The 130,473-nt window shown below is 35.9% G+C and overlaps 6 protein-coding genes across 7 annotated transcripts in view; 3 read left to right on the top strand and 3 right to left on the bottom strand.

Moving 5' to 3' along the window:
* Positions 1 to 10,027: 10,027 nt before the first annotated feature.
* Positions 10,028 to 66,578, bottom strand: LOC144436047 (lysine-specific demethylase 4C-like). The gene is made up of 19 exons (XM_078124703.1): positions 66,472 to 66,578; positions 64,170 to 64,328; positions 63,310 to 63,485; positions 61,869 to 62,177; positions 57,732 to 57,781; positions 56,724 to 56,827; positions 54,599 to 54,736; positions 27,157 to 27,338; positions 25,754 to 26,619; positions 24,983 to 25,141; positions 24,445 to 24,608; positions 23,110 to 23,347; positions 22,492 to 22,574; positions 21,648 to 21,812; positions 21,075 to 21,266; positions 20,282 to 20,452; positions 19,641 to 19,853; positions 16,436 to 16,501; positions 10,028 to 13,765 (listed from the first exon to the last, which is right to left on the bottom strand). The coding sequence occupies exons 2-19, from the start codon at positions 64,299 to 64,301 to the stop codon at positions 13,373 to 13,375; spliced, it is 3,801 nt and encodes a 1,266-aa protein (XP_077980829.1). The 5' UTR covers positions 64,302 to 64,328; positions 66,472 to 66,578; the 3' UTR covers positions 10,028 to 13,372.
* A 1,911-nt stretch (positions 66,579 to 68,489) lies between these two features.
* LOC144436594 (ryncolin-1-like) lies at positions 68,490 to 74,266 on the bottom strand. The gene is made up of 4 exons (XM_078125416.1): positions 73,974 to 74,266; positions 71,781 to 71,917; positions 70,888 to 71,149; positions 68,490 to 69,497 (listed from the first exon to the last, which is right to left on the bottom strand). The coding sequence occupies exons 1-4, from the start codon at positions 74,257 to 74,259 to the stop codon at positions 69,241 to 69,243; spliced, it is 942 nt and encodes a 313-aa protein (XP_077981542.1). The 5' UTR covers positions 74,260 to 74,266; the 3' UTR covers positions 68,490 to 69,240.
* Positions 74,267 to 79,073: 4,807 nt separating this feature from the next.
* Positions 79,074 to 80,048, top strand: LOC144436891 (heparan sulfate glucosamine 3-O-sulfotransferase 1-like). The gene has a single exon (XM_078125752.1). It carries the CDS (start codon positions 79,074 to 79,076, stop codon positions 80,046 to 80,048), a length of 975 nt encoding a protein of 324 aa, XP_077981878.1.
* A 6,545-nt stretch (positions 80,049 to 86,593) lies between these two features.
* On the bottom strand, positions 86,594 to 95,735 carry LOC144436889 (uronyl 2-sulfotransferase-like). Its single transcript, XM_078125751.1, has 8 exons — positions 95,678 to 95,735; positions 94,992 to 95,062; positions 90,454 to 90,597; positions 89,720 to 89,799; positions 88,872 to 89,013; positions 88,400 to 88,503; positions 87,994 to 88,151; positions 86,594 to 86,766 (listed from the first exon to the last, which is right to left on the bottom strand). Exons 1-8 carry the CDS (start codon positions 95,733 to 95,735, stop codon positions 86,594 to 86,596), a joined length of 930 nt encoding a protein of 309 aa, XP_077981877.1.
* Positions 95,736 to 103,659: 7,924 nt separating this feature from the next.
* On the top strand, positions 103,660 to 115,577 carry LOC144436148 (uncharacterized). Of its 2 annotated transcripts, none has more exons than XM_078124850.1 (8): positions 103,660 to 103,757; positions 105,117 to 105,169; positions 107,114 to 107,216; positions 108,352 to 108,511; positions 110,257 to 110,499; positions 111,799 to 111,977; positions 113,765 to 113,935; positions 115,264 to 115,577. In XM_078124850.1, exons 1-8 carry the CDS (start codon positions 103,687 to 103,689, stop codon positions 115,283 to 115,285), a joined length of 1,002 nt encoding a protein of 333 aa, XP_077980976.1. In that variant the 5' UTR covers positions 103,660 to 103,686; the 3' UTR covers positions 115,286 to 115,577. The 2 variants fall into 2 exon arrangements, with proteins under 2 accessions (XP_077980976.1, XP_077980975.1); XM_078124849.1 differs by having other exon boundaries at positions 113,765 to 113,941.
* An 11,397-nt stretch (positions 115,578 to 126,974) lies between these two features.
* Positions 126,975 to 130,473, top strand: part of LOC144436391 (fibroblast growth factor receptor 3-like) — a 101,080-nt gene continuing 97,581 nt past the window's right edge. Inside the window, exon 1 of the mRNA XM_078125184.1 lies at positions 126,975 to 127,092. The gene's annotated coding sequence lies outside the window, so the exon portion shown is untranslated. The remainder of the gene's footprint in view (positions 127,093 to 130,473) is intronic.

Raw genomic sequence — 130,473 nt, 5'->3', positions numbered from 1 at the left:
TGTAATACTTTCTTGTTTTGGCAACTCTACCTACCTGCACTAGATGTTGTAACGAGTGGATGTCGATCCGTAGATACAGCTTGCGTGGGACTTGGCAGAAGAGGTAAATTATGGTCGTGAAACTGACGACAGCAATGCCTTCCACACAAACCAAGTATGTACGAATAAATACGTGTGTACTTGACACGAAATAGAGCCTAATCCATCATATCATTGTCGCACTTTGTCCTCAATTCAACTGTATATGTCAAACAGTCAACTTAGCAAACACAGATAAAGAACATTTAAAGCAAATTATCGATAATAATTGCAAAAACTTCATCGATTTTAAGACCGTTTTAGAAAACATTGGTACAAAGGTTGAAGATGTCGAAACAAACAGATCCATTTAGTAAGTTGAATTTGATAGAGTCGATACTTGGTTCATATTTGTTAGCGGACAAAGTACCTGATAATACGCATAGTGACACGTACATACCTGTAGAAATGAAGCCATTAGTGTCTACACAAATACTAATTCTGATCACGTGAATTCCACCTAAAGCCTAGTTTGATAAAATAATTTAAGACAAACAACCTAATTATTTCAAGAAAACAATCTGAATTCTTTGTGTGATCTCATTTATTCAATTGTGTCTGGTGCTAATAACATCCCTTGGAATTATAATTCACAGTAATTGATGTCTAGTTCCAATCGTTAGGATTTGATAAACATTGCCAAACAAATTAGGATAATAGTTTACAACATTTCTACCTAAGAAGATATATTATTATACAATACTAGTAAGTCATTTCTATATATAGTATTTATTTAATATTTCGAACATGAAATTTGTCATATTCTTCAAAAATCACGAGATGCTTTGTTCACATAAAATTCATCAAACCGGGTATAATATACTACTATGATCCGAAATGGTTGAAGAATGATGTAAGCTCATGCAAGACAATTATACATCCCACCATGGATCATCAGTCCATATTCAGTTATCAATTATACAAATATCTGATAAGACTCGATATGTAAAACAGACATTTCAAATGTATGCATCATCTCTATTCCGTTCAGGGTGGCGACGTCTCAAATTGGGTTATTTGTTTCTCCGATCTTGCATTAAATCACAGCAATATACTCATAAATACCATGTATGGTGGCAGTAGTCATCATAGCCAATATTCACAGTCTGGACTGAGGACTTAAACCATTGCTCGGAAACGACATATCGTAATATCTTTGCTGGGTATGAAAGGAACATTTCATGATATTAAAGAATGACTGTCAGGAAAGCCGAGTTTTTGTCAAGTATAGGATGGAATGGGAACCATACATAACGGAGAAATAAGAAAGATCACACACACTTTAATCGAACTGGTCTTAGTACTAAGTAAACCAAAATACAATACTTTGTACAGCCAAATTTCTTGTACTAAAAATATGACAAAATCTAAGAACTAGAGCATACACTTTAAAATGACTGATGCCTGGATGCGGTAGCAAATCAAAGTACTCACAAAGTTAAACGTAAAAGTATCTTTGTCTTGTATCGAAGCGCGGACTTGAACTGCTAGTAGGTCTCACAAAACACAAAAATGGTAGATGACATTGACGGTGGATCACAATGATGGAATGTTCTGTTACACACACGGTTCACAGTCTCGGTAAGGCATTGTGCTTGTGAGCAAGGACAGATTGTGGGTTTCTCTATATACAAGACTTAAACAGCATAGTAGAGGTTAGTTATAGGTTCATTCAGGCAAGACTGTACAGTGTAATAATGTCTAGAACTGGCCACAGTGTCTCTTTTATAGTATATGTAAATTCAATAGGTCTGTTTACCGCCAACTCAGCCATCTGGTTGCCTAATATGCTAATCCACTACAAACTGATTTACATACAAAGCAAACACTTACTCATTGAGTAAACAACTTTGCCCAGGGTCCCATTAATAGTAAAATGCCATCATGCGTGCATGGGTGTCTGATACAAACACGACCTTTTTGTTAGATCTTAAAACAGACCTCGTAATAAGCGAAACACACATGCGTCCATATGAAAAGGGGAGCGAGGGAGGAGGAGGAGGGGGGGGGGGCAGCGCATTCAACCACTGATTTGGTAAGGGTGTACTGTCTTGTTTCTAAATCCTAGACCGCATTTGTTGAGTCAAAGCGCATCCACAGAAAATAACTACTGGTCATGATAGCCAAGGGAACGTGACTAAAGTCATGAAAATTTTCAAACTTTAATCTTTAAATGTTATCACTGACCACGTGATAATCAAATTATAATATACACGTGGTATCAAATCATCTCTTCACCAAGTATTGCCCAATGAGAAATCATGAACCAAAAGTTGGGCATGCAAATGAGTAAACTCCCAACATAAAGAGAGATCTTACGATTCGATACAAGAATAGCACTAAATACAAAATATACTCAATGAAAACCTTCTCTCAAAAATGTGTAAATGTTTACGCTAGTACGGGAGACTACTCCATACCGCTTGTCATTGAAAGTCACATTTTGCTTGTCTCTACATTTTGTTTTTGAAAGCCCGTATCACGGTCAGTAGAAGATGTAAAATGACTGCACGGAATTGCACTTCCAGATAATATTCTCATTTATCTCACGATGGGATAGGTATATCAGAGAGATGGGTACATGAATGTGAATCTTATCAAATCTAGTCTGATATCTGTGGCTATTAACTTCAAACTTCACCGAATGCAGGTAAACCTCCATCAAACCAAGTCGCATGGATGGTTTGTACTCTTCGTAACACTAAACCCCATACAGATGGAATGAATAATTACAAACAAGTCGATGAATTGTCCATTCCCAAGTGATTAACATGAATAGAAATTGACAGGTCAAGCACATTGGATTTCAACTAAAGTTGTTATTTTTTACTCCGTTATCTCAGTCCTAGTCCGACGGTGTCAAACCCGTATTTATCTTACCCCTCACATACCGTGAAATATAACAGATTTCGGTGCACCTTTGGAACCCTACTTCTGTCTGATTTACCCGGAGACTGGCACCTCGAGTGATTGATGATTACTCTCTTCAATGTAGTCATGGTAGCTGTTTTGCTGCCGGAGGGGTCTCAGACATTTGGCATCCGGTCTGTCTTCCCGTGGTTAACATACCAATGGACGCGTTTGATGCATTCGTACAACTCTATATGTATACTGTACACACATGACCCGATTGTCCTCACCTGTTCAAGATGATCTGCAAGTCTCCGTTGAGGTGATCTAATATTTCATTGGCCTGTGGTTGTCTTAATCTGGGCTGTCATGTGGAACACAGTCTGTAATCGCATAATAAATGACTTTAAAAGTAGAGGGCGAGACAAAGAAGGTGTTTAAGGAGGCATCTCCACAAAAATAGAAAATGTCGATGGTTAACTTAAATCGATCTCAAGTCTCCTTGGTACGAGACGAAGCATATTGTCTATTATTATTTGGCCCACACCTCTTCTATCGTTTTCACTTGACTGAAGCTCGTGCATACAAACTTAAGATAGAAAAGGAATAATCGAAAGGGAGCTGTATTAACTTTGCACCCAGAAACAGATAATGCCAGGTAGCCAACATTATCGAAGGTGTGATGTTTTAGCTTTGCATCCAGAAACACATGCAATAACAGTACGACAAAAGCATAATGTAAACAACGTTTGAATTTCAGCATTTATTCCGAACGTTTCACATTTCGCTATTTTTTTTGTTGATATTTCGTGGCTAATTTTTTGTATATCATGTTCAGTATACACATTGCTTGTAAGAATAGACGTGTAATTGGAGATGGTAATTGTCCAGATCTTTACAGAAAATACACATACAGAAATGATCATGGTTAATTTGTGACGTAGGAACTAAAGTATACTATGCATATAGTATAAAAGGAAACTTCAAGCGATGCATGGAGAGATACAGTTTTGCACGACTGTTTAGTATAAAACCGACTAAAAGGTGAAATTTGATAATAACAATGATAGCCTATTTTATTTTGCCGAAGTCAATGGTATTACAGTAATATACAATATCTATTCAGAACTATGTTTGCTGATGGACCTACGGGGTGGGGTTGGGGTTCGATAGAATATAATGAGAGGTCATGACCTTGGGTTTGTGTACATGAATGGTACATACAAACCAGCACGTTTCAAAATGGTTGACGAATTATGTCAAATGTGCCCCTCCCCTCCCACCCATTTTGATAACGACTAGAACAAACTATTTGATGTCTTTCAATCCTTTCCAAATGAGATTTTCTATTGATATTGCACTACTCCACTTTGACACGGTTCCGTTTTTTTGGGATAATACTAGGAATGCTACTTTTCGTTGTCCCATGCATCAACTAATATCTTTTGTTAGAATATCAACTTTCAAGTGTCTTGATAAGTGACCAACTAAGTCCTAGGGTTCGTAAATTATGCCCGTGCTAGAGGAGTGTAACTAATCATCAAATGACAGTTTTATCAACCGTCATTGAAATGCCACAGTGCTGACTACTTCCAATAGAGTATTTTCCGTCTCGCGGCAGATCTTGCGAGATATGCAAATAACCTAGCAACGGTTGCTACGGAGGTCAAGCTTTGCGGAGTGGCCATGTTGTTCATATGAAAGTCAATGCATTAGTCTGAAAAAAATACTACCGTTTGTGACCATCTACAATCCTAAGTCATCATGGAAGACATTGAAAAATTGAAAGTACACGAACTAAAGAGCATGTTGCGAAAATATAGCGTGTCAACATCAAGTTAAAAGAAAAATACGCCAGTGTCACACTGTCATTATATTTCCGAACTGACTGTCATTTCTGGGAATACGTTGTCAGTGCCAAACTTATGCAGCATACTATATGGCTGTAATATTTCAATCTTGAGAAATGGTAATTAATGACAAGCAAAATCGAGTAGTTTTGATTATTAGTACACATGTACATGGTGGAAACATTTCCCGTCACCAATATTCAATATAAGTATATTAGAATGCAATGCACATGAAGTGTGGCGTAGTACTACTACACATCCACCAGCCGTAAGCCCTTATGAACCGTTGACATTTACGCTGTTGACAAATACGGACGAAAGCTAAAAGTCTTACACATTTTTAGAGTGCCAATGTCCCGTTTCGGTCCTAGAGTTCAGAATTGAAAAGTTCTTAATTATCGTCACAGATCGGGAAATCATAGTCAGTTCCTGACAATCGTATTCCGATTTTACCACATGTTATCTTCATACAACAATATCTACCAGTCTAGTTCCCAATGACCGTATTCCAATTTTACCCTACCTTAATAACGTAGAGTAAAATCGGAATACGGTCGTCATGAACTAGACTAGTACTGTATGAAGATAACTTAGAGTAAAATCGGAATACAATCGTCAGGAACTAGAATTGGGAATCACCGGCGATGCGTGAAACACGTGTACGTGTCAGCCATGTTTATACTTGAGTTCGATGAACATGTTGTAGAACTCATAGTCCAAATTTGTAAAATAAAACGACATAGTATCTCTAAATTTTAATTTTAAATGCATATATATAGCTCATTTATAAATGTATATGATAAAATCAAAGACAGCGAAAAAAATTCTAAACCGATTTCAAAGTTTTTAGCGGACCCTGACGAATTTAGCTGACGAATTACGGACTAAGAATTACATCATTGCCAACTATTAACAGCACGTTATACAGTAAAGTGATCGCGTACACGTTGTTGTGTTGGTTTTTAGACGACGCTACACGACGTATAAAAAGTCTATGGAAAAGTTATGACATTGTATCAAATTTTAGACGTTGTTTAAAAATAGGAATACAATATTCGCGACCTGACATGCAAGTTTTCAACCATAGGGCCTGCGATCCTCGAGTGGATCCAACTCTAGTAATATGTTCAAGTTCATGTTGAAACTGTCAATCTCAACCGCTCTTCATCTGCGCCCAGACGGCCAAAAATCACCATCACGTCTGACGGCTAGTTATGAATTTCACATACGCACATCGTTTTTACAACCATACTTTAAAAGTTTGCTTCCCTTGATCTATCATACCATGGAAGTATACTTCCATGATCATACGTATTGCACTGTACGTGACGTCGAGAACAATGGTGTTGCTAAGCGGTTGACACTTCAGCTTGACCACCCGAATGTGGTTGCTATGCACTCAATGGCGTCTCCCGCGAGACGGGTAATGGTCTATTGTGGAACGTGTTCGTATAATTTTATATATACACATACAAAATAATTATACATACATACATACACACACACATATATAATACATACATACATACATACATACATACATACATACACACACACACACACACACACATACATACATACATACATACATACATACATACATACATACATACATACATACATACATACATACATACATACATACATACATACGTTTTGTTTACGATTTGAAAGAAATTCCTGTATCCAGTAGAGTACATTGTCATCAATATAATGCTGTTTAGTATATTTTCATTCTGTTCATATATATATATGACACTGATCGAGACACAAACATAAACAAACGAACATACAGACAATTATTTACATTCATACTAAAATGGTTGACAATCATAGACATTAGCAAACCTATATCAATTTTTTGCGATTTAAAATTTGTCTTTTGATATTCTTAAGAAAATAACAATCCTTAATCTAACAAACATCAAGAACTGTTTGAAAGGGAAAAAATTGTATGATGGTGAGTATTTTTATGGTCATCTATAGTTAGTGGCGTGTCATAATTGCATTTTGTTTACGACAAATCAGTTGTAGGTACATATTAATTTTATGTATCTGACTTGGTATCTTCGACTTTGTATTTCTATCTTAGTAATATCTCATTTGCCAAATCTCCCTCTTTTTGCTTCGCCTTGCAAACATGAATGATTTATTGCAGTTTCTGATCCGTTTCATCAGATTAATATTCCCAGGGCAGATAATATGAAAAAAAAATACAAAACGCACTGGAAATAGAAATTAGTTCGATTACCTGAAGCTGATAAGCTGGGTTTTTTAAGTTTTATAAGCGAGAAAAAAATACTTCCATAGAAACCTTGATTAAACAATTCTAGTTTTAATAACGGTATTGTCGATGCATGTCTTTGATGACACACACACACACACACACACACACACACACACACACACACACACACACACACACTACATAGTATATATATATATAGTTTTATTATTTTATTATTTACTATTACGCTCTGCCACTGCGGTATAGAGCACTGTCTTAGCAGATTGATACTCACCAAGTTATATATATATATATATATATATATATATATATATATATATATATATATATATATATATATATATATATATATATATATATATATATATATATATATATATATATATATATATATATATATATATAATACATGTACACCACTATGCCAGTTATGTCAATAGTAAATCACAGCTAAGCATTCTACAGTATGCGTACTACAGGTTCGGTTAGACATTTATGGAATAAATAACACCCCCTCAACAACATCAGAACAACGATGCAGCGATAGCTTTTTACAGTGTTTCTCGAGTATTCAAGGACGATACTTATTTCAAGTCCGACATTTTAAAACTGATTTGACGCCTCCCACTTACAAGCTGTCTTCGCGGGACGTATTGCATAGCCCACCTGAGTACAAAATATTTCTGTCCCTTTAATTACAACGCTTTAAGTTAAAACATGATAGCACATGGCATCGATTCTACACTAAGGGCAGCGTGAGGGCAGAACATACCATCAAGTTAAATCAAACGTGATGTATGCATTATCAGATTGGTGAGCATTCTTTATTGAACGTCTCAGGTGTCCACATTGGTAAGATTGAATGCACTGAACTGTCTCCATCAATGGATGCTTTAGTTTGACGTTTACTATCATCAATTATCGACTTTATGTAAGATGCATATCGCCATGGTAACGGTTTAACAATCTAGTTGACGAATATACATACCTGAAAACGACATGAAATATGTCTGACATCACCTTCCTGATGGCGTGATGCATCAGTTCCACCGGTACATTCATCTGACTGCATCTCACTTTTACGGATGAAAAATTACTCAATTTCTTTCTTAGATTAATTTATTGGCGTGCAGGAACGACATGTCACGACTGCTTGAGGCCAAGGTGGGATTTGTTAAAGGCGACCGCTAATGAACTTTCACCTTTGCGACCTACCTACGTATGTAGTTGGGTGATGTGACGCCATAACCATAAATTGACACCTTGCTTTGGCATTTTCACATAAATCATGGTATGATTGTAAGAGTTTGCTCATTACTTGCAAGGAGACCACTTTAAAATGATGATCTAAGTTTTACCGCAGGGACAGCCACAAAGATTCATTTCTTTCTCCATAGACAGTGGGTGGAGGGTCTATACTTTCTCATACCGAAAAAAAACACACTCTATTTTCAAGTCGACCAAAGATTGGTTATTTACGGGAGAAGATTTCAATCGACATTTGAAGAGATACCTGGACGAAAAGACAATAACGCATAAAGTTATAGCAAACTAATAAACCGCTATGCAAACATATCGAATGGGTGCGATAAAAACTTCTGAGGCGATTCACCGCTTCATAAATCCAGTGCAAAGAAAATATTGCGACTTTAACTATTAATGGGTATCAAATACTGCAGAACTTCACAAGATGTCTTGGTCATCACAGTTTTACAAGCTTAGTAAAAGCCTTTGAAATAACTACTGTATGTACGGGGGTGGTAAAATTATACGACGCAATTCTATGTTAATAATCCGCTGACGTGTTACTTTAGTAAGATGTACACGTAATGCATCGTCGCAAACCACGGTCTCTTTTACGGCACCGTCCAGTACGTGCCCTACCAGTAAGGCGGAAAAAATAACAAGCTCTGGTTTGAGAGAATGGATGCAATGCATTACTCCAAGAAATTATATCATTCGAATATTTGAATAAAACATTGACGTATTTCGTAACTCCGAGGAATTACGTATTTGAGACGTAACTAGAAATTATGTATTTTGTCACACCGAGAATTAACTGACGTCATTCACACGTGTATACAAAACATGTATATCATTCAACTGAGAAATTACGTCATTGATGAGGCCTGCAGAACACTGGGGTTAAACTTTATGGAAAATACAAAAAACATTGGGAGCTTCAAACGTCTTGAAACAATTGCCCAAAGCATTGCTTGGGTGAAGGGTTCAAGAGGTGAGGAGCTACTAACTTTGCTTCCCATGATGCCTCACCCCATCGGCCACTTAATTCATAGCTCTATACCTGCATGTAGGGTTGGCGAATATGTGTCGTAAGTTCCTAAGCACAAGAAATGAAGCGAAAATGAAATCTATCATACGTTTGTTCCCCCTTTAATAAATGTTCAATAAAGATTCTATCTATCTCACAACCCACCAACCAATACATAGAATGGAATACAGCATTACATATTTACTGCTCCATGTATACACCCTCTCCAGTTCCCATGAGAACATTTATCTTTCGTTGCTTTAACAGATATACGCTTTGGCTTGCGAAAATGGATTTTGATTGTACCATACCATACCATACCATACCATACCATACCATACCATACCATACCTTACATCAAGAAACTTTGTGGAAATGATGAAATACAGATAGGAACAGGGCTACAAGTACCAACATCACCACAGAAATCACCCTACCTGCAATTTAAGTTAGACACAAACTGAAACTATTGTTGTTGCATATGGTGTGTGGATATTATCTCCTGTAGTCATGGAAACACTGACAGAGGTTGAATGTGTGGTCATCACACCACTTGAGGAGAAGTCACTCTCAGAAACTACACCCTCACTGATAATATTATATGAATACACTGCAGCAACAGTTTTAGTTTCATCTTGGTTGTCTACAGCTTGATTTCCTTAGTACTATTTTCAGGGGGTGAGGGAAAGTCAGACAAATTGCACAGTTGTTGAAACACTAAAATGTTTTATTTTTATCTGAAGTGAGAACAGTACAAATACAGAACTCACAAGACAAGTTAACAGCTCAACCTCCCACCCCTATTTCACAATGGTTTAACAACCTAAACTTACTCAACTGTATGAGGCTGTACCAAATGTAAAACAACTTATAGGGAGCTTGAACAGGAACTGAAAAATCACGCAAAGAATCCTTTATGTTGACACAAATAAATTAATCACAAGATCTGAAAACTTTCGATATATTTTAGAGAAATTCAAACGGTTATATAAAATGCTGCTAATATAGTCAAGAAGGTATTTATAAAAGGATCTCACTTTGTCTAAAGGATAATGTCCTCAACAGCTGCATTCATATATCTATGAAATAACACCCAATGTTGATTACATGGAATAATCCACACAAAGCATCATTATTGGGTTATACCAAATACATGACAAAGAGAGGGGGTACCAAGATGATGATTGTGAATACAATACACACTGTGTATCAACATTTCATCTTGTGTATATCTGGGTTCTGTTCACTTAAATCAACATAGTACAGGGTTTTCAAAACATAACACCGAGGGAGATGTGTAATTCTGCATAAACTATTAACAAGTAAAAAGTCCAACAGGCTATAACAACAAAGTGGTTTTCTTTCTGCATTTATACATGTTAAGATATGTACATCTGCACAGTGTCAATGATGCTAATCACTCCATAGTGTCTGTTAACTTAGGGGGAGGGGGAGGGGGAGGGGGCAACCCAACAGCAGCATTTACAAAGCCAAGACTTGGAGAGTACTTCTATTTGGAATTCTAAAACACTACAATTTACATACATGTAAGAACTAATAATGGAACCTATAACGAAAAATAAAGACTTTTAAAGATTTTCTGTATTTACAGGGTAAACCAAACGTTTGGTTTACATCTTGGAACATGCATATATCTACTCACAATGCTGAAGTTCACTTTTTTTTTCATTTTTCTTTCCAAATATTACATCATATTTTTTTTTAAGTATGGTGTTACTGAAAGGCATTGACAAAAAGAAATACAATATAGTCTTCTACAAATGGTAAAAATTCTCTAACTAGTACATGTTATCTTAGCGCTACGTACAGAACTGCAGAAAAGAGCTTGAAAGCTGAGATCAATAAATAGTACATGTCATTAAAAATACTTGGGGTAGAGTATCTGTGAATGAATTAGAGAGTGAATTCCTCCAATAGCAAGGCTCACGTTTTTAGGAGTGTATGATACAGTCCAAATTCAAAACTTACATTATGATGTACTTTATAAAAAATTTACATATTATGAAGGAGCAAGATATCAAGACTGTGGTATGACTTATGGCAGAGAAGGCAACACAGTATATATTTACAACAAACATGCTGGGATGGCAGCATACAGTTAGTTACCATATGAATGATATGACCCTTTATTCAAGCTAAGACATAACACATCTTTCCATATCTACTGTGTACAACAGGAGAGTATGGATTTCGAGCTGGTATAACTATTCTACACTTTAGAACACAAGGGTAGGGATTCCTGGTTAAGGTAGAATGTACCCTGGGAAGAATTTCCCATGAAAATCAAAATTCCTAAAATTGCTCAAAACTTTGCTGTATGGAAGATTATTCCAAGACCTTTTAGAATAATAAAAGAAATTTGGGGAGTTTAATGCCTTGTTTCAAGGAAATCAATCTTTTATTTACCTCCCAGAATTAACATATTGGTGGCCATATTGGAATCCAAAATTTTGATATTAGATTAGTTTGACTGCTACTTACAAAGTTTGTGTGGTGACCCCTGACATTTTTCCTTGATTTTAACTCAGAATGGGTTTGCGTTTCCTTGAACAAAGTAACAGAAAAAGTTAACCACAACTAGTATGGTCTAATTTGAAAACAGTGATCATAAAATCCAGCCCTGCTGCACAGTAGAGTTGATGTGTTATAACGTACCTTGGTAACTCATCGTTTGGCAGACAAAATCAACCTTAATATGTCCATGTATAAAATAAACATGTCTAAAGCAATCAAATAATTTTCGTGGACACCACTGCACTGTACTGCATACATAACTATCACATTTCACTAGAGTGGTACTCAATAAACTTTGTACTCTCAGAAACATAGAGGATAAAAAAAATCTATATATTCAAAACAAGCAGTATTGTACAGGACTCATGTTGGGTCATTTTCTTATAATACATATTATATTATAGAATCTCTGAATGAATGAAGAGGATAATTTTCTTCCTTACCATTCATCACACATTTCATATTTCCAGTAATTTATACCCTATTGGGGAGAAATGATAACACGGAACTTTGCACAAAGCTACACTTGAAGACAAGTGCAATGTTCATTTCATTAGGTGTCCTATTTTTGCATAAGACTAGCATATGTTAATTTCTCAATAAAACTATTAATCCACAATAATAATTCCTTGAGTGTGATGTCATCAATGTTTCACCTTTTTTGGAAGTGACTGTAGCCAACAATCAAGACACCATTCTTTCTTGACCACAGTGATATCACATCTGGCTACTTCCCTACACATTTTGTACAGGGCATTACACCTTTTTCTGCTGGAGAAACACGTTTAGTTGTGTTTTCTTGATTTCTCTTTCTGCCTAAGTATTTCACAAATATATGATAAAAATGGGTGTTTACACACAAGTTTTCAGTAGTAGGTCATAAAACATGTATTTCTTCAGAAGCAGCTTTTTGGTGTTCTCTTAATATACAGTATTAAAGGTTTATAGGAGACATGTCTTTTGTTGACACAGGTTACGGTATGATATGCTAGAAGTGTTTGGCATGAACACTAACATGGTGCTTTGGAAGGACTTTCAAGTGGGTTTTTTGTATATAGAAAAATCTTTTGCTTAACATTGAAATTCTAATATTTTGAAGAGTAGTGTAACTGGTATGATATACACCAACATGTACACACATAATCATCTGAGGAAATATCATAAATTCTCATAAAAAATCATTAGTTCTGATTTTTTTCTTTTATGTCACTTCAAAGAGTACCTGTATTGATAGGATGGTCATAATGACAACAGTTAGTACAGCAGTGTTCTCCCTCAACAAAAAATAGCAAGCGTGCTATTATTGAAGCACACTCTTGGTATAATGAAAGTCATACTCCTAACCATTTTATTTTATGCTAACATGATATCAAAGCCACCACCAGATTCAAGATTCTCTCTTCCTGGTCTAAACAACAAGTACTGAAGGTATTACCAGTGTCCACGTTATCGTGTGACAATAACTAAGGGAGAACACAGTAGTGTAAAGTCATGATTGCATTTTTATGTGGTGGTGACATCAAACATAATACTGCATCACTACTGCATATCCTGATAACTGTTAGTGCTTTGCATTTGGTGCTGCATGAACTCGTTTAACTGCTGTTGCTGTCGCTGTTCTAGTGCATCACTAACACCAGGCACAGAAAACCTCCATTCTCCTGATGTAGGTAGCATGTCTTGTTGATGTGTGGTTGTCATAGTGTGTGGATCTGACGATGAATGTGATAATGGTGTGGACACAGGATGACTAGAATCCATTGTTGTGTGGTAATGCAATGAAGGGTCCATTTCTTGGTCACTGTTGCCTTCCATACCTGGGCTGAGTGCCATAATGAAGGGTTTGGCATACCTGCTGTACACATTCCTATGTTTATCTGTAACCACAGGATCACTGTAGAATATGCTGTGTCTCATATCTGTAGCCGTTGACTAAAAGGAAAGTCAAATGTACAATACATTAGGCATGTTATCTGGCAAAATAAATAACAAACCATTTCAAATCAAGTTTTCTTCATTCTGCTTGAATTGGAAATATTTTGTTGGTTTTGTCAAAGGACTACTTGTATACATTGCTAATGAAAGTAGTTGGTTGGCAGCTTGGATGAGGATAAGGTGGTTAGTTTGTCAGATTGGCTAGGATTGAAAGTGGTTGGTTGGCCAGATAAGGGTAGGATTGAAAGTGGTTGGTTGGCCAGATAGTGTACGATCGAAAGTGGTTGGTTGGCCAGATAAGGGTAGGATTGAAAGTGGTTGGTTGGTTGGCCAGATAGTGTAGGATTGAAAGTGGTTGGTTGGCCAGATAGCGTAGGATTGAAAGTGGTTGGTTGGCCATATAGCGTAGGATTGAAAGTGGTCGGTTGGCAGGACATGATTAACTTGCTCGGTACAGGGTGAAATCATCACACTGGGATCCTACCAATCTAATTAAAGTCTGATGTAGTGTACACTTCACAATTTCTTTTTGGCTGTTACGTTCAATGTCGTTTGTTCTTTTGTGAGTGCTCGTTACATACATCTGACACAACACCATAGGCTTTCCCATACCAAATCTAAGTGCTGAGTGAATTCACTCAACGAATGAGAATGCACAATATGATGAAACATACGGGTACAGTACTTCAGAGAGCTCTGTTCGAAAAGAGCATGAGTACAGAGCACAGACAACAATGTTATCGTCATTGTTCGGTGGTTCTCTTTCTTTCAATTTCGGACATTGAGTGTATATATTGTAAGACGGATTGTGATTGGCTACTCATAAGCATGAGATTTGGTACGGGAACACCTATGGTATTGTGTCAGATGTATGTAACTAGCGCTCACAAAAGAACAAACTACAGTAAACATTAAAGCCAAAAAGAAACAGTGAAGTGTACAATACATCGGATTTTAATCAGATTGGGATCCTACCAGCTAGCCTGTATAAAGTACAATATTTTATGTATATCATATACCTATACCCAGATCAATCGTTCTTGGTGACAAGTTTAACATAAAATATCACTTCTGATATGGGATGTTAAAAGTCATCATGATATTCATGCTAAACGTCATCAGAAAACGGCTTTCTGTTATTTACTTTTAGGTTCACTCATCAATTGCCAGTTTTTATCTCTTTATTGATAATGTGATAATAAATCTGAGGGGGGTCTTTCTAATCCTACCTAACACACACTTACAAAGCATAAAAAGTTAAATAAATAAATTTTTAGAGTCCTGTGGCCTACCATACACTTTATGCCTGAAGTCCTTGTATTATATTAGCCTTTGTGTTTGAACAATCACACACTTTGTAAGCCTTCTCTCAATGAGGGACATTGCTACTTCAATGGGAAAACTTGTAAAAGCTTGACCTTTGACTTGGGGATGCTTTGGGGGCAAATCTTTTCTTCAGTGGAATGTGCCCACAACTTTATTTCTTCCATACAGACAACAAAACATGATAAAAAAAGAAGCACAGGAAAACAAACAGAAAATAAAATTACAAGACAGAAACGCTGACAGGCTTTCAAGCTGTGGGTTTATAGACACATTTAGGCCTTCAATAAGATGTTTATGGAGCAATGAATGCAGGATGCGTGGAGAGAGATAGAATGTGGGGTCTTTACATTATCAAATGTTTGTGAATGTTGTGAATGCATGTATATGAATAGGAGGATGTCAACAATAACATGTTTCTGAAACAAGTATTTTATTAGATTGGCTGCTATGATAATAAGTAATTCTATTTTGAACATGCGATAATTAATACTCTAACATGACAGACTAAGTCTGTCTGCAAGTGGTATCCTAAAGTTCAACTTTACAATACAAATGATCGTTTACATTGTCCTATCATTGATTTACCAACTTCCAGTAAATAGCCACCTGGTTGGAATATTTTGACCAATCACTTGTTGTGATTTACCAACTTCCAGTAAATAGCCACCTGGTTGGAAGCTTTTGACCAATCACTTGTTGTGATTTACCAACTTCCAGTAAATAGCCACCTGGTTGGAAGCTTTTGACCAATCACTTGTTGTGATTTACCAACCTCCAGTAAATAGCCACCTGGTTGGAAGCTTTTGACCAATCACTTGTTGTGATTTACCAACCTCCAGTAAATAGCCACCTGGTTGGAAGCTTTTGACCAATCACTTGTTGTGATTTACCAACCTCCAGTAAAGAGCCACCTGGTTGGAAGCTTTTGCCCAATCACTTGTTGTGATTTATCAATCTCCTGTAGGTAGCCACCTGGCAGGAAGATTTTGGCCAATCATGTGACATAATATAAAATGTTGTCACTATAAGTCATAGAGAGCACAGACAACTCCCCTTGTATAACTTAAATTTTCAGAAACAAAGAAAACATCTGGGAATACTATATATAAATTCTCATTAAAAAAAGGGGGCAACCTTTATTTGACTAAATAAACAAAGTCTTGGAGACAAGTCTCATCCTATCAACATTTTGTATATTTCACCTTTACCAAGTTAAATTTTCAATTTACAATCACAAGTATGTGAGTTTGTATGTAAATTGACAAAGTATTAAAATGCATGAATGTTTTTTGAAGCTGACAAATACAGAACATAAATAAGGAGCCAGTGACTCTAGCTCACCTGGCCCATTGGTTGTAGTTCATCAGTGGGGTAACCAATGCTGTGATAGGCTGCGGTGTGTGGAAGCTGTACAAGTAGTAATTCATCAAGTTACATGACTGTAATTATTACATAACCCCAAATCTATTTATTGTACATAAAATAGGGGGGTCAATACATCATGAAAAGGCAGCATTGAGTTCTAAGGGAGCCTTCAGTAATTACAGGGCAGGAGAGGGCTGGGGGAAATTAGGAGGTGGGTCACATTTTACTTTGACTTATTTTATCTAACTTTGCATTATTTTTCCACCACTGCCATCAGCTACCAAATCCTACTGCTACCACATTCTACCACTGCCACCATTGTAAAGTAATATCGTAACATATATTATTAGTGAAATGCAGTGAAGCAGCTGTTAGTTGTGGTGTGCGGAGATGAGCGGGTCTCACAGTAGTAAAGGGGAACCAGCATGACAAGATATTGGGATAATGTGGTAGAGTGAAGATGTTGACCTCGGTCCAGAGGTTGTCAGTCGTGTGCTCAACTTTTCTTTGGGAGTTCTGGCCTCCAGCTCAGCCAATTAGATTCAAACGCAGGCACCGATTTATACTTATAGCAAAGGCTATTCGACCAGTGGCTGGGAAAATAACAGCATTTTTGTCACTATAGTAGCTTTCTTGCCTCTATTTGCCCAGTGGCTTGGCAAATGTGTATTTATTTGAATGCATGTATGGAGAGGGGGGATAGGATGCTGAATGTGATTGACTTCGCCCCAATTTCAACTTGTCCCATTTCAAGTCGCCCCATTTTCAACTCTCTCACTTCCTTTCAAAATCATGTAGTAAAGTAATTTGCAGATCTTTGCAATATGATTTATATGTGCATATATGGGTCAAATTTCACATAAGACTGCATATATTTAGCATGATGGTCTTCCCAACTTTATTTTACATAGTGTAATATACAACAACAAGTCATTGAAAATGACATACTCCCCACTATGATTGGGTTTTAAGGAACTGGCAGTTTATGTTGTCATTTTCAAACCTGGTTAATGTTGTTTGGCCTCATATGGTTGTTTTTGATATCACTACTCTGTTCAAGTATGCCTGAGTTATGGTTTTGGACATGAAAACTGCGCCAACAAAATGGCTGCCAGGCAGCCATATTGGATTGTATCACAACGAAAATGGATATGCACATGTATGTCATAGAACACTGTGCTAATACCAACTTTGAATGAGATCTGTTCAAGCATGTCTGAGTTATGGCTTTGGTCATGGAAAATTCGCAAACAAAATGGCTGCCAGGCAGGCATATTGGATCGTATCACAACAACAATGAATATGCACATGTATGTCATAGAACACTGTCCTAATACCAACTTTGAATGAGATCTGTTCAAGCATGTCTGAGTTATGGCTTTGGACAGGCAAAATTTGCAAACAAAATGGCTGCTAGACGGCCATATTGGATCGTATCATAAAACAAATTGACGTGCATATGTATGCCATAGCGTGTTGCCCCTGTACCAAGATTGAAAAAAATCGGTCCTGGCATCTCCAAGAAATGGCTGCGGATGGACGGATGGACGGACGGAACCCAATCCATAAGTCCCCGTCCGGACTTCATCCGGCGGGGACTAACTAAACACATCATCAAAGTCTAAACCAGAAATCTCATACACTGGCACTGTCACTCCCACATATCTACATCTGTTCCCATGCAAGTGATGTTGTCGGTGTCTCCTTATAAAGCCAATTTTTGTAAGGTGGCATTTGATTGGTCGTAAATTCTATTCAAGCTGTTGTTTCATTAGCTGATTGGCTGCCGGGCAAATAGTGACAAATATTCCGTTATTCACCCAGCCACTGGGAATATAGCCCAAGTGGTTTTTTTTAATACAAACACAAACTCACTTTGGTGGTAATAGTAGGAAACAACAAAAACTATCAATATGGTGGGATCTTACTGCAGAATACATCCCTGTCAGGACCACCTGACTACAAATCTTGAGCTCTGACAACTACGACACAGAGCAGGTGTTAAAAAAAATGTTCCTTTGATTCACATATTTGAACAGGGGAAGGGCAGGGGGAAGGGTTATATTTCAGAGAGAGGAAATTGAGGGAGGGTCACTTATTAGCACAATGGACTAGGTGGAGGGTCTCATTTTATGCCACAGATCTGGCTTGATTTCCCCCGGCCATCCCCCTTTGTAATTACTGAAGGCTTCCTAAGCTTGAGTCACCCCAGCTGATTTGCTTATGACTGAGCCAATGAACCACATGATCTAGATTTCTATATAAGGTACTGGTGATAGATTGTGAAGTAGAATTGGAAATGCAAGCATTGCCATAATAGATACTGCATGGACCACAAGCAATAATATGTGCTGACTTTTTGTCAAGATTTCATGAAGCACTGATGATAGCATTTTAAACTGCTTTTTGAAATACAAGCAGTAAGTAAAAATGGATTTTGCATCTATAATGAGCTATTTAGCATATGTAACTTAAATTATTAAAACATTTCATAGGGTTTGCAGAATGGCAAGCACTAGGTAACGATAAATTTTGCATGTAAAAACTAGCTATTAGCTGGTGTTGACAAAGTGATTTTAGATTTTGTGTAGAGAGAGTGTGGCAGATTTGGTAGTTTCTGCAGCAGGCATTACGTTTGCATGCACTGGGTGAACTGTATTTGAACTGTATGTAAACTAGCTATTTAGGGAGTAGGGACTGCTTTTTGCTAAACTTTGAAAAGATAAGCATGTTTGTGTGATAATTAGTCATACAGCAAAGAAGTGTAAAGGCAGAAAAATTGAAAAAGTACATTAGAACAAAATTCTGAACAAGATGATAGTAATAGATTCCAGTATGCAGGAAAAAGTGAAGACATAAGACTTATAGATAACAAATTACTGAGAAGAATTTCAGTTACAAAGGCAAGCAAAAGTCTATGACTTGAAAATAGGATTCAGATGGAAGTGTACAATTTATTCTTTATGATACTTTGCATTGTATCAGATGGATGACAAGTTGGTGGCAAGCTGCTGAATGATGTCTGCTGATGCTGTTTTGTGGGGGGTCATCAGTGTATGATTTACCTGTTTCTTGTGTGATTATCAGACCACTACACAGTACTTCTAAAGATCTGAAGGCTACACTCTGATGTTCACTCTGATCATTTCATGCATTCAATATCATGAGTGCAACTACTCACCAGTTTTGCACGGACACGCCTTGGCAGTGATTCATTCTCAATGTAGAGATCTTCTCGTTTTAAGGTTGTCACAGATCCATCTTCGAACGAGACCTGATACAGTGTCATCGTATGGTATCCTCTGAACATAGCTGAATAAATGACACCGTCTGGCCACTTGACGTTGACGATGCTACCCTCAGGTGGAGGGCCATACCTCTCACAATCACGGTTCTAAGTAGGTGAACAAGAAATATATAAAGGTAATTTTTGCCAACATTGAATATGATTTGAGAACCCTGGTAGCATGACATGAAATCTGGTCTCTTACACAATAACTGTACATGTATTTGATAGGAAACTGTGGTACACTAACATATTTTCAGTAGATGACCCCCACCCCCAATAATGAATGAGAAGCTCTTAGATTTTATACCTAATTGCAAACCTATGCAGTTTAAAGGAGACAAACCCCTTGTACTTTCCCAGCATTCCCATGATATAATCAAAATTGCACACCGAACCCTTCGCTTTGTCAAAATGGTATCACGACAGCTACTATACCCTAAATGCTCTCTTGGTCTCAAAGGATCACTCTTGCCCACAAAAGGAAGAACACTGCAACACTGGTGACAGAATATGGAATCTACCAATGAACTTACCGTGATATCATATGGAAACAGATTGTCACTGTATGATCCATCATCAAAGTCCACATGATAGAATATCTGCTGTGTTGTATCACACACTTCAGCATGGTAGTAACGACGGTTCTTGTGTTTGGCAATCACCTTCTGTCCTATTTTAATCTCTGGCAGTGGTCTGTTTTGATTCTGTAAAATACAACAGTCAAGTATGCTTGAAGCTGGAGCTTACCATGACATTTTTTAGCTAAAAACACTAGAATACGGTAGTTTCAAATTTGTATATCAAGGCAATGCACTTTCCCATACAAAATCAGTACAAGTATTGACTGTTCCTCCTGGTTTTGTACTCACACAGATTGTATACATGTAGACATCCTGTTTCTATGTATGGGGTTGTACACATTAGACAGATGAAGATGCTTCGTTGCTGTGTATTGAATGTCTTGTCTGTTTTCTCACTCACTTCCAATCATCACATATCAATACACACAAGATGAAACACATAAAGCATGGTTGTTCATCATGCTTTCAAAAGAGATTTATCAGGGCATGATTTCAGAATGAAATCAGAAAAACAAAAAGTCTATCTGTTATCTTGTCAGGTCTGTGTTGTAATTTCTACCAAAACAAATATTGGTACGAAGAATTCCATCCTTATGACTGTGAAATAGGTCCTTCTATTTGGGGGGAAAAACAGGGATATTTCACATAGTCTCAAAGGGATAAGTAAGTACAGAATACAACTTAGGATTTATAATATAAAGTGGGAGGATACACTTAATGTGAAACAAAGCAAATTACTACATACCATATCTTTAGTGTTTGCATGTTTCTGACAAGTTACATACACAGAGTAGGGCCAGTCAGCGGCCTCCATTGTCACTCCTACGGCATGTGCACATGTTGTATGAAATGACATACAACATTTACCATGGGAACACTGTATACATGCACCTATTGGCCTCTCAGATTTTAAAATGGAATGGCAGTATGTACATCTCTGCGTATGGAAAAAAAAAATTACAGAATGTAAGATGATTTCTTGGTTTACAAAAAGGCTGAATATCAGATTTTGGAATGGCGCAATGAGCATCTCTGTGTATGGACAACAATTACAGAACACGAGATGATTTGCCATTATTTCAATTTCTCAACTCTGCCTAGACAGTACTGTATGTAGACACACATGGTAATAAAATCAACCACAGCACTGAAGCATGTACAAATGCCCAAAATTAAAATAATAGACCACACATTGACCTTTTAGTGCTATCCGATTGAAATGTAAAGTCACAAAACCGTGTACATGTATTTCTAACTCAAAATGCCCGACTGAGTATTAAGAATGGAACAAGTTATATATTACAGTTGGCTCACTTACCAATTTTAGTCTAGCTTGTCTAATCTTGGTAACATTAACTGGTTCTCTAAGACCAATATGTTCAAATGCAACATCCGGTATGGCTATGGCACATACCATGTGAGCCCATCTACCATCTGTAGTAGGTTTTAATGCACCCCCACGCAAACAACAAAGACAACAAACCTGGAAGAAAAGATGTACAAAACAATAAATACTTTGATAACTTCTATATGGCACTTATACAAAAATCTTCTGCTATTAACAGAATTAAATATCAGGTACACCTAAATTTGAAGAGTTTGACAGCAAAATCTTTCTTCGTGGGCAGACTGGAATGAATGTTTTGTACACTAAAGTTTGTTTATGTTAGATTGGCATCAAAACTGTCGCTTCAAAGATTTAGAGCACAACAAGATACAATTAGAACAAATAAAAACTGAGTAACTTCAAGAAACTATGTATCTAAGCACTGTATATTGTATATTACAATGTTTCTATTTTCAGTACAATCCCAGCAAAGGGTATCTTTAGTATGCCATAAGATTTCATCAATGTATACATATTTTCCATGTATGTATTTTATGGGTTTATACACATTGTGATTTCTGCAAAAAGATATCATTTACACAGTAACTTCTTTTGCTTTGCAAAAACTCTGAAACAGTACCCTCCATGAAATGGTTTAGTTTAAAACAGAAATACTGTTATATACAATTTTCAGAATGATATACCGGTATATAGACACATTTTCATGAGCACTTCAAATGTGAATGGGATGGTTGAACTATTATGTCATCACAAACAGTGTTATTTATTATAAATTATATAAAAGTACTTTTAGGGGCAAGATTTGTATACTTACAGCATCCCATGCTTCACTCGCACATCTCCTACAACGCCACTCTTCATCAACTAGATGTGTCCAATTCAGTTCACCGTAACAACCTATAGCAAGGCACATACATACATAGTAGATATAACTGGTCAATATATCAATTGCAAATAAACGGTTATCAACAATGTGACAAGCTCATGCCCCTCAGACAGACGGGCACCACTTGTGTACATCTAATGATAATTGATTTCACTGTGGGTGAAAATGACCAAAAATATAGGCTTTCTTGTGAATCAACATATAGTAAGGGATAGGAGAAAACTAAATTTTTGCACACCATGCGAAATTAATGTACATCAGTCAAATTGGTGTAAGGGGCAGACTAGGCACTCCCCCCCCCCCCCCCCCATGCATGTACACACATACATGTATACATACTTCACTCCTACCATACTTCATCAGTACAATACAGCTTATCAAGACCAATGAGATGCAGGGTTCTATGTGTGAAGGTTCAAACCTGTGATTTCTATAGAAATTGCTTATTAATCTATTATTTTGTAAATTATAAAAGGATAATACTTTTTGTTGGGCTGCAATGAGTGGTCAAGTCCTGGGATATTGCACAGTTCGAGAGGTACTTACTGGCATGTACAGCAACTTTGCATGAAGCACACTGTAATAAAGCACTTTTGCCTTCATCATCAACTAAATCATTGGAATTCAGTGGTGTAGAGTTAGAACCCTCAGGGTTGGAGGCATAGCACATTTCTGGTATGTGCACAGTTGTCCTGTTCACCTCGTTGTGTTGGTTGATATCAGCATAATTCATTGGCAGTCCAAAGTCTATCGGTGAATTGCTCTTGTTTGTACTTTCACTTTCCTACAAAGGACACAAAACGATAAATTATACTTTCTAAGTGGTCAGGTTTTTTAAGAGAGAGCAATACTAAGGCTGATTTCATCTTATCTGCATTTACTCATGCCCACTCTGAAATGGTTATAGAGATTACTATATCTGGCTTACAAGTAAGGAGTTCACATTAACCCTTGCCTAAACAATGCTGATGCTATTGCTTCAAGAGGTGTGAAACTTCTAACTTTGTTTCCCAGAATGCCTTGTCCCAGTGTACAGCAGGCCTCTACAGACCCAGATAAGCCAATGCTTACATTGTTATTTTAGAAAGGATGCATGATGTAGAAATAGTGAAATTGAGTTTTCTATGCAGCTTACATAAAATCTGCCTTGCCATTGTTTCCCTCCTCCACTTTTAACATATATTGACAGACAGATAAAGCTTATCTTTCTGCTTGGCTCTGAACAAGTCACGCAACTCATAAATATCATGAAAGTACAGTAAATGTTGACATAACATACCAGTAACTCACAACATTTCATTTTTATTAGCCAGATCCAAGGGACTACTTTTCGTAACAAAGACAACAATCATATAACAACTTCTACAGGTTATATTAAAAAAAGTTTTTTTTAGCACTGTTTGTGCATTATAACTTTTGTAAGTCATTTGATCTACTAAGTTGATTAATATGTTGGTCAACGATCATATAATAATAAACTTAAGTTTATTTTTGCTATGGTTTGTAACAGATGAGAAATCTGGTATTATGCATACTTTTTGGTTTGAACCTTGGTAAAAAGACTGGAGAACTGGGCAGTTTTTATATCATGATTACTACCCTATAGAAAACTGGATTGTTTACAGGCACAACATCAAAATGTATGATTGTGTATGCATGCATGAATGTACGCATGTATGATTGTGTATGTATGCATGCATGAATGTACGCATGTATGATTGTATATGCATGCATGAATGTACGCATATGTGTGAGTGTGAGTGTGTGTGTGTGTGTGTGTGTGTGTGTGTGCGTGCGTGCGTGCAGGCGTGTGCACATTCGTGTGTACGTAAGTCTCTGTGTATGTATGTATGATTGAATAAATGCTACATTTCAACTGACCTTAATAGGCTGAAATAACTGACACACAGAACATTGTATCTGCCTTTGAGCTGACTTAGCATTGTGTGTTTTCTCAAGTTCAAAGTTAAATGGCTGGGTAGTCCAGAGACCCTGGTAAGGCTTGGCCCACGTCTCTAGTTGATCGTCACTTCCTGATGACACTTCTGTGACATTGGAGGAGAGGAGATGGAAAAGAAACATTTCAGTCTGGGAATATTTATTCTGGGCGAGTTCACCTACACACATTCATCTTTGTGTCTTTTAAGGAATAAACCTCACAACTTAAAATAAACAGCAGTTCAATCAAACCTTGTCAGACTTACGTAACCATTTTTCTTACCCATTTTCTATTTATAGATATTTGATGGACCAATCACAGAAAACTAACACATTTGTAATTGTGGTAGAGATTTTGAAGAAAATGTAGAATTTGGGTTAGATTCCCTGGCAGTGGCACATACATCATTTCGATATATCTCAATCAATATTGAGATCAAGATCAAGAGAGATCGAGAGAGATGATCAAGTCATAACTAACCTTCTTCACTGTTCACATCTTGTTTGGCCACTGGTAGTGGTGATTTTGGGGGTTTCGTTATGGGATGTCTTCTGAAAGGCATACCCTTCTTGGCAAGCAATGAAAGTGAATCACTGCTGTCTGACCTGATAGCTGCTTCATCTGCACTGGTATTGTCATCTGAACACAAAGTGTAGAGTTATCATAGTTAGTATTTCCTTTACATTTCAATGGAGACTGAGAAATTGAGTGGCTAGTACCGTAGTAGTGTTTCAGATGTATAGAGACCAAACATAGGTGCATTTATAAAGTATAAAGTAATTTCAAAGTATATAAGTATTTGGCTTGTGAGGTACACACTCGATATGATAACTTTCATAACATTTGTTTTTAACATATTCTGATGTATTCACATCATTCTGTAAATATTAACAAATCATTTCATTCTTAATATCACTGATGTATCACCAATCTGATTGCAAAAAGATAATTGAATATCTGTGATGAAGACTATAAATATAAAAGTCCATGGAATGGGTTCTGTCTGTGTCAGTGACAAGCCAAATCACTGAAATGCACTGGCAAATCTCATTCAAACTTGTCACAAATGTGTCATCCAATACTGGGCATCCCTTATTGTTTTTTATATTACTGACAATAGGTTTACAACTTTTCCTAATGAATCAATGACACAGTATTAAAGATAGGATTGCTTTACATTATTTTCCACTTCCAAAAGGTAGTTTTTCAGAGACTTTGAAAATGTACTTCAATTTCAATTTTGAAATTTACCTGTTGTTGTTGCTGGCTGATTACTTGCAATATACCCAGATAAGTCATCCCTTTTCCTTCGTTTCTTTTTCTTCTTCTTTTCCCCGTTAGCATCATCACTCTGCTTCTTTTTCTTTTTAGGTGCTTCCCCAGTGCTGTCATCACTGCCAAGTTCAAATATCCTCTTTTGAGATTTGGAGTGAGCCGCAACAGTTGGCAATCTTTCAGTTCTTGTTGGTACATCTAGTTGTGTGGTTACTATTGTGAGCTGTGGTGGCTCATCAACTTCATCAAAGTCTTCTTCTGTTTTATTTACTTCAATTATTTCTGGCATTTGCATTGTGGCCTGTTCACTTTGCATACTCAATAGTTCTGCCTTTTCCTTCTTTTTCCTCTTCTTTTCCTTCTTCCTCTGTTTCTCTTCCTTCTCTGCCTCAGTAAGTTCTTTCTTTTTGGACTTTTTCTTTTTCTTCTTTTCCCGATGTTCTTTACCTGGAGCATCTAATGGGTACCTATCTAGATGTGGTATTTCTTCACCATCAGTGTATCTTGGTATAGGTTCTTCTTGGGAGTACTTATCCAACTCAGGAGGCAGATCAAGTGGTACAGATGCTTCAACTCTGTCATCAAGGTGTTGTTCTGTCTTTGGTTGTTCTGTATCTTCAAAAGTTAGCACTCTTGTAGCAGTAGTAGCTTTATCATTATGATCACTTTCTTTCTCTTTTTTCACAGGTTTGACTTTGATGGGATTCTTTGGTGGCCGTCCTCTCTTTCTGCCAGTAGGAGCTTTCTTTACTAATTTCTTTGGTGAATGTGGTGACTTGCTGTGTTGTGACAAGGGATGTCTTTTGAGGGGTGACTGTTTACGTTTATGGCTGTCAGGTGATCTGAAATAACAAAAGACACAAGTTGAGCTTAATGCTTGCATCATATACTACATAAGTATTAAGTTCTTTTTCTATTCTATTCCATTCTATTCTATTCTATTCTATTCTATTCTGGAAATATAACCCCCCCCCCCCCCTTGCACATGTGCTGGATGCCTTGAAATGCAACTAAAATCAGAATCTGAATTATACTGTGAGCAATGAATGACTTACACATTTCATCATTCTTGTTGGGTGATAGAGACAAAACATACTGATCATATACACTGTAGTTTGTTACAACAACATTACCACTCCATCATTTGTAGTATAAGCTAACTTTCATTGTTTTCTCAGAACACTTCTGTTTTTTTTACCAATGTTATTTTCTTTGTGTTACACTGATCATGTTCTTGACTCCTGTATGAATTTTTCCTGCATTTCTTTGAACTTTTAATTTCATAAAAATATTCGTTTTTAAAATGTATATCAACACAAAAAGATCTATGAACAGCAAACATGAGTAATGATTTCATTTGAATGGAAACCGTGACTTACGTCTGTTCAGCAGCTTGCACTGCAGCAAGACGTTTAGGCTTCTCAGGAAAATGGTTGAGGACCTCTTCCAGAGTTCTGATATCTTTGCCAGCTTTCCAAGCTTCGTAACGATGTGGTTGGTATTCCTTGACAAATATATCCATACCTATCTTCACATTGTCTCGTCTGCACTGACATATTGTCTGTAAGTAAGGTATAAATAAGACAAAATATTGAAACATAAACACATTGCTTGGTAAGTGGAGCTTGCAATATATGCAAAAGTATCATATAATGTAGTACCTTGTACACAAAAGTTCAAAGACAGTTTAAATTTATGACCATCTACAAGAGAGTAGGACCATGGCAAAACTCAAAAGTCAACATATTTTTCTCAATATCCAAATATTCACACACTATATAATACAAATATTATAGTCCCAAAATGGAGCTGCAATGATAAGTCAACACATCATAGCTGATCAAGGTAATTTCTGAACATGGTCTGCTAGTCTAGAGGCTATCTGTGGCTTTGAAATTCGAGGCCACATATAGCATCTAGACTAGATCTTTGTACAGCTGTATTACCCATGAGCAATAGAGTCTGAGAAAGGTTTGTTTTATTATTTGGTTGTATGAATTGGAGAGATGTAGATGAACGGTGAATGGCAAAGTTGTACCAAGTCTACAAGCATTGCCTACTATTTGGCAGTCACCGTTATACACCAACATACAACAATACATAGTCTATGCTTCGATTGTCTCCCAAATCCACATGATACTGTCTGTATCATTTCACACAATCTACTATGATGTGTTTTGTTTTGTGGATTTGTTACAATCTCCAAAGAACAAAGTCAAATGTCTTATATCACTTTATACAATCAAATAGATAAAAGCATTCAAGTCTGTGGTTGAGTCACTACAAGTACAGATAGACCTTAACACTCTTGTGTTAGAAAGGTTGTCATTAACTACAGGTGTGTTTGTGATGGGTCTGTCTCTATTCATTATTGTAAGCTAACTCTTTATGAGCTGCAGTGGAACATTAAATACAGTTGGATTGTATGAGATTTATAACATCATACCCTATCAAAGTTTTCTTTAATACACATATTTCAAACTCAGATCAAAGAAGGATTTCTATTCCTTTATATCTAAACATGTGGTGACACTTAGTGTTACCAGGTGGCTGAGATACATACACATGTATATCTTCGGTAAAACATATAAGGATGGTCAGCCTACAGGCATCCATATTAAGAACATTAGGATTCCAGAGGAAAACAGGAACTTATTAAAACTGTAAAGCCTCTCTGGTTAATCTCACATGTCAGCCACTAGTCAGGGATGTGGGGATAAATCTGTAAATACCTTTCATCTCATCAAAGAAGTTACTCAAAAGAAGTTTACTTGGACAACACTTCTCATTTCCTTACTTTTGTACAAATAAGAGTGGAGCCAGTGTGTAATCACTCATTTTATAAGCTTTGAATTCACAATTATTGCCAAGAATTCGAGTCTTCCTTTGTGGCTATCTTGGCAAGAGAATATGGCTCAACTATCTGACCCCCTGTCAGTTCCTCTTACTTGTGTTAAGCTAATAAGCTGGTTAAATAAGAAATGGAATGCTGGACACACAGGTCAGGTTTCTATAACATACTTGTCAACACCCTGACTTGCTGTATTGTGGCATACCTGAATCTGGTCTAGCTTTAACAACAAGATGTTATGCTTCCTTTTGCTCCTAGATTACACCTGTGTATACATATACTGCCTCTTATATAAGCTTCTTACTTGTAATTTGTGAGTATTTCTATCAAATTCTTGGAACGTGTCCATCTCAAGTGTAATTACTATAACAACTATGGAAATCACTACAGTACAGTCCAAACATATTTTGGACAGTTCTGTGATTAACAACTTTCATAAGTCTGACTGTTGTTCATACTTACGACTATTCTGAAAGAATTGCACTCATCAACCTTATTTGCAGAGTATGAGCTTATTAGAAATATCTTGTGTATCATTGTTACGCTGCTCGGAATAATTTTGACACTTGAACCATGAACTTTACTCACTACATGAAAACTTTTCTTTCTTTATGTTTTGTGTGTAATAGTTTTCATCTTTATGTTAATACGGAACTAGGTCAAATACTTTTTAGGTTTAATTTTAAGCTCACCTAACGTGACTATGATATAAATATTATAATATGATGTGTACAGATATCCATATTTAACGGACTGTACTTTGATTGACAACTTACACATGTATGACTGCTGTTAAGGAAACCGTTCACACTTCGGACTATTTTGAAAAGTTCCAATCTTCAAACTCTGTTATTAGACATCACAGAGCTGATACTACAGTAGAGGCAGGAGATACCTTAAGTCAGAATGAATCTGATTGATGAATATATTTAAAGTACACGAGACTTGTAAATCTAATTTTCCTTCTTCATAATTTTATAACCATAGTAACTTCCAGCTACCAGAATTATAGGTGGACCACATACAATTGTGTGTGAATCTTCATAGTTGCTCCCATCACAAAATGACCAATTGAAGCACTACTGAATCATATCACTGGCCATACTGTGGAATCACTGTGGAATCTCACTTCTGTGGTTTGGCAAACTACGGTAAAATATACCACAAAACATACTTGAGATAGGCAAGGTCACAGTAGACACAGAAGGTTATACCTTGTTCATAAACAAGAGGAAAAGGACACAACAAAAATAGTAGAATGCTCCCACTGGGGTCATCAATGTATGTCATTGTTTCATGCTCTTAGAGATGAACTGAACTGAGGCATACAATTGCTTAGACTGTTTACTCATAGTCTTATGAACAAATTACGCTCCTGGGGACATACCAGTTTGACCTTTTTGTCAACCCTTCTTTTGAGCAGTGTTCTTCAGAAGTGTATTTCTTTGTACCATACACAAGGGGGGGAAACCATTGACGACAAATAGAGATGAAGAGTTGTGGTTTGGGAAAATAACTCTACTAAGGAGTTTCACCTGAAGGTTAAGGCTCTCCTTCCATATCAAAATTAAATACATCTTTAGACAAAGATATCACTTCTAAAAAGTAAATACAGTACACTTCTACATTTTCAAGGTTCATTTTGGCCTTGACATTTCATCAAATACATAGCCCTCCAGTGTGATTTGGTGAATGTTTATTTGTATGTCTTGATGTTCACTACTTGTATAGTACAGTACATTCCGTAGAACAGAAGCCACTTCTACACAATTGTTAATTTTTCGCCTTGGGCATTTACAAAAATTTTGAACTGTACTGTAATTTCAGATGTATGTATGTAATTTGCAAAGTAAACTTGGTAAGGAGTTTTGTTTGATTCTTGTGACTTTCAGGAGGTTACAATTTGTGGAATACAAAACATTAGAATGCATGGAAATATCAGTTAAGCCTTGAATATTTACCAAACCATTGACCAGCTCTGATGATATTAGTAATCTTGTTTTGAGTAATACAGTCTATTCGATAGCCACAAGCACCCTACGTAGATGGGATTACGTATTTCCTGTCACTACAAGTAATCTCTTCCTGGGTGTTTAACTGTGGATTTGAAAACATCCTGATACTACTGGCACAGTTCCGCAGTTCTGTAATACAAGAGAACTTGGCACATGCTGCAACAGATGCCAACACTCCAACCAGGTGATACCATCCCAATTGTCCATCTTCATAAGTTTAATTATCTTTGAAAAAGCGATGAAAGCAGCACCGTGGGAACTGCCAACAAACCAACACACCAACAATACTCCTTGATGACTGGAACCAAAATGACTTGAGTATTTGTTTCACAATTTAATCCGCTGGACGTCTTCCAGAGTGCTTCACAACCACTTCACACTGTTGATATCATTTTCACTTACTTTATTTCGGTGTCTCCACAGTTCAAACCTTACTACTTTGTCCACTTGTTCTTAGTTATAACATGCCACAGCAGTATACACTGCGCACAAGTCCTGTCACTATCGACAGCTAAAACATGTACAAGTTGTATTTGTCCACAATAAATGACATACACACTCCTTCTGATAAGAGACAAACGTGTCTGTATCCTCAGAAAAAGATAACAGTGATACTGTGTGTGTTGAGTACAGATACACATACAACTATTGAGAAGTACTGATTCAGTATGTCTACATCCTTTATCTTTATAACACGTTTTATTCGCATTTCAGAAACTGCACGACAAGAAGTGATGACCAATACCTATACAGGAACGTTCTGCTCACATACATCCCATTACAAGGGAAGAATTGTATGTGATAAATAATGCTCATGTGTTACATCTAGTGAGAAAAGACACTTACACTACTAAGCAATATTCAGTTCAACCCCCATTGGACTTTTCAACATGATGTAATGTTGTTGGAATGTTACTGAATGTTTTTAACCTCCCTATGGCAATTTGTTGTAATAGTGTAGCACACAGGAATACAAGTAGCTTTAATAGCAGTTTTCATGCCTCCTCTCCCCAAGCATAGAAATGTATCCATTGCAAGAGCACTGTAGGTCTTTCTAAGACAAGACAGTACTCAGCAGAGAGTCCATCACTCAGTATTATATTTGGTCCAAAAATTGATTGAATTGTTGAAAATTTGCATGAATAACCAAAGGAGTTGTTATGCATTTATATTCTAGTTTAAATATTGACATGTCATGTTGATGTTCCAGAAATGAAAGGGTGGAAATGGCTACTCTGTAAAAGGACAAACTGCAACAGAATTCACATTTTGTTAAGTTATGTTAATATCGATCACATAACTGTTGGGCAGACATCTTACATAATTATGTAAACAGTCCAGTTTGCCTACAGTAATCCAGTATGAGTGTACCTACAGTAATAAAGAATAGAATACTTACATGTAAACAGATTAGTTCAATTTTAGAAAGAAATACTTGCATTTTATTTTCACAAAACTTTGAATTACCATTTCTGTTTTATGATCTCTATGTGTAACTTCATATCTTGAATTTTCCTATATTGTGCGAGAACTCCTATTTCTGTTGAGGTGGGGTGGGGTGAGGTTTTTATGGGGTGGGGTGGGGGTTATATGAAACCCATGTTTAACTTTCTCTTCCTATATATCCTGCAAGAAAGCCAGTATGGACAAAATTTATATGGTATGGTAAAATCACATTCTTGGAAGGTACAGTTTTCTTGTGAGTATTAACGATATCAACCTAACTGTTCACTGCTATATTCATGTCATTCAACTATTTTTACAAAGGGAAAACAATGCCAGGACCACCCCTCTCTCCTGTCTTCTCACTATTTAGTCATTCACATATTCATCATTAGGTTACACTCACACAGTTGACACTAATTAGTAATAAACACTATTCACAGTTCTCCATAGAATATACTGATAGAATCATTGGGGTATTTGCATAACACAAATACTAAGTTACTTTCCACTGTTTTTGAGAAATCACTACTCTATAAGGCCTGTGGAGAACTCTGTAGATAAATACCAGTACCATAGCGAGATGTACATACAGATAGGGGTAATCAGTAATATACAGTATATTACTGATTACCCCTATCTGTATGTATAATGGCATGCTTACCAACCATACATATATCAAGACATGTCATTCCTGCACTTTGCAAGTAATTAGAATTCAGTGAATATCTCTGAAAACCAACTTTTGTTGTGGGCAATATTATCACACAGCTGTGTAGGGTAATGACATTGCGAATGAATACTATAGATCGATTATGATCACTTCTGATTCATAGTGCAGTGCAGGTTACTGGTCCAGTGTGCCACCAGGCATTTCTCTTTTTCTCCTACCTCTTTACATACCAGGTAGCTGCAATTATAGACGCACAATTTACTTTATTACACAAAGGTGGAAATTGGCTGGAATTGATGACGGCAGACAGCACAAAAAACTCTCTACACAAAGTATGATTAATGAATGTTGACATAATGGACACTAGTATCTGGCCTTACTTTTACCAGCCAATTCTTTACTAAGACACCTTCAGTCTAAACATGAGGCATACACACTGGGTAAGAACAGAATATTAATTCCGTTTGCACAGACAGCCATGCCAGGAATCATTAGAGTGGGTAAGACCTGCAATGTGATGAGGTTGCCACTAACTTACTCCCCTACTTGCCAACTTTTTTTGTGTGTGTAAACACTTATCCTTCATCCTACACATAGAAAGTGCATGGAGTTCAAAACTTAAAAATGCTCTCCTGACAATTGAGACTCTCAACGGAACACTTTTACAGAATCATTTTCAATACATCCATCTGATTATGCCAATGTCACCTTTGAAACTGCACGTTTCGTTTGATTCCTTTCTCCTTCGTTAAAAACAAACATTTTTGATAGCTCTATACAAATTTAGAATGGCAAAAGATGAACAAGAAGCTGAACACACTTGTATATAAAGACATCCATTTAATATATGTTGATACACGTCAAAAAAAGTGTACAGCAACTTACACTGGAACATATGTACTTTTCTTCATATTGTGTATTTTAAAGTTTCTTTTGTTGATCATGTTGTATTTATTTGACTTCAAAGTGGCTATACAACAGTATGATCTAACCAGGATGACATGATATATAGATTACAGCTCTGCAAAAGGCACACTTGACTACTACTACTAGTACTACAGCCACACCTTTCAAGTCTTGTGGCTGATGTTGACAATCTAATCAATGAAACTGAAAAGCACCCAGACAGTTATTTACATAATTTGTTACAAATGTACACATCTGAACAAACTGAAAACATTGGGGGTGACTGTTATGGGCATGTTTACCTTCAAGCAATAGTAATTATAAACAAAAAGGTGAGAAATTTCCCATCAGCATGTGAGGCAATAGTGTAGACACATCCACTGTGTAATGGAAAATTTGCTATGCTAGCATGCACTGACTACTGTTTGCGGAACTCTGCTTCATGCTGAAACACAACTTACTTTTTTGTGTCACAGAGAATTTCTAAATTTAGCCACAAACTGCAAAGCATCTGGTGTTTCCATAACAACTATAATGACATTACATTATGTAAATAGTAGAATGGGTGGGTAACAGGGTAAGGAAGCCTTAACAGAGCTTCTATAGGTGGCCCAAAAAATGCTAACAATGCTGAAATCAACAGTTGGGGGAAATGAAATGTCATCGCACACGGCAAAACAGTTTGTACTAGGTGGAAGGCGAAACCAGGTGTGATGGAATTTTGTGTACAACCCTTCACTGCTGTCACACTCCTTTGAAAGTTGCATGTAACAGAAGAATAGGCAGGTGGAATGTGTAGAAAGGATAGAGAATACCAAAATGAAATAACAGACCTTTCTACAATAGTACATACAACATACTAGCACAACAAGCAACCACTGGCTATTGCCAAGTGAGAAGCATTTGTGTGAACAGACCAGACTTGTGTAAATGTTTGGTTAACTGCACACCTATGGCAAGAGCAGAAGATCATCACTGGGTGTTCGGTCCTTGGGTATACTTCTAGTGGTAATGGATGTATACATGAGTTGCCCAGTCATACATATACTTTATTATCACTATCTACCAAGCTTAAAGTCCTGACTTCAGAATGCAACATTTCAAAGATCATATTTCAGTATAGGGTTCAATATCACAATATTGCATTTCATGTACATCATAATTGGAAATGCCACTAATACACTGTCTATAGCTTGAACTCACGGGCTCTACTGGAATGCTATTTCTATGCAAATTTATGAAACCTACCCATGATGACAAAAGCCCAACTAAGACAAATATCCTCTGAATACCTTGATAAAAGGAACACCTTCATGTACTGAACACCTTTCTACTGCAAATGCTCAGTTTGCACAAATTATTTCTAAAAACACTATATTTGCTTTAATTCAAACAAAGCACTTTTTGAATTCATTTTTTTTCTGATTCTGATTTCATTTGATAACTACAGTGCTCTCCAATATAAGTCTCAGCTGGATATCAGTAGTCATGCATTCTCAAATAGTTGACATTCTAGTCTAAAATTCAAAATGTAAAATTCAAAAAGTGTAAGAGCAATCCACTAGACAAGAATGTGAATGATGCAGAAATGCCATGGTGTGTGTACACAGATGGTTTCCAAGATCATGTTTGACATATTGCAATTCACCGATGTCTGCTGAAAGTGAATACGATAGGAGGCAATTTTTTTAATTAAACGCTTGAAATATCAGTGGCAGCTCACAGCATGATATTTGTAGTTTAATATGAAATGACAGTTTGTATATTCACACAAAAAACCTAGTAGTCATCATAAGTGAGCTGTTCTCTCGATGGAATGTTTATATGCCATACTTGCATTAATCACCTTGAAAAAAATCATCAGTAGTTTTGGTTATTTTCTCATTATCTAATTGCCTATTAAATAGTTGCAAGGCCAGTCAGTACTGTCCAATGAGGAATCTTGATACCAGTGGAGTACATGTAGCTGGTTGCATATTCTGTGCGAGTAGTGTGTGTGTGTGTGTGTGTGTGTGATGACGGGACTACTTTCTGTAGGTATGTAAGGGGAGGAGCATAGGGGTGTGGCTTTGCATGGGTACATCTTGCAGTCATCCACACCTTTTCAACTGGTGTACGGTCTTGTAAGGTGACAGTAAAATCAACATACTACTAGTAAATACTACAACTACTGTAGTTACACACGGTGACTGGGATCTTGTCTACTATTTCACTACTACTTTCTCTGCTTGGCCAGTCAATATTCTATTCATGTGCATGAACTTCTCTCTACTTGAATTCACGGCTGCTTGTAGTAGTCAGTCGTTATTTACACAGCTAACTTTACACAGTTAACTTGCTTGGCATCCACTTACTGTGTTGCCCTCTGGTATATTTTGATAATGATAGCATGTACTTCATTCCTGTAATGAACTGATACTCCACATCTACTCTGTCATCCACTCAGAGATGTACTTCATAACATTTTCACACAAAGTGACTTCAAATGATGTATTTCACTTTTGCCACTTACCCTGGCTTCTTGAAGTTGAAAAAGTTCCACTAAACTTAACTAGAGGGTTTTCTTTCAGCACACTATAGAGAACACCTGCATTTATTTATCTCAATTCACCTTGTCAGGAATATAATAACACTGTCATGGCTAGTCAACTATTCCCTTTGAATTTAATAAAGTTCATTCATTATAAACGACTTCAAATGGGGTTTTGCTATTTTGCCACTTATAATGGCCTTCTGAAGTTGAACAAGCTGTATTAAACGTAACTTAAGCTTCACAAGAACTTGTAGAATATATCTCCAGAACAGAGAGAACACTTGCAAGATTAAATTAAAGAAAGAATGTAATTGGGATGGTCAAGAACTACTCAAAAGGATCAATATCTCAGTATATAATGTATATGTTCTTTTTTGGAGTTTCTAAAAGCATCACAATTTGTTGGAAGAGTATGAAAATTTGTTTGCAAGTAAGTACTAAATGGATCGGTACCGGCAGTGTGCCCTGCCACTGACACGCACAATTTCTAGTGACAGACCAAAATTTGGTGTTCCCCTATCTCTTACTATGTGACAAGAAATGCCAGTTTTTATCATACTGCCCCAGAACAACACAATTTGGCTATCATTAGAGGGCACACTGGGTACCAGTATTACATATGCAGATTCTATCGTTTCTATTGTATCTTTCTTGTACCCTGAAGCAGAGGTTATTTGTCAAGTGTGTCTGAATTCATCAGATGATCCAAACAGACTTGACAGCACAAGTGGTGAATTTTAAAACTGAAAATATGATATGGGATGTATTCCAGTTTAATCACTTGCTAGATAGTGTGTGTATGGCCACCTTGACAAACAGCAGTAGCCAAGAGACTCACTGTGGTATCACTACACATGGTTTGTAGGAAGGAAGGCTTGAGATAGTGAGACTATATCAAGTCTCCGGGATAAGACAGCAGCAGAACTTCTTAACACAAAATTGTCCATGGGTTTTATGTTGGGCCCTGATAAGAGTGTAAAATTGACCACTTTCTGATAAACATGATTCAGTATAAACTGTTTTTCTGATATTTTCTTGTTTGTTTCTCACACTATTAATCTGTATATGTTATATGGCTTGGATATGGGTTTTGTGGACAAATAGGCATAAACCATCCCCTGCTGTATATTTAAATCACTCAAAGTCTATAATACTTTTATTATTAAAATCACTGACATTTCCAGCACTATCTAGATATAACACTGACAACAAGTCTCATCACAGACTATTTTCATACACTCTGTTTTACCACTGCATCTGGCTTTCTCAGACCAAACAAAAGGCCCGATTAATTTATTTTTAGCATTGAGGAGAATGGTACACAAATGGTGTAATGCACAGGACAGTGAGCAATACTCAAACCTTATTCTGACCGAAAACAGTTTTTTATGCAAACCATAGGCTTCTAGTAACAACAAAGCTATTGACTTAGTAGCTCTTTCAACTGACGCTCAGAAAACAATTTGACTAAAATGGCCTGTAGGACAAACACTGGCTCAGCAGTCTATTTGCCTAGAAAGGTAATCACACACCAATTATCAGTACTGATGAAAGATACAACACTGCTTCTGAATAAAAACAAAATTGTACATGTCTGAGTAAGGGGTGATGGTTTCCATTGTTAGTACATAGACTCTGAATTAGGGCCCTCTTTTCATAGCTTGTTTTCCTCTCCCTCATTACACATCATATGATTCTGTACAAACTCTGTATTTCTCTAATATATGCTGTTTCATTTCTCTGCATATGATTTGTTACCCTACCCTTTGCTGAGACTAAGTTAGAGTCTCGAAAAGGAAAAGTGTTAAGAAGGACATGAAGGAGTTTGAGAAGGTGGAGAGAGGAAAGGGTAGTAAAACTGAGCTGTGATGTATGACATTAAAAGAAGTTAAAGTTACTTTTTATGTCAAACTGGCTTTTTCTTTAGAATGGTAATATAGACAATATACATCTCATTCTGACTGGGGCACAATGCAAATTCTTTGAATCATGTATTGTGTACACGTAAATGGGTGGTATGACTGCTGAATCCAAAAATTTAAGAAATTGGCTAAATTTAACATTGCCATTTTTAAATGTGTTTTGAGTTGTGTAGATGGCATCTTTTCGGTTTCTTCTTTTATAGCATGTAATATAATGATCAAACTTACTATGTACCCAAATAGACTTATCATGTACCCAAATAGAATTATACCAACCAACCAAACACCCACCCAACCACCCAACCACCCACCCACCCACCCACCCACCCAACCAACCAACCAACCACCCACCCAACCAACCAACCAACCAACCAACCAACCAGTCGGTCAATCTATCAATCAATCCAATTACATAATGATGTGATTCCATCTATTTCATGGAATACTATAATTGTCATTGCTAATTTACAAGAAATCCAAGTTTACAAAAGAAAGTGATGAATGTAAGTGATGTATGTACATATTGAGGATGTACTGAAGTAAAAAAACATAGCACCTATACTTTAAAGCAAACAATTCATAGTAAAAGATCTAAATTTGGCTCATGTTAGGAGGTCTTACTCTCCATGTCCCTGTCTAAATCTTACCCTGAACCCCCTAGCTTGGTTAAAGTGTATGTGGTTGTCACGATATCACTCCTGAAAGCAAATCAGAGGATTTCTGCATCAACTACCAGAGTCCACACTCAGCTTTTATTCCTATTACTTGAAACATGGAAGGACAATAAATGAATATCTCAGTAGCAGGGCATATCAGCCTGAAATACATCATGCAGGAAGTATATAGAGGGTGGGGTAAAATACAGCCAAGAGCACTTACTTGGCGTGAAAGTGCACAAACCGCATCTGGGTGAGTATGTTAAGTATTCCAATCGGCTATTTACCATTCACTGAGACACTCAGGGTTTTTTTTCTCAAGAGTCAACACTCTCATTTGTCATCAGTTTAGAAACTGGTCAGATCAGAAATGTTAATTGGTGATTACAAACAGATATGGCAAGAATGGAGAAAAGCAAAGAGATACCACACTGCCTGAAGACAGTGCAAATGTAAATCAAGCATACAAATGTAAGACCTGGCTTGTACAATACCACAAAGAGATTACTTAAAATTCATGCAGGTTCCTCTGGTTGTCCAGACACTCTTCGTATTGTTGCTCACGTTTGTCATATCATATACTGAGTACTGAATTATTCAGTCTTGAATTTCATTGATTATCTGAATCTATGATACACATGAAATTGAATACACCTTACGCTACAGCTAAATGGTTCAGTCACATCATTCAAATTGTAACAAAAAATGAGAAAAATATGTTAAGACTTCAGAAATATTTCAACACATAGCCTATTTAATAGCTTCACATTGTAGCGAATACTATTTGAGGAAGCTGTGAGAAAAGGTGGCTGGGTTTCCAAAGGAATTTCAAAATTTGTTAACCTTTGGTAAGGGTGAGTGAGCAGGTATGGGGAAGGTGCAACAGCTGAACAGACAGGTGTGAAATTTCACGTACAAAACGGCTACATTTACATGGTTGCATTGATTCATGCAAAAAGGTGTGATTGCAAATATGTAACTGTCACTATAACAAAACTACAAGAATCAATCAAGCATTGCTCAGTAACTCTACAATTCTACAATTCTTAAAACTTTTTCTGGAATGCAAACTGATAACAATTTTGGGAATGGAAACTAAGAACAACTTTGGATGCATGATAGACACGACATGACATGACAGACCTGACATACTCTGATCAGCTGCCAATCTTCTTTGTACAGGAATAAAATGTCAAAACAAAAAATAGATAAATATTATGCTTACTAGGGAAATGGAGAAGGGAGCTGACATTATCAAAATACCTTGGGGAAAACATTCAACACTCATCACAGATGAGGCATTGCTTGATTTAAAGGGATGGCATTGAGAGTCTGGATTTTGTATACAGAAATAAGATTTGTTCTAAACACAGACACATTTATATTCATGGTCAGAATGAAGTCCAATGGCTATTAGTTCAAATCCTGCAAACAATGCTGTAGTTAATGGAACATTTTAAAACTAACACTACTTCTAGTTCTACTCAGTAACACTACCACATCAACACACACAGCTTTCTTCCTACAAGAGGACTCAGACAGATAATACCTCCTGTATTTGTCTGTTGGAGGCCAGTATGGAGGAACTTTGGTCTGGTGGTAGGGTTTAAACAGTGATTTCCATGTTGTCAAGAGGACACTCAGAACTTACAAGAGGGCTTGGTGTCCTTGTTACCTAGTTCAAGGAGATAACTGATACATTTTTACAATGGGAAGAAAGTTGTCTTGAACTTTACAATTTATCTAAAGGCTTCTCAAACAGAGACAGTGTGTTCAGATGCCTAAACAATTCCTCAATAGGATTGCTTTGAAGATACATTACAAATTTGCAACACTCTAAGTTTGCTACTCACAAGTTCCTAGGACATATCTTATTCATTGAAATTTGCTACAACTGTCTACCTAACACCATACTCTGGTTGACTGCCCATTAAACTATTTGTTTAAATATATTTACATATGAATTTAGTTAAAAAGTATGTGATATTAGGACAAAGGTCTCATTAATCACTTAGTGTCTCTCTCTCTCTCTCTCAATGAACTCTATCGACCAGATAGTTGATCACTCAACCATTCATTAATTCAGTCAGTCAATCTGACAAAGAAAGAGATATAGTGCATAAAATTGATAAATATATCCATCCATCCATCCATCCATCTGTCCATACATACATACATACATACATACATACATACAGACAGACAGACAGACAGACAGACAGACAGACAGACATACATACATACATACATACATACATACATACATACATACATACATACAGACATACACACATACATACATACATACATACATACATACAGACAGACAAACTGATATAGACATACATCCATCTACAGACACACACACATACATATACATCCATCCATCCATCAATCCATCCATACATCAATACATAAATATGTATGTACATACATACATACATACATACATACATACATACATACATACATACATACATACATACATACATACATAAATACATACATACATACATACATACACACAAACAAACACACCTACCTGCCTAGTGATAGTGACACAGACACACAGACACACAGACACACAGACACACAGACACACACACACACACACAAATACACACACACACACACACAACACACACACACACACACACACACACACACACACACACACACATACATAGTCTGACACATAAAAACAACCTGGAATTTGTAATGTCCTGGGCCAGTATATACATGTACAGGTTGGGTTCTCACTATTTTCAATACCATACAGAAATGTCTAGTACAGGTAATAGTGGCTTGCTGACAAATAAGACCAGCAGGTTTACTGATATACAGGGTCATTTAGAACAGAAGAGTTAATCTATCTCATTACAACATACTTGTCTCAATAACTTATAGGTATTTAAGAATGTACATGGCCTCTTTTTTACTGTCAGAATATTGACTTGTGCTATCTTTGACAGTTATTAATTGCAGTCTACATTAGTCAATCTTTCCATGATTAATGACTCTGAGAACCTTGTAACCCTCTTTAACTTTATGCTCTAGCTCATTACAGCTGTAATTTTGTATACTCAATTACATACTAACAAGACTCAATTGTTTTTATTAACTGTAGTTAGTTTTTTTCCCTACAGCTTATAGCATCCTTCTATTTCACCAAAATGTCTAAATTATTAGTATTTGACATGTAAGGAAAGATTAAGACCTGAAGGTCAATCAAATAGTTTTACACAATATGCTAGTGTTCTTGTACATTCATTCCATACATGGATGGAGATCAGATATTCCATACTTTTTTAAGAGAGTGATAGGTTCCCGCCTTTCTCATAATTTTTATACAGTATACATGAATGTTACATTGTGTGTGTGTGTGTGTGTGTGTGTGTGTGTGTGTGTGTGTGTCTGAATGCATGCATGCATGTATGTATGTATGTATGTATGTATGTATGTATGTATGTATGTGTATGTGTGTGTGTGTGTGTATGTATGTATGTATGTATGTATGTATGTATGTATGTATGTATGTATGTGCACCCACCATGTGCATGTGTATTTCAGGAGAAAATTTACTTCTGTGCACCAATGATAAAGAAACTATTTCAGCAATAGTTTAACTCAATTTACTTGTAGCAGGTATAATAGTCTGGAAGACTAAAGGGACTACTGTTTACAAGATAATATATATACTCTTACTGATGTCGCATTACATTCATATCATTTTTGACCTTAGAGTACTACAAGCATATATAACACATAGTCTAGATGCTACACATCTATGGAATCAAAGACAGATCTTGAGATCGATGCTGGGATAACACTAGACTCTCTCACAGTCCTTGGAGCTTCGCTTTACTAAAATTAAAGGTAAATGAATTATTTTGTATGTACCAATACCATCTACATAATGTACTCCATGACTGTACTCGAAAAACCCTGTACTGTGCGCCCTCATCGACCACATAGAGATAACTAGCCTCTTCGCGAAAACACGAAGCGCCGTAGTCACACGTCAACGAATGTCATCTCTATCATGGGCAATGAGGGCGCACAGCACAAATATATTCGAGTACGGTTATATAGCTGGTATCGGTACATACAAAATAATTCGTTTAGCTTTAATTTTAGTAAGGCGAAGCTCCGAGGACTGTGAGAGAGTCTATGATAACACTAGACTAATATACCCGTTGCAGTCAATAATCACTACAACATTCTCTTACATGATACAGACAATGTGTCTGGGACTTCAAGAGTCAAAACATTCAAAAAAACAACAACTTTAGTGATGGCTGCTACATGCATCAGTTTGTTAACCTTTGAACAGAGACACTAAATATGTCAACAGTTGTAACAGTTTGTCAATTTTTGTGTGGGAAATAACACTTTTGTGTTTTCAGACTGGTTCAGGTTGTCACAACCATGTTACTTGTTTAACTTTTGTCAGAATTTTAATATTATTCTGGACTTCTCTGTAGTCAATACTTTCTCCATAACACAGCTGACAATGTCAAAGTTTAATACATGATCCTACACGACACATTGTTTATTTAGCTTCATATTTCACTCACAAAAAGCCTCATTACTATATTAGTTATCAGCTTCACATCAATTTGAGCCTTGAGGTGACTGTAAATTCATCCTAAAGCAATGACAGGTTTATGTATGTACAGTTTCTCTACAATTACAACCCTGATGACAACAACAATTCCTGGGTACACCTAAGAATTTATGTCATCAAATTATTAACTACAGACTCCACGTAGTGCTAGGGATCTCCTCTTTACTAGTGATGTTTACATGTAGTAGAATGATAAAACTAATTCTTCAAAAATAAGACACAAACACTTAAAGATGTGGACTGTGCCCTCATCAATGCAATGCTTGAAATTAACAGCAATCTAGGGTATATACACTTCTAAAACATTATATCTCGACTATCAAATCTATAAGGTGGTACTCCGTTAGACCAGTGGAAATCAATAGAAAGCTGTATCTGAAACAGTTGACTTTGTCTAAATCTGAACAAGTTGAATTTCAGTCCTGCAAAGTAACCAACTGGGGAAGTTCTGCCCTTACATACAATAGCCTACGGCAAACTAAGTGAAGTTTAATCTCTTCTTAACAGACTGTAAAGACTGGGAGTTATCATCACAAAAAGAGTGCCCTGTCTATTGTACCAGCTATTATATCCTTTAAATTCTTCCTTTGTCAAAAACTTGGTATGACCACACTATATATGTTTAGTGAGAAATTTCCACAGGTTATTCAAAAGATCGTGAATTTCCATAATTCAGGTATATTCACACTAATTATCTCTACATAATGTATTGCTGTTCATTTCCTGTTCCAAAGAAATTAAAGCTGATTTATCTCAAACAGGAAATGCACAAATTGGTTCAAACTTTAGAAGAATCAATGTACTTCAATAATAAGGTATTGCTTGACCTTGATCAGGTCAATCTGACCTGTTCTTGACCTCTAGTTAGGGACACTGACCTATTGTTGTATCTAGACACCTAATCAAAGTCAATAAAGACATTAGTGAGCAAACACACTGGGAGATAATAACACTGTCCATACTCAGACAGTTTCAGCAAAAGATGATCACTGTTCTTGAATCAAAGTCCTTTTGAATACTCCACATTCCAGACAAACTGTAGGGCTTCTTGGTTTTCTATGACCACTGGAGAGAATAGCAAACAGTTTTTCCAGCCCAACCTGTGAAAGGCATTCTTTTCTGGCAAGTATCTGGAGAGGTATTTAAGAACCTTCAGTGAAGTACTTCATCACATGGTCCTGTCAGTTCCTTCTTTCTGCTATGTTGACTGGGAACAAATGCAATCATGTGGTAGATGCAAACATTGCGTCAATTTGGAGTGCTTATTTGTTTGGCTGAAATCCTAGCCCTTTTCACTCGCTCCCGTACCTGGCCACTGCTGTCAAACATTTGTGAAACGGCCATCCAACGGTCTGTCGGTTCACTTTGCCATAGCTTTCCCAAGTTTCTGACCCTAATTAAAGTGTCTGTTCAGTGTAACCTCAAGATCCGTAACCAACAATAACAACATTCCTAAAATTAATACAGCAATTTGAAACTGCGGACTTCACTGTTCTGAAATCAACGACCCGAAGCAGGTGGCATGGACACAGACTGGGAATTCATAGACCAAGTAACAGGTGGTTTAATGGGCGTGGACAAAGTTTTATATTATATCCTTGGTTTCATTTCACTCACAAAACCATTCTACATTTGTTTTCACTGAATTCTTTCAGACTATTTGGTCAACATACAAATTAGTTCCACTCACACTGCTTAGAGACCAGAAATTGTTGACACAAACCATACTTTGAGCAATTATTCACATCTAAATTGCAAAGAAATAAACACATTCATTCTGTGTTTGTGTCTTAAACATGACAGGAGTCCATTTATCTGAACTTTATTTAAAGCATGCTAAATAAATTTCCTCTGAAAGGTGTCAGACGTAATGTTTGCCTGATATGTAAAAAGGTACCTCTATCAGTCTGTTTGTATTAACTTACCCGCAGGTAATTTCTTGTGTAAGCATCAGCTCAGGTAAATCTAATGCATTCTGTCATCTATGATTGCTCATTCCTCATGAAAAGTTACTATATACATTGCACAGAGCAATCATATTGGTTTTATTTTGGTGGGGGAAGGGGTTCATGGTATGGTTTCATAGAGGGGGAGTTGAATGCGTTTTTTTTTTTTGAATTTATTTTTAATCATAAGACTTCAAAACATTTGCTTTTTGCTTTTTCATGCATTTGCAATTACATCCATATGTGAATTTTCATAAATACGTACATTATGTACAAAAAAAAATTGAACTTAATTGAAGGTAAACAATAATAAAGGAGAAGTTTCTAGCAGCTTTTCTGTTGTTCTCTACTGCATTTCTTTTGATAAGACAGATCAGTATTACTACAGTCTTACATATCCACAATCATTTTTGATAAAAAGATGGAAGTTTTCAGCAATTTAGTATTTTTCCTTGATACATCTCACAATATTGAAACATTTATAGGCTGATAGACTGAAAACAAACCATGGACTGGCTAAGTTGTCAGCTGTTTCCCTGTAACTGTAATGTGTGACAAGTGAAACAATGATACGCATGTCTTGAAAGGAGCCACAACGTGGCTTTAGCAGACAATATGCAATACTTGAGTCACACAACACTTTTCACCATCTATGCACCACATACACCTTTAGAAAAACTCAGATCTTATCATATATATATACTATATAGACATTGTACTTTCACAAGTTGCAATTTACAGTGCACTTCAAAATCCACCTCAAATGTTCACTGCTTTACAGCTCTACATTTATGAAAACCATTCTTTAGTAATCAGCAAAGTGTGTAAAAAGTAGCACACTTTTCAGTAAAGTACAATATACAATTTGACACATTCAGGTTGTTGATATTGCAACAATTCTCAACTTCAACGTTCTCCCCTAAAAATAATGTTCGAGTCACAGGAAATTTACTTTTCAAATGAACATAAAGCTATGCTGATGACATAGGGTGGAACCCACTCATTTTTCATGGCTTAGGAGAAATCTAAGTGAAATGAAATCATAGAATGGAATACTCTTCTTTCTAAAACTTGCAGGTCTGGGTACAATATTTAACCCTTTCACCACCAGTACCCCATATATGGGGACGCGCTAAGGCGCCCACCAGTACCCCATATATGGGGACGGCAAAGTTCATTCACCCATGGTTCGCCTATCTCGCCGTTATGCCGTTAAACGGCAGCTATTGCTGCAAAACTTGCTGCCATAACTAGTTCCACACATGCGTATTAGCTATGTTTTGCTTGTTTGCCATTTTGAACACATGGAAGTGAACGGTTTAGAAATAGGACCGAAATGATGAGCGATCGTAATTTTTGTGTGCGTTTTTCGCTGACAAAATCAAATTTGATCATGGCGGAAGTAACCAACGGCTCTTATAACGTCTCCTACAATGTCAATTTGTCAACCGTCCAAAGAAATTTCCACTGAATTTTACCAGAAATACATCGTTGAATACATGTAGTTGGTCGTGGGAACGGTACAAGCATCAGAAGTACCGCTAAGTTCGTGTTATCTCCCAACGGGGAATTTACGGGTGTCGTAGTGAAAGTCGGCAAAATGCGTAACTTGTTGACCCGTAGTCTGCACCCATACTATCGTTTTGGGACCAATTTTTATCGATGTAAAGAATTAATTTGTTCATATTTCTTTGTGGTAATGTTCAATAATGAATAATACTCATACAAGTTCAATTTATACTGGTCAATGGTGGGTAGATTACGCACGATCTGACGATTTTCCGATCGGATTTTTAGCGTGCGTTTTTTTAGGAAAAATTCAAATTTCAACATGGCCGCAGCCAAAATCGTCTCCCCTAACATCGTTTACGATGTAAATAACGGTTCTGTTCGTGAAAAATTCTGTTAAATTTCGACGTGGATTGCATTTTTGACTACAAGTAGGTGGCTGTATGAACTCAGTGTACTCTATGTAACCATCACGTTACAGCAACGTACGTTCAAAATGCTAGATGCATATTTCCGTTGATCGGTGTGCATGTCGGCAAATACCACCACCTTGCCCATCCGATTTTGGCGCCGATACTACCGACTTATGGACATTTTTTAACGATTTAGAGAATAAATTTGGTGATAATTTTTTGCTGTCTTGTCAAATACTGAATTATATTTACAGAAGCTCACTTTTCAGATGGTCTTGAGGCGATGACTTTAGATATTTTAGTACACTTTCAATGCCAGTGGGGATGGACTGCAGCGTCATAAATGGATTATTGAGCCGTTAATTATTTTAATTCAAATTTAATACGACTGAAAATATCATTTTCTGCCAAATTTTCGCCAATTTTGACCATTGAACCAGTGTACAGAAGTTTTGTAGGAACTTAAATGTTGGCATTTTGAATTTTGTTTGTGACATAAATATTTTGTTTATTTGTGTGATGTCAGTAAATAAACAACCTGTGTTTGTTTTATTAATATTTTATTACTTTAATCCATATTTCGGTTGTGTGTGTGATAGTTGACTGTATGAATTTGCAACTATGATGTAGAAAATTTATTTTCCATTCAAATGATACCTTATTTTTAAAAAATAAGCAACTCTAAGTATTTTTATATCAGTTTGATTACACCACACTCACTCTCACATTATGTTAGTGAGGGGGCTGGTGGAGCACAAACAATCCCATGAGGCCAATGGTGGTGAAAGAGTTAAATTGTTTGCCAAAGTATTGGTAATTAGCTATTTAATTTACATATATGCTATCCAACAGGTATTGCCCCAATAACAGGAAGAAGGTTCAGTGTTAGTGCAGGAGGAAACTGGAGTACCCGAGGGAAAACCTGCGTTGTTCAGTAGAGTCAAACTCATATATTGAGTGTGTCAACCACACACACTCAACTGATATCTATCAACAGAGCCACTACAAATTGAAAATTAAATTTCAAACCTTTTCTCTCCATTTCTATGCTCTTGAAAATGATAAATATAGTCTAATCTAGTTGAAGATGAATTCTGTTCTTCTTTGAGCTGTACTGTCTGCCTTCACACAACGTTACGAGTTAAGCATTTTCCTTCACTTTATTAGTTTCAATCAATAACACAATTCAGAATTTAATCAGATACCTGGAGTGTAGTTCAAAACCTTAGGCATTAAACTTTGCTATGATTAGATTATTATTATTCAACCCAATCTATTTATTATATTTTAATCTTACACACATGGGAGTATTTATTTCACCAGATTCTCTCACTTTGGAAATTACATGTCACTATGATTGTAAGGCTGATGTGAACTTAGCATGGAATGCTCTCAATAAATATCAAACTACTAAAATTTCCTGAAAGTGAATTAACAACATCCTACTTTTTGGCATTCAAAACTCTCCAAACCCCTAGTATTGATTTTAAAAGGCAAAATTCCTTGCAAATCTGGGATTTTGTACAAGTGATTGGAATTGAAATGCCAGGAGATATTTAGCTGTGATCATTTGCGGAAATTGAATGATGGCAAGTTAATGGGTGGGTCAACAAAGGTGACATTACTTGCAGTGTGATGTTGTCAATTTCTACCAAGGTAGAGCATCACATTCAATTGAGTATAATTCTGTCTGGCTGCCTTTAGTGTATATTCAATTATCTTCACAGCTTGATAGCCAACATTATTGGACCTCTCAAAAAAAATTGGCCTCAGTCTTGACAAGACTACCATTTCAAGGACAATATGTTGAAAAAAAAAGTGATTTCTATTGTCATGGTATCTGACAGTGTAGGTAAACTGCAAGCAAGTTGATTACAATGATTATTATATACATAACACTAAATTGGAAAGTTTCAGATAGGAAGTTATCCATGCCCCCACATAAGTGTATCCATAGTAACAGCAATCGTATTTGGTACATCTGACTGAGTTCTATAACACAAGCGGGTCATCTATAAGTATATATATATATATTTAGAATAAACAGTAAAGTGTTTCTGGCCAAGACCTTTTGCATCAGGCTTGCAGAGCTGCCTCAGTAGGCCCAATCCATCATACTAATTACTGTTTTTATATATATATATATATATTTATATTTAGTATAATAGCCAGATGTGGTGAGACTGTGGTCAAGAAAATCGAATATTTTGGCCTATTTTAATACAAGGATTTTCAAAGGGTATACATATGTTGGACAATTATATACCCTTAGAGAATATGGCTCAATGGATGATACACATTTCAAGTAAGATTTTACAGTCCATCATCAACTCGGTGGTTGCGAAATCCATGCTTTAAAGTACTCATTGTGGTAGTATACAATGTGGCTGAATCAACACAGACTTGGACAATGCTTAGCTTTGGGTTTAATTGGCTGTGTAGTAATGAACAGTCATCGACTTGAACCAAGATAATGACTTTCATTATTTGCAGTATTAGCTCCAAAAATTGAATAGAAAAGATCTTTTGCTAAAGACTTTTCCATAAGCCTCCTTGCAGAACTAAGTCTCTTGCTAATTTGCCTTTTTTGTGAACCAAGTAGAATCATTTACTCCTGTGATAATTGGCACACCCAAAGTTGCTTAACATATTATCACTGCATGTGTGGGCACAGATGTATGGTTTGATGGCCATTATGTCATCTAAAACACACAAAAGCCAAGATGAATAAATAGAAAAAAAATTGATCTAGAAATATCAAACTTTTCAGGAGACAAATACATGGTGACTACTCCTAACCTGACATACTGGTATTCCTTACCAACGACATCTGTATCTATGAAAATCTGTGGGGTAACCATGGTTTTGAAAAGTTCATGAGTAAGGTTTTTGTTGTACAAAGAAAAGGGACACAATGAACATAACAGTTTGAAGGTACGTGTAATCATAGACCCTAAACGAAATAGGGTCTACGGTGTGTAATGAACAGACTTGGAGTTAATTCGTCATGTCTCTGTTGTTGAACTTGGTGTAGAATACTTTATGTTAGGAACTGGAAATGTTGCATGAAAAACACATTAAGGGAAGCCAGCGACAAAACTACAATTTAGTGGTATTTCTTTCTTGGTGTTACCTACAATGTGGTGGAATATAGTTTTTGATGCTTTATTAAGAAATATCAAATACACAATCATGTATCTAAGTAAATTGTCAACTGAAAACTTTTAATCACCTGTAAGTGACAGTGTAGTTTTAATTACCATTAATTATATTTCAAAGCTTATTATTTCATTCCCTTACTGGAGACAAACTTCCTAAAGTTAGCCCACACCTAATCCTAATTTTAGTCGCAGAGAGTAAGATTTTACATTGCATGCTATTCAAGCAGATCAGTTCAGATCTATGTGAACATACATGTATTGTGAATCTCACTGTTCAGATGTGAAGCCAAGAGAACTAGTATTAGCTGGAAGTTCAATACCACATTTCCAGTTAATGTTATTCCTATATGTTTCATCATGCACTTGAAGAAAGCTTTGCAATAGCTGAGTGTATCTTGCATTACTTTTGTTTATACTGAAATATCTGGCACCCAGAAGTTGTCACTGACATCAGGATGGTCAGAGAAACAATGGATGGCCCAGTCAACACTATAGGGGGGGATTTAATAATCACTTTATTGCATGACTTGATGTAAATATGACACTGGATTAGTCGGAATACTTTTATGTAAATAATCTCAAATTGGACAAAATGTCACTGTTAACAAATATCCACTGAAAAAGAAACAGTGCACTGCGTTGACCATGTGGGGACACTTTCATTCAATAGTGTCAATCAAACATTGATATATGTATTCCTGACGTCATTCACAACCAAAGCTTTTCAGAAGCAGGTGGTTATTATTCTTGTTGCATACTTGTCTGGCATGTCTGCCCCAGAGCAGGACCCCCAGGCTTTTTACTAACAGGGAAAACACCAGACATAATGCCTACACTGACGTTGACAAACTGGTGCGACATACATCTGATAACTCATTAATATTATAGGACAAGAACCCATTGGGGATTAACAAACACTTCCTAAAGCTGATAATACCTAAGTCAGGTAAATCCAAACTTGCTGTCACCCTGCTCATTATCTCTATGTGGATTATATAACTGGTCTTCTCTTGACTCCTATAATTAACAATCTGTGAACATTCGACAAAAGCTAAACAGGTAAATCTCCAAAACCTCCTCTTCATTTGCACTTAAAATCACCTAAAGAGGCTTAATGATCTCCTTGGCTGCACATACTGCCAATTAAGTTGCCATCACCAAAAAAAAAAGGCATAGAGATTGAATAGTGTGACCAGATTTTTTTTCCATCACAACAAGAAGAGTTGAATGAGTGGCAGGCACAGAGAAAGAAATGAATAAAAGAAATAAGAGACGGCGTTAGAGACAAACAACTTGTTATGGATCAAATTCTATCACAGATCGAAAAGACAAATTTGGCATTTACCGAGTTAGGAAGAAACAGAAATTAACTGAAAATACACTGACGAACAGAACCACATTCAACATCACAGGTACCAAATGACTGAACAGGCTGTCCTAATAATAGCCTGATTTCCAAGTTCCTCACCCAAGACACCTTGCAACATAAAGGCAACTTCATTTGTCTGCCCATAGTAGCCACAACTCAATGGTGTCTCTTCCAGTCAATCTTGGTGACAAAAGTTTGGTGAGCAATTACCACTGGGAGGAGTTCCATTTTAATGCCTGGCAAACAAATTTCTATGGCAAGTATAGGAGAAGAGTACCACCTATTAAAGACGCAAGATAAAGGAACTGCTAAATTCTGTTTACCCATTTACAACTCTTTATATTGATTCTATACAAACTCTTGCTTGAGAGCTTTACTGTATTTTCCCTATTTGACAGTCACATAGTGGTATAATTCTATTAGCAGGCTAAAGGTTCTGTTTTTTACCTTCTTTCTTTTATTCGCTACAGAAGAACAGAATTTACCAAATACTTGCATGTGGGTGTTCTACCACATTATTCACACACACACACACACACTCCCTTTCCTCCTCCCCCCCAAATACACATCACAATTACACACAAGACTAGCAACAATACTGTACCTACACATCAACAACACTGTGTGGTATCGATTCAAGTCACTATTTCCGCTGTATAGGTATGATTGTGGTGGTTGTTGTTGCTAAAACCTGTCTAATTGTAAATATTAGCTTAGATTTTCAAACTAGAATAACATGCATTGCAGTATACTTTAAAGTGTTTTGGCAAATTCAGACATTTTTTGTGTTGTTTCCAATTTATTTTAATTCAACATTTTTGTCAAGGCTAGCTTGCTGTTGGTCATGGTTCTGTCACAACAATACAGTCATATTTATGTAACAATTTTGCAACTGTTCCTAGAGTTATCCCTTCTCAAGTCTCTGTTATGGCTTCAAACATCTTAGCAAAAATACATGTTGATCTGCATGCATGCATACATGCACAACATTTAGCTAATTGCATATGACAACGGTGACTAACTGACTTGTAGTATTTTAGGGGAGTGTGAGGATTATCAGAGTTCCTTGAAGATTTATATTACATAATTCAACTTTCAAGGATAAGTCAGTTAATCCACTATAACAGAATAGGCCCATGCATCACTTCCTGAAATGAAAGCAAATACTTCCACTCAATCGACCTGAAGTCTTAGGCTCTAATACAAACTCAAACTATTGTCCTATAATGACTCCCTTCTTCCCCTACATTTTTCATAAAAACAGGTCAGCTACAGATTATAGATGTGTACGAATATATATCACTAGGTATCTGGAATGATTCAATTGTTGGACAGAACAATACCTAGTATGCCACAAATCAAATTTTATTGCAGGACAAATGAACCGTAATATTTTGCCACCTCTTGAAATGATTTAGTTGACTGTCCTACAAACTGTGACCTTATTTTTTATGACTTTTTTTTTGCATACACCATGATTTGGGGGAGTCGTAAAGCTATAATTTCTGCTTGAGTGGTGTTCCTCCATAAATCAGTGTCCTTCGCTTCAGACTTGACTAACTTTCCAACTGCTATTACATTGTCTGGCTGGACTGGTATGTGTTGACAACTCAAGTGATGTCATCGGGTCACATCCATATTTGTGCAGACATACAACAGAATAAGTCACATTGCAGTTACTTTAAAACCATGTCACACTGGGATCAACGTCTTGTCTGGGGGAAGGGTGAATTTTAGGATCTACACAACAAAAACTTAACCAAGCTCTCTGCAAAACTTGTGTGAGAATATAAAGTAGGCCGTTCCACCGTTACAAAGAAATGAACTAATCTCTTACATACCTGCAACCATGTATACAATTCAGAACAGAATTATTTATCAGATGACATCATTGTGTTTTCTGTACACAATATGTACATGTGTGTTGTGATTCTTTCTTTGATTTGGTGTTTTTGCTCAGGTTTGTATGTGTAGGCCTTGAGAGGAGTCCTAAGTATGTCTATGAAAACCAAGTCATGATATTCAATGCCACAGTGACAAACACAAGGGACTGCTACTTGGTCTTCACAAGATCATTATGACTTAATATTGTCAGGTCATTCAGGATCTTGTACTGCATCATCACAAGTACACCCACACCCCCCCCCCCCCACCACACATATATACTAATCCTGTTTATACAAATCAAAGTACCCACTAGATAAGATAAAGGCAATATATTTGCCACTGAAGGTAGTATTTTTTGTTTAGAGTTGAAGGTAGGTCAAATCTACCTGTGTTCTTCTGGTATCTTACCAGTGTTCCCATACATAATTATGGTAGATTTTATACCAGTTTTGCCGATTTCCCCCTTTTTGTTACCAGGGTTCCCACATCTGAGCAAAGCATTGAGATCACTTCTAAACAGTATTTTTATTTTGATCTCATATAAAAAAGACAATATCTTTAGTTATTACATATGTCACTATCTGGTATCAGGAGATTGCACTTGTGGAAGTGGTATTTTGCAACCTTGAAAACCAGAACATTTCAGAATAGTGTAAATTTGAGGTATATTCAGGAATAATATCTTTCTTCCGTCTGTTATACAGACCAAGCTATATATACAGCCTACAGAACACTATTTCTGAAACTATATACATACTCTGCATTATTACCAGTAATTACACCAAAAAAAGCAGTCTTTCCACAGTGGTAAGGCTAATTCACAGCCACTATTAATTTCCTCGGCAACACATCTGTTTCAACGTCCATGTAGCCATAACATGAATGCTTTATAAAATCTTAACAAACTTACGTGCATTGCCCTTTTCCCGAACTCTATCCATCGCAGAGATCCAAAGTTTGTAGACTCCGCACAGTTAAACCCATGGTTAAAGCCAGCATGGTATCCATATGGAAAAGTTATCATAAATTCCCCGGCCTCTTGTGTTATCTGTTGGAATAGAAATGTACATGGGTGATTACTTCTATCCCTAACTCAGCACCACTGACTATATTTTGGTGGAAATTACACTTGCCTAACTCTACTATTCATAGAAGGTGCACTGAGAGAGTTGCCTAACTATTCATCCTCATTTGCATAAAATTACCAAAACTTGTCAAAAGAGGGCTCACTTCATTTAGACCATTACACCACAGCTTGCAGCCACAACTGCTTTAACAAACTGTGGAGAAACTAACTGCTATCAGGCAGGATGTTCAGGTGATGTAATCTTACTCATTTTCAATACACAAGAGATAGTTTGATTTAAGATCTAGTTATAAGTACACTATATCAAGTAATACTCCAGGAATTACACAATACAAGTCAAACTGCAAAAAGCAGAATACAATTATTTCATATATTTTACACCTTTTATAATTGATCTCAATAATACTCAGACATGAGAAAATTTGTGAGCCAGAATGTGATAAAAATCTCACATTTGACAGTTTTGATTAGGTGCTATTCAATTTACTGGATATCAATAGAGTTCAGTACATGATATGTATTTGTCTGGATATGTGTCGCCACCTAAAGTCCAGGGAGTATATGACACAATAGGTTACAGTTACAGGATGAAAATCATTCATAAAAAAACAATCAAATACCCTCTCCAGCTCTGAGACAGCATTACCCTAAAGAGAGTCAACAGTCACCATTTTCGGTAGACCCCTTCAAGACAATGCCACAATCAACATTCCAATTTGTCACAAGACCAAAGTTTGAATTGATATTATAAGACTGCTAATTAAGGACAAATCTGTTAGTTTTGATGGGTTATATGTATACCAATACTGGCAAGTCATGCTCAGCAAAGCTAGTCAGGTGGCTATGTCCAATTGTAATATTTGCAGATATACTCAGTATATACGTTGCACCAGTGTTGTAGAACTGTATATAATCGTAATGTAAATTAATACTTTTAACCCTTTGAACCCTAAGCTCCCCAGGGTAACGTGACGTATATCCTGACCCCCCCCCCCCCCCCAGGAGAATTGTTAATTATCATTTATTCATGTTTACACATCTAAAAAAAATATATATGGGCAGACAAATATGATTTCAGAAAGAAATGATATTTCGGAATAATTCCAACCGATAGGGAGGGAAGGTGTTCTCCTTTGAGCACCAGTATGTCCCGTGCCTTGCCCCCGCCCATTGCCATGCCCCCTGCCACGCCCACGTCCCCTACCTACCACGACCCCTCCCTCTGCCACACCCTCTGCCGACAGGTGCTGGGTCTAAATTATCATTGTCTGAAACATTTGAAGCAGCTGAATCAACGTGGCCGAAATCGCCTTTACATGAGAATGCTCACTAGAAAATCACTATCATGCATAATTGTTACCTAGCACACTTTCCTCATCCGAACTCAACACATCTTGCAGCACTTGAGCAGTTGTAATACGTCTACGAGGCATTTTTGAAGAGCAATGTCCGATAAAGTAATACACAGCGACGTTAACAATGGCGGCAATATGTCATCACTATGTTTGGATGCCAAACATGTGTAGTAACGAGCTGTTTGATTGGCTGTTATATTGCTAGGCGATACGGCCGGTATACCGGCCTTTAGGATATAAAGTCAAACTCCAATAGGCTGGTATACCGGCCTTCAGGGTTCAAAGGGATAAAAACTGAATGGCATACTCTTGCAAAGTAAATTTATCGAACCATTTTAACCTTGTGTATCACACTATGCACTGCAGTGTCATAAAGCAAACATACTGTGACATCAGCCTACATTTTCACATACACATAAATGGTTGCTGGTAAACTCATGGCTATCAGAAAAGTACAGTATAGTCTTACAAACTCTGTAATAAGGTCACAGGCCTCTGCTGAAGCAGCGATACATACAGGTATCAATGCCTAAGAGTATGGCTGTTGACAGAAAGATTGAATGCATAGTGGTTTGTGATGGATAACTTCTTACCTTGTTGTATGGTATTGAATACTGTCTTAGTATGTGTGGGGATATCAAAGTCATCTTGTGACGTAGGAAATTAGAACATCCCTGAAAACTGCTAGGAAAGAAACCTATGAAATAAACATATGTTAAAACATTAATAGAGATAATACTATGACAAGCCGGACATCACTTTATCATACTGCTATTTAGTGGTAAACTGGAGTTGTCAACTATTACTGATGCAAAGTTTACAGGGGGCATATTCAGGAGGCAAAACACCAGTAAACACATTGACTTATATTTGTCAATACAGGTAAATGGTCCAGTTAACTCATAGTGACTGTGAAAGACATGTGACAAATGGCAACGAACATATTGTGACTATAACCCACAGTAAACAATTCACATTACATATCGGTTACCAAGAAAGACAGCATGACAAAATGCCAGCAAAGACAATGTGACCTTAGCCTAAACTGAAACCACTATATTTGGGTGTTAAAGGTTGTATTTTGATTGGTCTTGGTTAGTACTATGGAAAGCAAGCTATCGACAGACTAAAATAGACACAAACTAAAGCGATTGTTGTTCAATGTAGTAGGTTACAGCAGTGGATGACAGCAGTGCCTTGGTCATGTAATGTGGCCATAATCACTCAGTCACCAAGAATGAGGTTGATGTTGTTGAATGTGCGACCACTTGGAAAACATGCCATCACAGATGCAACCCTATTGTGAATGTAATTACACCAATGTTCATTGCTAGCTTTTATCAACATGTTGCAACAGTAGTTTTAGTTTGTGTGTCTGTTAGCCTGTCATCACTTTTCAGAGCCATGGTTGGTCAGTGAGGGATGTAACCAGTCATGGTAGGAAAGACAATACTTCAGAAGATGGGACTGATACTATATAACCCAATCAGGTCTCTTGCTCTAGCTGATTCTCAATCAGAAGAATGATGTCTATATGTGCAGTAACTTATACTTGACAATGTAGTAATTATGCAAGAGAAAACAAATAAGCAATTACTTGCCTGCAGCTAACCGTTCCAACCTTTTACCATGTTCTGGTGGAATTGCATACCTGTTGAAAGAACAAAGACAAATTCATGAAATAACTATAGTTAGTAATAAACACTTATACCTGTCTGTAAAGAGCACCCAAATCAATACAATATTGACTATCGCAAAGTCACTGTTCTCATCTGTAAACAGCACCCCCAACCATATAACACTGACTACTGTTAGTGGTACATTATAGTAAACACAGTACTACAGTAGCCTAGTCGTACCTGTCTGTAAACAGTGCCCCCAACCATATAATACTGACTACTGTTAGTTGTACATTATAGTAAACACAGTATTACAGTAGTCGTACCTGTCTGTAAAGAGTGCCCCCGACCATATAATACTGACTACTGATAGTGGTACATTATAGTAAACACAGTACTACAGTAGTCATACCTGTGTGTAAACAGCGCCCCCAACCATATAATACTGACTACTGTTAGTGGTACATTTTAGTATACACAGTATTACAGTAGTCGTACCTGTCTGTAAACAGTGCCCCCAACCATATAATACTGACTAGTTAGTAGTACAATATAGTAAACACAGTACTACAGTAGTAGTACCTGTCTGTAAACAGCACCTCCCACCATATACTGACTATTTTAGTAAACACAGTACTACAGTAGTTGTACCTGTCTGTAAACAGCGCCCCCAGCCATATAATACTGACTACTGTTAGTGGTACATTATAGTATACACAGTATTACAGTAGTCGTACCTGTCTGTAAACAGTGCCCCCAACCATATAATACTGACTAGTTAGTGGTACAATATAGTAAACACAGTACTACAGTAGTAGTACCTGTCTGTAAACAGCACCTCCCACCATATACTGACTATTTTAGTAAACACAGTACTACAGTAGTTGTACCTGTCTGTAAACAGCGCCCCCGACCATATAATACTGACTACTGCTAGTGGTACATTTTAGTAAACACAGTACTACAGTAGTCGTACCTGTCTGCAAACAGAGCCCCCAACCATATAATACTGACTATTGTTAGTGGTACATTTTAGTAAACACAGTACTACAGCAGTAGTACCTGTCTGTAAACAGCACCTCCCACCATATACTGACTACTGTTAGTGGTACATTTTAGTAAATACAGTACTAAAGTAGTCATACCTGTCTGTAAACAGCGCTTCCCACCATATACTAACTATTGTTAGTGGTACCATTTTAGTAAACACAGTACTACAGTAGTACCTAGTACCTGTCTGTAAACAGCACCTCCCACCATATACCAGGGCTCGAAATTCGCGGTAGTCCCGCGTCCACAGACTACCAATGTTTGTCTCTGGGCTACCAAATTATGTGAGTGGTAGCCCAATTGGGCTACTAAGTTTTGAATGAAACTGTGACACCCTGACTCCGACACCTTCCTGGGCCGGGGGCCTCCGAGGTTGCAGTCCTGTGGGACGTGTTCTCGCCAAAATTAGCGTCAAAATCTGTGCGTCTTTTCCAAATTTGCATCCACACTACATGTATATCAAATGTACACGAAATACATGTACACTGTACACGTCATTCTTCCGTTCATCGTATACACAGCTTGTACTTCCAAAATGTCACAACAAAACATTTATATGCAACAATATTCTGTATAGCGATTTAATGTTATCTGTCTGTACTTTCAATTTCCCATGGTAATCACTCTCTGGAAATCTGCTCTCCGGCCCGGGCCCTTCCGATTCTTCTCGGAGTCGGAGCACAGTACACTCTCGGTACAGCACTGCTGCAGTAACTAAATTCCATAACATGAATGACAGCTTTAACTTTCAACTTGACAGAGACATAGTTGTAATGGTGTTTGATAAAATTTTATGCTGCTGATGAGAACAGTTAACTTGGTATACACCTACAGATTCGTTTATTCTTGAACGATGCCTAAAAGTAAAACATTCCGTGTGTAAACCACGCTCACGCAACCCCTGAGAGCATGCAGTGGTGAATGGTAAATTCACGTAATGCATTCGATCTAGTAGTAGTAGCAAAGCTCAAAAAGAAAGTTGAAGTTTTAGTGAGAATGAAATGGTGACATGATGATTTGAATTTTGTGTGAAGTTTTCAGCATGGACCGTCTGCTTAGACTCTGTTTGATTATCTCTTCGCCCATGAATGGAAGGGGCTTTTCCGTAATGGCCGTCATGTATTAATACAAATCCTGTCTAACCCGTCTGTTAATAAGTAACCAATCACGTGGATAGATAATGATAACAGCACATAGTTTCTAAACTACCCTAAGACGTAGTCTCCACATCAGGAAATGGCCATGGGGCTTATGAAACTGTTTATACGTTTTCCATACGTTGAATCATATTCAAATTTTACAGGTCTCACTGCACCAAGAGATTTAGATAATAGTTACAAGTACGAACTGCGACTACATGTGTTTTCTTCATTGCAATGATAACCGTACGTTGTAACAGTAAGCCCCTCTTTATGACACGTCCCCAGAGACACATACATGCAAAAAATTGCGTCCCCAATGTCAAATATGGCATGAAATACACACAAATAACGTGTTAACGTGACTCTTAAGTTATTCAATCACTCATCGAATTCAATACATCATATAGTAACATATATACACAGACACCATTAATTTAGGAATGCATGCATATGGGCTACCAGTCATTGCTCTTGGGCTACCAAATTTAAAAGATGGTAGCCCACCTGGGCTACCAAGAAAAAAAACGAATTTCGAGCCCTGTATACTGACTATTGTTAGTGGTACATTATAGTAAACACAGTACTACAGTAGTCGTACCTGTCTGTAAACAGTGCCCCAACCAGACAATATTGACTATTGCTAATGGTAGCTGTACCTGTTTGTAAACAATGCTCCCAACCATACAATGTTGACTATCATTAGTGGTAGTAAACATTGTAGTTGTACCTGTTTATCAACACTGCCCTCAACCCATACAATATGGACAATATACCTTATTATGATTTCAGCTCCAAACACAAGAAGCCCCTTGTTGTGATAATAAGATTTGAATTATGACTGGCTGTCTTGTTTTGCAACATGTGTTCTGGTAAGGTTTATGTTAAATACCAGGTCTGACCAGGTGTAATACATGTAACAGTACTAGTAAATAGAAGTTATATTATGCAAAAGCCACATGAACTTATAATGTAAAGACAAAACATGGGTTGCCTGAGGAAGTCTATGCTGCAGAAAAAAATGTTATTTCTCTGTGAATGTGGCATCTAACTTGAACCCAGTAGTGGTAAGTAAGAGCCATGGCTGCCCTGAAAATGCTAACAGGGTCGACTATTATGTGACAGTCCTGTGAGTATCAAAATATTATAATTGCCACACTGTGTATGCTGTTATGAACATCATCCTGTGCACCTGTACAGTGATGTGAAAGGTTGATGCTATACCTTGTTCTTGTGTTGAACATTTAGTTGACATAATTAACTTAGGACTCCTTTAAACCAAGTTGTGGCAGTCAAATACTAGTTTCATCACCGACTAGAATGAACTTTCAACGCCAAGATTAAGTTTGAGTATTAGCTTTAGTTTAATACATAGAGAACTTTATATGTCATTATTTTAAGTTGTGAACTGTCACATGTAATCATTGATTTGTTTTATAATTATTTCTACACATTTTAATACCTTCATTTTCTTGTAGTACTTTGATTTCTTTACCAACAAGAAATGGAATTAAGTAAGTTATGCAGTTACATTCGTGAGTTTCACTGGTTTGGCCATGTTTTATTTTGACTCAAAATTGTGGCAGCAAGTCAATTTATGTACTGTTTATTTGCTATAAAGTTTTGGTTTGTAACACTCTATACAATTACTGTTAGCCCCAGAAGCCATAAAATGTGGTATTGTACTTGTGATGTTACTTCTATAGGCTTCAGTGCCGAGTATTCCAACATACATGAGTACCGGTATGTAGTAAAAGCTGTATTTCTCTATCTGTCAATTACCCTACTGGGGAAAACCTAGTAACTTGCAGTCCTTTTGGGGGCAATTATTAGCAGCTACATCCCTCAAGATCATGCAATAGGTGTAGGTCCCACTTTTATCACCATGCATGTGTGATTGTCAAATTGTCATTACTTAGCAACATCTTACCATGATTTGGGTGCACCAAAGTGCAGATAGTTGATGCTGTAGAGATCCATATCTTCTGTATGCCAGGCAAATGTTGTCTTCCACATACCAAAGTACAAATACGCAGTATTCACACCTTCAATCTTTATACCTTGTTTTGCTTCCACAACATCTAATATGGTACACAAGCTGTTGATGTTCCAAATATGCTGATCAGCATCTGTCACTGAGCCAGATATATCAGCTCCATATATTGGAGAATTGTATGTGATATTCTTCCAATACTTCCTCTCCAAGTCATCAAAATCGGTGTGTTTGGGAGTTTTGTATCTGTAGATGAGATGATACAGGTTCTACATTAATAGAACTGTCTAGATTTTGTAAACATGTTTATATCTCAGGACTGAGTTTGCAGCAAGGGAAATCATTTGCATGTACTGGTATGAAAAGCATGAAGCACTGGGTTAGTCACATGACACTCAGTGTGGAATGATGTGACAATATTAGTAGGTCCAAGATATCTATATGCAGCTTTTGTCTAATAAGGACAAGGAGTGACTCTCAGGATCACACATACGTAGGTGTACCAACTGACAGCAACTGTCTCGAGCAAAGTTAATGCTTGGATACAAATGACCATTTATGGGGAAGGTGCACGTATCTAAGTTAACCATCAGTTAACTTAAACTTGGTAAATCTTAAGTACAACAATGAAAACCTGACAAATTGCATATGCTTACCACTATACAAAAAGTCATATTTGACCATGTCTTTCCACTGGGGTAAATCTTTAGCAGAGGATGTGTAAATGTGGTGAGTATAAGATGAAGTGACACCTTGACTTAATTTACCCCTGGTGATCTCTCCCTTAGGGGTTGTAGGCAGTCAAAAGTGTCACTTCTTCTCATACTACCCCTTGATAGAGTTGGTAGTCAGGTGGGCCACAGGTAGGGTAGAGGTTGGGTAAAGGTGGGTAAATTTGACTTTTTGTATAGTGTACAGCGAAAGTTAATTCCATAAGCAACACCTGTTACATATCTGTTTTCTTTACAGTAGTCAGCGAAAGAACATAGTCTATAAGGTCCGCTGTGTCAAAAAGTGCCCTAACACATCAGCCAACTCATTCTGTGAACAAGGCGGTTGAGGGAGGAGTGACACAACACATCTTACAATCTAAGAAATAAAATAGCTGATGAATTTATCTCAAAACATCTGACACATTCTGTTGAGGGTTTTTTCAGAATGTGGTCCATATTCTCTACCCAGAATTGATGAAATCTTAGATCAAATAGTCCAATTGGAATAAGAAAATTTATACAACTACTTCACCATCTCACTTCCTGCAAGATGCATCTTCTATGAGTCTACAAGGTATATGTTGTGCAAATCTAAACAAGAATTATTATGACGTGCATGCAATATTAACATTAACATTGTTCCAAGATGAAGACTCTATCTTTACCTGTCACTCTCTGCTAGTGTCTTAAACTCGGAGACAGTCATAGGTTTTTTCTGTATGTTGTATTGGGTAAACAAGCCTTGACTTCCAGACACAAACTGGGAAATTGGAGCTGGTATTACAATGTTTTGAACAGGATCATATGAACGGGCAGGAATGTACTCTTTTGGAGGTATCACCTGAAATAAAAAAGTTGTGATTGTTGAGTAAATTTCAACTCTGTGAAAAGCAAACTGCAATGTCAGAGTTACCATGCTTTTCTATGTTAATCTTTGTAATAAAGCATTCCTGTAATTTAAAGGACCATGGTGCAACACAGCAGCCCTGTAATTTAAAGGACCACAGTGCAACACAGCAGCCCTGTAATATAAAGGACCGTGGTGCAACAAAACAGCCCTGTAATTTAAAGACCCATGGTGCAACAAAGCAGCCCTGTAATGTAAAGGACCATCGAGCAACACAACAGCCCTGTAATGTAAAGGACCATGGTGCAACAAAGCAGTGCTGTAATGTAAAGGACCATGGTGCAACACAGCAGCCCTGTAATGTAAAGGACCTATTTCTCTTGTGGTGTTCTATGGCTCAAATCAGATTACGATTAAAATTTTGGGTTGGGAAAAAGAGATTGACAGACAGAGCATTGGTCCAGAACAAGTGAATGATCCTATGTACTGGGTAGACTGAAAAGATTTGTTGTTGAAAGTGACATCAATGTTGAGTGGTACAAACAACAACAAGCTTTCAGTCTACTGTACCTGGATAATCCTTACATAGCCACTGATAAGACAAAGTGGGAACCTGGGACTGAACCATTGGCCTTTAATTAAAGAGAAAAAAGTGAGTGACCATTTACAACTATTTACCTTTGCTAGCCCAGCTTTGTGAGCGCCAAGAGATTCCATGTGTTCTATGTAGGCACTGAAATTTTTCATCTCGTCCAATGTTGGTCTGAAGACCATTATTTGGGGTATCGATGATGACCCCTGCGACGACATATTGATGGTGTTCAAACTGTTTTGAACCTAAAAGTGCAGGTGAAATGAAGACAAAAATATAATAGTATATTAATACACATTTATTAATGATAAACATTACAATACTCACAGAGGTTAATATAGCTCATTACATGTTCATACATGTTCATATTCATAAATACACACACACACACACACACACACACACACACACACACACACACACACACACACACACACATTCTCAAACACACTACTCTAATTAAGACAGACAGGCAATATATGAAAGATTATGTAATAAACTCAGATTACAGACTTTGTAACTTGCTGAATGTCAGAAGTACACACAGAGTTCATAAAACATATATGAACATGTGTGGGCAGCACCAAACATACTGTTCTTGTTCTCTATATGTTCTTTGCCCAAAAATAGAAAGACATGGTCACGATCACATACAAACAATTACCTATTACATGTACATGTAATTCTGCAATGTTGTAGAACCAGTGAACTTCCACTATTAGTACTAAAACTAACTTGATATTGCATTCTTTGAAACGTAAATGCTGTGTTCCAATACTTGAAATCATAAGATCTATCTCTTGGTAAATTGACAGACAGACGACCCCTTTGTCTGCTGTCAATTACATTCAGTCCTTACAAATTACTATAAACAGGGTCCCATTCATTACACATGCAATTGTACATCAATGTAGACACAATAACAAGACCACTTTCAATGAACTGACAAAAAAGTTCAACAGCTGGAGGTCACTATATTACTTTTTCAATAAACATGAAGGTGTAACAAATTCCAAATCTATATTCATGACAGTTCAAAATATGTATATTCTGCCAGCTGCTTTCTTCAATAGTAGCATGATGAAGTTTTCAGAAAACTTACTACTGATGTACAGCAGTTTTAAAACAAAATTTGGACTACTGGACTTTAACATACCTAAATTTAACCAACAAAATACTAGTGTAACAGTCAGACAGTGGAACACAGGAGTCCATGACACAATTTGTTTTGTTTCTCACTATCATTAGCCTAACGAAATCTAACACACCCCTTTATTTCTTGCCATTGGTCCACAACACTACTTTCTTGCCAAACTTTACAACACAGCCAAATGGTACACCTGTCCCTATAAATAGTGTGGCTAATAATAACCATCGTCAGAGGTTGACCTCGTACACATTTGGGGGAATGTTTTTTTTTTTTACAAAATGACATGAAAACAAAACAATACATGGGAAAGTATCACAACCAACACTGGTCTACATTGCAATACTAAACACACGTGCATGCATACAGTAAGACTCCACCACCAGCGGATAATACACAGTTACTATACACTGCACTGCAGACACGGGGAAGCCCAGACATTGTTTACAGGAATTGTATAAGGCATACAATGGTAGTGTACGCACGGGAGGTTGTGATATCTGTTGTAAATATGTCACCGATTTCGTTATTTTTACAGCTAGTTACTTACATATACAGACATCACGACGATACAACTAAATCGCAAATGTCTGCCAAAGTGTGAAACATTTCAAAAACATATTACCCACGCCACTTGTCACGAACTTGCAATACAATAAGTAATGTACAGTCGATAAGTAGAAATCGTATCCAACATGGCCGCCACCATCACATCAACTTCGTCTTTTAAAGACCTCAATATAGGGGCATATTTCACTTAAAATCACACAAATAAACCAACTAATTTTGGTACTATCCGATGAAAACACCCTTTAAAAGTTAAAAATGTATTACATTTATAATCTGAACAGTCAGTGATAGAACAAATCTGTGATTTATCAACGTTCATATGAAACCCTGTCATCTCGGCACGGTTCAACGTAAACAGAACGCTGTTTGACTGGCGACTACGAGTTTGCCCAGGGAATGCAAGTACAGAACGTGTTATCTGTGGAAAAAACTATTTATAATCCAAGATTTTGGTTTCCGTTTATACTCTATGTAGTTAGTTAATATAAGTATATTGAATTTAGCTGGAGAGGGGAGAGTTTGCATCATGCCGACCCATTTTTCCTGTCCCTGCTGCCTACGTGCAATACGATATCCGCGAGAGTAACGTCTACCATACACGGACTCTCGCATCTACCAACACCTCTAGTAGCCATAATATAGAAATATGTTGTACAGAAATAAAAACTCACCTTTCAATATGTTATCGACAGACACGAAGTTGAAGAATTAAGAACAGTGGGTTTGCTTCACAGAAATTACTATAAAGTAAACCCACACAGAACTACGATATTTTTTGTCTTACGGAAGACCCTTCACTCACTAAAAATATTCGACTAGTCCGCGCAAAGTAGTTTCAGAAATAGCCGGTGGTTTTTGCGATATGACATTGTATTTTTTCGATATCACTAAATACCTTGCAGAATCAGAAATTATTAAACCTCGAATATAGAAGAATATTCATGATTTACTGGACCCATATTGATAATCAAACTCGTGAATGGCACTATTTTTTCGACGTAAGAATCCGCCGCCAGAGGGTCACCTGGAAATTTTGCAAGCTGCACAGGGCAATGCCGAACTTGGAAAGTTAGGCAAATTGCTAGGCTAGGCTAGCATTGCATTCCCTGCCCGAATTCCAATAAAATACAAATGCATTGTGTTTTGATGTATTTCATTTCTTAACTTTGGCATATTGAATAGAACGATATTCAATATCATTATATAGTCATTCCAACATCTAATAAAGCTTTACGATAATATAGGATAGATGGAAACTAGAAGTAGAGGTGAGGGTTTGTGCGAGGGTTTATAAGTGGTGGGCCTATTTAATTTGAGACTAAAACCACGTATGTGCATATAATCTATGGCCAAAAAATACACCAAATAAAAACCAAGTATAATAATAAATGTCATACTAGTAATTAAACTACAGAACAACAAAAGGGAATGTCAACAATATTTTTTTTTTAACAAAAAAAAAACCAACAAAGAACAACTTTAAAATCATATAAAGATCCAGTGACAGGAAACATCTGATCTCCTGGGCCCTCTCGCCTTTTAATTAAAAAAAAATAGTGTATTTCCGATAACCCGACCGACCCTAGTTTTAAGCCCCCGGCTCCAAAAAAAATGCAAAAAGGTAAAATGGTAACAATTTACTTGTATTTCCGTGTGCACCTTCATGCCTTTGCATCATCTGTGGTCACCTTTTTTTTTTAAATCGTATTCCAGAGAGAAATCAGGTCTTTTTAGACCTCGGTTTTAGACTATAACTCTACAGTCTGCATAACGCGTTCGTCTACTTTATTTAAACTTATAATTGTTTTCATTCACTTATTTTACACCTCATCAAACTCTCACGAAAGTATTGTGACCGACGAGTGTCTTATCGAAGTAATTTTTAGAAAATTTAAAAGTAAAGTGAAATAAGACTTGTAGGCCTTGTCCGATAAATGAGTGACACTAATATTATAGCGCCTTATGCCTACATGATTTTAACCAGTTTGACAATGATCATAAGGCTGGGATCAGAATTTACGGCGAAGGGGGGGGGGGGCAGAAATTGGGGGCCATGAAAAATAATGAGGGTTCAAAGGGGGGGGGGGTGAAAATTCTGATGGTCTGAAAGGGGGACCCGAAATATTTTAAAATTAAACCTAAGAAGTGGTCGTGTAGCGAGTAAATTAAAAGATTTCTCGCGGCTTCGCTGCAATACCTTCTAAAACCTATATGAGTTTGGTGACAGCCATGCGAATGTATTTGTATATGTATATGTCATCCTCTGTCTGTCTGACTGTCTCTATCTGTCTGACTGCCTGCCTGCCTGCCTCCCTCTCCCCCTCTCTCTCTCTCTCTCTCTCTCTCTCTCTCTCTCTCTCTCTCTCTCTCTCTCTCTCTCTCTCTCTCTCTCTCTCTCTCTCTCTCTCTCTCTCTCTCTCTCTCTCTCTCTCTCTCTCCTCTCTCTCCCTCTCTCCCTCTCTCTCTTTCTGAATGTTATTCATTTAATTATGTTTCTGGAGGAAAATGGATCTACATTCACATTATTATATTGGTGGCCTAGAGCTAGAGCTAGAGGGACGTAAATCCTAAGAGATAGGAATTACACGCCTGCAGGTTTGGGCAATCTATATGAAGGCCGCGGTCACTCGGAACAAAAACAAACGACACAAAACGATGGAAATAAAGGTGAGTAAAGCATTTAGCCGCTTTCACCACATCGGATTTTAATCAGATTGTATGACTGGGTCCATGTGTGGAGCGTGGGTAGAAGCGCCACCAACGACAGATTCTTACAGCCGCGAGGATTATATTATGTATGTTTTCCCTGTGTTTTCAGAAAGTCTTTGAACTATTCTAAAATGATATAAGATGTATTTGAGAAGAAGATCTCTGTCGACAATGTCTTGATATGCAATATATTAAAATGAGTAAAGTCTGAATATATAAAAACGGAATTCTATATTTAAAACAACAAAACAATAAGTTGTTGATTTTTTTTTATATTTAACACACGTATCATGTCAATTATCGAAGAGAAATGCCCAATAATGACAATTTTGTTAAAAGTATTGGCGTACTTTAATATTACGTGTAATCATGACTAATAAGAATACCACACATGCAAGATCTACACTTCATCATGCCAAAATCGATTTTATCTTGGAAGCATTAGATCAGGCCTACTTTATTGCTTAGGTGACATGAGAACTTAATTTTTATCAGCTCTGCATCACGTGACCTCTTTATAGTAGAGCTTTAAACATGATAGATATATGCAAATTTAGTTCAGAAGAGGGCTGCAAAATAAACAATTTTAGGAGCTCCTTTGCTGTCACACTTGGCTCCAGCATTATTATGTTGCAATATGTTTCTTTATGAGTAAATGAAGCGCCTAACAATAATGCGTGTAATTCCCAATAATATACGATTAATATATATCCATAAATCAGACAACTGTGTTATCGAGGCAATGGTCTTATTTTCATTTCTGTCAATTTAAGTGAGTAGTTATGTCCTTTGAAAGCATTCCATTCGACTCCATCAGCGTAACTCTCATGTTCTCCCTTCAGGTAGAGACCGTTCAAGTTGGAACTGTGACATGCAGAGTACCACCAGCCGCCCTTATAAGATGTTGCACAGTTACCGCCCTCATTATCGTCATTGTCTTTATCTTTCGTTGAAAACATGTAATCACTGTGCCAACTGAACGAGTCACCTGGAAAGAGAGACACAAACTGAGCCAAATAATACACAAACGAATACCTGGCAGAGCAAGGTGAACAATGAGGTCCTCTCCATGGCCAAGATACTATATCCTCAACATTGTTCTCGCAATTAGACCGTTGGTGTCGCTCTATCGCCAGTTGCATTACATTCAGGCACTCGGGTATTAAACCTGTGTCTCGGAGGCTGTGAACTTGTGACGTATTATAAGAAAACATACAAAATTCTACCTTTTGAAACGGAGAACACCAAGTGGTATGAGTTTCAATTATGCGTATTGAAAATGCATATCTGACTAATTGTAGCTCACCAAACAACCAGACAGAATGCTACATGTAGCACCTGCAACATTTTACATCGCTCAATAACAACAATGACCCAAACTACCCGTCGTGCATTGGTGAATCTGGCATCATCCGACCACCCACACCTAGTTATTCTATATGATCAGATGAAACTGCTCAGTATATATATATATATATATATATATATATATATATATATATATATATATATATATATATATATATATATATATATATATATATATATATATATATATATATATATATATATATAACTCGGTGAGTATCAATCTGCTAAGACAGTGCTCTATACCGCAGTGGCAGAGCGTAATAGTTTTGGTAGTACTGGAACGCTTTCTTGGTTGTAACTCGGAGTTTCACGCATGGTGCGATCATCAGACAACGAGTTGTCTGATGATCGCACCATGCGTGAAACTCCGAGTTACAACCAAGAAAGAGTTCCAGTACTACCAAAACTATATATATATATATATATATATATATATATATATATATATATATATATATATATATATATATATATATATATATATATATATATATATATATATATATATATATATATATATATATATATATATATATATATATAACTCGGTGAGTATCAATCTGCTAAGACAGTGCTCTATACCGCAGTGGCAGAGCGTAATAGTTTTGGTAGTACTGGAACTCTTTCTTGGGTGTAACTCGGAGTTTCACGCATATTGCGATCATCAGACACTCGATGATCTGAGTGTCTGATGATCGCAATATGCGTGAAACTCCGAGTTACACCCAAGAAAGAGTTCCAGTACTACCAAAACTATATATATATATATATATATATATATATATATATATATATATATATATATATATATATATATATATATATATATATATATATATATATATATATATATATATAGGAAGTCAGTGGTAAGATTTATCCGTAGCACAGTGCTCGATACGTCTGCACGCAGAGCGGAGTATATGCTGAGGGTAGAAGAATATCAAGTAGGGCCGTTTCGTGAGTAAATCACTCGTCAGGAGATGCTGATGTACATAAAAGCTTACCTGCCGCTCCTGAGTAGTCTCCCACTATTAATTTATAGTTGCTGAATTCATCGCCAAGAGAAAAATAACCGTACAAAGCATACACCGAGTTTCCTTCGAAATCCTCCATATCTACACGTAGTTGATACAATCTCTGATTGGTCAGACGAAATAACTTATCGTTACCCAACCAGAACTCAGCATTCACGTGACCAAAGCCTGATTTGTATGACTGCCAATCACGGAAGAAGTCTAATCTTCCATCCATTCGTCGTTGGAATACCTGAAAAGATGTGAGATGAACTTAATACAATCTCTGATTGGTCAGACCTCCCTCATTCCCTTTTTTCTAAAATAGAACTCTCCCCTTATAACCAATTGGTAAAATATGAGTGCGTTGGAGATGACTTGTTATATTAAAAACCACAGGCTTCTATACAGCACCACCAGGTGAGTCAGCAGAAAAAATACAACCCATTTCAGGTTATCGTTCACTGGTACAACCACACACAAACCAATAAGAAACTTCATATTCTACACTAAAGTAGCAAGGTAGTAAATTCTTGCTACAATGTGTCTATTATGAGAAAAAATCCTTAAATATACTGTAACTAGGCACAAACAAACAGGCGCCAATATTTTGATGTCTACATTAGATGTTCTGCATGGCGGCATGTTAGTTCATTTCATTTAGACAAAATGTTGCAAGAAATTGTAAAGCATTAAATCTTGCTATTGTAAAGTGTAGTACGAGAAGTTTCTTACTAGTTTTGCCGAGGTTGTATCAAACAGGGCCAGTGAACGGTCACTTGAAACGAGTTATATGTAGTTGTGTCAGAAGAAAACTATGCTCTGGCTCACTAGAATGACATGATGGTGAAAAACTTGTCTTTTGTTTATCATCTTCGACTTACCGTCCATCCACCGGAATCGGTGTCCATATCACAGTACACTCTGATTGGTTCATCGTCATCATCAGGTTGAATGACGTAGCTACCACTGGATGAAAGGCCAGTTTGAAGAATATCAAAACAGTCACGTGATTGTCCTCCTGGTAAGTGAGTGAACAGAAAACTATACACTATCAATATCATCTTTGACCAAAACCACTACAGTGGTCTGAGATAATTTGTTTTAAAAACGAGGGGGGGGGGGGGCCGCTACATTCCTTTAACTTATATGGGAGCTGCAATAATTATACATCGTCGCAAACCGCGGCCTGTTTTACGGCCTCCCATGCCACTGGAAGATAGAATAACTCTGGTTTGCGAGAATGTAACTGTAGGGTCATTTTTTTTGTTTTTATGGGTGTTTACCATTTCGGGTTTGCTCAAAATACAAAAAGTAACGTTGCAATCATTACTTCATCAAGTCCCCATTTCATGCCATACGATGTATTCAGAAGGTTTGATTTCAAAGTGAACAGGAAGTACACTGTTACAATCATAATAACATTTTGTATAGTGTAGAGTGTACATTGAGGGGTAGTTCTGCTGGCAGGCGGAGTATGGGACTCGATTCTGACATTGTCCCTAAACAAGAAGGAAAGGGCATTGTCAGAATCGAGTTCCGACTTACTCTGTCTGCAAGCAAGCAGAACTACTTTTTAGGGAAGTGTTTTAAATTTTCGTTCCTTGCCTACCAAAAGTCGTATTCTGTTTTACTAAATATTCCATGGAGGATATGGATGTGTTCATGGTTTTTAGCACAACTGAACTGTGTGTGTGTGTGTGTGTGTGTGTGTGTGTGTGTGTGTGTGTGTGTGTGTGTGTGTGTGTGTGTGTGTGTGTGTGTGTGTGTGTGTACAACAACTTAAAGTCAAAAACCACTGAACCGATTGCCATGATATTTGGTGGGTCCATTACCTTGGGTGTCTAGTTGGGAAATTGCTCAAATCAAAATGATCGCATCACAGATGTGTGATTTGGGTCAACAAATGTGATTTTTGGTCAAAAAACTTAAACTCAGAAACTACCTGGCAGATTGGTGCAAAATTTGGCGGGAACATTGTTAAGGGGGTATGCAGTAAGATTTGTTCATGACGTGATGATTCCATCAGTGATATGCATATTAGGGCTAACAATGTGTCTTTTTGGTTAAAAATCTATAATTCCAAAACTACTGAGCAGATTGGGCTGAAATTTAATGGGAATGCATCTAGGGATGTTTGGATGAAGAAATTTTAAGCATACAATGATTCCATGAGTGATATGCAAATTAGGTGTAAAAATGTTCATTTTTGGTCAAAAACCTATATCTCAAAAAGTATGTGGTCACCGAGTCTGAAACTTGGTGAGATGTTTCTGAAAAAGTTATTCTGCAGATTTTCTTCAAACATTTGGAGAAAATTGGCCCTAGCGACCATGACCACGCCCTTAGCAACGACCAAATGGCAGTATATTTTGGTCAAATAACAACATCATCTGGTAGGCAAATGAGTAAATATTCAAAAAATGTATGTAAATACCCTAGCAACCATGACCACGCCCATAGCAACAGCCAAACGGTGGTGTATTTCACAAAGATAACAACAGGGATTAATAGACTATTGAATAAACATTCAAAAAATGTATGTAAATTTGCCCTGCAACAAGACCACACCCATAGCAACAGCCAAATGATCACATATATTGCAAAGATAACAACGGGGATTAATAGACAATTGAATAAACATTCAAAAAAATGTATGTAAATATGCCTAGCAACAAGACCACGCCCATAGCAACAGCCAAATGATCACATATATTGCAAAGATAACAGCGGGGATTCATACACAAGTGAACAAAAACATTTAAGAATGTATGCACATATATCTAACAACATGACCACGCCCATAGCAACAGCCAAATGATAGCAAATATCGTAAAGATAGCAACATGGTTGGATAGGCAACTGGATTGTCATTCAACAAGTGAACACTTCTTGTTAGCATGGACTACCATATGGATAAACATTTTAAAAAACTGCACAGTTGTGCTACAACGCCATTGGCGGTATTTTTAAGAATCTGGTCTTACAACTTAAAATTTTGGCTCAAGACAAGCGAGTTAAAAGCAGTTAATGTTGCTATGTGCATAGGTAGTTGCTAGGAGATTGTGACTACTTACTGGAAGCCTTATTTGGATCCTGAAGAGTCTGTCCAAGATCTTTCAAACTCTGTTCCAAACTGTCTAGCTTGGTGACAAAATCATGAATGGTCTGATTAGCTGGACAATTTGGTACGTCAACTTGTATGTTGTTCACTGGATTGCAGACGGCTTGAGGACGTGGATCTGCCGAACCACGATGCTCTGAGCTTGGTCCAACACGCTGAGCTGTGGAGCAGGTTAAATGTAAAATAAAAATGACAGCCAACATTCGACTGATCCCAGAAGACTCTACAGACGAGGCCATCTTTCCATGTGTGTTGAAATCTCGAGTTCCAGAACTTTATACGTTTGTAAGCCGCGAGTGACCTTCGCTTGTAACAGACCACCGGATACATTTCCGGATAGTTGGATAATTGATAGGATGTGTTTTCCAGTACTCAACTTTTTACAATTTCTTAGAAGCCGTTCGTTGTTTTTTTTCAGTACTCCATTTGCAATTTCTTAGAAGCCGTTCGTTATTTTTTCCCTTGAAAACCTAATTGCTTGCCAATAGGAAAATGTTACCAGGAAGTTTGTAAAGTGCGAAAGGGCAGATTCCCGGGGCAGATTACAGAGCATCCTCACACAAAATGCCACAGACGTGGCTTGAAAATGTTCACCAAGTACTTTAACAGCTAGTATGTAGAGTCAGATTTATGCTCTACATTTCATCGAGTTTATTAATATTATCAATCTTCAAAATAAAAGTTAACTAGTCAAAAGAGAGATGCTGTTGTACATGTTGTAGTTATGTACCGACATGACTCTACTGGTCATATATGGCGCCATCAACGATAAAAATAAAAGCTAGTTCACTGTCGTTTTCATCTACTTTGTATAGCGTTGTCGCTATGCGTGTCGTACGGACTGATTACAGAGGCTTGGAATTGACCATACTTGTTTACAAATAGTTGTTTACTGTTTAATTTCTATCTTTACAAAAGTTGTTTATTGTTTACTCTTGTTTTTTTTTACTCTTTAAAAATATCTTTTCCCTACCGGGTGCCATGTAATAAAGTAGGGTGACCGGTTTAGGGAACTCAGTAGAACTAACTAATAAATAATTAATAAGGTAGTCATAGTAAAGCAGGTTTATTAAAACCAGCAAAAGAAGAGGTTAAAATTGATTTAGAAAAAAAAGACAAAACACCAATTTTTCAAATCATTACTTTGTTACATGACACCTTGTAGAGAAAAGATGTTTTTAAAAAGCAATTGCAAAAAGAAGAGGAAACAATAAAAAAACACATCTTTGTAAAAAAAACATTAAACACACACACACACACACACACACACACACACACACACACACACACACACACACACACACAAACCGAAATAAATTAAACAAATATGGCCAATTTCAAGCCCTGTGGATTGATGCGTAGATGCGTATGTGTCTCCCGTTAACGCATGTCCGTTGCTAGCACACAGTATGAATTTAGTTACTCCGCGGGCTATCCTCCATTGCACCCTGTACAGTAAACTGCTAAGAGAAACTGCTGAGAAATCTTTGACACGACTTAGAAATTTGGTATCCAATCAAAGTCCCGAATAGAGGGATTGTGAGCCAATCATCTTTGGTCTTAATAATTAATTGTCATCGAACTATCCAAGGGGCTATATGGATGAAAAATATGTATTTATTTTGTATTTTGTATTAATTCATCAACAAGTACACAATATTTTCTACATGAAAATATAATACAAAACAACATAGACCAAGTCCGTGTTTGTAATCCAATAATTACACAAACATAAAAGTGAAAAATGAAATACGTAGAGGAAGTGATTTTTAAATAAACTGGGTAAATACGAGTAACCCCAGACCGTATCAAACTATTTATAAAGGATAATATTTCAAGTTAGCTAAAATAGAATAATAATTCTGGCCTTGCCATACACGTTACTTGGTAGCAACAGTTCAGTGTTCAGACTGTACGTGACGTAGTGCTAGTAAATACAGTTTTGAAACAGGTATATGAATTTCTTGATATAATGGAAAAAAATGTAAACCCTGGTTTAATAATTTTGATTTCTAGCGTGAAACATACACACACCCACATGTTGACATTTGGTATGTAGTATGTAGTTTGTCATATACACCAACTGGAACAGCCGTGTTGGTTATGTTAGCCATTTTCACCTAAGCTTGCCAAAACAGTGTGTTACAAATGTAGACGTATTTTTTTTTATGTTGGGTCATACAATATTATAAATAAAGACAACACTGCAGACATGCAGTGTTGTTTTCCAGTTTGCATGCATCTTTTAAAAACACCGGCTAAGGATGGATTAATGGAGTTAAAATCTGGAATAGTCTCCTGAAGGACTTTAGAACATCTACTAGTTTGAAGTCTTTTAAAATGAAATGTAAATCTCACTTTTTAAATCAAATGTAATTTTTCTGTTGTGCTACCCTCATGTGTCAGTCATTATTATTAGTATTAGTATTATTTTATTTTACCCACTTCTTAATTTGTCATTTATTTTTTCTGTATATGTTAATGCAAATATTGTAAATTTCCCTTACTCGACTTTGTGTTTGAAGAGCCTTTGGCTCAACAATTTATCGAGTTTAAATAAAGTCAAACAAACAAACAAACAAACTAACTAACTAACTAACTAACTAACTAACTAACTAACTAACTAACTAACTAACTAACTAACTAACTAACTAACTAACTTAGACATTTCAAGGGACCACGGACTTCTAACCCTCCATCCCCCCGGTAATATTACGAATGGGGAAAATATAATGTAATAAATGTAACAGCGCCCTCATAAACATTCATATTGTGCTGTTCCCGACACGACAGGCCGATAGGATTCAACTATATCATACCGTACCGCTGTTGTACATTTTGCCCCTTTGCCGAAGGTGATATTTAAACATCAATTCCTGACTGTACCTTTAGATAAGGTAACAACTCGATAAACAGTAGATACTTCATTAGCTGTGTCACACACTGGGAATCACTAAACTACAGGTGGGTGCTGTCTTTGCTATCATTTTATGTTTGACATGTCACATGTTGCTAATTTAGGGAAGCGCCATTTCATATGAAAGGGGTAGGAGAATCATACAGTGGCAAATCGCGTCCATCTATTTTCCGTTATAGGTGCACAACGTCGAAAAAAAAAACCATACCTTTGATAATTTTTTATTCTTGATCGAGTACGGGTAAGGCGTAAAAACATTCAATTTTAAAATAGGTGGGGTAGGTAGGTGTTTTATTTTATTTTATTATATATTTTTTTAATCATGTTCGAAAAATCGCCAACATACATGACAATACAACAAAAAACATATACATCGCATTCAAGTCTGTGATGTGGCCGTGGAGTTTGTATCATAGCAACTCCGCTTGTGCGCGGTCCTTTTCGAAATCTCTTGAACGGATTTTGAAATCTAAACAAAAGAAGTCATCTGAGTATTTCAGGAGAACCGGATCAATACCACTCTAATGGAAAGGCAACCGTCGTTTGTCGACTGTTGGTTCTGGCAGGATACTAGTCCTGCTTGCAGACGGTGCACGCGTTTCACTCAACACCGTGTCGAAGAAGGATGGGGACGACTTACATTACTCCATAAACAAGTAGGACTAACAGGAGCCTAAAAAGTATAATTGTTCATCACCGAAATTGGTGCTAAAACTTTTCGTTTGACCATATCATATACCATATCTGTCTACACAGTATCTCAAAACCTACTACACCAATTCTAATGAAATTGCTACACATCTTCCTTATGCTCATTGTAAGCCCCAAATAGAGTTTGGTAAACATTATAAGAATATTAAAGACTCATTTGCATAATTAAGGATATTTGATAATTGGGCTATATATTAAGAATGCAAATTTAAATTCCATATAACTTAGTATGTACCTCAACAATAGTAAAGTGCATGTGTCATGTAAAGGTAGCTTTTGTCGCTTCTAGTTTTATTGAGTCATTTACATAATTACTGTTTTTCGGTAATTAGGCCATATCTTAGGAAAACATCATTGATATTCCATGTAATTTAGTACAAACATCAGTCATAAGAAAGCACACATGTCCAATAAAGCTTGCTGATGTAGCCTCTACTTTTAATGAGTCATTTGCATGATCAATGATATTCAATAATTAAAAAAAAATAAAAAAATAATGATATTCGGTAATTATGCGATATCTTAATTCAAGCTTCAAATTTAATATAATTTGGTGATCTTTAGTGTATGGATTGATGATAGCAAAGCCTGTGTGATTGATATGGTTTTTTATGTAGATTTTAATTCTAATTAGTCATTTGCATAATTAATGATGTCTGATAGTGAGGCAATATCTTTGGAATACATATACATCGATGTCAATAAAGTTAATGTGTCGTATTAAGCTTTTTAGTGTAGTTCATAATTTTAATGATTCATTTGCATAATTGATTTTTTTAAATAGAAAATTAGGCAATTTCGTAACACGCAATTTTCAAATATCATATAGTTGGTATAATAAATTTGCCGATTAAGGGGTATATTTTGCATGATTCTTGTATCTCTGAATTTTGTATTCCGACTATTTCACTTAGCCACTCTTTAATGTTTTCAATATGTATCTTTAGGCGAAGGCATTAATTCTTTACTGCGAGTTCCTATTTATCGTTACGTTATGAACGCTAATAACTACGTATACATACAGAAATTAACTCTTCATTTTCACCCTTAACCTTGTTATCCAATGCGATTTATTTTGAATAAGCATTATAAATTATAAATCATGTCTCATTTCAGATTTGAGAAACAAGTTGGATGGAAAGAAATTATCAAGTGAACCGAATAAAGATGAGGAAAATTGCTAAAATGTTGACAAGATTAACTTGTTTTGTAATACCCGCTCTAGTGTTTCTTTGGATTGTACACTATTTGGCACCAGGGTCATTGCACTTTGGAAACAATCTGGAAGATAACGATGCAAGGAAAATCTATCCGAGACACATCAGCAGTGCTCTGCGATCACACACCTTTGAGGGTCCTTATGGGGTACTAGAAAACCGTGACAAAAATGACATTCTCCAGAAAGAGATCTCAAGTTTAGAAAGTATGACAATTCTTGAGAAGATTAACGAGGCGATACACACAAATGTTACGGATATGTGCGATGGCGAAATAAAGCGTTCTTTCCATGACTCGAAGGATGACTCGTGCGCCAAACGCCTTCCACAAGCCATAGTTGTTGGCGCCAAAAAATGCGGCACTGGTGCTCTACGTGCATTCATAAGATGGCATCCATCCGTAATCGTCTCTGAAGCGGAAGAAGTTCATTATTTTGACTTGCACTACGACAATGGTATACAATGGTACATCGACCAAATGCCATTCACAACATCAGACCAAGTAACTATTGAGAAATCGCCAAGGTATTTTGTAGAACCGGATATACCACGGAAAATTTATGAAGACGTTTCACCCGACACCAAAATTATCATAGTATTATGCGACCCTATACACCGAGCAATATCAGATTATGTTCAAGTTAAAGACAGACACAGTGAGAATATAAAACGGTACCTAGAATGGCAGAAAAATAACACCACAGCTGAATTCCCTTCTTGGTCCTACGATGCAAGACGCCTTTTGCAACATGGGTATTCGTCTCACGATAGTTTTGAGTCTACCGTGTTAGACAGAAATGGAAACATTAACACTGATCATGGTGTAATATACGTCGGAGTCTATTCTAGGCATTTAGCAAATTGGTTGAATTATTTCCCTCGAAATAAAATTCTTGTTTTAGACGGCGCTGAGATAAAAAACGAGCCAGCCCATGCCCTACAGACAGCAGAGAAATTCCTAGACCTGCAATCATTTTTCACTGACGATAAGTTCTATTTTAACGAAACAAAGGGGTTTTATTGTTTAAGTAAACCCATTTCATACTGCTTGCCGTCTGACAAAGGTCGACCACACCCACAAATTAAAGAAGATGTTGTTGTTAAATTAAAGGACTATTTCAAGCCCTCAAATGAGCAAGTTCAAATTATGTTAAACCAGACGTTTTCTTGGATATCGAAGTAACATTTTTAATGTAATAACGTTTGGCCAGAAGCGATTTATGACAATTCGAAGAGATGTTGTTTAATCATTGATCAACCAATGCATTATCAGAGAAAAGGTAAACAACTGCTTCTAAAGTTTAATTTAATTCAAAGAGTTAATGTTATTCTTCAGTGATATTATCAGCCTCTATGTCTTCATTATTTCCTATTTCCAAATTTACAGCTACCACCCTTTGAGCTTCAAATATTTCAACCCCATTTTTTCATGCCCGTCCCTATAATTTCTCCCCCTACCGTAAATTTTGACCGCAACTTAGATACTGTTACGAACTAATATTTCAATATTTTATTATTTCGGCACCCTTTGTCTAAGATGATAAATTTCCCATATCTAAAATTGAGTTAGCTATTTTTAGCAGTGGCTCTAATCGGGAGAAAACTAGGCGTTGGCATATTATGATCAGTTTAGTGTAAAAGTAATCGCATTGCCTTTTCACAGAATAGGTTAATGGGAACATATGGTTTTGGTGTTTCCGGTAAGTCAGAATTTTGCTGACGTTGTCATATTCACATTTGGCTCTCTTATTTGCACAGCTCAGCATTCTAGATATTTACAAGCTACACAGACTCTTAATAGGTTATGTTATTAACAACCTCATTCACTTGAATTCACCTCATATCTTGTCCGATTATTTTAGTGACAAAAAACATGACTATGTTACGAGACTGCCATCATCATCAATTAAAATCTGTACCCGTACCATGCGAGAACGAATTCTAGTAATATATTTCATTCGCAGGTGCGAAAATCTGGAAAGATATTCCTATTCACATCAGATCATAAAATTCTCCACATCTTTTTAAGAAATCTTTGAAATAATATTTAGTAGAGTAGTACAAGTGATTAAATTGTAAACTTAGAGAGATATCGACTTGTCGTTCGTTGTATAGACTTCCTTGTAGTAAACAGACTTGTGTGTATGTACATTTTTTTCAGAGGTATTTCAGTCCCATGGGCGACTGAACCCTCTTATTGTTATCATTGACACTGTAGAATGCTGGGTCAGGCTAGACTAGCTGTAAACTATTTCTTGACGCCCAATGTACCCCAAGTTCTCTCTTTTGCTTTGTGTTACCAAGGTCTTGTAATCATTTATATTTGGGTAAATAAACTACTTATTATTGTTATTATTATTATCACCGATGACTTCATCATTTACAGGCATCTAATCATATAGAAAACATTGTGACATCATCGATTGATGATTAAAAACCAGTGTTCGTGTAATTTCGGTACGAGAGTAACTTTGAATGCAGTGAACAGTTAGCTGAACATTCACTATAATATTTGACGTAAGGAGAGAGTACCGAATCAAACACTGGTAACAATATTATGTCCATTAGGGAGCGATCAGTTTTTTCCGACCGGGGGTGGGCCGGTGACTTTTTGTTCATGTTGTACTGAAAATAGTGAACCCCCTTCAATTCACCCACGAAACAACCCCCCCCCCCCGACAAATAAAAAACCACACTGACGCCCCCCCCCCATCTGTTGACAAGAAACATTCTTCTTGTTCTTGCAAAAGACACTTTAGATTCTCAGCGCATAATACTGCACACTGCATAGTTAATTTCCCATGTTACATTTTCAGTAATTTTAAGTGTATCTGGTAAATTGCTAACCAAAATATATTGCTTCACATGTATAAAGCTCTTTAGACAGGAACCCTATGAGAAGTGTGATTGTCTGTTCATGGACGTACAAAATATTCATGGTTTAGAAATCAAAAGTTCTAGGATATCTCTCTGATTGAATGAACTGTTACCATTAATTTATTCAAATTAATAATAATTAAAATGAGGCCCCAATTCTCTGAGTACCAAATTGAGGTGACCCCCACCCCCGATTTGCCGTCCCCCGGCCGTAAAAAAACTGATCACTCCCTTAGCCGAGTTGATCAGCGCACACCCCTTCTACTTTAAAATATCTTTATTTTCTGTTACCCTAATGGTAGCTATAGCTCTGAGCTATGAGTTTTATGGCCATGTAGATAAATCCCACAGATATATACAGGGAATTATAACCAGTGGTAATTGTATGATAGGTATTATTGTTGACTGCAATAGCAGGTATGTAGCAAACTTGGGTTTGGTAAACAATACATTCTTGACAAATTTACAGCACCATATTCAAGTCATGGCCAAGAATATACTGACAACGTTAATTAATAAGCACTGATTTTACTCCAAATGTAAACAACTCTCAAATGTTTATACCGAATACAAATGGTAATATAAGCCTAGTGATTTGTGAGATAGTGTATATACAAACAGATGGACACAAACACACACGGTTGAACAGACAAACATCACTCATTACATTACCTCTCCTTCAGAGGGGTTAAGATAAGACGTACAACACATGAACTTGTTTATGAGCTTTTATTCCAAATAAGACTGTAAGAGATGCGTCATATATTTAATATAATGTATATATATATATATATATATATATATATATATATATATATATATATATATATAGCTTATATATATATATATATATATATATATATAAGCTATTTATATATATATATAGCTTTTATATATATATATATATATATATATATATATATATATATATATATATATACAATAACTACACTCGTCTCATTCATCTTAAAAGGATGAGCCTGACTTTGAATTTCCAATAAAGTGTAAATAGTAACTTTGGTGATTTGTGTCATAATAATAGCATTGGCGTTTAGCTGTAAATGAACCGTTTTGGAAATTCTGCTCCTATTATTGATATAAAGCCCTATTGTGACGTACATTCCAGCAAGTGTCCATAATACCAGTTGTTCAATACAATGTATAGCAGATGGTACTATTATGTACATTAATCTTTCGCACTGCTGTGTGGATACGTACAGAATATATTCAATGTTACGTCACTGGTAGACCAATGCTACAAATGTAAAGACAAGGTCATTATTACATCCACCTTACACTCTTTTCACTTAGCGCAATGATCCTTTAAATGTTACTCACCCGAGTCTAACTATCATTATTATATCGGATTTATCATGTTCTTTGGTACATTTTATTGTATGCAGCCGCCCGACATCATTTGTGGAGAGAATCTATCTAATACTCCGAATTGATTCTATTGTTTGGTGCTAGATGATAATACAAACAATATAACACTCGTGTCAAGTCATGCCAAAGGAAACAGCATTCTCAACAACATTCTGGGCAGGTCTTTTGTTACAAGAGAGAATGACATGGAAAAGGTCACGTATAAACTTGTCAATTAACAATATGACAGTCATACATTTCTCGCTAATGTATTACTATTCTTAGTCGCAACTTTGTCATGGACCATCCATCATTCACCACTTTCAACTTTACCATCGTCTCAAGTCTAATGGTAAATATAGTGAATGTACCTTAGTTGATACACTGCTTTTTTAAACTGACTTGATAGAACTGGACCATTTGGAAAGCTTCGATCGATTTCATAAAAGAACAGTAACATTTGCTAGGCCATAAATAACCAACGACTTTTGTTAGTTCAAATCAACCGTTTGATGCATGTGTCATAATTAAAGTGTGATGAAATATGTAACGTGCCAGAGTGACATCTATTGTGTCTACTTCCTGTGTATGTTCAAGATTTGAGTAACAGCTGTTCTCTATACACTCTATCACTTATATTTCATATTTATATTCTTTTATTGTGCAATGGTGTGAACAGATAAAAGGTCAAAGGTTAAAGTTGCTCAATTCATGTGTTAGGGGCGAGATCAATAGTTCAATATAGGATAAAAAAACAAACCCTAAATTCTTTTAGTTTTGCCTCCGACCCCCCCCCCACCCCCTTTCTAACCTAATAAGTTAACATTGACAGCACAATCGATTTCAACTCAGTATGTAGTAGTATATAGTGCTATGAATACAAAGCCAGTATGTAGTTTTATTGACACTTTACTTTAATGTGTCATGCATTTACTACAGCGAAATTTTTCATTTCTCAATTTGACAATATTTTAAAGAAATATCTGTATTTAGGTGTACAAACATATCCAAAATCGTTTTTGTAGGATGAGAACTAAACAGACTAAAAAAAAAACCCACCCCACCCATCCCCAAAGTAAAGCAATTTAGTTTTCTATCCTCCATTGATATTTATCTTACCCCTTAGTATAGTAGGATCCGTCATTTCATCCCCTTGAACACGGACATAATGAATTAAACCTCTCTGCCGCGATTTCTTGAAATCATGAAAATCGTGTGGTGCCATGATCATAATGTGAACTCCTCTTAAATATGAAATGTAAGCTGCAAGATTTTTAAATCATCATTTATTGGAATGTTAAATATTTCAGGTTTGGGGATTTCTATTTGTATTATTGGTCATTATGAAATATGTTTTACGAGCCAAATTATTGTCTTATGAAAACACCTTGGCATATTTTGACTGAAAAAGTTTTTAAGCTGACACAGTTGTATATATTTTGCCTTCTATGAGTTATTAAGACAAATAATCAAATAAAGATATTTACATTTTATAAGCACATTGCTAACAAGTAGCTGTAGTTGAGCCTACTAAGAATGGCACGGAATCATGTAGGTTACATAGACGATTGGTAATATCAAAAGAATAAATGTCTTAACTCTCATAAACAGAAATCTATTAGCTGCATATATATATATATATATATATATATATATATATATATATATATATATATATATATATATATATGAATATATATATATATATATATATATATATATATATATATATATATATATATATATATATATCACTTGTAATACTGTTGTTCTCTCTGTCCATTCCCTAAAATGTAAGCACTCTATGACCTGTCAGAGCAATATGTTTAATATCTATTTTGACCGCCCTAGTTAAAAACAAGTCTTCATAGAAGACTTTATTCTCAAACTTTACTTCTATATGTTATGATTTTAAAAGAAATTCGTGGTAACACTATACCCAATACTAAAATGTGCCTGTGATATGCAGGGAACGGCTTGATCTTAATAATTGACCCTCCTGAAGTTGAAAGTCAAGGTCAAAGTTCAATGCATCAAAAGAGATTGTACACCTAGTAATATAGGGATGGACACTTGAATGGAATCTCCATGTATTAAAGTTGTTGAGTATTGCATTAAATCATGGTTGTTCACTACAAATATGGCCACCATTCTGTTGAAAGTTATTTTTAGCACCGAAAGTAATGCACGTGTTATGTATTTTCTTCTTCTTTTGTTCTGCATGACTTTTAGACGTTATTTTGAAAGAAATTGGCCATGCATAAATGCTACAGACTGTCTGCGATATGCAAAATAGCTTCATTTTGATAACTGACCCAGACGGAAAGGTCACTGTCTTACATGAAAGCTTGCATGTGATTAGATAGAGTCAGACACTTGAATGGAGTCTCTATGTATGGAAGTTTTTGAGTTTTGCAGTAATGTATTGATATATTACTCAAAATATGACCCCATTCAGTAAAAAGCTATATCAGCACTAACAATATACCTTGTGAATATTTTCCTCCTACATTACCTGTGGACATGATTTATAAGAAATTGGCAACAAATAAATATGACAAAGTGTCTGTCATTGGCAAGAAATAGCAGGATTTTGACGACTGACCCAGAAGGTCAAGGTCAAGGTCAAGGATCAATATCTTGAAAGAAAGCTTAAACTTAATAATAGGGATAGCCACTTGAATGGAGTCTTGATGAATTACATTTTTTGAGTTATGCCATATATGTTGATTTTTAACTATAAACATGACTGCCTTTTGGTCAAATTTGTTGCAAAGCAAAAAGACGTGTATATGTCCCATATAGCATGTCACCTTCATACCAGGTTTGAAAGAAATGGGGATTTTGTGTGTCTGAGAAACAACTTGTTTTGAAGGAACGTATGCATACACGCACATACATACACATGGACAGATGGACGGAGCCCATTGTAATAGTCCCCTTTCGTGTAGACCTAAATATAAAGTATAGAATACCTATTCATATATTCATATAAGTGTCTCATTGGAGAGAACAGTGCTCGATGCAATATCAATTGGCAGAGCATTATAGACTTATTCCAAAGGAATGAGGATGTTATAAGTCGTTATTCAGAATTTCAGGCTTCCTCATCGATCATCAGGCAACTGATAAAATTTGGATTGTTAAGGTTGATATGCACACTAAATTTTTGTGTATATATATTGTTTAACAAGATGGTAGGACTAAACTATTCCTTACTATTCCTTATATTTACTTTCATGGCGAAAAACTGAATTAGTTTCCAAATGTCATGAAAGTCAATATTCCCTCGCCTACTATAGAAGTAAACCCTCATAAGAAACAGTTTGGTCCGATCATGTTATGCAATATGTTACGCATCGTAAAATACAATTCCAATTTGATTCCAGTCACCTGATGATCGCTGAGGAAGCGTGAAACTCCGAGTAACGACTTATACATCCTTATTCTTTTGGATTTAAGTCTAGTATAGAATAAATGAAGAAGTTAGACCAATTTTCCTGTTTGTCTAAGCTGTTTCATTAAATCTTTGAATATTTCAACTGCTTCATCGTAAAATACATATTCAAATTTCAAGACTTTTTTAAGTTTATTGATTGCTTTCTCGATTAGTTCGGTCTTTCCCTTCGCCGAGCTTCTCTTGACAACGTCCTGGACATCTAAAAAGAGAAGTGAAAAATATTTAATGTAATGACATCCTGTTCATAAGATGACTGTTTCGTTCATATTGTCATTGTTTGTTTGTTTAAAACAAAATTACAAATACAGAATGTGAAACGTGCCGGTCACGAAGATGCTTCGAAGTTTGGATTGTTTTCAAAACAAAAGAATTACTTTTTGACTTCCGACGGAATAAAGCAGAAAAACAACCTGTTGAAATTAACAATATGCAAGTCGAAAGAACATCAGTATATATATATATATATCTTGGCTGTATGGTTGATGATAAATTGTCCTTTGCGCAACATGTGGACAATCAGCTCAAAAAAGCAAATAAAAGGTTGTATTTCGCAAGGTCCATGAGGAAATTAAATGTTAGCTCGAACGTCATTTCTTTGTTCTACAATTCAACCATTTATACAGTCCTCAGTTATGCGAACATTGCATTCTATGATATGCTGCCTACCTATCTTAAACACGATCTAAACCGTCCTAGGAACATATGCATTAGTTAATAATGAATTCTACGAACTATCTGATAACTCTACATTGTATAAACACAAATCGTTTAAGACTGCTACAAAAATTATCAAAGATTCAACACATCCACTACATACAGAATATGAATATCTACCAAGTGGTCGTCACCTCAGAGTACCACATGCACGTACAAACAGATTTAAGTATAGCTTTGTTCCAAGATCTATTCATCTCATCAATAACATGTAACCGCTACTGTCTGTATGTATTTATATGTATTGTAATCCTAACTTATTTTTCATGGACTATGTATTTAAGTTTAATGTAAACTGTGTGGATATGTAGTTTGTCTGTTTTCTGTCAATGCAACGAAAATTTCATGATCGACATGACGAATAAAGTTATTATTATTATTATTAAGTTGAAATACCTCTCAGAGAGGACATATTCAAGATGAAATACCTCTCAGAGAGGATATGTTTCAGATGAAATACCTTTCAGAAAGGACATATTTAAGATGAAATACCTTTCAGAGAGGACATATTTAAAATGAAATACCTCTCAGAGAGGACATATATGTAAGATGAAATACCTTTCAGAGAGGACATATTTTAGATGAAATACCTCTTAGGGAAGACATATTTAAGATGAAATACCTCTCAGAGAGGATATGTTTAAGATGAAATACCTTTCAGAGAGGACATATTTAAGATGAATACCTCTCAGAGAGGATATGTTTCACGAACCTTGTTGTTTAAACACTTGGCTGCCACCTTTAAATAAATTGGGTAGGAGAACTTCTAGTATGCCTATGCTTTCTTCAAGATATTCTGTTATTCCAACAAATAAGTATCTATCACGAAGTCGATGAAGTGCTTGTCGAAGAGCCCACTCAGAAGGATGCCTAGAAGAGTACATTGTTGTATTATCATATTGGAATGTGTATGATGTATTATATAAGTATTTTGATCCAGTACAATTGCACATACAGGTATCAGGAAGGAAGGTTATCGTTAATATTTTTGAAATATATCATTTACTTTCAAATTTTTGTATTTAGTCTAATGTGTCGAAGGACAGAATATTTCTTATAAGTATAAGTTATAATAATCAACGAACATGTACAAATATAAAATAATTCAGGTAACTTACATGCATCTTGGGTCCTGCCCACAAAAGTATGGAATGCTGCCTTGACCAAATGCTACTAATTCACTGCACTCTTCATAACCGCCAACAATACAATCGTTCACAGACTGCAATTGTAAAGAAAGATCTTGTTCACAAGCCAAATGAAGTATTTCTAGAGCTTCACCTGGACATAAGCGCGCGCGCACACACACACGCACGCACGCACTCCATACACAGAGAGAGAGAGAGAGAGAGAGAGAGAGAGAGAGAGAGAGAGAGAGAGAGAGAGAGAGAGAGAGAGAGAGACGAAATTAAACACACACTTATCAACGTGCGAAGGGCAAGCACATCATGTATGTATGTATGTATGTATGTATGTATGTATGTATGTATGTATGTATGTATGTACACATGTCATGTGTATGGATGTACGCATGCATGCATATATGTATATATGTATGTATGTCTTACAATTTCTTTGAAAATTACTTACTCTGTTCTTTGCCGAGGCTGATCCTTTAAATACTTTGTCAATTTTGATATCGTCACCCCATCTTTCAAAGTAGTAGTCGGACACAAATCGATTTGACGGATCACGAATAAAGTTTATGTAAATTGGTGGTCCATATCCAAACCTACGTAAAGAGGAACCCCAGTCAACACAATCGAATGTCAATAAATGAATTCAAATTAACAATGTGTTTGTAAGACGCCTCTTCAGCAGAGACATGTGTGTAATAAGATTATTGTCTCGCTTCATATTTCTGATAAGTTTTTATTTAAGTCAACATCATCTTGTGTAGTCTGTGTTTTCATACCTTGATAACTGAAGTTGTGTCTTGGTACAAATATGAAGAATATATTTAATTACCATACTACAGTAATGATATCAATAATGTTAGTTTGTATATAACGATCTCCGACTTTGTGTTCAGAGTGTTTAACAATGACTACCCCTGTTACAAACCTAAACTTACAATCCAATGTTTTTTCTACAGGCACATAGGATTAAATCCTTCACATAATGACATCTATCCTACTAGCTTTCAAATTGTAACAGAGTTGGGTTGAAGAGGACACAATCGTTGGTTCGTTTTACTCAAAGAGTTTTAGAGAGACCGGAAAACTTGCAGATTCCGAATAATTTGACCATCATCATAACAACATTACGGTCAATGTACGGTAGTCTTCATCTCGCATCAGATCCTTAGTGACACTTGTCACACACTAATTCAATTCACTTTGTGTCATTTGGATTTCATTTTATAGGAATGTGTTATTGTATAGCCTTCCAGAAAAGCTATCAATATATTACAGTGTGGTAAAAAACTAAGTACTTACCTTGAAAAATCGAGATAATGAATATGCCTCTCATAGATAAATGGTGGTCGGATGCTTTCAATAAAATTGACCAACTTAGCCTTTCAAATGAATATAAAGAAGGGAAATTGATAAGTTTTCGTTGACACAGAAAGAAACTTAAAATGTTATCAATTACGGATTATATGTTTATATCATTGCATATGAACTTAAGACATCGATACTGTAATACGTAGTGAGAAGGTTTGTCACCTTGCACAAGAAAACAAGGGACATTTTTAGTATGGGACAAAAGATTGTTTTGCTTCATCGACACATATTAATTAAGTTATCATGATAAACTTTCTCTCATAGGCTGTGACACAAGTAATATAGGAACCTTGTTAAAATAAATTTTATCATTTTTACTATGCATTTTAGTTAAATCAGCATTTTATGATGTGATACACAAAATCTCATTATATGAATCCATGGACTACATGAAGAACAAGGGGATATATTTGGGGATTTTTCTTCTTCTCTTGATTGATGGGTTGTATTATCAAACACGGCATCTGCTGAAGGCAGCCATACTTTACTTCAATCTCTTGCATAGCGATGGAGTTTGCATTTACACTGTATTACATTGTATTGTATTGTATTGTATTGTATTGTATTGTATTGTATTGTATTTGTTCGCATTGCATTGCATTGCACTGTATTGTATATGAGTTTGTGTGCGCGCACGTGTGTGTGCGAATGTTTTTCTTACATACTTGTTCTCCTAAAGTAACATTCATAAGTCTGTAAATCGAAGAAGAATTCAACTGGAAACCATTCTGTTTGCTGAGTGTTGACATGACTTTAAGTACTGTTCGACTTCCGCTCTTCCGAACGCGATTATAAATCACCATTTCATCCTGCGTCAAGAACAAATAAGATAAACTAACTATAAGTTTGTCTCGGGTGGCCAGATCATCGATCACAAATGAAATAAGTAAGACTTGACCCATCATTAAAATGAGTAACAGAGCACGAGGCATCCAGATGAGTCATGATGTTTATGACCATCTTGCCATCAAAGTGCATTCATTCATGGGAGTTTTAAAGAGTGGTGTAAAATGTCCCTTCTAAATTCAATAAGTATGTAACAAGAGACATTCATGGAAAATTGTGTGCTTTTCTCCGGCGTGTAACGCCAAATGAAAATGGTGTTAAGCCACCTAATAAATACATACATACATACATACATACATACATACATACATACATACATACATACATACATACATTTTGTCTTGTCAGTTGAATAATCCAAACACATTACCTGAGGTTTTATCTGGTACAAACCATTGATCTGACACATTGATTTTGGCGTTTGTACAAACGACTGTAAGTTGTAACATATCAACACCAACAACATGAGGTAAAATGTCAATACTGTTAAGACAACAGGTTTTCTTCTGTGATATAAGCGATAAACTTTATCTAGAATATAAAAAAGACAGTGTTGTTGTGAATTTAATATCTAAATTATATGTAAGTTACAAAACAAAGTTGCTCGTTTTGGCTAAGTTTGTATTCTATGATTTGATATGCATAATACGATGTACAACAATAGTTTTAAAACCGGTTAGAGAACATGTGTATTCTAATTACATTCTTTGTCATACTTGAACTGTATTTGAACTGCACAAAAATGATTTTTCGTACGCTATTGTTTAAATCTTCCATGCGCCATTCGGCTCCTTTGTTTGTTAAGTTGAATATTTTAGATGTTTTCGTACTTTTTTGTTTTCCTCAAATGTAGTTTTGTAAGTTAGACCCGTACTTCCAAATTACGAAACTTTGATTCGGACGATGGTGAAATAAAAGCCCTTTTCATCAATAGGCTATAAAAATCCATTGTTTCCCCTTTTTTGTATGACATTTGTTATTGTCAGTGTCTAGAATTCTTCTCTAGTTTTCTGGGATCCCATTTAGTAATTAACCCAAATATTAATGTGAACATTATATTTCTCAGTGAAGTCCTTATCAAGAAGATCAGTAGTTTATTGGACACCTCTATATAGCTATTCACTATAACAAACAGAATGGTCACCAGCAATGTATTGGACACCTCCATCCGTCTGTCTGTCTGTCTGTCTGTCTGTCTGTCTGTCTGTCTCTGTCTCTCTGCCTGTCTCTCTGTCTCTCATTCATTTATTTATTTACTCGCCACACACACACACACACAGACAGACAGACAGACAGACAGACAGACAGACAGACAGACAGACAGACACTTTGCCATGCCTATAGCATTACTGAACCGTATCAACTGAACCTTGTCAGTTCATTTTATTTAAATAGTCATCTTCATCTGTTACCCTATGAGCATCAAACAGCTTTAACAACAATTACAACTACTTTACTATGTAGACTATGTAGATCAAGAGTATATTTTCAGCATCGCTGTGATAGTTGCTGCTCAGGAAATTGGATAATCCATTCAGATACCATAAGTTATTCATAATACTGGTGGAATAACTTATCTTTACTATTTTAATGCATCTCAGTGTTTTGTGGATTTGTTTCAATACTTAGTCATATGATGTATATTGATGTATCTTATAAGTATCCTGGCGCAAAAGATAGTCAGAGTTTTCGAAATCTTTTGGGTTGAGCTGTATGATCTAGTCAACTTTTCTTTTAGTTATCTTTGAAATTGTCGTACTAAATATGTATATATTTGTGTATGGGCTTGCCACAGCCGTTTTAAATCTAATAATAATAATAATAATAATAATAATAATAATAATAATAATATATATATATATATATATATATATATATATATATATATATATATATATATATATATATATACATATTTGTGATAAATTATATATATGACGACGCCAACTTGTCATTTTTATTCGAAATATAAGTTATATAGATATAACGTGTATAAATATTTTATGATTTTGTGATTTATTATATAATAGTTAATTGTCTAAACTGTTCGTGTCTACGGTCTGTCAATATAGGAATTTTTTTCAATTGACTGCAAGGATTTATTCCATTAACACCACTCAACTCGGCGATCCCATGCAATTTATTAACAAAAAAGCAGCCCATGTGTTACCATGAATTTTGCTTCAGAGATTTAAGCAGGCGTAATAGGTTAATTTGTTCATGATTCCATCATAATTTACCAGTTATGTAGAACTGTGGATAGGGTAAGCCTTTCAAGGTAAAGTTAGTGTATTTTCTGTGTACACCTGACCTTAAAACCAAATATTAATGTGATTTTTCAATAGGGAACTTATCATTGAATAATCACTATAGTGCTGAATCAAATTATAACGTTGCTGTGATGTGTTGTGGTTTAATCATTTGATATTGAACACTCCCCAAAACCTCTTGACCACAGATGTTTGACACGGGTTAATGATGTCACACACAATGATTTTCCCTGACTTCATTGTTTGTGCTCACTTTATGCACTTGATAATATATTATCCGTTGTTTTGTTGTATTATATTCGATACGGTGTTATTTCAACATGGCAGCCATATAACATGATGTGACCAATTTATCCATTAAATGATATATCTCTTAGTTAATTGGTGTATTATCCAGCAAGCTAGATGACGGTCCTTGCAGCCAATTAACGAAACATAAGCTAATTCGTAAATGACCACTCGATGTCTTTTGTCTAGGGTTGTTGTGTTAATGTACAATTTTTTGCTGTTGCTGTTGTTATCGTTGCTGTTTTTTTACAGTTTATTTTTAAGATTCTGAAAATATAAATTTGTTATTTCCCTTTTCATTGATAAACAATTGTAACATTGTGGCAATTCAGTTGGAGGCTCTGACGTACAATAGAAATAAACTATTATTATCTTGATACTGCCAATAGAGCCACGACATTTGTTGAAATTCTGTACGATGCGGAACCTAATTTAGAAATATAATCAATTATGCTAATTAGTAATATGCAAGTTACAATCATACATGTATAAAACATATCTGTGACAGTTTTATCAATATCATTTATCAATGGAATTCGTTCAAAAACTTGTCGATTTTATCAATTACCCTGTGATACTTCCACACCAAAGTACACGGTTTACACAAAACAATGAGAGGTTTCGTCTTAGAACTAAACACTACAACTCTATTACAGTCCGCCATGTTCGGAAATAGCACATGTAACTTCTTATATATTAATACGCCAGTGATGAGGCTACTAATAACTCAGTACTGATATACATATCATTGAGTTAACAATAAAGTAGTTCCAAAACTCATCACATACAACGTGTTGGTTGGATTTCATTTCATATAAGGCAGTGGTTTCTGAAATATGGATTAACTCACTATAGTTTTACATAACTGGTTTTACTTAAGATATCTGAAACAAACAAAGGAAATGATAATATATGCAAATAAATACAAAATATAGAAGTATAGATGATGTTATGCACGTACTTGATCATTTACAACAATAAAGCTGTAATTAAACAGTGTATACGTGTGTGAAACAAAGATGTCACGAGGTACGTCTACAGCTGTTATTAGTGAATTAACATAATTATTAACATGTATTGTTGTTAATAAACTACGAAAGTGAAATACATCAATAAAGGGTCTTATCTCTCTCTCTCTCTCTCTATCTCTCTCTCTCTCTCTCTCTCTCTCTCTCTCTCTCTCTCATTCCAACTCACATACAGATTCAAAGTACAAGTACTTCATACACCAACAATTATACATTTGAGAATACTCTTGATTCAAACAATGAAAATCAATTATCAAAATAAAATTACATGTAAATTTTGACCAGGTTTCTGATGACGCTGTTAGAAAAATAATTCAATAAAACTTGTGATCTTATCCTTTCCAACTCACTTACTAGTTGAATGTCTCGTTACCTTGCTACCCTTCCTAACACCAATGATTAATAACTCACTCTCTTCTGGTTCTTTCCCAACTGTTTTCAAAACTTGTAACAGCTCTTCTCAAAAAAGCATCCACTATACGAAAAGTCACATTTTACCACGTGTTTTCACCGGGGTAAATCTTGAGCAGAGGATGTGTAAATGTGGTGAGTATGAGATGTAGTTCCACCTTTGACTTAATTTACCCCTGGTGATCTCTCCCCTGGGGCTGTAGACAGTCAAAAGTAGTACTGCGTCGCGTACTACCCCATTGTATCTATGGTGTTAAAACATAGATGACTCACAACACACTCCAACTAAACGACAGTAAAATCGAACCTATGCTTATCATGTCACTTAGGCTGACCTCTAAAGGGTCTTTCCCCACTCACATCCATGTCGGTGATGCTGATCATGATGTGTACTTTTCCTCTAGCGTCAAGAACCTTGGAGTAACTCTTGACTGTCATTTAAACATAGCAGAGCATGTGTCAGAATGTCTGTAATCTGTTGTATATGCACCTTCGTCAGATTGCATCAATCCGTCATTTTCTAACGCAACAGGCCGCAGAGACTGTCGTCTGTGCGTTTGTTCTTTCTCGCTTGGCTTGCACGTACAGTTACAGTATTAATCTTCCTTCTGGTTGTCCTAAGAACCTTATTAACAAGCTACAGAGCGTACATAATGCAGCTGTATGCCTTGTGTGCAAAGCCACAAAGTTTGACCACGCCGAACCACTTCTATACTCTTTGCATTGGTTACCAATCAACTCTCGCATACAATACAAGGTTTCTTCTGTTTGTTATGACGCGTTGAAGGTAACCGGTCCTGAATATCTTTCTCTGACATCTGTTTCAACTTTATGCTCCCATGCATAGACAACTTAGGTCTTCTTCCGATACACGCATCCTAAATATACCATTTGTCACTAAGAAGCTCGGCGAGCATTCCTTTGCTTACACTGCTCCTTCAATTTGGAACAGTCTTCCCCACACAGTCTTCGTCACTCTCACTCTAAGTCTTCCTTCCACTCTGCCCATAAAACTTAAACCTATTTCAATCTTAACTCTCACTCACCTACATACTTCTTTCTACATCCTTCCATGTTTTCCGTTGTTCCTCTGTATCCTCTCATTTTGTTAGCAGTTCTGTGTCTGCGCCTGGAGCTCTTCGGAAAACAGGCGCATTATAAATTCACTTTATTATTATTATTACACGTGTGTGAAACAAAGATGTCACTAGGTACGTTTACATCTGCTATTAGTGAATTAACATAATGATTAACATGTATTGTTGTTAATAAAGTACCAATTTTAAATACATCAATAAAGGGTATATCTCTCTCTCTCTCTTTCTCTCTCTCTCTCTCTCTCTCTCTCTCTCTCTCTCTCTCTCTCTCTCTCTCTCTCTCTCTCTCATTCCAACTTACTTACAGATTCAAAGTACAAGTACTTCATACACCAACAATTATACATTTGAGAATACTCTTGATTCAAACAATGAAAATAAATTATCAAAATAAATTAAAAAATTTGAAAACAAAATGGGTAACTTGGTTCTTTCAAGACTATGCGCTTATTTATTAACCTTTTGGGAATACACAGACAAATAAACACTTTGTTTCTCCCTGCATGATTAGTTTGGTCTTTACTACATTTGATTATTGCTCGGATCTTTGGCTCTACATGTATTACAATGGATTCGCTGCAGCTGATAATTATTTTTGTGCTAAAACACAGTCACACACAATTTTATTCAATACATAAATTAAGATGTCAAACGCAATACGTGTATAATCGTTTAAACCAGGGTGGGTATTTTTATTTTATTTTTATTTTTATTTTATTTTATTTTTAACTTGCCATTGTACTTGTGACCAGCAGTTCTCCCCTCGTTCGACTAAACTTTAGAATTCGTTTTTTCAGGTTGATTATATATAGTGAAATAATTCATTCTCATGAATAGCTGTCAATGATACAGAAGAGCTATGCAGATGTGCGGCAACATCTGTCAAAGTGGGTTAAATAACTACTATTTTTAAAACGTTTCCCCTTTCTGTTGTGTATTTAAACAACCACTTATTCAAACTGTTTTAAATAAACTGAGCGGAAAGTATTGTTTTAATCTATAAATCGGTTGACAACATTCCAAAAACCAACATATCACAGGAAAATAACATGTTGTGTGCGATGAGGCCATGATAAAACAAATCAATGAAATGTAAAATAATAAATTACGTAACACAATGTTATACAATATTATAAAACAATATACACGCTACAGTGCATTACAAATTGTCAAACCGGTGAAAAAAATTATACCATATAATTACCTGGAAATGATACACAAAGTGGAACGAAATAGACAGCATAAATGATATAATTACATTCTGTTATAAACTTTGATTCAAAGTAAACACAAAACAATTACAAATCCAGAAATAAAATTACATTTAAAAAATAAGTAAGTAAACACATAAAGCAAAACACCAAACAAATATAGCGTAAAAGGGTGTAAAGCTGTTGGGAACAAACATGGATAGATTTGAGTTGATAAAACCCATTTCTTTTGACCATCTAAGGGTCATTGTTGAACTCGAAATGAAGTCAGGCAGTGCTTATGTTTATAACTCATTAGTTTCGTTTGTGTTCCAAAAATACTAATCTCAATGCATTGTCGTATTCCTGGGACATGAAGGACAATTTTTTGTCCCTCGAAGCATCAGGAAATATTTCATTTCCACGGTCGAATACACCCTACCCTCCCCGCCCACTTATATCGAATGGCCAATCCCTGTATTATGCAATGCAAATATGATTCAACTAGAGTAGAACATGTAATCCATATTAAAACATTTGTAATAGTCCAAATATTTGTTTCACAGAAATTATGAAATTGTGACCGACCTTCAACATGCATTGTAGCAATTAGACGCCAGCTAACTGCATGACTTCGTAGATCCTTATTGGTTGGCATATTTGAGCCGACGATTTCGTTCTGTGGACGGTTTTGAATTGGTAATGAGATCCCTACGTTGTACGGCGCCACAACAGGTCAGTGTTGCTTTGAACTTTATATTGTTTGTTACACGAATTGTACATGTGGGTGGTATTAGCTAATCAATTATTCTCCGAATCGACGTATGGCCTAAAAAAATTGTTTGGTTCCGGTTACCTGACCCCACTTAGTTTTTCACTGCCGACTCTAAACATTTTTTTGATGTATTCAAAAGAAAAAAATACTAAAATCTTGCGAGAAATAGTGGATGCGGAAAGTGAAATCAAATTAAAAAGACGAATATAAAGCTGTAATGTAAACCAATAATACAGAGACCATATAGAAAACAACGCAAAACATAATAACTACCTGAACTAGACACCCACACATGAAAAAAAAATATTTAAAAAAAAATAGATAAACAATCTACATACCCTACCTTATTCTAATTTGAGCGTAATCAGAACCACACAATTGTTTTAGGCCTAATATTTAAATAAAAAATAAAATGGAACTACGTGTTACTCTAACCTTCGGACATAGCTGACAGATCATGTAACTGTTACTTTTCGATCTTCGCACTCAGCTGACAGACAAAGTAACTACGTACACTCGAATCACTCTCACATCTTATATCTTCTGTACCGACTCAACTTCTGTACCGGGATCTCTACTTGAACTTTAGGGAATTAGTCCAGACTGCACACAGTTTATGCTCAAGTCGAAAGTCTACACTAGAACCATATGGCAAGCACTTAGTATATGCCTCGTTCATTGACTTCCCTCCGAAGTGAAGTGCCTGCCTGCTAGTTCCAAGTGTAATCTTCAAGGTCATTAAAGTCTAAATTTACATAACGCATGTATATGGCCAAATAATTAATGCAAACCATATTAAGTCTTTAGGAGTTGCCATGCCCTAATGACCATTCTCAATAGTAAACACCGATCAATGTCATGATCAATATGAATTTTAGTTTTGTTTGAAATGTGGATCAGTTTTCTTACTGACTTAAATACATGTATACACTCTTGTGGTCTGTGAATTTCATGCCCTAATCACCATTCCCAACAACGTCAACATTGATCAATATGAATTCTAGTTATGTGTGAAATGTAGAATTCCATGCCCTCGAGAAAATCTACTAACAATATAGACAATTTATATTCATAGAACTTGTTACGAAAGAGGTTGATGATACAAAATTTCAACTTGACATTTGACTTTCAGAAATACTCATGAAATGCAAATAAAATTTAAAAAAAGGAAATCCAAGCCAACTAACCAACCTAACAAACAAATGACGCACCCCTCCCCCCAATATTATTGATCATGGATAAAGCATAGACCCTCCACCCAGAAGGGTCTATGGATAAAGCTATAAAGGCACTACGATATTTCCCCCGATTTGGCCATAGAGGGCGTACATATTTTATCATCGCAAAAAGGCCAAATGCATGATTGTTTTGATAGGTCATGAGAAACTGATACAAATGTCACTTTTACAAGATTTTCAATCTGAAAATTTATTTTCAATCACACAGGACTTGGTACACCGTTCAATCAGTAACTAATGGCTCAAAACGAGATACAGACAGACAGACAGACAGACAGACAGACAGACAGACAGACAGACAGACAGACAGACAGTATGTTGTACAGGTCGCACTATAAAAACATAACAGTAAAATAAAATGAAATAAATTGTATAACGCTTACATAACAATTACAAAGTGTGCAAATAAAATGTTTCCGGAAAAAATATAAACGAATATCAAGTTCAGAACACTAAAATATTCATTGGTTAATGATATTTTCGCTTTCGGGTTTTGTTCAAAATACTTTTAATATTACATATTTTCACTCCCTAGAAAAATAAGTTTAAGCATGCCATATTCTTAATCCGATATTTCTTTATGAGAGAAAAAGAAAAGATATTTACAGAGGGACTAGTATTGGACTGACAGAGTGACTATTAGACCAACACAGACACAGACACAGACACAGACACAGACACAGACACAGACACAGACACAGACACAGACATGCGTGCGCACGCACGCACACACACACCCACCCACACACTCACAAATACATACATACATACATACATACATACATACATACATACATACATACATACATACATACATACATACATGCATGCATGCATACATACATACATACATACATACATACATACATACATACATACATACGGGCAGGCGGAAAACAGACAGACAGACAGACAGACAGACAGACAGACAGACAGACAGACAGACAGACAGACAGACAGACAGACAGACAGACAGACAGACCCATACACATATAGAATGGTTGAAGGACATACCTCGACAGACGGATGCATGAATCGATATAAAAGAACTTATATGTATGTACATAGTACATGTACAAATGAATGCATACACTATACAAACCGTATACGGACTAGCATTATAATATTTGGCTTCAGGATTCTACAAATATCTATGTGTTGCCTTTGTCACTTTGAAAGCCTTAAAAGGTACATGTTATACTAATCTTTGTTCCTGACCGTTGTCATTGTATAACTGCAAAGTTACGTACTCTCCAATCAAAAATACGCAATTTTAACTCGTTTCTCCAGGTAACGGTTTCACCAGAAAAGATTGGACTCTATCGGAAAGCTTTTCGGTGCAGGATTGCAGGTATTTCTTCCGATAGCATTCTTTCAGAGCAGCTGAATACTCCTTGTCTTGCGGATACCAGTGGGGCCGCGACTCCATTGTTGCCGATACTGCTGTTCCACGCCTTCCTGCATTCTGTGTATTCCTGCTTTGGAGGGTTATGTCTGGAAATATCGTATCTTGGTTTTCTCTCAGAGGAGATGCCAAATTTCCAGGTTTATCTTTTTGGGGAACGGCAAATAATACACTGTTGGAAATAGGACGGCGTAGCCTCGGCGAAGTTAAGCGCTGGTGGTAGGTAGTGACCGGTGAAGACGATCTCGGGAAATAGTCCCGTGTTGCCGTCACTGGATGAACGACACACTTATCCTTAAAGTATCTCTGTTTGTCAGCTGCAGTGTATCTCTCTGTTGGTGTTTTCGAGTTTCTTGATTCGAAGAACGTCTTTAAGTGTCTACCTTTTGCAGACACCTTCAGTCGAGTAAATACGTAGTTTTTACGTCGATTTTGATTGCGATTATACACATCATTAGACAGGTTTTCGGGAATTATCTTTCGAACGTATGTACAACTTTCATCATCCGAGTCTGATATCACACCTACGTCGGTAAAACTTCGGATCATCGGTTGTTTCCGTGACAGGCCTTTCTTTTGTAGCATCAGTGTGTCCTCGGATACGTTATTACTATCGCTACTTATGCTATCGCTGCGTAATGATTTAAGTGAATATTGTGGATTTGTGGTTGTGAATGACCGAAACATTGATGAATCGTGAGTGGTTTCTTCCCTTTCCTCGGCTTTGTCCGTACTTTGACTATGACCGACTGTGTCGCCGATAAGATCGGAAACATCACCATCAGCAACAGTTGCTCGCATGTCAGAGTGAAGTTGTTCGACGATGCTGATCAGATTTGATCGCTCCTCGAAATGTTTCACCATACTACGGTGCACGCCACCTTCCAGTACCTTTATCTTCGATGCTAGTATTTTCTCTTCGTTGACGTTGATCCGGTTGGCCATAAGGAATCTTGAACTTAGCCGCCGATTGGCGGTTCGTCCCTTATCATGCTTTTTCTGTGGAGACACAACTGTTGGCTAAACAAAAACAAAGTACGAAGTATTTAATACAAAGGCTAAAAATGAATTTCTGGCTATTGTCAGAAAACTCCGACCAGTCCTTTTGTTCACAGATGTCAAACAAAGAGAAGCAAACACAAGAATAGAGTCAGTCAGTCAGTCAGTCAGTCAGTCAGTCAGTCAGTCAGTCAGTCAGTCAGACAGACAGACAGACAGACAGACAGACAGACAGACAGACAGACAGACAGACAGACAGACAGACAATGTCACGTAAAGAGTTAAGCTAAACAATAATTTTCTAAAGTACTCACCCCTCCCTCTTAATAAATCCTGCTCTTGTCAAGGAACAAAAAAATCGTGACTTTGCAAACTGAAGAGGTTAAACATGTTGCAAAAATTGGACATTTAGAAAATGAAGTACAACATTTATTGACAACATCAAGAGAATTGTAGCTACGACGTTCGTAATATCCGTTATATCAATAACGGCTAATGCATAATTCGTAACATAGAGAAAATGCTATTTTTTCATTCCAAAATGTTGCTAAAAGTGTTTCAACCAAATTGATTAACTTACCTTTGACATTGTAGTCTTGGACTTTGAAGCAAACGAATTCAACAACGCCTTGTGTACAACTAAACGTAAAAACTTACAAATAAAGGTGAAAATCTTTTACACCAGCCCGGGTTGTTAAAGTCTGGAGACGAACGTTTCGTGTTACTGTCCAAGTAAGTTTTTATGGGCTTTAAGCACAGGTGTACTGTGTTTATAAACTGATTCAATTCTTCTTTATACTTTGATCCCCCAATTCAAAGTGTTAATATAAATTTTGAACGAAGCGCAATGAACTGGTGACTTGCTACCTATTTTACAACTTTCTGTTCATAATTTTTCGAGTTAAACTTTATAAACTTTTGATTAACGAAATTGTCGACCAATTACGTCATCAAAGGTATTGGGTGAAAAGTTAGATATGTTAACTATTCGTGTTTTTTTAAAATTTGGATAAAATTCTGGTTGCTATTATTGAATAACTGAATGTTTGTCTATTGAGCATGTGTAGCATGCTTTCATAAAGTCATGGACAAACTTACAAATTACATGAGATTACATTCCTTCACATTAATCTTCGTTGTCATGGGAACTTGGCTATGTTAGGCCTTTTCGATTGAATACCTCTATCGTTGTTTGACAATATCGACGATAATCGTGTGACAGTTGTTGCCATAGTTACAGCTAAAGAATCTCACAAAGACCAATTGTATCATATTTGGTAGACTGCTATTAGATCTAGACGGACTGGTCATAGACACAATGTTAATAAACGAACTAGTTATAAATAGAATTGTCTTGTTCATAACTCACAAATAAGCAGGTTGCCAAGGAAGAATAAATTAATAAGCAAAAAGCTGCGACGAAAATGAGTCAAAATTGCTACTTTACTAATTTTCGTCGAACGAAAACCTCAAACCGGATTCATATTTTTGATGTCTGATTTATTTGTGTTATCAATTGAGTAAATATTTGTATTAATATTTGTGATTTAACATATTTATGTCCCTGTCCTCATATGAATATATTTCGAACCGAATAGATTCAATTAAATCGGTTAGAAATCAGTTTATGTCTCAAACATGAAAGGTTAGCAATGGATTTGAATCGATTCACTGGTGTACTGTGCCAACACGTCAAATTTGATTATGTTTTACTTGATTCGATGAAGTAGTCGCAAAGCATCTTGGATCATTGCTATGACGACATGCAATGCGACATGGAGTATTTGGCGGCAGATAACGATATGACTACGATACCAAGGAATCCCCCGGATGAAAGGCTATGTCATTTAATTATGTAAAACTAAAGCTATTGCTGATGAAATCCATGATTTAATGGATGGAAGTAATCCATCTGAAGCTAGAAACCAATTTCCAAGAACTATCGAAATCAATGAATTTAAAATGATATTTTATTTAACCATGCATGTCTTATTTGTGTTTATTTATTTGTAACACGGTTCCTGGGCTCCCTGTGATACATATAGTTGCCTTCAAACCCTACCCCTGTGGCGAGTCCGCTCTTACACGAGTATTAGCGCCCTCTACGGCAAACAACATTGACGATGAGATGATATTTTTATTTGTAGTCCCTTGCTCCTCAAATACAAGAAGTAGATTTATAAAAAAATTTGAAGAAATATGTATAAAATTCAAAAACAATTAGAATTATGCAAATAGAAATGGTACTTTAAAGTTGTTAATTACCAAATAATAAATAATATTGTAAAACCAATCACGACGAAACTCTGTCTGTGTACAGTGAATTATGCATTACGAGAGTTGACGCGATCATGTCGTCAAGAACTCAAAATAAACCCAATTTTCGCATGAGCGAGGGTGATTGGGTATGTTCCGACGCCAAGTAAGTATTTCTACACTTCATACAAAATCCATAATTCATATTTATCTCAAGAAACCCATATTTCAGTTACTGCATGGTCTCAAAGCTTGGTGTTTTGCATACTATACCGTGTCTGACCAAAGAGTAAGTATGGCGGGCACAAATCATTCGGACATATCAAATGTAGATTCTAAGTAATATTTAAGAACTACAGGTTCGTTTGTTAAATGCTCATTTCACATCAGATTTACCTACCATTCGTGTCTTTTTTCTATCGAAATTATATTAATGACATGAAGTACAGTACATGTTGTATACAACATAAACAACTCGTGCTCTTCAACATTTGGACATGAATCAATCTCTATAAACTGTTATTGTTACATGTAAAACAATCCGTCGACCCGTAATTCAGATATTATACAACCTTAGGGCGAATGCTATGGACTCAAGCGTGTTAATTACCATTGTCGTTTTTAGGTCCTACGTCATCTACGGGGGGGGGGGGATTTGGTATCAGTAATGCCATTGCCAATGATTTGTGTACCAGATTCAAATTACAAGCGCGAACACTACAAACAGTTTACAACCTATGGGTCAAAAGTCTACATTACAGCCAGAATTTTAGGAGCAAATGTCTACATTTTGCCAAAAAAAAAGGAGACCAAAAGTCAGCAACCTGGAATTTATGTTCTTGATAAATCTTGGAAAAACTTGGAAGCTACATCGTCCAAAATATGGTGTCAAAGGTCATACATGCATCCAAAGAATTAGAAGGAGTCAAACTGCTACATAATAGTCAAAAGTCTAAAGTCTACATGAGTTGAAAAAAGGGGTCAAAACTGGTATAATATGTATTTACCTAATTACTATTACTATGTGATTACCACCTCTGGGCATCTACTTCAGTGATAGATGCATGTTCTAAAAGTCCAAACGTGCAGGTACTTCAGATAAAAAAAAGCTCTGTTTATTAATGGGACAAGATAATTGGGCAAGATAGATAACTTTATTGTTACAGTTTCATCTTAACAGAAATCTACCAAATATATTACTCTGCTTACCAAAGTAATCTTTGACATATGACCTAATGACAAGTCTCAATATTATTAATCCAACCAGGGCAGGTTGAGTGAACCCAATGATATCATCTTGACCAAGCCAATATAAAGGTCTTTTTAGGAAGTAAATACAAAGTGCATGTCCTTATAATCAGATATGACCTTTCTAGTGTCTTGATATTTGACTTTGACCCTGAGTTTCCATATTATCCACTAGACTAGTGACTGACTAGTCACACCGAAATGAAATATTCGTTGTCATCTCTGAAGCCTTCTATCTCTAGAAATGTCACAAAATAATCAATTATACTTTTTACAGATGTGCCAATGTCAATTTTGCAAGAAGAACAAGTTGTAATCGCTGTGGTAAAGGTATGTAGCACAAAAAATATTTGATCATCTTTGCATTAAAGTGGCCGTATGGATGAGAATTGGGTGTTTATTTTGGATTTTTAATTTAAAAAACAATTTCATCATGACTTCATACTTGAAATATCAATTTGAAATATCAATTTGAAACAACATATGCCAAGTCCTTGTTTGTAATTCAATAAATTCCAAAAGCATAATAAATATGTAAAATGTTTGTTATTGTGCGTACAATAAACCTTTTACATAATTTTTAGCATTTTGCTCTGTATTAAGTTACAAACACAAACTTTGTCACTGTTGTTTCACATCGATTTTTCAAGTAGGAAGCCATGATAAAATTATTTTATAAATTTTATAAATTAAAAATCCTCATCCATATGGCCACTTTAAGTCAGTAACACAGATCCATGTAATACTAGGAGAGTACTGGTCTCTACTTTCTATATATACAAAAGACGTACTGAATAACTATATTATATTTTTCACATGAATTACATATGTTACACAATAAAATGAAGAACACTGTCTGCAGTATATCTGGTGTCAGCTATTGATATGTTTCCTGCCAAAACTATACATAACTGACCTTTACATACAATGCAAAACGTAACAATAGTATGTTTACAATGGTACTGTACCACTTATGGTTGATACCTATGCAACATATGTTATTGTATCAACTGTCTGTCACATAAAATCAATACAAGTTCCCAATCCCAAGGTATATTGCACTCAACAATATGTATTACATTTACAATATATTTTCTAGTATTTTGAATTACAAAGGGATTCTGACTCAATATCTTTTGTCACTGTCCCTTGAACTATTTTCTTTCTGGGTTGTACAGCTAAAATGATGTAGGTGTGGTGTTTCACTCATGTGACATTACGTTTTTCACACAAAGATAGACATATTTCAACTCTAGACTAACAATAACAGAGACACATTAAACACAGCAGGATCCATTGTCCAATCACATTAAACAGCTGATAAGCATTGCTATTCTTTCACAGTTCAGTAAAAGCAGTCTCCTAATGAAAACATTCCACATGGACTTGATGATTTTAATGGCTGCAATTGTTTATTTCCTAACTGATAATCAACATTTATAAACATGACTACTTCTACATCCCCGCTGTGCATGGCACCTATGTAATTGCATTTGAAGTTGTCTGAGGGTGTGTATTAAATGTCATGTTACATGAGTGAAACACCAAGCTGACATTGTTTTTAGCTGTAACATGTTAGTATGCCCCAAAATGATTAACCTGATTGACTGTCCATGATGACTTGAAACCCAATATTCTCAGTACCTGAAATAGAATATTATTGCCTATATGCATTATAAAAATAATGAACATTCAATTTCCTTGTTGGCACCATACCTTCTGCTCCAAACGCTGACATACATTACTCTATACTAGGAGTACATGAGAATAAGTCAACCTTGTTCTATTTTGACTCTCTAGCATGATATGAAAATGCTACTGCAGGTACTGAGAAATGCATTTCTAGCTTGTTATGGGTTCTAGTTTTACAGATGACAATCAGTGTTTTTGATATAGGCAGTAGAAGGACGATAGCAGGCAAAATGTAGTAGGGTTCCCTGGTAATTTTACCAGGGTTCCCAAACAAAATTATGGTACATTGTAAGGGAAACTACGCAACTTTTACCCCTTTCCCCTTGCTGTTGCTGGGGTTCCCCAACCTTAGCAAAAACACTGATAATGTCCACACTTATTGATTTTGTTATGTTCCAACATCACCTACATGCTCCTAAATGTTGTGTCCCTCTGTCACATTCAGAGTCTTAAAAATGAAAAACAATGTGCCAGCACCAATAAAGTTGGTAGAAAGAGGTTACTTCCTTCAGAATCAGACCAGACACAATTTTGCTATGATAGTTAATGACAGAATGACAAAGACACTATCTCTCACTACAGACCAAAGTGATGCCAAGGTGAAAGCCGGTGGTATAGAGATTGGCAAAGCTGCAGCTGAGAAGAGTAAAGGTCTCTTTAGTGCTAATGACTGGCAATGTAAAACGTAAGTCACAAAGGTAGACTATATCTAACATAATATACACTGAAAATACTCACATTATCGCAACATTATTGTAATCATGTGTATGAAATATACTAACCTACTGCTTACAGCTGTTTTGTTCCTTGTAATGGAAGCACTATAAAGTTACAACTGTGGAAATCAAGTTTTCAGCTATTTAGATAGTCACAAACTAATAGTTTTGATGATATAAGTTATTCCTGGATGTTGACATAATTACACTCACAGTAGGGCAGTGTTTCTAATGGAGGTTTTTTCTCCAGTGTATATATATATTGATGAACTTCTAGTTTACATCGTGGGGACTTCCAGTGTTTATATTATCATGAGTACTGGTTGATTACATGTATATCTACATTAAACCAGGGCACCTCTTTGTGTAATCAATGACAGTGAACATACAACAACAATAGTAATAGTTTTAATTCCTGTAAGTTAGTTAGCTGAAACTGGGCTTTCCACTATAAAATAATTCAACATGCAACTAAAATTTTGACCTGAAACCTATACTATGTTTTTGATTAGAATGTTAGTGATAGAAATTCTTCGGTAGGTTTTTTATTGCAGTGAAGTGTTCGTCAGTGATAAATGATGATGGTTGCACCAAAAAAACCCAATGCTGATCGTTATGATCATCGTTAATGGAATTGATGACCTTATGATTGTCCAACAATAGTCATTCATACATGCAATTATCAGATTCAGATCATGGCTTTCTTCATCAATTGACAGGCAAGCATTAACAAACGTAAACTTGTAACAAACAGGGAAAGTAAACTAATGAATTGATTTAATAACTGTCAGCACAGCATGTTAGAACTAAAAAGACTTGTATTTCATTTCATCATTTGATAAGAACAGTTTTATGGTCACTTTACATAATAGCTCAAATTCACATTTCAAGTTCCCCAGATTTTTCATGAACATGTAAAAAGGCCATGTGGTTATGAAACAATTAAATGTAACATAAGTCTCCATACTTCCAACGTTCTGTGCCAAGTGTTATTAATCCAATTCATTTGTTTGCACTCCCTGCTTGTAAGATGTTCCACTTGTTAATGCTTGCCTGTCATTGGTTGTAACAAAAGTATCCTGTTGTTATATTTTCTCTGATTAGCTGTGGAAATGTAAACTGGGCTCGTCGTAATGAATGTAACATGTGCCACACACCAAAGTTTGGAAAACTAGAAGAACGTACAGGTTATGGTGGTGGATATAATGAACGTGGAACTGTTGAATACGTTGCTAGAGAAGACTCAGATGGAGAGTATGATGAGGTAATTAGTGTCTTTAATACTAAGGCTTCAGAAACCTAATGAGACACAAAATCTTTTGGGTTTACCATAATTCTTCAGAGTATAACTGGTAGAAAGCCTAATGGAGTCGGGTAGATTTAAACCTTCTAATGCTTTACCTCAACGTATTATTTTTCATTCATAAACAACAGTATGCAAGTCTCCCTCTGAAATTAATCACAAATATGTTTGCCGCTTTCAGGAAACATTAGTCAATACTTTTAGCATTAAAATGACAAAATTCAGTGATGTACATGTTGAATATTTAGCATGAGATGAAGAGGTAGGTGTATATGCAGCCATGGAATAGCTGCTGTGATTTTCGATCACTCAGGACCCCCATGGTAAGACAAAAGAGCAATGTTATTTTTAGACCTAAAGTTATAAGTTGACCTCTCTTGACACCAGTTTCATACAACAATGGATGGTTATTCTGAGCTGATAGCATGGGGTTAAAGAAGTAACAGACAACCTATTTGTACGACAATTGATTGAAATCATCTCAAATTATAGAATTGTGTGTATACACTTTTCATTATAATTTAATCACAAAAATGATTGCTGCTTTACACTAGTCAATATTTTTGGCGTTAAAATGACAAAATTCAGTGATGTACATGTTGAATATTTAGCATGAGATGAAGATGTATATGCAGCCATGGAATAGCTGTACAATTAGAATATTAAAACATCACAATCAATCACCGAACTTTACCAAATTTGAAAACATAAACAGTATAAGCTTATATTCTTCTCTGAATTCACCGTTACATTGCTTCATGGCTAACAAAATGTTTCATTATGGGTTACAAATTCATTTGCTTTATCATGTTTTTAACAAAATCTGTAGCACTTGGTTTACATCTGGCTTTGTACTTGTCATATACATAGTTTCTATATCATATTGTAGTGATGATGGGCAGTGTGAGTTTTGACTTCTCGACATCCATGGCCACACTCACAGCTAGGACATAACATCAACTTACCACTTCCAAACAACCTTATAGTTCTGTTGAAATGTCTCAAGATTTTTTTCCCACAAATTTCCTTTTAATGTTTTTTTTAAAATTCTTATGATTCAAATTTAAAAATTATTTGCTTTATGTTTTCGTCGTGTTACATACTGAATCGTCAGCAGACATTTTGATGTAATAAAGTTTCATTGTATTATATATTCTTATGCAAATATATGCCACTATGCACTTTTCTCTGATCTTATTGGCTGGAGTCTGACTGTACAAGATGTATGTACCTACAGTGCTGAACATGCATTTGGGCATGGCAAGGTCGATCCAAGCTGTTTTAAAAAAAACATTGCATTGAACATATATAAAATGGCAAATGATGTCTTTAATTTTAGTCTACGGAACAATAAAGCGAGTCAGTTGTAATCAGAGACAGTACACAATGTGATTGTTCATAATATTAGGCCATGATGATGTTGACAGATTGTTAGATTGAATCAGTCATCTGGTGTAATTATTACAGTAAAAATATGTGTCACCAACAGTTTCGCCAAATCAATTTTTTGTATTCATATTTTGTGATTTGGCAAATGAATAGAGGGATCCCTGGTATGGCTAACCTTTGTATGATTCTCAGTTCTTTTGTTTGATTGACTTAAAACATGTTTGTCATGGACATTATTTTGCATTTTAGATACTAGTTAGCGAATTTCAGATTTAGCAACAAAGAAAATTAGCAGTGGTCTTTCTTATTCTTTTCAGTTTGGTAGAAAGAAGAAAAAGTTCCGTGGTCCTTTAGAGGAGAAGGCAGGTGTAATAGATTCACAGAAAGGAAAAGCTTCTGGGCAAGATTTATCTGTGAATCTAAACAAAGAATCAGATGATGAGGAGGAAGAAGGAGGAAACATTGACAAGTATAGATTAGATGGTGATGATGATGATGATGATGATGATGATGATAGTGATGATGATGCTGATCTATCCAAGTATCAGTTAGATTCAGCGGTAAGTTCAGACAACAATTTGTAAACCATAATTTATGTGAAAGATCCCAATTTTGTGACCATCTGAAAGATTGTGAAATGTTTGCTATTTCACAGTTGTCCCATAATATGAAATATGAAGTCAGTGTTGCAGTTAAAGTGATTCAAGGAAATCGTAAAAGAGTTTTTAGTTGCCAAAAGAGGGGTTGGGGGGTGGGGGGCTATTACAGTGGGCTCTGTCTGTTGATCCACATGTGCGTCTGTGTGTCCATCCATGCATCTGTAATAGCTCATTTCTCAGACATGCAATTTCCATTTTCAATCAAACCTGACACAAAGGTGACATATCACATGGACATATGCACATCACTTTGTTTCATGACATATGCAAATTTTACTGAATGGCAGAATCCTTTTGGTCAAAAATAAATATTTACTGCATTACTCAAAAAATGTAATAAGTAGAGATTGCAATCAAGTGTCTACCCCCAAATTATCAGGTGCAACCTTTCTTTTAAGTCTTTGACCGTGACCTTCAGGGTCAATTATCAAAATCAAAGCATTTCTTGCCCATCACAGACACTTTGTAGTATTTATTTTTGCCAAATTCTTTTAGATCATGTTTACAGGTAATATAGAAGGAAAGAAATATACACAAGGATTAATTTTGGTGCTCAAGTGATATCATTTTTTACTAAATGGTGGCCATATTTCAAGTAATAAATCAATATATTATGGCATCAATCAAAAACCACAATGCATAGAGACTCCATTCAAATGTCTTACCCCAAATAATCACATGTAAGCTTTCTTGTAAGAATTTGACCTTGGCCTTGACCTTCAGGGTAGACTCTCAAAATTAAGCCATTTCTTGCATATTGCAGACACTCAGATCATGTTAAAGATAATGCAGAACAAGAGAAATATACACATGGGATTACTTTTGATGATCATAGAATTTTTTACTGAATGGCTGCTGTATTTTTAGTAAACAATCATGATTTACCACATAGCTCAAAAATATGAATACACTCCAGTCAAATATCTACTCGCATATTATCATGTTTAAACTTTCTTTTGAGGCTTGACCTTTAGGGTAAATTATCAAAATCGAGCCATTATCCACATATCACTTTGTTGTTGTTACAATATCTGTTAAATCATGTCACATAGAATTTAAGTATTTGAGGGCCTGTGCTTTCTATGAAGACTTGTTTCATATAGATCCTCACCTCAACTCAATTTCAGTCACCCAGTCAAAGATTTCTACTGATTTTGATATTTGTAGATATTTCAATTCACTGTTATTTTGATTTAACAGGATGATGATGACGATGATGATGTAGATCTCTCTAAATACGATCTGGCAGCAAGTGATGAAGAAAATGACAAAGAACGGCAACGGTCACATTCTAGATCCAGATCAGCATCTTCCTACTCGGGGTCTCGATCTCGATCCAGGTCGTATTCCAGTAGAAGTTCTTCTAGGTCTAGGTCAAGGTAATTCATGTATCGGTCACACACAACATGTAGACTGAATTCCTAAAAAAAGGTTCTCTGAAGTACTGTGTTGCTTCCAACGTTTTTGTTATTTCATAGTTATTGTCAGACCGCAAACCTTTTGAACACAGGGCTCAAAATAAGGGCATTTTACTTGTCCCAGACAAGTGATTAGAAACACTTGGCAATGATTTTAGAAACTACTTGTCCCAATGGAAAAGTAAAATTTCTCATTTTCTCAATTTTAAAGCCTCAACTCACTCACTATAGTATAATGCAAGTAAAACTTTACCTACACAAACTTTCAAAGTGATATTTTAACTTATGAATGGAAGCATGCAAATGATTAGTCTGCTTAGATTTCCTGAGTTTACTCAAACTGGACGTAACGTTATGGCAACTCGCTTGGTGACAAAATCTGATCAAAATGGACATCTTAATCCAACATCTCAATAAAGTTTACAAAAAAAATATTCAGTTTGTGGACAAGTAATTTCTGATTTGGACAACTGCTTTTTAATTTCTACTTGTCCAGTGGGCAAGAAATTATTTTTCATTATTTCGAGCCCGAGAACACCTCTTGCACAGGCAGGCATTGTATTCGAAACTTTACCCGTCACAAAGCAAACATTTCAGTGAGTATTTATAAGTAACATAGAAAAAAGTCTGATGTCTACAAAGTTGATTCTTTGATTGCTTGACAAGTTTAAAACCCACTTGTTCATATTTTAATTTGATAGCTTCGCAACTTTAAAATCCAGTTATCCATGATACTCATTACCTCTGTTTTTCATATGTGCACCTACCAAGGGTACTTGGTATTATTACTCTTTGTAGTCTTACACTGTTACATTCCAAAATTTGATATCCATTGTTGTAAAAAGAATTCTTTTATCACAAGATACATTTCATTCTCTTCAAAAAAAGAAATGTGGAAAGTCATTTCAACTACATGTACAAGGAAATGATTACTGTAAACTGTAACCCCAAATATTAAGGTCGCCATAATTATGCAAAAAGAAAAAAGTTTATATACCAAAGTCAGGAATCATATTTTCATCACAATCATGGACTATAAATCCCACTTTGTTTGCTGTCATTGATTTCTTTTCATATTATACAACATGCAGTAGTTTATGCTATTGTCAAAAAATTGTCACCCAGAAAAAAGTTGAGTGAACATTTCAAGCAAAACTGATTCATGTTTAATAAAATATATTAGCAACCAGTACCCAAAAGATTGTATAGGACAAATTGGCAGTATAAACTAGTACATGTCTCCCTACCCCAGGAGGTTCTCGCCAGTCAAATTAGTTAGTGGATTACATGTTATGATTTATTGACAAGAAAGGCAACTAATTCAGTTAACAATATGTATATTTTGAAATGCAAACTTGTCTGTGACTCATTTCTGTCATTGGAAACCAAACACAGTGATTTAGCAGGAGGAGAAACAAAATAATGTATTTGAATAGTTTTCACTGTGTTTACCTCCCAACAATGTCTGCCTGTCATGTAGGTATTTCAGTTACAGTGGAGGTATATATATATATATATATATATATATATATATATATATATATATATATATATATATATATATATATATATATATATATATATATATATATATATATATATATAATGTACCTGTGAAGTTTGTATATAGATCTTGGAGAGTTCACTGCACTGTCTATGGTTTGTGTAATTGTGGTGGTTGTTATTGCCACAAACTATCTGTCATTAGAACTGGCAAAGTCAAACAAAGTTTCACCTACTTTTTGCAGATCACGCTCTAGTTCAAATGATTCAAGGCATTATTCCAGATCAAGGTCTTCAAGCAAGAAGAAGCGATACTCTTCTAGGTCTCGTTCTAGCTCATATTCAAGAGGAAACAAGCGTAGAAGAAGCTACTCAAGTCCATCCCGGTCAAGGTCCCGTTCAAGATCCAGGGAAAGGTTTGGGTATGGGTAAAACAAAGAAGTGGTATTTTAGCCATATCTCGCAATCTAAATAATTCTCTTGGTCAGTTTTCTTGGCAGTATCACCGTCAAAATAAATAATATGTCTTCAGATTAAAAAAAATTCACAGTTCTGAAATGTTATTTTCATTAGCTATATTAATACATTAGATGAAACTTAAGCCATAAAAGAATGAAAACTGGACAAACCAAGAGTTTAAATACTCTTGTTTACTTTCATACAAAATATTCTATACTTATATCTGTAAATTGAAAAGAAAAACGGAGAATAAAGATCTACTTTTTAGACCAAGGTTTGAACTGTACTGAAATTTTCCAAACAAAAAAATTCAACGCTCAAAATTATTATCACAGAAAAGAGATCCCACTCATCAGATGTGCTGACTGTAGTTTAGGGCCCCCTTAAAATAAACTACTCAATAGCATGATGTAAAACTTTGAGTTGTAGTTCTGGCTTTCATCAAGCATCTTATAGTACGTACTAGTAATCACATACATTACTGGACAAAGTAGATAGCTGTTGGTTGTTCATTTGCTTTATCATAGCTTTACACATACATACACAATGTTGTTGTTGTTATGCCTGCATAGATTTTATAACTTCATCAATTTGTATGCTTTATAAATATTAACACCGAATGACCATCTCAAAATTCACATCTAGTCTTATTTCTCTATCATACACGTACATACATACATACATGCATTGCAGTAGATAGAAAACAAAAAATCTCATCAAAACTGCCTTTAGTTTAACATGGAGTGCACCTTGTAAATAAACTCTTTAAATTTAGTCTGATACTTTGATTCTCATTTAAAATCAAGAAGAAAATCAGGGGTCATTGTTTTAGAGGTCATCATCAAAATTTTGTCATTTTAGAATCTAATGTAGCTAAGGGAATAGTACGTTACAAACGCCATGGGAAAGTAAAAGATTTATAAATTCATTGAAAACAAGACGATGAACCCCAATTTCTGTTATTATTTTACAAGGCCCGGAACCAGTTTTCATAAGGCAAAGTTTGCAGAGAATTAATGAAAAACTTTGATTTTCAGAGAAATTTGTCCACAAGGTGCATTCTACCATAATCAGATACATATACATGCATATTAGTACCGAACAAGTAATATCGAGCAAATAGTTCTTACCAAGCAAAGAACTACTCCTGTACATCTCATATTATTTGGTACATATCATTATAGTTCATTTATATAACAAAAGCAGCTAATCATTACATTGTACACAATATGTCGTTATGTTTGTGTCTGGATATTGATGCGACACTTCCCATTGTGTCTTGCAGGAAAGATGCCAAGCGGAGATAACAGTTCAAACAGTACAACTCACCCCAGGCTGTGAACATTTTCACAAAATAGAGAAGTGTTTATGCAATTGTGTAGTAAACTTTGCTGCTCATACACAACACATTCTCACACACATGGCTAAAAGTTCTCTATTTTAAAATCATCTTTTGTCGTCCCAGGTACAATTGAGTCTTTCTTTGCACTGGTGTCATATTGTGAATTATCGTTTGGCCGCATAAATTTGACATACAAAATAATTTGAAGGTAGAATGTATATATCACCATAACCTCCATAGGCATGTAACTGTTTGCATTCAGGGTGGGGGGGGGGGTTCTGTTATGTGCATTCAGGGTGAGGGGGGTTCTGTTAAATGACTGCAACTCCAAATCATATAACAATCATACAAGCCCAGCCCATAAATTATTAAAATATTGCTGCTGTCATTGTAGAATTATTTCAAACATATATTTGTTCCTCAATGTTTACATGAATTACAGGACATAAACTATCAATATTACAGTTTAAGTTCACTAAATGGTAACAAAATATTGCCGAGTTTATCTGAATTCTACATTGATAGGATTCTGTATGAACTGAAGAAAGAATCAGATTGCTAAAAATGAATCTATCGTACATAAATAATATCACACACAAAAAGTGTCGGTTGGTGAAATGACAGTAATAATTAAATTGGTGTGTTTCATTCTGGCCGACATGAATTCTGTGTATGTTGGACTTCAAACTCACACTTTTGGCAAGTTTGTCAAAAATATTCTATATTGTATTACATATCTATTTTTTAGCATTTTTTTTTTGTTGGGGAAAAACGTCACGTTTTATAATTTATATATTTTCTATATTAGAATACATGTTCATCTCATTTAAGATTTACTGTAAACCTTGAGAACTAAAGTCTGCTTTGAGAAATCTGCAGCTGTTTTGACGTAGGTTTTATTTTATATATATCTTATGCTGTATTAATCTCTGAAGGCAAACATAAAAGCTTTTCATTTTGCATGTGTCCTCTCTACTGGTAGTTATTTTTAATATTCCTGTCATCACTCCCTGAGGGTTATATTTTGTGACACCTTTGGGAGGGGGGGGGGCGGCTTTTGAATGTTGCATTTGTGTGAGGGTAACTTTGCATATTGCTTTTTAAAGATTCTTGCATACATGCTAGTCAGAATGCTATCCTAGTATCTTAAAACACCTCACCTTGCATTTCACCTAGAAGTACAATTAGGAGTCATTGATTTGGATGTGATTGAAAATACCTGCATCTGTCCTGTTTGAGTAGTTATAGTTAGCATTGAGTGTGCTATGAGTAGTTGAGTCGAGAAGCAGCCACAGAGTTCCAGCACTCGCCAATCTGTGTCCTCCAAGTGTCTCAGTGACACCAATCTGTACAGAAGAATTCAATGTAAACTTTGTCAAGACAGGAAATATTCCACTACTTTCAAACTAGATTTGAAAATTGAACCTTGGACTTTTCCAAAATTGGAATAAAGTATCAAATATGAATTTCTTGGATGCATGTATTTGCGTCATTTATTTCAAATGATCTTCTTGTCTTGGTTAATGTCCTGGTGTTGTACATGTACACGTACACGCACACGCACGCACACACACACACACCTGCTGGCTGCATGTATGTATGATCACATACATACGCATGCATGCATACATACATACATACACACACACACACACACATACATACATACATACATACATACACAAGCATACAGAATTTCACAACATTAAAGTTTTATCCATAGTTTATCTTCAGAAAGGATACAGTCATAAATTGTTATCTTTCTGAGATCAGTCTCAAAATTTGGTATGTTTGTTTGATGTACAGCTGCTATGCTCTTTAAAGTGGTAAGTGTAGGCTCGTAGAAATTACAAATGTGCAATTTATTTTGTAGTGAAAGTTACAATGGATACTGTTGAATAGTATTGTACAACATACAAAATATTTGTACTTGGAATAATGGCATAGCAGTCATGTTCTTTGCAATTGAGTAGAACACCATTGAATTGAATGTATTGTACAATCCAACAGAGTACTGTCACAAAAGTGAATCATTGACATCACAGTATGATCAAATATTGAGCGATCACTGAGAAGAAACACAGAGGATTTTTGAGAGGAATCATTACTATTATATTTGTTCTACAGTGCAAACATTAGTCCCAATGTTGAGGAATGTGCTTTTTGATAGCAGTGTTAGTCCTTGGAAAGGTAAGAATGAAAACGTAAAGTTCCTTCATGTTCTTTCCTTGTGCATATAAGCAATGCGATTAGAATAGCTAACAGGATGGAAGCGCTCATTGCAAAGGTAATAGAGTTAGGGGAAATAGGGTATAGCTGACACAGGTGTTGGTACAAGGTCAGGCTTTGATCAGTATCAGTTCACTTTCCTCTGGAGATGACGGATCAATTGTGATGTAGATTAGAACTTAGATATCAGGTTAATACAAGGTCATGTCACTGATATGATACTCGGAATATGTAATACACCTAAAGGCAGGTAGTAGGACACGACCGTGACTAGAATACATGTCATTCACCCGATCATGACAAAGGTAAGAGAACAACCTAGAAGTTTCTTCATTGCATTTTTTCATGAGTAATGGAGTTTCGGCGCTTTGCCTCATCCAAATCGTGTGTAGCTATAGTTGGATAACTTTTTATTTCGATCACATTAAAACGTGACACACATTAAAAGTTAACGTAGATGTTGAGTTCTTCCCATTGGTACACTACAAAGTTACAGTAACCCATCAAGAGCATGAAAATGAGAGGAAATATTTGTCAAACAATAAGCTTATATCGCCACCATTATCTGGCTGCACAATTTTTCTGTGTTATTGGTATATTGCTGTCCATGCTTTCAGGAGTTTTGAAGAAGAAAAAACACTTCCCAAGAGATATTCGACTATTGCTTCCTTTATATCCGCGTTTATTTTAAAGAATATAATCTTCCGACTTCGAAACACATTTCAGAAGCAGATACTGTCTGTCCAACGCCGTGTACTCGTCGCTCACGTCTCTTGTTGCCTTGGTTTTATCTTAGGCATAATATAGCGCCCTCTATATAAAAGATTGCATTACATATTCTTTAGAAATGTACACAATTTCCAACTGAGTCGAATGCCATGGTGCAGTGTGGTGAGAGAATGAGGAACGTTAAATTGCTAAAAATAAGCAGATCAGATTATCTTTCCGGTTTAAGCGATCATATTTGGCATTCCAGTTATGTTATTGCTGCTGTGTAAATTTCGCTATGTACGTACATCCGGCTGACCGCAAGAATGCAACTTGTCCATTCATATGTTATAAATAGAGTGGATCGTCTATTTATAGTCACACCTGTCTTCTCTTTTTGGTTGGTAACAAGTATTTTATTTTTAGAAAATACAGTCTAAACGAGGAACGGGTGAACATAGTATAAATTTACATATGGCACTATGATGGTGTTTTACAGGCTCTTGTTGATACATATATGAGAGTGGTATGTCTTTTTAAAGCACGCTTTCTCACAAATACTGCCCAGTGAGTTTTACCAGTTTAATTTTCTTTCTTTTATTACAAGTAAGCCATCAGCAGTCCGTTGAATTCTTTATAAATTATGCTAAAGTATTTTGGAATTATAATTAATTCGGTACCGGTACCCTGATTCAGAAATAGTATAGAGAGAACACGGTGTACGTACCTGCATAGTTATGTAGTATGCTGCATGAATGAATAATCAAACATGATCGTTCTAACATTTGGACACAACTTTATCTCTCCATTTCAAAGGGTAGCAACTTTATGGATTTTTGTCACAATTTTCGAAACTATTCTCAAAACTCAAGAAACTTCTCGTAGCTGGATGTACACAGACTGACAATGTTTTCATTTTCTAGTACAGGTGGTTTTTAATCGGGTCGCAGGTAATATACATATTACAGCAATGTCTTGTGAGGTCATCGCCAGATATGATGAAAGTAATAGTTTATACCTTGATCTCTGGGTGGTTTGAACATAGATCCTACACGAAACGTGTAGGGGCTAGAGTTTAAACAATGTCCATATATGCAAAAGAAATCTACGTCATTGGAAGATCACGTGACCAGGGACTCACCTGACTCCGAAAGCTTATGAACGAGTATCAAATTTTATCCAAAGTTATCAAGTTCAAACTTTATTAGTTAAACTTTCTGGTGTTCCTAAATTTTATATTTTTTTTAATGATTGTGATCACATACTTTTAAATCAACGTTTTGCATACGCATAACTAATACCTGCCGTACGATAATATTTACATTTGCAAAAGAGTAAAATAAATTTTAAAAATCTAACAGTATTCAACAAATTTGGCTTTGATTTCTTTTAATCACACGACTTCCGATCCGCACATTATACGAGTTCTTTTCAAACTTTTGTATGCAGAGGTTGAAATGATCGTTGTGGTAGATGAACAAGTCATAAATTATATTATTTTATCAGTATTTAGTCTATTTCATTCTCACTTTTTACTGGAACTGACTTACACGACAATTTACCTTGACTTTCGATGAAAACCTACGTGACTATAGTGAGAACTTGTGTGGGCAAGGCAGCCATCATTATCATTTTAGGATCTATTAAAGTTTAAAATGGGGAATAACTTCCAGTGGAATGGAAACGATATGCTTATGATACTTCGTAATGTGGTACATTATGTTTGAATGTTTCAGTGTTCTTTATTTTTAAAAAAATACACGAACACTAGTATGATATATGTTTGATAGTATGTCTGTCTGTTTTACTTCTACCCATTTGTTCACAGTGATATACCAATACCCCCGTATGTAACAAGAATTAAATATTGACTGTGAAGATAGTTTTATCAACGAGGGAATCGGTTGGCTATATATAAAAAAAATCATTAAATTATATCAAGTCAAATTACATACTTTGAATCACAGTCCATTTGTCTATTAAGTATTCTTGGTTACCCAGACTCTCTGCTCCACCCAACAGCAGCAGCAGGTGGGTGTAGCCACAACGAGGAGAGTCTGGGTAATAGGGACTATCTATTGTGAGGCTTCCTTGTCTGTGGTTTGATGATTCTGTGAAATAACACCCAGAGTACGATAACAAACCCTTTTCCCGTTACAATACTAATATTGCAGCTATCACAATGTTCTATATTGTGATATTGACCTTGTCTTTTGAAGGTCAACTATAAGTAATTGGATTCCAATGTCAAACTCCAAATAACATGTCTTGGAATTCTCAGTAGAACTGAATAAATCAATTACCTTTTGCCGACGTCTGTACTTCTCACAACCCAGTAAGACTCATTCTCGCAAGCCAGGGTTATAAAAAGGAAGGCTCGTTAAGAACGTTGCCGTAAAACAGGCCGTGGTTTGCGACGATGAGTAAGACTTAGAGTACATTGTATACGTATGGCCGTTTTTTTCTCCTCTCTTTTTCAAACAAAATAATAATTATTTTGATTTTATTATTGTCGTTGTTTTTTAATTATCTTTATTTTTCATAGTGTACTTCTGTTTTAGGTACCATTTCGTGCTTTTTATATACCAGTAGTTAGATAAAGTTTGTGTGTTTCAAGTTTCACACCATAGAAGTCACGCGTGATTTGGCACATACTCACCTCAGATCACCTCACCCCAATTTCAGCTAACAATACAGAAATTCGAATGAAATTAATAAATATCTTCGCCGAGAGAGGTTGTAGATGTGTTTTATAATTAAATCAATTGAACTGCGATGTCAATAAGACTGTGACAGTCATCTAGCGGGAACACTGGCAACTCTCAGGAGGGGTAGAGGGCAGTGTAATTAAATAGCGGGCTGAGATAAGGGGGTCAATCGCTATCTTCATGGTAGACAAGGCAATTTGTCAGTTATAGGGTGTATGGCTTTTTAATATGACCTTTTGAGACTATTCATGTGGGGATTGAGGTGAAAAGTCGTGCACACAACTTAGTTATGGTGTATCTATTACATGGTTATAAGACGAATTGACTGACTAAAGCCTACACTGAATGATTGGCCACACTAGTTTGATACACCAACTGACGAACGACAGATTGCCGGTGCCTCCCTGCCTATAGCTAATTGACCTGAGATGGGTGGATTTTTTCTGTCAGTGATTTCGTTGGTGTTCGAGGTTTTGAAATATTATTCCTTTTTCATTTTCTGCTAATTTACCATCTTTGACATTTACTACTATCTGAATGGAGGGACAATGTAGATGATGGGAATAACGATGCCGAAATATTCGTTTATAAAAAACAACACTGGCAGTGTATTCTCACTGGCTTCATCATCTACAAGTTGTGTCTTGTGAACGAAATAAACGAACACAAAATAAACTGACAACTTTTGTTACTGAATATTCCTGTACCTTCACTAACACTTCTAATAAATCATGTTGTGATCCCTTCTCTTCGAGTCTCTGTATGTCTGTCTGTGTATATGTCTGCCTCTGTGTGTGTGTGTGTGTGTATGTGTGTGTGTACATGCATTGGTGCAATTTTCTTTCATAAATTTCCCTTTTCATTATATATATATATATATATATATATATATATATATATATATATACATATATATATATATATATATATATATATATATATATATGTATATTATACATATATAACGCATTATATTACGCATATATTACGCATTTCTTGTAATCTGATGATCTATATTACTGAATTGCTGTTATAATATTACGCTCTGCCACTGCGGTATAGAGCACTGTCTTAGCAGATTGATACTCACCGAGTTATATATATATATATATATATATATATATATATATATATATATATATATATATATATATATATATTGAAGTAAACAGTGCTCAGTACTAAGCACTGTGTTAGTCATATATCATATATATATATATATATATATATATATATATATATATCATGTATATACACGTATATTTATATAGATTTGTGTGTGTATACTATTCATAAGCTATAATTAAAAGTTTATAAGTTTATTTAACTGTGTATAGGTTTATTGACAGAACACTGACCCTGTACACATCTTGACTCGTGACTACAAGATACGAAAATGATTAACGCAGATCTATATTACTGAATTGCTGTTAAAGTCGTCAGGGGGAAGTCATTATACATACATACATACATCGTTCCTTTCAATGATTTATGCAATAACCAGGATGAATTTAAAAAAAATAGTGAACTTTAGTCTCTATACAAAAATGATTCAAGAACTATGTCTTATGAGATGTCATAACATCAAAAAGAGCTGATTCGTGATCGCTTGACTCGTAGTAAGGATGAATGACATGTACAAAAAAAATGTCAACTACATAGTTTGCACATATCCAGACTGTTCCTTCATCTTGCGACGATTTGTACCCCTTTCCATAATATGTCATAATATTGATTTAAAAATCCCAAAACGACTGGAAATGCGCCCCGGAAATAAACTTTTGCTATTGCAGGAAATCTTAGGAATGTAGTTTAGTGTTGAAATACCACTTTTTTTCAGTATTATAACAAAAATATTGGGTGATGTAAAAAGCTATAGCAAATATACATTACAGTTATAATTATTTTTATTGAAAGAAAAAAAGTCGTTTTCATAATTTTTATTAAAAAATTCCTGGGTTGCATGTCTTACTTTCAAAATAAGTCAACTTTAATACGAGTGTGGCTACCCCATATTTCTCTTCCCAATTTCTAAAAGCATAATCGATGTATTTTATAATTTTTTTAATCAAATTCTCATTATTTTTAATTTTAAGCATCGTCCTTCCTTGAACAATGTTATCTTGATAATAGAAAATAGTTACGTTGTAAAATATTATTATTGTTAGTAAAGTAATTCCATTTAAAGTGGCTCGTGAAGACAAGTATTTTTTTATTAAACCGAAAGGGACTTCAAAAAATCGTATAAAAGTCTACAAAAGAGAGACGAGGTCAAAGGATTTGGAAAAGGTTAATTAAAGATGATTGATCTGCCAGCCTTTCGCGTAAACCATGCGTCTGCTTGCGTTTAGCATATGTCAATTTTCTGAATTTTCCAGATAATTTTGATATTTTATCAGCCGATACTATGATTAACTTCGTCCCCGGAATATTAAAACTTGGGTTAATAAACTAGCAGTCATTCTTACCGGATACACTTACGCATTTCTTGTAATCTGATGATAGCTTGATAGTGAGTGAATGGACAGAAGGATCAATCACTCTTAGTGATGAAGGTACCTTGAGGGCCGAGACACGGCTCAAAGCGGCTGAAATATTCATTCTAGTACGCAAGTACGTTGGTGATGATTATGTACTGAGATGAATTCTTTAACGACTTCAAAATTCAAATAATTACAAACACCCACACTAACACCTGTTAATACCAAAAATGTAAACAATCATCGTGGTTCGTGGGCTGAGAGTGAAGTACACCCCCTGTATAAATATCTCCAAGTTATGTGTATCAGAACAAGTGGGTGTAATTACGATTTATAGAGTAATCTTCATTGTCTCTAGGGGTACTATTGAAATGCATGTCCATGATGACTTTTCTATCTATGAACTATAGTTCATATCGATGTCAATTTCCATTACTTAATGATCACTTTTTCGTGGATTTTTTGATGAAAGTCTCTTTCAATTACTAAGTACTACTTTGGACATATATGACCAATCGTCCTGCAGTGGACTGTAGTTACTGGCATAAAGGTACCTGGCATCATTCTTAGCGATGTGTGTCTGAGTACTTTCCAGTATGTCGTTCTTGTCACATAGTATCATAGTCTGGATGCCAGCGTGAGGTGTAAATCGTGACGATATCGCATAGGAGCTAGACTACATGTATGATCACGGCAACTGTTTTGGAGGAATCTTTGTAAGTATTACATTTCACTTTGTTTCAGGCATAAACTATATTAATTAGTCACTTTCTCCATGGTAACATAAAAATCAGTGTCAATTCCAATACTAGTCCACAATGATCCAACAGACAGACAGACAGACAGACAGACAGACAGACAGACAGCCAGCCAGCCAGACACATACATACATACATACATACATACATACATACATACACACATACATACATACATACACACATACATACATACATACACACACATACATACATACATACATACATACATACATACATACATACATACATACATACATACATACATACATACATACATACATACATACATACATACATGTAAGCATTATGAGACATACACAACATTAATGTGGATATACTGCTCACTCACTCACTCACTCACTCACTCACTCACTCACTGTATGTATGTATGTATGTATGTATGTATGTATGTATGTATGTATGTATGTATGTATGTATGTATGTATGTATGTATGTATGTATGTATGTATGTATGTATTAAAATTTATGATGTGAACACATGGATCACAGGTAAAGTAAGACCGCTAAAAGTGACAGTAATTGCGGTGGTCTGAGGATTATATAGATCTGGATATATCATATCCATGACTTATGAGCTTTGAGGACTCCGACACGTCTTCGGTAGGGGACTGAGATGTATCAGCGTTCTAGGATAGCATATTTTCAGATCTAGTTTTGCACCAGCCTGGAGGTGGGTCAGTTTCTGTCAAAATTTGCAGGATGATTTATTTGCAACGTATCTATGAAAAGTAGCCATTAATGTATACTTCTAGTATTTATCATAATTTCTAGAAACTTTAATATTCATAGTTGGTCAAGAATTTGACTATGGCATTCAGTATTTCCCTAATTACTGTTACTTTCTCCGATGTCCCCTTTCTGAATTATGAATAGAGGGTGAGGTATTAAAGGCAGTGTCCTAGTAGCCCAGAGACTATTCAATCCGAGTAACTGTAGTTGCATATTGTTCTATGTACATACTAGGAGACCTAAATGAAGACATCACACTCATCTTTAAGAAAAGAGTGAAATGTAAAGCGTGAATAACCATTTTGCAAAGATCGTCGCCCCGAGGTTCTATTAATTGAGTCTTCCCAAAATAAGATTTATAATATAAGATTGTTTGAGTCAATGACGTAAATAGATCTACACAATAGCGGTACTTCCTGTGACATATGTGCCCAGTCACAGTGCTACACACCGTAGTACTCTTCGGCTTTCAAAACTGACTGAGCGTGTCGTTGACCAGTTATAGAATTATCATACAAACATAGCACGAGTCAGATGGGTACAAAGATCTATTTGTGATGCTCATAAAGTCAGAGGTAGTTCTTTGTGTCCACTTGTAAAGTACTTCCTGGGGGTTTAAATCATCTCCCCTTTCTATATGTGTATGCATGGAGGGATACAGCGACGTGTCAACCCCCATCACCAAGCTGAGCTGTGAGAATGTGAATAATTATCCTTAGGAAATCGTTCAACTTCAAGATTTGTTGTTGGGTCTTGTCCACTGATACGGGTGAGTTCAATGATCGTCCCATCGCCCATCTAGTACTTGTGTAGGCATATACCTATCAGAGTAAATATATGCCTGCTATATTTATCTCTTTGGCGCGAAAGACGCCCGCGACGAGTTCGAGTAAAATATATGGATCGTGATGAACATCATATATTGGCATATTGTGTATGGATGCTGATTGGAGTGGAGCAAAAGGTCTGTGTCTATAGTGAAATAAATACTGTATTCCATAGTAAATGTAGATTTGGAAACTTGCGTATCTATAAATCCGGATATTAAATGTCGATCAGTGCGAAGTTCAAAGACAACAGAAATGCGCCCTCAGGGAGTTGTCATATTTTTTTTCCGTATCACATGTAAAGGAGACTCATTTCTCCCTGAACTGAGTGGGCAATGATTGTCGACCAGTTGTATACACCAACTTTGCATCAACTATTACTCTTAGAATAGTTTCTAAAATCCCCTTTATTCATAAGTTAATTATTTATGATAGACTCCCACAGGCGTCCTATAAAATTTACATTTAAAAAAGAACTCATATTTGTATGTAAAATGTGCGGTATTCTCATGACATTAGTGGCAAAATCACGACATAAAAGTGGGTGGGATAGACGTGGTGGAAGGGAGGAGGGAGGGGAGGGGGCGCTGAACTACATCTAAATATATTATCACTACCATAATTAATTTGTCACCATGTGAGTGGTGTGTTCGATGACGTAACCGCTCTACCTGTCTGACACCTCCATCCAATGTTTTCAACGGATCTTGAATATGAGAAGGCGGCAGATTATATCTGAAGTATGTGTACTCTGCGTGGCTGTATATTTCTATAAATGTTTTTTCCCCAAAGATAGAAAGAAATTCGAGTGTACGCTTAAGAGTCAGGTATTACTTGTCAATCCAGATTCACTGTATTAAAATGACTGTAAATTATAATGTGTATTGCCGGGATTGGCCTTTGAATTGAATCGGCAAGAAACACAATTTAGACCACAAAGGAATGCTTCGGAGTTTACCTTATGAATGTATGAAATCGAGATGTATAATTGTTGATTATTCATTAGAGTTTCGTAAATTTCTTAATAGTTTGTAGAACAAGTCAACTTTTTACTATATGACTAACGTCATCGCCCGAGTTGCTTGAAAATTGCCAAGTCGAGACTGACGCCTCAACGTCGCTTCAATGGACGACCACGCCTGATTTTCTACATGTGCATAGGGGGTCTCTACTCAGTTTGTCTTGCACTTACTTACTGAGTGTGAAGCACTGGAATGTCTACTGAATTTACTACGATTATTTCTCCTGGCGTAGAGAATGGATAAATTGGACTACACTATGTGAACTGTATACTCTGCAAGCGTTTCTGGTGAGTGTACGCTATAGTCTTTAGAAGACTTACAAATCATAATTTTTTTGACGCGATCGTTAAAGTGTCTGCCACTTCGCACACACACACATCCGACCTGCTCGCTCTGCCTGAACTACACTCGTTCAAACTCGGAGAAAGATTCCCGCGTTGAGGTGCAGTACATATTTTCTCTGAATGGCTCAGATAAGTTGTCACAGTTGCTGTTGGTCATGATCGGAATTAGTAGACGGCGATAGCGTGATTTCTAGAGCCGTGATTACAAAGAAAACTGAACCCAGAGGTACTGATCGTGATCGACCGTGTGACATTTAAACTGTACGTGTGCTGTATTTTTCTTTGCGGACGAGAGCGAAGTCAACTCACTGTGACACATTCATTCAATGATTGAGTGACCGATTATTTGGCAGTTCCTTTCTATTGTAACACCTTCACACAGAAGTCTAAAATATGATCTATTTCTTTGATGCCTGTATTGCTATAAAATGTGTGGTTTTATAGGGTGATAAAAGTGACAATTTAGACTACACAAGTTTTCAAAAGTTTGTAAAGGAGTATCAATAAGCAAGGGGCAGAAACGACTCGTAAAGTTGGCTCACCACACAACATAACCATGGCACAAGCATGTGTTTGTGTTGTGCAGACTTTGAGTTGGAGTTAAAATAACACTGTTTAAAGTCATGTCAGGAAAGAGACAGATTTTGGAAACATGCTTAGTGAGTCCCTTGATTTTAGCAAGGATTTTTTTCATCATTAACCATTAGAATTTTGACCTTAAAGAGTGTCATGGCCGAAACGATTTTCAAGGCTCGCACATCGTCCTTGAACAAAATGTACCCAACGTTGTTGAACAATAACCCTTTAGTGACTTATCGTAAACGAGTGCGAGCAAGACTTTGTCAACACAATCGACCTTTTTAAACGACACAGTGTCGACTACTCGAGCAAAAATTGTCAAAATTGGCAACCCTGCAGCGTTTGTCTTATCAGTACATATCTTTCTCCATGGTAACGTTTCGTCAGCAACATTTCGGGAGTATTATTATCACATGATCTGTTAGTGAAATCATAAAAGCGAATGTGATAATTATCCTGATCCCATAGGAACTGTGGATGTCAGATTTGACTGACTCAGAATTAATTAGCACCCATATCACAAATAGATATCCTTGTATGATACTGGAACTTCAAACATCTCTAAACAGTGCTTTTTCTTCCCCACTGCAACAGTAGACGTTTCTTATTGGAAACACAATTTAATAACTAATATTACATGTAATTAGCCGGTGACTGACAAGATCAAAGTTGCTCCAATGCATACAAATAAGTGTACATACATGTATATTGATGATGATGGGCCAGGATGACACTTGTCTGTCTCTACACTATCTTAGGTTTTCAATGGAAAGAACAGGTGTGTTTGTGAAGGTACAATTATTGTCAGCCAGGAAATGTCTTTGATCACAGTTGCATGTGATGATGAATATTCTTAGGAAAGATAGATTCTTACTAGGCCAGAGGCTATATTCCTGTTACACCTGATTGCACCCCATTGCCAATAACAATGTGTTTATCTTACTATTTTCTTTATATTTAGTGTACAACTTAGAGGAAAAAACTAAAACAGCAAAACACATTTTATTTAGAATTTTTGCAACATTACCAATTTTTGTTATTTCAGGTAAATTTGAAAATAACAAAATCACAAGTTTTTATTATGAAATTAGTATTGCTATCTCTTTTAAGAGGAAAAAATCTGTGAAATTAAACTTTCTACTACTTTTAAGGAAAAAAGTAAAATTAAATGAACATTTTATTTTGAATTATGCAATATTAGTATTTTTCCTGATTTTTTCAAAGATATTCTAAACAAATTTGAAAAAAATCACCAGTGTTTATTATGAAATTGCTATTGCTACCATTTTAAGGAGGAAATGCAAAACATTGAATGACAAGATAAATCCTATAATTATTTTACTTGGCCCTGTTAGAGGTAAATATCTCTGCTGAGTTGAATGTTCCCAATTCGTATTTGAAAGATGTTGAAAAAAAAATGTTATGACAGATTCATTCACTAAATTACTTTGATCAATGAAGGTAAGTGACGAAACCAACTTGTCACACACTTTAAAAGGAAATTATGCCAGTTTCCTCCTTTCTGTTACCACGGTTTCTGAACCTTGGCAAAAAACACTAAAACATGGATTCCATATCACAGATTTAGAAGTAGACATTGGAAACAACAATATTAAAAAAGAAATATGACAAATTTAAAAATAAATTGAGTAAAAAAAAAAAAAAAAAAAAAAAAAAGCCACAATAAATTGGTTTGTCAACTTGATAGTAGTACATATAATGGGTCATCTCGTAATTGTGTGCAATAATTACAAATACCATAGATGGGAACCAGGTAATTCTAAGTTGCAAGAATACACAAACACATGATGAATTACACAAATACATTTCATGACAAAGTATGCAATCATTAAAACCAGTAATTAACAGGCAATTACCAATCTCATTCTTGTTTGCTCATTTTAAAAATTAACAGTGAAATAATGAGACATCGTAAACAGCAAGACATTTAGAGAGATATAGGACTGTCTATATATAATGAGTACAGTAAATGTCATGACTGCAATTGTTAATTACATGTATCCGTATTGATACAATAGCAGTTATCTTACATAGCTCTCTCCTATTTCCATATACAACACATGAATTTTTTCAACATTGTTAATTGATTGTTTTCTGGCAAGATAAGTTATTTTTCATTGTTGTCCTAAAAATTGCTACTTCAGCAGATGCCATTGTAACGAAATAAGATAAAGGATTCTTACATTGCATTTTAGCATTTATTTGCTGTCTGATTAATTTGCAAATATGATTAAATTTTCATGAAAGTAACAACCATTGCATAAATAATGAATAATTGGACTCTTAGTAGTATTTGGAAAAACAATATTTCTGTATGAATGATCTTCAATATAGTAATTTATTTCATATAAAGTATCACTCATGCAAGTATTATTTAAATCATAATAGGTAACAAGTGTCTATTTTTTCCTGAAGGCTTTCAATGCAAATATAAGGTGATGAAAGAAGTGTATTGTTCATTTGGTATGCAAACCGACAGAACCGTGCCATGCTTGAACTATTTTTCTGAAGAGTGTAGGCTGTGCTCTGTGGCCAAGGCTGGTGTTGTGTCCTTCAGCTTTTACCTACTAGAAATTGTGCATAAAATTGGTTTTAGTTGGGCATAGCTTTGCTTGCCAGATTACTATTGTATGACAGATACATCTTAATTCACTTGAAAGCCAGGATTAGTAGCTTTTTAAGCTGTGGAAGCAATCTCATGTTTGCCTGTGTTCCTACTTCTGT

This window comes from Glandiceps talaboti, chromosome 6 (genome assembly GCF_964340395.1).
Source record: "Glandiceps talaboti chromosome 6, keGlaTala1.1, whole genome shotgun sequence".
NCBI classification, from domain to species: domain Eukaryota; kingdom Metazoa; phylum Hemichordata; class Enteropneusta; family Spengelidae; genus Glandiceps; species Glandiceps talaboti.
This window is presented reverse-complemented; position numbering and strand designations above follow the sequence as displayed.

Coding starts and splice junctions, on each gene's coding strand:
- LOC144436148 (XM_078124849.1), top strand. CDS start 103,687: ATGTCGTCAAGAACTCAAAATAAACCCAATTTTCGCATGAGCGAGGGT. Junction 105,170..107,113: donor TTGTAATCGCTGTGGTAAAG/GTATGTAGCACA, acceptor CTCTCACTACAG/ACCAAAGTGATGCCAAGGTG. Junction 111,978..113,764: donor TCTTCTAGGTCTAGGTCAAG/GTAATTCATGTA, acceptor TACTTTTTGCAG/ATCACGCTCTAGTTCAAATG.
- LOC144436594 (XM_078125416.1), bottom strand. CDS start 74,259: ATGGCCTCGTCTGTAGAGTCTTCTGGGATCAGTCGAATGTTGGCTGTC. Junction 71,918..73,973: donor GGATCCAAATAAGGCTTCCA/GTAAGTAGTCAC, acceptor CTCACTTACCAG/GAGGACAATCACGTGACTGT. Junction 69,498..70,887: donor AGACTACTCAGGAGCGGCAG/GTAAGCTTTTAT, acceptor CTCTCTTTCCAG/GTGACTCGTTCAGTTGGCAC.
- LOC144436047 (XM_078124703.1), bottom strand. CDS start 64,301: ATGTCGTCGCAGGGGTCATCATCGATACCCCAAATAATGGTCTTCAGA. Junction 56,828..57,731: donor GTTGGAACGGTTAGCTGCAG/GCAAGTAATTGC, acceptor TTTATTTCATAG/GTTTCTTTCCTAGCAGTTTT. Junction 27,339..54,598: donor TCGGGAAAAGGGCAATGCAC/GTAAGTTTGTTA, acceptor CCTTACTTACAG/ACAATATGTCAGTGCAGACG.
- LOC144436889 (XM_078125751.1), bottom strand. CDS start 95,735: ATGAGAGGATACAGAGGAACAACGGAAAACATGGAAGGATGTAGAAAG. Junction 88,152..88,399: donor GGGCAGGACCCAAGATGCAT/GTAAGTTACCTG, acceptor GTACTCTTCTAG/GCATCCTTCTGAGTGGGCTC. Junction 86,767..87,993: donor CCAAGTGTTTAAACAACAAG/GTTCGTGAAACA, acceptor TTCTCTTTTTAG/ATGTCCAGGACGTTGTCAAG.
- LOC144436891 (XM_078125752.1), top strand. CDS start 79,074: ATGACAATTCTTGAGAAGATTAACGAGGCGATACACACAAATGTTACG.